This window comes from Pelophylax lessonae (genome assembly GCF_965119305.1).
Source record: "Pelophylax lessonae genome assembly, chromosome: 2".
NCBI lineage: Eukaryota > Metazoa > Chordata > Amphibia > Anura > Ranidae > Pelophylax > Pelophylax lessonae.
The window spans coordinates 727,908,972-728,053,150 of record NC_138769.1 but is presented as its reverse complement, the minus strand read 5'-3'; the positions used below and the strand labels follow the sequence as shown (position 1 = coordinate 728,053,150).

The 144,179-nt window shown below is 43.1% G+C and overlaps 3 protein-coding genes across 3 annotated transcripts; all 3 read left to right on the top strand.

Moving 5' to 3' along the window:
- Positions 1-29,688: 29,688 nt before the first annotated feature.
- On the top strand, positions 29,689-30,621 carry LOC309547514 (olfactory receptor 1f45-like; the record flags this gene model as incomplete). Its single annotated transcript, XM_082247384.1, has 1 exon — positions 29,689-30,621. One exon carries the CDS (start codon positions 29,689-29,691, stop codon positions 30,619-30,621), a length of 933 nt encoding a protein of 310 aa, XP_082103510.1.
- Positions 30,622-44,769: 14,148 nt separating this feature from the next.
- LOC309548310 (olfactory receptor 1G1-like) lies at positions 44,770-107,236 on the top strand (the record flags this gene model as incomplete). The annotated part of the gene is made up of 2 exons (XM_082248249.1): positions 44,770-44,925; positions 106,421-107,236. 2 exons carry the CDS (start codon positions 44,770-44,772, stop codon positions 107,234-107,236), a joined length of 972 nt encoding a protein of 323 aa, XP_082104375.1.
- LOC309548472 (olfactory receptor 1f45-like) lies at positions 70,426-71,358 on the top strand (the record flags this gene model as incomplete). Its single annotated transcript, XM_082248417.1, has 1 exon — positions 70,426-71,358. The coding sequence occupies one exon, from the start codon at positions 70,426-70,428 to the stop codon at positions 71,356-71,358; it is 933 nt and encodes a 310-aa protein (XP_082104543.1).
- Positions 107,237-144,179: the final 36,943 nt, after the last annotated feature.

Here is a 144,179-nt window from a genome sequence, read left to right as displayed (position 1 = left end):
AAGGGCCATTTGGGTATTTATAAAATCATTCGGGGGCCGTACAAAATTATCAACTTAAAAATGTGCCTGTTATATTTGGTCAAACATTTAATTAACTCACCCCTAATGTGATGGCTGCAACTGCTTCTCTTTGGTGAGGTGTGTGATGTTAGCTGGTATTGATGATGTTGCTACTCGCAACTGGTTTTCCAGGTTTGCGTCGGTCAGTCTGGAGCGCAGTCGACTTTGTGGTGGGAGGTTTTAAAAAGAAATGCTGGCGGGTAATGCTAGTGGGTATAGTTGGCTGGTACTGCTGTGGGTACTGCTGGCTCAGGCTGGTACTGCTGGCTTGTACTGTGCTGTGGTTACTGCTGGCTGGTACTGCTGGCTCAGGCTGGTACTGCTGTGGGTATTGCTGATTCAGGCTGGTACTGTGCTGTAGGTACTGCCTTGGGTACTGCTGGCTCAGGCTGGTACTGCTGGCTGGTACTGTGCTTTGGGTACTGCTGGCTGGTACTGCTGGCTAGTACTGCTGGCTCAGGCTGGTACTTGCTGGCTGGTACTGCTGTGGGTACTCCTGACTGGTATTGCTGTGGGTACTGCTGGCTGGTACTGTGCTGTAGGTACTGCTGGATGGTACTGTTGTGGGTACTGCTGACACTGGCTGGTACTGCTGTGGGTACTACTGGCTCTGGCTGGTACTGCTGTGGGTACTGCTGGTTCTGCTGTGGGTAATGCTGGCTCTGGCTTATACTGCTGTGAGTACTGCTGGCTCTGGCTGGTACTGCTGTGAGTACTGCTGGCTCTGGCTGGTACTGCTGGCTCTGGCTGGTACTGCTGTGGGTAATGCTGGCGCTGGCTTATACAGCTGGGAGTATTGCTGGCTCTGGCTGGTACTGCTGTGAGTACTGCTGGCTCTGGCTGTTACTGCTGGCTCTGGCTGGTACTGCTGTGTGTGCTGCTGGCGGGAAATGCTGGCTAGCAGCGGCGCCGCGCTGGAGGAAGAGGCGATGTTTCTTGTATTGGTCACAGGCGGAGTTCATTTGATATCACTCCGCCTGTGACTCACTCAGACTGTCAGAACGGAGCCGGAACTATACAGGAAGCATTGGCTCCGTTCTGACAGATCAGCTGAGAGACACAGACTCAGCTGCATGGGGGGCCGGACCAAATGACTTCGAGGGCTGCATACGGCCCCCAGGACGTAGGTTCCCCACCCCTGCTCTATGGGATGGAGAAAGTGAAATAATTGGACTATTCTGCAGCACCTCACCCCAAAGCTCATCGGAGAGGGGACCCAGATCCTCCTCCCATCTGTGCTTACATGGAAGAGGAAACTAAAGAAGAAATTTTGACAACAACTGTGTGCATGTCAAAGAGTTGAGCCCCTTAGTAGTCTCAGCCTGGGCAAGTATGTCAAGCAAAGGCATTGAGGCAAAGGAGGTGGATGGAATCAAGCCTTGTGCATGAAGTGCATGAAGTAATTGTAAATATTGATAGAACCAATGCTGTTCCAAGTTAAACTCTGAACGCGATTGTTGAAAAGGTTTTAGGGTTCCATCAAAATAAACCTGAGACAGAGCTGTGATTCCTACTCTCTCCCACCTCAAAAAGCCTTGCAGCTAAGAAAGTTCCATCAATGTATCATTGGACCAAAGTGGAGTATATCTGGTGTATTCAACGATTTCCAAAAGAGGATTAATTGTTTTCCACACCTTAGGCATCAAATTTAATGTAGGATGTGCATATTGCATTTTAAGAACAGTAGAAGGGTCTATCATCTGTAATGGACTTTTACCTTAACGTAAAAAAGAAAGCATGTTAAAGGAAGACCCCTGAGGTCCATGCCTCCCCATCCTGCAATATGGAAATACACACATGGATTGGGAGCAGATAACCCTCTTGCTCTTTAGAATATTGCAAAAACTCTAATTCATCAAACTGGGGACAAGGTGCTTTGCCAGGAGGGCCCCTTTTGACAAAGCACCCCTGACGTTGAAGGCATGTGGACTAATATGGTTCAAGTGGGGTATATGCTTATCCCCCACCGCTTTCTTGGCCAGTCAGGCTGCATGCACAAATTAAGGGTTTGGTATGGATTTTAAGGCGGACATAACCCATTTTTTTGTTATATTTGGAGTCCTCTTAAAATTTGTACCAGACCGGGTCTGGTATGAATTTCCTGGGGGGGGGGGGGGGGGGGCTTACTTCCACCTCCACACATGTCTCTGTCCATTGTCAATATTGTTCCCCTCCTAGAAAGCATACTGCCACCTCCCTTCACATCTCTGCCTATAGTCAATAATGTTCTCCTACTAGGAGCCAAACTTTCTTCTTAACACATGTATCTGTCCATAGTAAGTTAGGTTTCCCTTCTAGGAGCCAAACTTCCACCTTCACCCGTGACTCTGTGTGCAGTATATCACATTCCTCTGCTCGGAGCTATAGTGCTGTCTTAACCCATGTCTGTTAATGTCATGTTCCTTTTGTCAAGAGCCAAATTGTAGCCTCTACCCATGTCTATGTGCTTTGTCATATTCCTCACAAAAAATCAGACTACTGCCTCCAGCTATGTCTGTACCTCTCTATGTACTGTATGTATCCCTCAAGTTTTGCTGAGACTGTAACAGGCCATTAGGTGTGATCATCATTATGTTGCTAGTACCATTGAATGTTTTGGACAAGATGAACCGAGGAGCAGCATATGAAATATTTGACATATATGGGAGCTGTTTTAAATGCCAAAGGATATGTATTTCTGTCCATCCAGTCCTGATATTGACAAAGCTCTGCCACACAGCCCTGTCTGGCAGGGCAGGAGACACAGTTTTTCTCTGTTGCTCTTAGATGACACTTACAAGTCTTGTCCCTCCCCCAGACTGTTACTGAACAGTGAACATAGAAGCAGCCAACCAATAAGCTAATCTCTCTGTCTCCTTCTACCAGCAGCAATACTCTAACAATGGAGTATAACTGACTTGATCCTTGTGCTGCTTCTTCCTCTCCCTGTTTGAGCTCTGCTTTGCAGGGACTACAAGAGACCGATACCGGGCCAGATTAAGGTACATAAAGTGAAAGTAAACTCTTTTTTACATTTTTACCTACAGGTAAGCTTATATTAAATTTTACCTGTAGGTAAAATGAATATCTCTTAAACTTGAACTGTTTAGGAGATAATCCAGTGAGCAGCAGCCAGTGATGTCACTGGTGCATGCACTCTGAAGGAACGCCATACCCGTACCGTTCCTATAGAGATTTATGCCATGGCTCCAACGCACAAATGTGGGAGTGGCGTCATCGCAGATCGGCCAATCAGAGGACCTGTGTCCCTAAACCCATAAGAAAGACTGGGTAAAGATGGAAGCCTCTGCAGCAACGACAGTGTGCCGCTGGAGGGCTTAATTTTAAGGTAAGTCTTTCATAATGTGTTAGTATGCAATGCAAACTAGCACACTATAATATTGCCTTGCAGGTGGAACTTTCTGAATGGCGCCCATGCCGATTGAGCAACCCCCCACACACCCTGTAAATACTATGCAGCAGGGCAGTCACTTGGCACAGGACACAAAAGACTACAGATAATCTCTGCTTCCTTAGGGATCAGCCAAATATGGACAATGTCTACTGGACCAATATTCCTATGCCAAAAACCTACCTGGAATTTAGCTTTAATGCTTACAGTGTTGAAATAATTTGTGCTTAACAGTGAGCAGAGGACACTCTTCTCTTGGTAAAGGTAGCTCTCACAGCTGGGAACCATGAGGCATTTTACAGAACAGTCTATTTTCTCATAGCTGGGGAACATGAGCTTCCAAAATAATTAAAATGTTATAGCTGAGGACCATGAGATAGGTCCAGAATAGTTTAAGGGTTATAGTAGGGGATCATGAGATAGCTCCAGAATAGTCAATAAAAGAGAAGTATGGGTTTTGAAAAAAAAATAAACAATCATACTTACCTAGATGGATGCAGCACTGATCCCACCTGCAGCTGTCCCCCACTGCCTCCAAGACCAAGAACTGATCACTCAGCTTTTGGTCTTCAGCCTACAGAGTGCCAGTGACTGCCAATCTGCTCTCTGCTCTGCCCCTCCAGCACTTACTGAAGTGCCAAGTCTGTGCGGCTCGCTGAGAGAGTAAGCCAGCTGCCGGTCCAGGCTTCTGGGTGGATCCTGACCACATGGATCAAGATCTTTTTAGAGCCTGAACCAGGTTTTTGACATCAGCCGACTGCAGGCTTTAGTCTGCTGTCAGCTAAAAACAGGTCACAGGAGTGCAGAACTAACTGCACTTCTGTGATCCATAGAAGAAATATAGCCAAAAAAGCTTTGGCTATACTTCTTTATAGTTTCATAGTTGGGAACCATGAGATAGCTTCAGAATAGTTAGAACCTCAAAGCTGGAGACCGTGAGATAGCTCCAGAATAGTTAGAACCTCATAGCTGGGGACCATGCGATATGTCTCTGCTGGGGCTGTGTCAGGTTCTCTACTCACAAGTCTTAAAGCAACCAGCTCCTCAGACTTGATCCCTTGATAGAGAATTAAAGCATTCAGTTCAGAGGTGCTTCAGGGAAAAGGTGCTTTGGGGGCAAGCAGCCCCTTAAAGCTCCCAGATCTATCCTTGACAAAGGAAAAATACAATCTCCTCTAGGCTTTAGGCTATTTACCATCTCCTAGACCACCTTCTGTGCACCCCTCCCCATGGATTGGCCAGGGCATAGTAAATATTCAGGCTGGTATTTGAATTTCCGGCCCTGCCTATGGCAACTGATCACTGCTCCTCTGATTACAGAGCAAGCCAAAACCCAAAATTACCTAGCATCCTATACTAGGTGGGTGCTACATCTATGTTCCAGATGAAGTGGGATTATTGGTTGGGGACAGGGACAGTGGCCATTATTTTTTACTCAAATTACTGAATAACGATAGGGAAAGAATGGTGAGAAAATGTGTAGTAATCCTGTATCAGGCATAGTAAATCAATCAATATATTGTATGGAAATGAGATCTGCATTTTTTTTTAAATTATTTACAACAGACCTTGGTAAACACCGAAGCAAAAACACAAGAGAATTCTGAAAACATTAGCTAGGGAAATAAATATTCTCTGGTGACACCCAGTTCTCTGAAAGAAAAGAAGACATACAGTATAAATTGAGATCTACATTTGTCTAGTAATCTATTGCTTCAGGATCTGGTAAGTGATACAGAGAATCCAACGTAAAATTTAAAACTGGATAGGTATGATGGGGGATATCTCGAAAAAGACTGGTAGAATGACACTGGCAATATGCCAAGAGGATGAAATTTGATAAAATTGATAAAATTAGAGACGGAAATTTGTATGTTACATTTATAGAAGTCCAGACATGAAATAATGCTCCTAAACTGTTAGACAGGTTAATTTGGTTGGTCTCAGGCTGGATGGTAAGTTGGTCTTGGAAATTATTTGGCTTTTTTTGACATGGATTTGCCCTTCCAGTGCCCCTTGCTGTAAAAAACAGTTATAGGTGGGGGAAGTTACCACTTTTTGTTTTGTTCTGTTGGCCCTGAGTCTGTTGCAATTACTTTTTGCAAGACTGTTTTGTCCAAGTACTAAATTAAAAAATGCCAACAAGACAAAACTGCCAAGTCACCAGCGCAGCAGGATGCATATAGAGCAGGTAAATTTTATCAAAAACACATTACACAATTTATTCAGATGGGCAACAAACATGAGACTAAAGCTGGGATATACACTAATAGATTTTCTAATGAACATATAAATTAAAATTCTTCAAAAGTACTTTGTTTTTAACATTTTTAACAATTTTGAAATTAATGTAATTTTACATTCACTGTTAGAATTTCCTTAGGTCAAGAAAAATGTTTCATCCTGCTCCTTCAAATGCTGTCATCACTGTGGTCAAAAATGGAGGTTGATTTACCAACATTAACAATTATAAAATCAAAGGGGCTTACAATGAAAAATTTTCAGCAACATTTTAGCAGTTTAACAATAAAATCTCTCTGGTGTAATTTTAACCAGTTGCCGACCCCCCGCTGAAGTTTTACTGCGGCAAGGTGGCTCGGCTGTGCAAACCGATGTAACTGTATATCGGTCGTCAACGGGGGTATGGGGTGCGCACGTTTCCGCCGTCCCTGCAATGGTCTGATTCGGTTCAGAACCGATCAGTCATCAGGTCCAGGCCAATGATTTTTGGCCTGGACCTGGTAATGGGTTCTGACCAATTGCAGAATGTCCTATGCCTGTGTAATGGAAACACAGGCACAGGAAAGCCTTTTTCAGTTCCAGCGAGAGTGGAGAGAACATCTACTGTGAGTACACAAGCACTACACTGACACCAGTACACATAGGCACATATTTAACCCCCTGATCACCCCCCCCCCCAGTTAACCCTTCCACTCCCTGTCACAGTATCACTATATACAGATACAGATAATATACATAATACATAATATATAATAGTATACAGATAATTTACTGATCACTGTATTAGTGTCACTTGTGCCGCAAGTTAGTGTGTGAGGCTTTTAGTGGTAGTTTAGCAGCAGTCCCAGATGGGTTTAGGGTCCCCACCATATATCCCCTAAAAAAAAAAAAAAGATTTAACCCCTTGATCACCCCCAGTTAACCCCTTTATTGCCCTGTCACAGTGTATACTATTGTAGTGTATATATCTTTTTTCTGATCACTGTATTAGTGTTACAGGTGACATCAGTTTTTGTTAGTTAGCCTGAGCCTCAATTCAGGACAGCGTCAGATTGCCCTTCGCATATTTAGTAATACATTTTAACCCTTTGATTGCCAGTAACACACACACACACACACAAACACTAAACACCTCCATTACTAGTATAGTGTCTGAACAGATTAATGTCTTTGATCAGATCAAAACTATACTAGCGTCCCCAATAGTTTAGTATAGTGTTCCCAAAATGCAGCATTAGCAGGATCAGCCCGGACACCTGCCAGCACCTGTGTTTAGCCCCTTCGCCCATCCCCCAAGAAGTGCAGTATCAGCAGATTACTGTCACTTCCAATACACAGCACACTAAACCGCAGCGTTAGCAGAGTCAGGCCTGATCTAGCAGTTCGATTTTTTGCTAGCGGTTTAAACAGTCCTTGAAAACCAGGTGCTTTTTACTTGTGATTCACACTAGGTACCTATAAATTTATTAGCCAAAATGTCCAAACAGAGGTACAATAGTGAAGAGGCCTACATGATGCTGAACATGACAGATGAGAGCGATGGGGAAGGCTCCCTGTCAGTATCAGGCTCAGTATTTAAACCTGTATAGAGCAGCAGCACCCTGACAGATAGCTCTGAAGACAGAGTAGTGGTCCCTGCTAAGGTCAGGCGTATCCGACCCGTTCTTCTGTTAATGAGGTGCAACAATCGCAGGGTTCTCGTATCCAGCAGAGTGTCGGTACTAGTTCACCTTCTGGTGAACTGGCAAGCACCAGCAGCCTAGTACATCCTGGTCATAGTCAAACCAGCACTGCAGTAACACTTGGTGAGGTAGCAAGTCCCATAAGTGCAGTTCAAGCTGGTGCGGTGGCTAACACAAGTAGTGTCCCGCAGCCACCAAGAATTTGAAGACAAGACTGTAGAGCCCACAATGTCCTTCCTGATGCACTTGCAAATCCTGATTTGGAGCCCACCACTTCTGGAGCACCCGTACTTCCCCCATTCACTGGACAACCCGGAATTTAGGTTGAAACAGCCGATTTTACTCTCCTAGATTTTTTTGAGCTGTTTTTCACGGAAGATTTGTACAAATCTGTAGTGGACCAAAGCAATTTATATGCCGATCAATTTATCATCGCAAATCCAAATTTGACCCTTGAGAATTTGCATGGAAACGTATCACTGTTTCCGAATTTAAAACCTTTCTGGGCCTATCCCTCCTCATGGGCATTACTAAAATGAGTGTGTTGCAGTCATATTGGTCCACTGACCCAATTCATCATACGCTTGTGTTCTCTGCTGCCATGTCCAGGACTAGATACAAGCAAATCTTGCAGTTTAAGCATTTCAATGACAATTAACTCTGTCATCCTCGGGGTGACCCTGGATATGACTGGCTCCACAAAATTCGACCCCTCAAAATTCACTTCAAATAAAAGTTTGCAGCCTTATATACGCAAGAAAGGAGAGAGCGGCGCCAGCTTAGTATAGTACAAGTTTATTTAACACTGTTAGGATTGGTGACTCACTGTCCGAGGTTGGATGAGACCGGTACACAAAGACTGTTAGGGTCATCCATCTTCCTCTTCCGGGATAGTGGTCATAGGAGAAGGTGGTGAGGTTCCAGAGGTGTAGCCGAGCCGCTGTGGGGCTGCTAGTTGTCACTGGCCGCGGCGGAGCATTCACAACAGGGCTCCGGCTGCCGACTTCCGATCCCAGATGACGTCACTTCCTGGCAGGAGAAGAATAGGGGTTGCACGCGTTCGGAGCATCCGTGCTCCTTCGTCAGGCGACGCCGCGGCCAGTGACAACTAGCAGCCCCACAGCGGCTCGGCTACACCTCTGGAACCTCACCACCTTCTCCTATGACCACTATCCCGGAAGAGGAAGATGGATGACCCTAACAGTCTTTGTGTACCTGTCTCATCCAACCTCGGACAGTGAGTCACCAATCCTACCAGTGTTAAATAAACTTGTACTATACTAAGCTGGCGCCGCTCTCTCCTTTCTTGCATCTCTCAGGGCTTCTCCACGCTTCAGCAGGCTGCCGCGGATTATAGCTTCCCTACAGTACTAACTTTGTTCCCCCTCCACGCAGCCCCATACCCCCCCTCCCATCCACCCACATTCCTTGTGCCATCTTGGGATACTAGAAGAGCGCCATGACACCCCCCACTTTCAAGCCTTATATACGCCCCAACAAGCTGTTTGTTTTGATGTGTCCCTGATTACATTTTCTGGCCACCTTGTTTTCAAACAGTTTCTCCCCAGCAAGCGTGCCAGATACGGGGTCAAGATGTATAAGCTTTGTGACAGGGCAACAGGCTATACATGTAGTTTCCGGATTTACAAGGGAAAAGATAGCAATGTGGAGCCCCCCAACTGCCCAGACTACATGGGGAGCAGCGGCAAGATTGTTTGGGACTTGGTATCACCCTTATTCGGAAAGGGGTACCATTTATATGTGGACAATTATTACACAAGCATGCCACTTTTTAGTCACCTTTTTGATTCTGGAATTGGCGCATGTGGCACTGTTTTCGTTCCGTCCTCCATTCATGCAGATATGACAGTCCAAATTGTAACGGCGACCGGTGTTATGGAGAAGCCCCTCTGTGTCCACAAATACAACCTTAACATGGGAGGGGTGGACTTCAACAACTAGATGATGGCACCATACTTAATTGCCCATAAGGCCAGATGCTGGTACAAGAAAGTGTCTGTATACTTATTTCAATTGGCTCTGCTGAACACTTATGCGCTATGCAAAACGTCAGGAAGTAGTGGATCCTTCCTAAAATTCCAGGAAGAGATCATCACAGCCCTTCTCTATCCAGAAGGTGCTGTGGTCCAAATTCACAATCCAGATGCACTGAGCCGGCTGCATAAGAAGCATTTTTCAGATGTCCTCCCTGGTACCCCTACCCAAAGAACACCCCAAAGAAGATGTTGCGTCTGTAGAAAACATGGATATAGGTGTGACACCTGCTTTTTTGTCCCTCCTGTCCTAGCCAACCTGGTCTCTGCATCGGGGAATGTTTCTGTTGCTACCACGCACTATTAGAGTATTAGTATAGGGTACAGCACGGCACAGTCTAGGACATACTTTCACACAGGGTATCAAAAGATGTTAAATGGCATTTTGAGAGACCCTAGCCTGGAACGTTTAGCCCCGGTTCACACTTGTGCGTGTGCCGGGTTCGCATGTAATGTCGGAGCGCACTGCTCCGACATTACATGCGATCGGCTGTGCGGTGCGAGTTTAGCCATACAAACTGTATGGCTAAATTCGCATCGCACCCGCACCAAACACGCACAGGAGGCATTTTTGCAGCCGCATCAGGATCGGATCGCACAGCGGTTCACACTTGTGCGATCCGATCCTGTGCGAACTGCACGATCGCACTGCGATATGCGATCAAACTGGGGGTGTCGTTAAGATTACATTGACACCCCCAGCGGATCGCATATGGCAGTGTGAACTGCCGGGGGTGCGTGTGCGATGCGGGAACAGGCTGCGAGTTCGCAGCCTTCCCGCATCGCATCAGTGTGAACCGAGCCTCAAAGCTTTTTTACAGTTACAAAAAATTTACAAAAAAAGTTACAAAAAAAATCAATAAATAAATAAAAAAATTAAAAAATAAAAAGCTAAAAATAGTTGTCATTTTAATAAGTTTTTTTTTTTGTTCTTACTCTTTTACTGTACTTTACTGTTATACTGTAATGTTTCATTATTAAAAACTGTTATAGGTAGTGAGAAGTGAAATCAACAATTTACGCCCTTAGAAAGCCTGAAGGCGGTGATTGGTTTTCGGGGGTCCTGTATGCGGCCAGACTGCCAAAATGTCACACACATGGGATTATCCCCATACACAGGAGAAGCAGCAAAATGTATTTTGGGGTGTAATTCCACATATACCCATGGCATGCGTGAGCAATATATCATTTCATTGACAACTTTGTGTACATTTTATTTTTTTGTCATTTTTTTAAACACCAGTAAAAAAAAAAATGTAATATTCCATGGGCTTAACATGCCTCTCAGGAAAGTCCTTAGGATGTCTACTTTCCAAAAAGGGGTAATTTGGGGGGATTTGTACTGCCCTGCCATTTTAGCACTTCAAGAAATGAGATAGGCAGTCAGAAAATAAAAGCTGTGTAAATTCCAGTATATACACCATCGTTTGTAGACGCTATAACTTTTGCGCAAACCAATAAAAATACGCTTACTGAGGTTTTTTTTTTTTTTTTTATCAAAGACATGTAGCTAAATACATTTTGCCTAAATGTATGACAAAAATCGAGTTTATTGGAAATTTTTAATAAGAAAAAGTAGAAAATGTAATTTTTTTCTCATAATTTTCAGGCCTTTTTTTGTTCATATCGCAAAAAATAAAAACCGCAGAGGTGATCAAATACCACCAAATAAAGCTCTATTTGTGGGAAAATATGGACATACATTTCATTTGGGTACAGCGTTGCATGACTGCGCAATTACCAGTTAAAGTCACACAGTGCCAAATTGCAAAAAATGGCCTGGTCATTAAAGGGAAAAACCTTCCGGTCTTTAAGTGGTTAAAGTAGAACAATGCGAAAAACGTTTTTTTTACATTTTGGATAGAGTAAGAGAGGGTTATAACCCCTGTCAAAAATATTTTTGCCATCTGTGTCCCATTGCAGAGATTTCATTTAACTTCCTGTCCCATAGCCAAACAGGAAGTGAGATTAAATCCCTGCAATTAAGGGAATTCCCCTGGGGACCCCAGTTCACCAGAACTAGGAAGATTGGAAGATTTTACCTCTATTACTTTTCTGGCAAAAAGCCAAAATTTGGGTATTTTCCTTTAATTTCCCTTTCAATGATAATGGTAAGCAAGACAAATAGAGATGATGAATCTCCCTAACTGGGACACAGACAGCAATAAAAACCGACAGGTGTTCTAATCCCTCTCCACTCTATCCAAAACCAAAAAACTTTAAATACAGAAAGTGAACATAGAAATAAAGGACAAGCAACACAAAAAAAATTTGAAAAAAAAAATGGCACTTTGAAAACAGACAGCTAGAAAGGCATTTCTACTACTTGAAATGTAATTCATTGGGATATTAAAAACCATTTTGGAAAAAAAAAATTTAATCAAAGGGAGATTGTTACAAATTAACAAAAAGCAGATAAAAAAACAAAAAAACAATTGCAGTTAAGGAAATTACTTTATGTACTTACTAAAAATGAATTACATTTATTTCTAATTGCACCCAGTGTAGGTAAATCATATAACAGGTAGACTATATTATATGTAAATTAGATATTTTATTTTTTCATTTTTAATAATTACGACATCTTTCTTAGTAAAAACAAAAGCAAAAAACGCAAGAGAATTCTGAAAACATAATTAATTGAAAAAAAAAGCAACATTCCCTGATGACATGCAGTTCCGTGAAAGAAAGGAAGCCATAGATTTTTAATGGAGAGCTGCCTTTGTCTGGAAAATCTATTTATTCATTTGGGATCTCATAACTGGCAATATGGGATAAAAACTTGATGAGAGATTTGAACTTTCCTGTAATGACTGGTGGAGAGGCACTGATAGTATACCAAGAGGATAAAAATGTATACAACGATTAAAGGAAAATGTTATGGCATGTTCAAGGAAGCGCTGACTTGAAATGAGGATCATTTGGGTCTGTTAAACATTAATTAATTAATTAACTAACATTAAAAAAAAATGTATGCTAGCAAGACAATACCACTTTCAATTTCCAATGCTAAAGGCTGCACATAGAGATGGTGTATATTTTTTAAAAAACACATTACACAATTTTATTCCTATGGGTAACAAACAAAAGACGAAAAATTGATCATCTATGGCTTAAAGCGGAGTTCCAGCCTCACACACTCACCTGTCCAACGGTCCAGCGATGCGGCCACCCGAAGCCTCGCTCTTCTCCGCGGCGCCGGCATCACTGGTGTGGGCACCCGGCTGTGACAGTTGTCGGCCTCACAGCGCATCGTGATTGGCCGGCAATCTTCTGGGACCTCTGACATGTCCCAGAAGATTGCAGGGAGGGAGGGGGAGAGGAGAACTTCCGCTCAGGGCGCCGCGGCGCTCCGAGCGGAAGTGGGAGCGGGTGTCTGTCAAAACTAGGTACCCGCTCCCCCCCCCCAAAAAAATGACATGCCAAATCTGGCATGTCAGGGGGTTAGAACTACCTAAAGCGGAAGTTCCACTTTTGGGTGGAACTCCGCTTTAATTCTAAAGACAAAAAGTGATATATAGAAACATAAGGAAAACAATACCTAATAGTAAATAAATGGACATCAGAGTTGCACGACATGTTGTTCCCCATGATTTCCAATGATAACCATTCATATATTCATATATGCACAGCTTAAAGTTTGCAGCAACTTCAAAATAGTTCATGCACTACTGTGTGATTTTCATGCAACTTGGGGGCCATAGACTTCAATGTTAACCCTCAGAAGTTGCATGAAAGTCATACCCAGTGCTTTAAGTGGCCCAAAAGAGGTGCCGGTGCTCTATTATAGCCTATACATTTTTTTATATCAGGGCCCCCACGGAAGGCGCCCCCCCCCACATCAGGGTCCCCACAGAGAGCAACCCCCACCCCACATCAGGGTCCCCACAGAGCACCCCCCTCCTCACATTAGGGTCCCCACAGAGCCCCCCCATCCCATCCCATCCCACATCAGGGTCCCCACAGAGCACCCCCCCTCCTCACATTAGGGTCCCCACAGAGCCCCCCCATCCCATCCAATCCCACATCAGGGTCCCCACAGAGCACCCCCCCTCCTCACATTAGGGTCCCCACAGAGCCCCCCATCCCATCCCACATCAGGGTCCCCACAGAGCACCCCCCCCTCACATTAGGGTCCCCACAGAGCCCCCCCATCCCATCCTATCCCATCCCACCTCAGGGTCCCCAGAACCGCTCCTACTCACGTTTTTAGGCTAAGGCTGACACACGAGACTCACTGTGCTGTGCTGGCCTGGAGTAGCTGGAGGGAGGAGGTGGGTGGAGCCAACACTCCACTCGACGCACAGCAGAGGAGGAAGGAGGCTCCGCAGTGTATGCTGGGGTCTCGCTCTCCTCCTCCTCAGATGACATCACTGGTTGCTAGACACCGGGCAACAATGGCAACCAGTGCACTGCAGTACAGGCCAGCAGCGTGGCAGCTCTGCCGCTGCTGCTGGCCTGGGACTCCGGAGCAGGGGGACTCACTGGTGGTGACTGGTCTGGCTCTGGAGTGGGAAATGAGCATACCAGTACACTAAGGTGCATGGAGAGGTGGCGGTATGCTCAAGAGCCATATTTGGAAGTGGCGGTACTGAGTACCGGTGCGTAACGGCCCACTTAAAGCACTGGTCATATCTGAATGTTATACAATGCAACTTGTGTGCAACAGTTGTCCATTAAAACTGGTCAAAGCCAAAGTCCTATCCAAGTTGCACCCATCCAAAGTCAAAGTTGTATCAAAGTTGCACTCCAAAGTCAACGCAACTTTGGAGTCATACAAGTGTGAAAGGGGCCTGAAAAAAACAGACAGCCAAAAGGGAATTTCCAATAAAAAAAATAGCTATTCCATAAAATAAGAGGGAAATGGTTTCAGCTTATTTTAGGGCAGATGTAAACAAATTGCCAGTTAAAGAAGTTTTGTTTGCATTAAAAAATAATTACATTTATTTGTAATTGCACCTGGTGTTGGTACCTGAATCTATTTGGACAGAAACCTGAAAGTTTTATACTGGCTTTTTTAAAGTATACATGAAATTATTTAAAGGTTGGTTTGGCGTAGTAAAAAATGTTTTTTAAAGTAATACATATTTGTATAGAATTCTGCATGTCAGAACAAAAAGAGGGACAACTGAGAAAATATTAGGGACTGAAGGATTTGGTTCCAAAAAAGAGCCCGTCCCTTAAAGTGAGGGACAGTTGGCAGATACAAGGGGTCTTCAGAATGTCTCTGCACATTTTTATTTTTAATAGACTGTTAAAAAAGTGCGAAAACCTTTTGAAGAACCCTCGTATTAGGCATGAAGCTCGGGTTCAAAGCTACCATTGGTTTGAGATGAATTCTGCAGTTTCGTGATCACAGAAAATAATTTTAGAGATTCACCTGGAAAGTTTTTATAAGCTATAATGCATTGCATGGCCTTTGAACCTTTGCCAGCAGATATGGTGGGGGAAGATTAGGGGCAAAAAGAAAACTGTACTTTAATTCTGACTGCTATCTCTTTGGGCAATAAACTTTTTTGCAGATTTTTTTTCTTTCTTATAATTGAGAGCTTTTTTGCCTTTTTTTTTTTTGTTTAGAGGTTGATTTGAGATCAATGATCACTTCTAGCCACTGTCCCATTCATAGCAAGGATCTCTACTTTAAAAATGGGGTTTGTTTCAGGAAGAGGTGATATTTTGGGGGGTATTTTTTTTTTATTTTTATTTTAGGTTATGCAGTTTTTTTTTTTTACTGCAAGTCTTTCAATTTAAAAAATAACTTTTTTTTTCAGAGGTGGTATTTTAGTGTTTTCATTTCTTTTGTGTACTTTTTTATTTTTATTTTATGTTGATATGGCTTTTTTTAGGTGTGCTTTAAAAAAGCACATTCACTTATCACTGAACATCTGTTCTTGGACTTGCCTTGTGTTTGCAGCACTTGCTGAGTCAGTTGAAAAGAAAAAACTAAGTGCAAGTACAGTGTGAACCTGAACCATATCCCACCATATCCCATTATATTATAAACATTTCCCTTACGCCCCTATCCCCATAGATAAAATAAAAGTTAGCCATATACCAGTTAGGCTTATTATCCTTGATTAACATTACCTGCAGTATCCTATTCCTTACCTTGCAGTATCTTAATTCTAGCCTGTACTCTTTGTCTTTAGCAAATTTTAGCTTAGACTTGCTATTTAAAACTGTTCTGCTGTTGGCTAGTTTTTACACTATTGAGTCATGTGTGGTCTCTAGTGTTGAGCGAACACGGACTGTATTATTCGTGTTCGTACCGAATAATTGGATTTTTTGTACCCGAACACGGACACGGACACTTTACTGTATGTTCGGGTAAAAATCCGTGTTCGGTCGTTTTATTTCCGGGTTTTGCATGCTTTGGCGCTCTTTTCATGGCGGGCTTTCAACAGCCAATCAACAATCGTTTAACTGGTGTGCCTTAAGCCATCCCAGCCATGCCTGCAAATGTCTCAGTAGCTGTGATTGGCCGTCTGAAGCATGTGACCAAGTCTTTATAAGTTCGAGGCAGCCGCAGCGGCGTCATTATGCTGCTTAGATTCAGGGACAGAGCACACATCAACGTGCTGGCTGCTGATTAGGGAAAGATAGGCAGGAAAAAACCATTTGTGTCCGGATAGAATTGAGGGACAGGTCGGAGTGTTTAGGCAGGGCGAGTTGTAGGCATTTTAGGGATAGAGTCTGCTGAATTATATAGGGTCAGTGTCTTCTACAAACTACAATCGATATTGCTGTGTGGGGGGTGGGGTGAATCTGCACTCAATCCTGATCTACGATCTCTTCTCAATCCTGTTAGGGACAGAGTCTGCTGAATTTTAGGGAAACTGTGTTCTACAAACTACAATCGATATTGCTGTGTGGGGGGTGGGGTGAATCTGCACTCAATCCTGATCTACGATCTCTTCTCAATCCTGTTAGGGACAGAGTCTGCTGAATTTTAGGGAAACTGTGTTCTACAAACTACAATCGATATTGCTGTGTGGGGGGTGGGGTGAATCTGCACTCAATCCTGATCTACGATCTCTTCTCAATCCTGTTAGGGACAGAGTCTGCTGAATTTTAGGGAAACTGTGTTCTACAAACTACAATCGATATTGCTGTGTGGTGTGGGATTGGAGATAGGCAGGTGTCAGTGATCCACATCCATTTTTCTGTGTGTGAGCTGCAGTGAACACAATCTTTTTGGGCTGCAGTGAACACAATCTTTTTGGGCTGCAGTGAACACAATCTTTTTGGGCTGCAGTGAACACAATCTTTTTGGGCTGCAGTGAACACAATCTTTTTGGGCTGCAGTGAACACAATCTTTTTGGGGTGCAGTGAACAAAATCTTTTTGGGGTGCAGTGAACACAATCCTTTTTGGTGTGCAGTGAACACAATCTTTGTGGGGTGCAGTGAACAAAATCCTTTGTGGGGTGCAGTGAACACAATCTTTTTGGGGTGCAGTGAACAAAATCCTTTTTGGGGTGCAGTGAACAACATCCTTTTTGGGGTGCAGTGAACACAATCTTTTTGGGGTGCAGTGAACAAAATCCTTTGTGGGGTGCAGTGAACACAATCTTTTTGGGGTGCAGTGAACACAATCTTTTTGGGGTGGAGTGAACAACATCCTTTTTGGGGTGCAGTGAACAAAATCCTTTTTGGGGTGCAGTGAACAAAATCATTTTTGGGGTGCAGTGAACACAATCTTTTTGGGGTGCAGTGAACACAATCTTTGTGGGGTGCAGTGAACACAATCTTTTTGGGGTGGAGTGAACAACATCCTTTTTGGGGTGCAGTGAACAAAATCCTTTTTGGGGTGCAGTGAACAACATCCTTTTTGGGGTGCAGTGAACACAATCTTTTTGGGGTGCAGTGAACACAATCTTTGTGGGGTACAGTGAACAGAATCTTTGTGGGGTGCAGTGAACACAATCTTTGGGGGGTACAGTGAACACAATCTTTGTGAGGTGCAGTGAACACAATCTTTGTGGGGTGCAGTGAACACAATCATTGTGGGGTGCAGTGAACTCAATCTTTGTGGGGTACAGTGAACACAATCTCATACTGAAGGTTTGAGGGTGCTGCCTGTTCCATACTCCCCCTACTCCTCATCTAGCCTTTTAGGGGTACAAACAATAGTAATTGGGGCCTAGTGTGGTTGTGTACGTGTGATATACATACACTTTTTTGGGATCATATTTTCTATTCCGCTATTTAATCAAAAACCTTTGGGGATCAGTTAAATTGGGGGATAGTCTGTGTTGGTACGTGTGAGAGAGATCCACCTTTCCAAGTTGTTGGGGTTCATCTCATACTTCTGAAGGTTTGAGGGTGCTGCCTGTTCCATACTCCCCCTACTCCTCATCTAGCCTTTTAGGGGTACAAACAATAGTAATTGGGGCCCAGTGTGGTTGTGTACGTGTGATATACATACACTTTTTTGGGATCATATTTTCTATTCCGCTATTTAATCAAAAACCTTTGGGGATCAGTTAAATTGGGGGATAGTCTGTGTCGGTACGTGTGAGAGAGATCCACCTTTCCAAGTTGTTGGGGTTCATCTCATACTTCTGAAGGTTTGAGGGTGCTGCCTGTTCCATACCCCCCCTACTCCTCATCTAGCCTTTTAGGGGTACAAACAATAGTAATTGGGGCCTAGTGTGGTTGTGTACGTGCGAGATACATACACTTTTTTTGATCATATTTCCTACTCCGCTATTCAATAAAAACCTTTGAGGATCAATTGAATTGCGGGATAGTCTGTGTCGGTACGTGTGAGAGAGATCCACCTTTCCAAGTTGTTGGGGTTCATCTCATACTTCTGAAGGTTTGAGGGTGCTGCCTGTTCCATACTCCCCCTACTCCTCATCTAGCCTTTTAGGGGTACAAACAATAGTAATTGGGGCCCAGTGTGGTTGTGTACGTGTGATATACATACACTTTTTTGGGATCATATTTTCTATTCCGCTATTTAATCAAAAACCTTTGGGGATCAGTTAAATTGGGGGATAGTCTGTGTCGGTACGTGTGAGAGAGATCCACCTTTCCAAGTTGTTGGGGTTCATCTCATACTTCTGAAGGTTTGAGGGTGCTGCCTGTTCCATACTCCCCCTACTCCTAGCCTTTTAGGGGTACAAACAATAGTAATTGGGGCCTAGTGTGGTTGTGTACGTGTGATATACATACACTTTTTTGGGATCATATTTTCTATTCCGCTATTTAATCAAAAACCTTTGGGGATCAGTTAAATTGGGGGATAGTCTGTGTCGGTACGTGTGAGAGAGATCCACCTTTCCAAGTTGTTGGGGTTCATCTCATACTTCTGAAGGTTTGAGGGTGCTGCCTGTTCCATACCCCCCCTACTCCTCATCTAGCCTTTTAGGGGTACAAACAATAGTAATTGGGGCCTAGTGTGGTTGTGTACGTGCGAGATACATACACTTTTTTTGATCATATTTCCTACTCCGCTTTTCAATAAAAACCTTTGAGGATCAATTGAATTGCGGGATAGTCTGTGTCGGTACGTGTGAGAGAGATCCACCTTTCCAAGTTGTTGGGGTTCATCTCATACTTCTGAAGGTTTGAGGGTGCTGCCTGTTCCATACTCCCCCTACTCCTCATCTAGCCTTTTAGGGGTACAAACAATAGTAATTGGGGCCTAGTGTGGTTGTGTACGTGTGATATACATACACTTTTTTTGGATCATATTTTCTATTCCGCTATTTAATCAAAAACCTTTGGGGATCAGTTAAATTGGGGGATAGTCTGTGTTGGTACGTGTGAGAGAGATCCACCTTTCCAAGTTGTTGGGGTTCATCTCATACTTCTGAAGGTTTGAGGGTGCTGCCTGTTCCATACTCCCCCTACTCCTCATCTAGCCTTTTAGGGGTACAAACAATAGTAATTGGGGCCCAGTGTGGTTGTGTACGTGTGATATACATACACTTTTTTGGGATCATATTTTCTATTCCGCTATTTAATCAAAAACCTTTGGGGATCAGTTAAATTGGGGGATAGTCTGTGTCGGTACGTGTGAGAGAGATCCACCTTTCCAAGTTGTTGGGGTTCATCTCATACTTCTGAAGGTTTGAGGGTGCTGCCTGTTCCATACCCCCCCTACTCCTCATCTAGCCTTTTAGGGGTACAAACAATAGTAATTGGGGCCTAGTGTGGTTGTGTACGTGCGAGATACATACACTTTTTTTGATCATATTTCCTACTCCGCTATTCAATAAAAACCTTTGAGGATCAATTGAATTGCGGGATAGTCTGTGTCTGTACGTGTGAGAGAGATCCACCTTTCCAAGTTGTTGGGGTTCATCTCATACTTCTGAAGGTTTGAGGGTGCTGCCTGTTCCATACTCCCCCTACTCCTCATCTAGCCTTTTAGGGGTACAAACAATAGTAATTGGGGCCCAGTGTGGTTGTGTACGTGTGATATACATACACTTTTTTGGGATCATATTTTCTATTCCGCTATTTAATCAAAAACCTTTGGGGATCAGTTAAATTGGGGGATAGTCTGTGTCGGTACGTGTGAGAGAGATCCACCTTTCCAAGTTGTTGGGGTTCATCTCATACTTCTGAAGGTTTGAGGGTGCTGCCTGTTCCATACTCCCCCTACTCCTAGCCTTTTAGGGGTACAAACAATAGTAATTGGGGCCTAGTGTGGTTGTGTACGTGTGATATACATACACTTTTTTGGGATCATATTTTCTATTCCGCTATTTAATCAAAAACCTTTGGGGATCAGTTAAATTGGGGGATAGTCTGTGTCGGTACGTGTGAGAGAGATCCACCTTTCCAAGTTGTTGGGGTTCATCTCATACTTCTGAAGGTTTGAGGGTGCTGCCTGTTCCATACCCCCCCTACTCCTCATCTAGCCTTTTAGGGGTACAAACAATAGTAATTGGGGCCTAGTGTGGTTGTGTACGTGCGAGATACATACACTTTTTTTGATCATATTTCCTACTCCGCTATTCAATAAAAACCTTTGAGGATCAATTGAATTGCGGGATAGTCTGTGTCGGTACGTGTGAGAGAGATCCACCTTTCCAAGTTGTTGGGGTTCATCTCATACTTCTGAAGGTTTGAGGGTGCTGCCTGTTCCATACTCCCCCTACTCCTCATCTAGCCTTTTAGGGGTACAAACAATAGTAATTGGGGCCCAGTGTGGTTGTGTACGTGTGATATACATACACTTTTTTGGGATCATATTTTCTATTCCGCTATTTAATCAAAAACCTTTGGGGATCAGTTAAATTGGGGGATAGTCTGTGTCGGTACGTGTGAGAGAGATCCACCTTTCCAAGTTGTTGGGGTTCATCTCATACTTCTGAAGGTTTGAGGGTGCTGCCTGTTCCATACCCCCCCTACTCCTCATCTAGCCTTTTAGGGGTACAAACAATAGTAATTGGGGCCTAGTGTGGTTGTGTACGTGCGAGATACATACACTTTTTTTGATCATATTTCCTATTCCGCTATTCAATAAAAACCTTTGAGGATCAATTGAATTGCGGGATAGTCTGTGTCGGTACGTGTGAGAGAGATCCACCTTTCCAAGTTGTTGGGGTTCATCTCATACTTCTGAAGGTTTGAGGGTGCTGCCTGTTCCATACCCCCCCTACTCCTCATCTAGCCTTTTAGGGGTACAAACAATAGTAATTGGGGCCTAGTGTGGTTGTGTACGTGCGAGATACATACACTTTTTTTGATCATATTTCCTATTCCGCTATTCAATAAAAACCTTTGAGGATCAATTGAATTGCGGGATAGTCTGTGTCGGTACGTGTGAGAGAGATCCACCTTTCCAAGTTGTTGGGGTTCATCTCATACTTCTGAAGGTTTGAGGGTGCTGCCTGTTCCATACTCCCCCTACTCCTCATCTAGCCTTTTAGGGGTACAAACAATAGTAATTGGGGCCCAGTGTGGTTGTGTACGTGTGATATACATACACTTTTTTTGGATCATATTTTCTATTCCGCTATTTAATTTAACTGGGCCTCCATGCGAGACCTGTGTGCCTTGTTGCGCTGTTTTGAGTACTCCACCAACATGGCCAGTGGCAATGACGCCGTTCTCAGCTTAACTATCCCACTTCCATGCCTCCTTGAAAAAACAATTCGGGCGATGATGGAAGAGGATGTGGCACAGGATGAGGAGGAGGAGGAGGATGAAGAGGTAACATTTCCAAGGCTTTCAGGGCAGTCATTCGCAAGGGGCTCCGAGGGTGGGTTCCTGCACACGCAAACGCCAGGGACGCAATTGTCCAGCAGGGGCACAGTTCTGGAGGATGAGGAGGATGAGGAGGAGGAGGAGCTGGAGGAGGAGATGGAACCATGTTCACAGCAGGGTGGCACCCAGGCCAGCTCATGGCCATCACTGGTGCGTGGCTGGGGGGATACAGAGGACACGGACGATACACCTCCCACAGAGGACAGCCTTTCGTTGCCTCTGGGCAGCCTGGCACACATGAGCGATTACATGCTGCAGTGTCTCCACAACGACCGCCGAGTTGCCCACATTCTAACTTGTGCTGATTACTGGGTGGCCACGCTGCTGGATCCCCGTTACAAGGACAACGTACCGTCCTTAATTCACTCACTGGAGCGCGATCGCAAGATGCGCGAGTACAAGCGCACGCTGGTAGACGCCATGCTGCTGGCATTCCCATCTGACAGCGGGGCCACAGTGGAAGCACAAGGCAGAGGAGGAGGAGGAGGAGGTCGCCAACGCAACCAGGGCACCGCCAGCACCTCAGAAGGCAGGGTTAGCATGGCCGAAATGTGGAAAAGCTTTGTCAGCACGCCACAACAAACAGCAGCACCAGCAGCTCAGATGGAACGTCTTAGCAGGAGGCAGCATTTTACCAACATGGTGGAGCAGTATGTGTGCACACGCCTACATGTAGTGAATGACGGGTCTGCCCCCTTCAACTTCTGGGTCTCCAAATTGGGCACATGGCTTGAGCTTGCCCTTTACGCCTTGGAGGTGCTGGCGTGCCCTGCAGCCAGTGTATTATCTGAACGGGTATTTAGCACGGCTGGGGGCGTTATAACAGACAAGCGCAGCCGCCTGTCCAGAGACAATGTGGACAAGCTCACGTTCATTAAAATGAACCAGGCATGGATCCCACGGGACTTTTCCGTACCTTATGCAGAATAGCAATGGATACCGACCTTACCCACCCATTGTTCCATTTTTGCTCTTTCTCACTCTTTTGGGGTGTACCCTCATTTAAAATTTTTGAAAAGAAGCAGTGTTGGCTACCTCGTCCTCCTCCTCAGGGCCAGATTAATGTAGGGGCTATTGGAGCTGCAGCTCCAGGCCCCTACCTTTTATATAGGCCCCGGGTTGGCCATATTCACTGTTACCGCTCTTCTGTCACTTGTAAACACAGAAGTCTGGCTTCTATGCTCGCTTCCCCAGGCAGCACCCTCAGAACCTCCCCACACAGCGTGAAGGCCGGACAAGGAGGGACAGTTGGCGATGCATGGATGTGTTTATGGGCTTCAGAGACAGCATCCCATGTTGAATTAGGCATGCATGGCTGCACCCTTCCTCCTCTGGGTGCATGGCAAGGCACGGCCCTTAAGGCCCTTCAAAATCCTCAGCACCAAGCCCATGATGCTGTTAATCCGGCCCTGGTCCTCCTCCACCGCCGCTTCCACCTACACCGCCCATAGGTGTGCGCAGCCTATTGCATTAAGGTGTGCACCCCAAAGTTGAAATACACATGCATGTGTTTGCCAGCAGGGAGAGTAATGTATCGGGGCCATGTACCTGTAGGCAAGGAGAAATAGAGCAGAGCAGGTCCCAGGGAGATCTTTCCCATCTCCTCACTGGCAATGCTATGTGCCCTAGGTGATTAGGGTGTGCCCAGGCACACCCAGCACACCCTGTGCGCACGCCTATGTCACCGCTAGGCTTGTGACGGTATCAGATTTTCATGCTGCGATTAATTGATTAAGGTTTTGCCACGGTATACGGTATTATCACGGTATTCTATTATTAAATTTAAATTATTAAATTTCCACCTCACTTCAATTTCATTGCTGAATTTAGGGGCTTTGGTTCACTTATGCACATTATTATATAGTCAGTCAGTACAGACTCTGTGAACCAGGCCTAAAATAGGTCATCAAGCAGTGTCTGGCCTAACTGGTGATAACTGGTTCTGGCGCTCGGCTCCGATCCGATGGCCTGGTCATTAAGAGGGCAAATCCTTGTGGTCAAGAAGTGGTTAAACCTGAAGGAGGTGTTGTTTATAAATTACTTTACTATTGCTTTAGGCCTGGTTCACATGTATGCGGGTTGGTGGTTCACATTTGCACAGGCATAGCAGCCCATTGATTTGAATGGGCTGCTATGCCCTCATTTTCCGCAGAAAAAAGGTGCATGCAGCATTTTTTTTAAATTCAGTGGCCTTGAAATCCATCCTGCTTTTGCACCATGCGACTAACCTGCAGTTCCTGCTCTGGCAAGCTTTCTGCATTTTTTGTATACGTGGGCACGGCATTTAAAAATAAACAGTTTGCGTGTGCAGCAACGGCAGGTAAGTCGCATGGTGCAAAAGAAGGATGGATTTCATGGCCACTGCATTTTTTTAAATTCTGCATGCACCTTTTTTCAGCTGAAAACGCAGGCATAGCAGCTCAAGCCCATTCACATCAATGGGCTGCTATGCCTGTGCAAATGTGGGCCGCCAACCCGCATACATGTGAACCGCCAACCCGCATACATGTGAACCACCAACCCGCATACATGTGAACCAGGCCTAAAGCAATAGTAAAGTCATTAATAGATAAAAACACCGGTCCTCCTGCAGGTTTAACCACTTCTGGATCGCAAGGATTTGCCCCTTTAAAGACCAGGCCATCGGATCAGAGCGCCAGGACCAGTCATCACCAGGTAGGCCAGACACTGCTTGATGGCTATATAATAATGTAATGTGGGCTGCTAGGCGTGTGTGTGTGTATATATATATTTATTAGAGCTGCACGATTCTGGCCAAAATGAGAATCACGATTTTTTAGCTTGGAATAAAGATCACGATTCTCTGTGTAACAAAAAAAAAAAAAATTGGGATAACTTTACTGTTACGTTTTTTTTTTTTTTTTTATTCATTAAAGTCTAATCATTGCGTTTGAAAGACTGCTGCGCAAATACAGTGTGACATAAAATATTACAACAATCGCCATTTTATTCTGTAGGGTCTCTGCTAAAAAAATATATAAAATGTTTGGGGGTTCTAAGTACTTTTCTAGCAAAAAAAAAACTGATTTTAACTTGCAAACAGCAAGTGTCAGAAAAAGATCCAGTCTTTAAGAGGTTAAACTTCCTTTCTCCCTGGCAGAGGGAAGGAAAAGATACAAATGTAATCATTTTTGTTTATAGTTAGGAGACTTAATGCTGAAAGGTGTTAGCTGAGTGAGTGAATGAGTCATCCAGCTCACTGAAATGTATCAATTCACAAGTCAGGCAGACTTGACAGAGAAACTCGGTATTTTAAAAATGCCACAATAACAATACCGTGGCTATGCAATACCGCGATATATCGAATTACCGAAAACCGGCATATGTCTAGTCACCGCCACATCCACCACCACCTCAACCTCCCTCCTACTCCATATGGGCCTCGTCCTTCAGAGATGAAGAAGAACATTGTTTTATTTTTCTGTTTTTTTTTGTTGTTTTAAGTTATTTCCCTATCCACATTTGTTTGCAGAGCACTTGCCATGCTCTTAATTACGTTTTGCTGCCATTTGCAGCACTCTAGCCCTTTCCTTTGGTGTTTTAGAGCCATTTTAGTGCCTTAAAGTTCGGGTCCCCATTGACTTCAATGGGGTTCGGTGTCCGGGAAAAGTTCGGTAAAAGTCCGGGACACGGACCCGGACTTTTTTTTAAAGTTCGGCCGAACCCGTCGAACACGGACATCTAGGTGTTCGCTCAACCCTAGTGGTCTCTCAATTCTTAATTAGGTTTTGATAGAAATTGGCCAGCTGCAGGACAGTTTTGTAAGAACAGGGACAGCCACAATGAACCCCTGATCATTTTTTATCTGCCAGTAAAAGCAGGCCTATTACCGTTTGATGAAGGAGCACATGTCACTGCTAAAACCATTGTAAGTCAGAAAAAGGAACAGGAGTGGTGGGACTTTAAATGAGGTAAGTCATTACTAGATAGTCAAAATAATATCAAATCACAGAATAATGGGTCATTTATTGGATATTTCATATTAAACACAAAATCTAAATTATAGATAAAGATAGACATACACAAATCAAGAGGTAGACATGCTGTATATAAATTCATATAAATATAATCTCATAATAATAATAATAATAATAATAATAATAATAAAAAAAATCAATAAATTATATAACATAAACAACATGTGGTCAATCTCCAATTGGTATGTCTTCGTATCTTATAGGCTCTGCGTCCACTCGTCAGGAGCTGATTAAAAACTAAATCTGTAAATGTAAACCAATATTAAAGTACAACAATTTCAAATTCATAAAAGGAATAGAACAGATTGCTCCCATATAAATATAAAAATTCAACTACTTACTATGGTAACCCAATTACTTTTTGAGGACAAGGACCCACCGCAAATGCGACTGTCTAACCCGGGGCTGAGGCGGGTTATGGCCCAGGTCAAACATGAAGGGGAGAGGAGATGGAGGGGTAGCTGGAAAAGCCCCAATAATGGGGGAGACAAGGACGCCATAAGGTATACGGATAATGTGAAAACACAATGTGACCAATTGATCTGGAAAAAATAAATATTTTATATATAAATTAATTATATTGTATGATTATATCTATGAAAAAAATATATTATAATCATGTGAAGAAGGGAAAATGGTCATGTATATTTCGAAAGAAATATCAGAGGATCTACCAGTGTGTAAAAAGGTAAGTAAAAATACCCGATTTGTATCAAGTGATATTGAATGAGTGAGGAGTTCCACAGTAAGATAAATGAAGATGATCTTCAAAAAAAGGAAAAGAAATATTAAAAGAAATATTAAAACATCCCAAGTGCCCAACAAGTGCTGATACGCAGTTAAAAGGTGCAGAAGGTATAACACGTGAAACTTACTGAGGATAGAGTAAGTTTCACGTGTTATACCTTCTGCACCTTTTAACTGCGTATCAGCACCTGTTGGGCACTTGGCATGTTTTAATATTTCTTTTAATATTTCTTTTCCTTTTCAACCAACTGTGAAAAGTGAGAAGAAGAACAGATGGCGTTCTGGCCCCTCTCAACTCGAGAACCCCACTGACCGAGGCAAGGTCCCGCCAAGGCCATGTGGATGCAATAAATCGGGTCAGGGAGTGGTGATCTCATGTCCGGAACACTGCGCCGGAGACGGGACACACCAGCCCGACCGAGGCATCAAGGAGATGGTTAAAGTTTCTCCAGCAACGCGATACAATGGATCGCAGGAGAGGCAACAAATCATGGCGCCGATGCACATTGTGACCACAACCCACCCACATCCCGGATGAAAACAGAGACGGGGCGGGGGAGGGTGTGCCAGATACTACATCGCAACCCTGGGAGATAACAGGCTGGGGAGGGATGAAAGCCTCCCTAGATAGATGGTTGTCAGGATCAAACTTATGAAATATCAAAAAAATAAATAATAATAAATAGATAATAAAAAATGTATCTTAAAGAAAAATCAAAAATATTATTGGTATTTAACAAAGTAAAGGAAGGAGCAAGGTGTTGTATGTTCCTATTAGCTACACAGCAGATCATGGGAGATACGGGTGACTTCCACCCAATTAATACAAGCAAAGAGAGGGGCATTGTAAGTCAGTGTATGCTGTTGCTGAGACTGTCTGTGACTATCGTACTGTTTCGTAACACCACTTCAGATTTTTAAAGTGTATCTTTGGACATAATGTAAAATCATATGTTCATTTGTAATTGTATTTCAATTATTTTAGCCTACTTCTATAATTCTGATTGATCTTGAAGCTTGTACACTTATTATGTGAAGACCCCCACACATTTACTTCCTTGACTTCCGGGAAACAAAGTCACTAGGCCCTGTGGGTAGGCACTGCTGTGTCACAAACTTCACAGAGCCTGCATTCTGTTCTAGAGAGACGGTGAGAGAAGGAGTTTTAGGAGGCGGTGTCAGTACAGGAATCACTGCTTGCAGACAGCATGGTGTCATGGGATATGTAGTCTTTAGAAATGGAGGAGAAGCTGGAAAGCATGCAGGGAAACCAGAGCGTTTTGGAAAGAATACACATTTCTATAAAAGCGGTCAAGCTGAGTACTCACATACCAGCAATCAAAAGCACCAAACGCTCAGACTTATTGGTCAGGTCCAGGTCAGCCCAGCGGCAGCGGAATATGTAAGGGTTTAGAACCACCAAGCTAAAGGTACCTGTTGGACTCTCTAAAGTCCTTCTATAATGCAACCATTGCCCGGCTTATGTGGTCATTGTCTCAAGCCTAATGCACTGTGACGAGTGTTCTTACTATCTAAGAATATAACAGAAGGAGGGAGGTCACAGCCAACGACCACAGAATAACATGCTAGTTACATTACAGAGATTCTTGGGCTTCAGGTGTCCCCAGGCACTTTCTTGTACTTCAGAACTTGGAAGTACCTGCAGTTCGGATGACTTGAAGTGTAATTTTTGTTTTTGGTCCATAACTTTACTTTAATGTCACTGCATAAGGCACAAATATGATGTCATCATTAGGGTTGAGCGAACTTTTCAAAAGTTTGGTTCGACCAGAACACCCGAACTTCCCGAAAGTTCGGCCCGGATTTCAGAATCCTATTGAAATCAATGGGACCCGACCTTCGGTAATCAAAAAACACCATTTTGAAGCCCTAAAACCCAATAAATGCCCCTAAAAAGTGCCTGGGGTTCTGGGTCATGCCCCAGGGACTATTAATCACACAAAAAAAGTTCTTAAAAATTGTAATTTTTGAAAGAGAGCCAATTATTGAATAAATTATTGAAAAAAAAAAATGAGATTTCTTTGGATTTAGTGTCTGGGGGGTCTAAAAAGTGTACTTGTGAAGTTTCAGCTCTGTAGCATGTCCAGAACCAGAAAAAAAAAAAGTTTGTTTGTATTAGAATTAATATAGAACAGGTTAGTAGCTTCGCTACTTTTACACCCGGCTTTTTGTTGCAGGCGTTTTATTGGGCTTTTTTTGAGGACATGTTTGGAGTCAGGCATGACATCAGAACTTCTGTGTAAGGGTATATATATACACACACATGTATGTATATATACACATACACATATATAGGTGTGAAAGTAGCAGAAACCTATGCTTGCGCTAATGAAATAATTGACAGGCATATGGCTTCTCTGCTATAACACCTATATGTGTGTATGTGTATAAATACATATAAGTGTGTGTGTATATATACCCCTATACAGAAGTTCAGATGTTATGCCTGCCTCCAAAGACCCCCAAAAAATGCCCAAAAAAACGCCTGCTACAAAAACACACCTGGGTGTTTTTGTAGCAGGCGTTTTTTTGGGAATTTTTTGGGAAAAGGTAGTGGAAAATAGTACCCTAACTACACTAGATATCCCTTTCCTCGCACTAATAATTGCTAAATGACACTTTGAGAGCAGAAGTAACAGAACTGCTTCCACTCTCTTCCACGTCCCTGTATTACAATGCTAGAGATTTGGCGGGGCTATCTTATATACTGGGGGGCATATTCACTAATGATTGGCCTCTGGACCCCCTCGTCACTCCAATCACATTCCTAGCATTCTCCTGCCCCCTCAATTGGCTTTTACTGATGGTTCTGGTCCAATCACGGGGTTTTAAAGCCCAGTTCCTGTCCCATTGCATTTTGGTCGGTTCTGGTTGCCGAATTCCCAACTTTTTCAGCAAAAAGTTCGGAATTCGGCCGAATTTCGAACAGTCAATGTTCGGGTCGAACCGATGGTCGACCCGAACCGTTCGATCATCCCTACTTGGAAGTACCTGCAGTTTGGATGACTTGAAGTGTAATTTTTGTTTTTGGTTTATAAGTGCATAAGGCACAAATATGATGTTATCTTGTGTATACATTTTCCAAAGAAAAACTGCGCCTTGCTGATAATTGTTTCAAAAGTGTTTAATGCATTTAAAAAGAGTAAAATAAAAAAAGTCATAAAATACTGTACCCGATGTCTATTGTCAGGAATGGCAGAGAAATCTGCAACTACATCAACAAGTAGAATCGGATATCATCACAAAGAACGTTTTAGATCATAACTGATGGAAACAGTAAATCTTACCTCCAACTTTATTCTTCTGGCCTTCTCAGACCTTCACTACAACCATGCTGTTCTCTTCTCTATCATTCTGGTAATTTACACTCTCACATGGACTGCTAACTTACTTTTAATAAGTTCTATTATACTTTCTTCACAGTTGCACACACCAATGTACTTTTTCTTAGGGAACCTGTCCGCAGTGGACATCTCTTTCTCTACAGTGACCGTTCCCAAGCTTCTGTCCTGCATTCTTCGAGGCGAAACCTCCATCTCCTTTCTTGGCTGTTTCCTGCAGATGTACTTCTGTGTGATTCTGGGCACCACTGAGAGTTTTCTCCTGTCAGTCATGGCATTTGATCGATATTTGGCTATTTGCGTTCCCTTACACTACGTATCATTGATGAATAATAAGGTTATGCTCATGATGAATATCAGTTGCTGGATGGCATCATTTCTGCATTCATTGTTGCACACCTGTGCTCTGTCACAATTAAAATACTGCGAGGACAGACTGATCCCCCACTTCTTCTGTGATGTGACATCACTCCTCAAACTGTCCTGCTCCAGTACTACATTAGCTGAGCTCCTGATGTACACCGAAGGTTCTATGGTTATTACTATTCCGTTCCTCCTGATACTTGTTTCCTATGTGCTCATTGCATGGACTATAGTGAAAATAAGGAACAGCGGTAGCCGAAGCAAAGCCTTTTCCTCCTGTTCTTCTCATCTCATGGTCATATCCTTGTTCTATGGCACCATAATATTCATTTACATCCGCCCATCATCAAACTATTCCTCCCAGTATGATCGCATAGTTAGCATGGCCTACACTATCATTACTCCTATGTTAAATGCTTTTATTTACAGCCTAAGGAACCAAGATGTAAAACATTCTATGAAGAAACTCATCATGCAATGCTTTACTCACAGCTAAGCTAAAAAAAAAAAAAAAATATTAATAATAATGAACATAAAAAAAGTCCACAGGCGTAATGTAATAATAATCCAATGGGTGTCACTAACATAAAAAGTCTACAGGTGTAGTATAATAGTCCGGATAAGTGTTGCTACCATCCACCACCTTGGAATGTGATCCTGAGTGTGAACACTGCCACCAAATAGTTGAAAAACTCCCTTACCAAATCATATGGACCTCTCATTACAGAAGTGCTTGTGGCTCCATACCCAAACCAGGGCCTTTGGTACATCAACAGAGGTCTTCCAAAATGACTCACCACCCCCTAGTGCCCACCTGACAAAAGTGAGTACACCCCTAACATTTTTATAAATATTTTATTATATCTTTTCATGTGACAACACTGAATAAATGACACTTTGCTACAATGTAAAGTAATGAGTGTACCGCTTGTATGAGTGTAAATTTACTGTCCCCTCAAAATAACTCAACACAGCCATTAATGTCTAAACCGCTAGCAACAAAAGTGAGTACACCCATAAATTAAAATGTCCAAATTGGGCCCAATTAGCCATTTTCCCTCCCCGGTGTCATGTGACTCATTAGTGTTACAAGGTCTCAGGTGTGAATGGGGAGCAGGTGTGTTAAATTTGGTGTTATCGCTCTCACTCTCTCATACTGGTCACTGGAAGTTCAACATGGCACCTCATAGCAAAGAACTCTCTGAAGATCTGAAAAAAAGAACTGTTGCTCTACATAAAGATGGCCTAGGCTATTAGAAGATTGCCATGGCCCTGCAACTGAGCTGCAGCATGGTGGCCAAGACCATACAGTGGTGTAACAGGACAGGTCCTACTCAGAACAGGGCTCACCATGGTCAACTAAAGAAGTTGAGTGCACGTGCTCAGCATCATATCCAGAGGCTGTCTTTGGGAAATAGACATATGGATGCTGCCAGCATTTCTGGGGAGGTTAAAGGGGTGGGGGGGGGGGTCAGCCTGTCAGTGCTTAGACCATACACCACACACTGCATCAAATTGGCCTGCATGGCTGTAGTCCCAGAAGGAAGCCTCTTCTAAAGATGATGCATAACAAAGCCCGCAAACAGTTTGCTGAAAATAAGCAGACTAAGGAAATGGAGTACTGGAACCATGTCCTGTGATCTGATGAGACAAAGATAAACTTATTTGGTTCAAATGGTGTCAAGTATGTGTGGCGGCAAGCAGATGAGCAGTACAAAGACAAGTGTGTCTTGCCTACAGTCAAGTCTGGTGGTGGGAGTGTCATGGTCTGGGGCTGCATGAGTGCTGCAGGTACTGGGGAGCTACAGTTCATTGAGGGAACCATGAATGCAAACATGTACTGTGACATACTGAAGCATAGCATGATCCCCTACCTTCGGAGACTGGGCCGCAGGACAGTATTAAAACATGCGAACAACCTCAAACACATCTTCAAGATGACCACTGCCTTGCTAAAGAAGCTGAGAATAAAGGTGATGGACTGGCCAAGCCTGTCTCCAGACCTAAACCCTATTGAGCATCTGTGGGGCATCCTCAAACAGAAGCTGGAGGAGCGGAAGGTCTCTAACATCCACCAGCTCCGCGATGTCATCATGGAGGAGTGGAAGAGGACTCCAGTGGCAACCTGTGAAGCTCTGGTGAACTCCATGCCCAAGAGGGTTAAGGCAGTGCTGGAAAATAATGGTGGCCACACAAAATATTGACACTTTGGGCCCAATTTTCACATTTTCACGTAGGGGTGTACTCACTTTTGTTGCCAGCGGTTTAGACATTATTGGCTGTGTGTTGAGTTATTTTGAGGGGACAGCAAATTTACACTGTTATACAAGCTGTACACTCACTACTTTACATTGTAGCAAAGTGTCATTTCTTCAGTGTTGTCACATGAAAAGATAGAATAAAATATTTACAAAATGAGAGGGGTGTACTCACTTTAGGTGTAATTGTGCAAATGATGATGATTTTGAATATAAAGTTGTGGCCCTTGTATTCTTTTCCTTAATGAATGTCTTTTCCTCTGGCACTCACTGCCTCTTTATATCAAAAGTAGAATTCCACTTCTAGGCTGTTCTCAGTTCCTTCAGAGACTAACATTTTCAGGATTTCTTTATCTTCAACCGTTGACAGATTCTGGTGGCAGCTTTCCATCTCTGAACTTGTTTATTTTATTGAAAAGGATTTGGGGATTAACCATAATCAAATTACTTTTTGCATCTGCAAGATGGCCTCTGTAAAACCTTCCTGCCCATCCAAACATTAACCACTTTGCCATTGCTCACTAGAGCTCTACTGCGGCAAAGTGGTTCGTTATCGTCTGGCGACGTAGACCTACGTCGCCAGACACTCCCCTTTCTCGGCAGCCGTCGGAGGCTCACTCCCGCTGTATTCAGTCACAGCGGGAGTCGGGCCAGGGGAGGAGCGGTGGCGATCGCCGCTGCTCTTCCCCGATCATTGGGGAATCGAGTCTGGAGATCCGCCCGCTTGTGTAAACAAAGCAGGCGGATCTCCTAAGTGACAGGCAGGGTCAGATTGCAGGGTTCAGCATAGCTGAACCTGCGATCTGTCCCTATGTCACTCAGTCACCTCCCCCCACACATGTCAGTAAGCACCAGGCATACATTAACCCCTCCCTCTCCAATAAAGTTAACCCCTTCTCTGCCAGTGTCATTTTTACAGTAACAGTGCATATTTATAGCACTGATTACTGTAGTTATGTCACTGGTACCCCCGAAAGTGTCAAAAATGTCAGTCAAGGGTCCGATCTGTCTGCCGCAATGTCGCAGTCCGGCAAAAAAAATCACAGATCGCCGCCATTACTCGTTAAAAAAAAAAACACCAAAAATTACAGAAATCTTTCCCTTAGTTAGTAAACGCAATAACTTTTGCGCAAACCAATCAAAATACGCTTATTGTGATTTTTTTTTACCAAACATAGGTAGCAGAAAACAAATTGGCCAAAAATTAAAAAAATATTTGATTTTTACATTTTTTTTTGGGGGGGGGGGGGGATTTCATATTACGCTCTTTTTTTGTTTATAGCGCAAAAAGTAAAAATCGCACAGGTAATCAAATACCACCAAAATAAAGCTCTATTTGTGGTAAAAAAAGGACGTAAATGTATTTCGTTTTGGTATGGCATTGCATGACCGCGCAATTGTCAGTTAAAGTCGCACAGTGCCGAATCGCAAAAAGTGGCCCAGACGTAAGACAGCAAAATCCTCCGGTGGTAAAGTGGTAAAGTTGAATTTCAAAATGGATGTTGTACTGCACTGATGACAATATTTAAAAAAAAAAATTGTAAAAAAAAGGGCCCAAATTTTATATAATTTCTTTATTTTCCAAAAAATTTTGACAAAAAAATTACAAGTTCAAAAAACTTGCGCTGCCTCTTACTAATTTTCTTGGGCTGTCTACTTTCCAAAAGGGGTCATCTGGGGGATACTTGTACTGTCCTGGCATTTAAGAGCCGTCAGTACATCAGGAGTAATCAATTTTCAAATATATATGCCATAGTTTGTGGACTCTATCACCTTCACAAATACTAAATAAAGTAATATACACCCATTTGGGTTATTTTTACCAAAAGACATGTATCAGACTACATTTTGGCCTAAATTTATGAAGAAAGATAATTTGTTTGCCAAATTTTAGAAACGAAGAAAACATGATTTTTTTCAAAATGTCCCGTATTTCTGCATTTATATAGCAAAAAAAAAAACAGTGGTGATCAAATACCACAAAAGAAAGCTCTATTTTTTTGAAAAAAAAATGGAATTAATTTAATTTGGGTACAGTGTTGTATGACCGAGCAATTGCCAGTTAAAGTAGCGCAGTGCTGAATAGCAAAAAATATTCTGGCCATTAGAGGGTAAAACCTTTCAGAGGTCATGTGGTTAATCATGCTTAAATTAAAATATTAAAAATGCAAAAAATCCCTTAAATTACATGTCTGGGGGATGCCCTGAACCTGCCTGTGAAGCAGCACATCTGTATCATGTATACAACCTGCTACAGCAAAAATAATATTTAAGGGAAAAAAATGCAATTTAAATGGTTGGTAAATGACTGTCTGTAAACAAAGCAGCTGGGGGGTTCCTTTCATCTTTACAAGACCCTTATCCTAGAAGAATCCCCAGCTGACAACTGAATGGGCCAGGCAGGGATGAATTATGGTTGTTAGGATGCCGCCGGCTGCCAGCTTCATAACAACCAGCCAGAGGGGAAGCGGTCACATATAGCTGCAGTAGCAATACTGCTACTTAGCGTATCACTTCCTTCATATGCTAAAGGTTTGACTTCTCCAAACATACAATTTTTTGCCCCTTTTTCAAACATTCCAACCAGATTTAGCCTGACCTACAACTGAACCCACACAGTTACCCAGACTCACTTAAGCTACCTTGAGTCAGATACATTTTCTTAACAATTTTGTACACTAGAGGGTGCTAGACCTAAACTGCTAATACAAAAGATATCTAAAATGCCTTTGTATGCTGTGGCATTAGCACTGAAAACACCGGAACGCAATCATTTGGAGAGATGATCACACAAGTTTCACTTTTCTGAAGAAAAAATAAACCATGATAATTTGTAATATAAAAAAGTATGTATATATATATATATATATATATATATATATATATATATATATATATATATATACACTGTTTATAAAGTTGATAGGAACACTTTTTAATCAGAGTATAGCATCAAGTCAAGTAAACTCCTGGGAAATTGATCTGGTCAGTTAAGTAGCAGAGGAGGTTGTTAATCAGTTTCAGCTGCTTTGGTGTTAATGAGATTAACAACAGGTGAACTAGATGGGCAATAATGAGACAACCCCCAAAACAGGAACAGGTGGAGGCCACCAACATTTTTTCCCTACTCATCTTTTCTGACTTTTCTTCACTAGTTTTGCATTTGGCTAGGGTCAGTGTCACTACTGACAGCATGAGGCGATACCTGGACCCTATAGAGGTTGCACAGGCAGTCCAACTCCTCCAGGATGGCATATCAATTCATGCCATTGCCAGAAGGTTTGCTGTGACTCCCAGAACAGTCTCAAGAGCATGGAAGAGATTCCAAGAGACAGGCAGTTACTCTAGGAGAGCTGGACAGGGCAGTAGAAAGTCCTTAACCCATCAGCAGGACCGGTATCTGCTCCTTTGTGCAAGGAGAAACAGGATGAGCACTGCCAGAGCCCTAAAAAATGACCTCCAGCAGGCCACTGGTGTGAATGTCTCTGACCAAACAATCAGAAACAGACTTCATGAGGGGGACCTGAGGGCCCGGCGTCCTCTAGTGGGCTCTGTGCTCACTGCCCGGCACCGTGGAGTTTGATTGGCATTTGCCATTGAACACCAGAATTGGCAGGTCCACCAAGAGCAGTTTCACCCTGAGCACATGTGACAAACATGAAAGGGACTGGAGAAGCCATGGAGAACCTTATGCTGCCTGTAACATCGTTCAGTATGACTGGTTTGGTGGTGGGTCAGTGATGGTCTAGGAAGGATTATCCATGGAGGGAAGCACAGACCTCTACAGGCTAGACAATGGCTAGACAATGGCACCCTGACTGCCATTAGGTATTGGGATGAAATCCTTGGACCCATTGTCAGACCCTATGCTGGTGCAGTAGGTCTTGGGCTCCTCCAGGTGCACAACAATGCAAGAGTATGCAGCCTGTTCCTGGAGAATGAAGGAATTGATACCACTGAATGGCCCCCACGCTCGTCTGACCTAAATCCAATAGAACACCTCTGGGACATTATGTTTCGGTCCATCAGATGCCGCCAGGTTGCACCTCAGTCTGTTCAGGAGCTCAGTGATGTCCTGGTCCAGATCTGGGAGGAAATACCCCAGGACACCATCCGTCATTTTATTAGGAGCATGCCCCAACATACTGAGGACCATTTTGAGTTGCTGCAATGATATTTCAGCAAAATTGACTAGCCTGCTGCATCGTTTTTTCACTTTGATTTTCGGGGTGTCTTTGAATTCAGCCCTCTGTAGGGTGATAATTCTCATTTCCATTAAACGATGTCGCATTCTTTCCTTCCTAACACATTACCCAGTCCATACCAGTATAGATCCTAACACATTACCCAGTCAATATCAGTATAGATCCTAACACATCACCCAGTCCATACCAGTATAGATCCTAACATTACCCAGTCCATACCAGTATAGATCCTAACACATTACCCAGTCCATACCTGTATAGATCCTAACACATTACCCAGTCCATACCAGTATAGATCATAACACATTACCCAGTCCATACCAGTATAGATCTTAACACATTACCCAGTCCATACCAGTATAGATCCAAACACATTACCCAATCCATACCAGTATAGATCTTAACACATTACCCAGTCCATACCAGTATAGATCCTAACACATAACCCAGTCCATACCAGTATAGATCCTAACACATTACCCAGCCCATACCAGTATAGATCCTAACACATTACCCAGTCCATACCGGTATAAATCCTAACAATTACCCAGTCCATATCGGTATAGATCCTAACACATTACCCAGTCCATACCAGTATAGATCCTAACACAATACCCAATCAGGACCAGTATAGATCTTAACACAATACCCAGTCCATACCAGTATAGATCTTAACACATTACCCAGTCCATACCAGTTAGGATCCTAACACATTACCCAGTCCATACTAGTATAGATCCTAACACATTAACCAGTCCATACCAGTATAGATCCTAACACATTACCAAGTCCATATCAGTATAGATCCTAACACATTACCCAGTCCATACCAGTATAGATCCTAACACATTACCCAGTCCATACCGGTATAGATCCTAACACATTACCCAGTCCATACCAGTATAGATCCTAACCCATTACCCAGTCCATACCAGTATAGATCCTAACACATTACCCAGTTCATACCAGTATAGATCCTAACACATTACCCAGTCCATATCAGTATAGATCTTAACACATTACCCAGTCCATACCAGTATAGATCCTAACACATTACCCAGTCCATACCAGTTAGGATCCTAACACATTACCCAGTCCATACTAGTGTAGACCCTAACACATTAACCAGTCCATACCAGTATAGATCCTAACACATTACCCAGTCCATACCAGTATAGATCCTAACACATTACCCAGTCCATACCAGTATAGATCCTAACACATTACCCAGTCCATACCGGTATAGATCCTAACACATTACCCAGTCCATACCAGTATAGATCCTAACCCATTACCCAGTCCATACCAGTATAGATCCTAACACATTACCCAGTCCATATCAGTATAGATCTTAACACATTACCCAGTCCATACCAGTATAGATCCTAACACATTACCCAGTCCATATCAGTATAGATCCTAACACATTACCCAGTCCATACCAGTATAGATCCTAACACATTACCAGATAGATAGATAGATAGATAGATAGATAGATAGATAGATAGATAGATAGATAGATAGATAGATAGATAGATAGATAGATAGATAGATAGATAGATAGATAGATAGATAGATAGATAGATAGATAGATAGATAGATAGATAGATAGATAGATAGATAGATAGATAGATAGATAAGGGAAATGAAATTATTATTATTTTTAGTATTCATAACAATCCTCCTTGATCAGCATGGTAGCAAAAACACAAGAGAATTCTAAAAACATAACTAAGAAAAGCAACATTCCCGTGTGACTTCCAGTGCTCTGAAATGAAGAAGCCATGTATTATATATGGTATATGGAGAGCTGCCCATGACTAGCAGATCTCTGTCTTGCTCTAGGATATGGTAAGTGACACTGGGAATCCAATATAGGTTTAAAGAATGGATGCATTATGTATTAGTCTCTCCCGGTAGAATTCTACTGCTAGTATGTAACAAAATACATAAAACATGTAAAAAAGCACAGAACAATTTTATGGCATATTTATGGAAGCACAATGATCTTCTGTTGGTTCACCTCACATAGTAAAAAGACATACAACAACATTTTTCTGAGCCCAGAGCGTCTTCCAGGCATTTATCACAGGACGGAAGGAAGGATTGGGAGACAAGGATTTTTTGGCACAACAAGGTTACTAAAATTAATTTTTATTCATGAATTCATATAAAATCAGGGGAGTACACTCAATATAAAAAGATGACCTTATATAAGGCCCAAAATTTTTTTTACATTTATGTAGCAGTTTACTTAGATATTAATTCCATACAGAGTATACAGAGAGAATTGCAAAGCTATATATAAGCAAATACTTCACATCAGAAGGATCTTGACGAAGGGTGACAGAAAATAGGGACTGCCGTCCAACCAGATCAGCTGTTCAATTGTTCATAGATAAATATTCAACATTGCTCAACATGTTTCGCCTTTTTTTTTTTTTTAAAAGCTTCATCTGGAGCGTTTTATTGAAGTACTCTGTATAGTATTGTAAAACAGGACATACGCATCAGCGGAAGCCTGGCTGGCTTCGATAGACCAAGCAACAATAAATTACTTTGGCTTGAGTCCAAACTGGAAACACATCCAGTGGGTACATCCATACACTCCTGAACAGATATCCACAGATCCCTCCCCGGATGGGGAACCGCCACTATTGACGCCAATCAGGCTTCCGTTAACCTTTAGTTGTTACAATTCCAATGGTCTCTATCTTCTACTAAATACATGATCCATACTCCTGAAACCCACGATACCCTCCTCGTTAGTTACGAATGACGCTGATGCGTATGTCCTGTTTTACAATACTATACAGAGTACCTCACTAAAACGCTCCAGATGAAGCTTTTAAAAAAAAAAAAGGCGAAACATGTTGAGCAATGTTGAATATTTATCTATGAACAATTGAATACAGCATTAGCTGATCTGGTTGGACGGCAGTCCCTATTTTCTGTCACCCTTCGTCAAGATCCTTCTGATGTGCAGTATTTGCTTATATATAGCTTTGCAATTCTCTCTGTATACTCTGTATGGAATTAATATCTAAGTAAACTGCTACATAAATGTAAAAAAATTTTTGGGACTTATATAAGGTCATCTTTTTATATTGAGTGTACTCCCCTGATTTTATATGAATTCATGAATAAAAATTAATTTTAGTAACCTTGTTGTGCCAAAAAATCCTTGTCTCCCAATCCTTCCTTCTTTCAAATATATTAAGGATTTGGCACTATCAGTATATTTCTCATATGCTCAGATTGCTGCTATCTGAGTGCATATTCCCTTCATTATTTATCACAGGACAGTTTTGTCCAAACTTAATAAAAATAAATAAATAATAATTAAAAAAACCCCCCCAAAAAAACCAGTTCAATACAAAACCACTTTAACCACTTTACCACCGGAGGATTTTGCTGTCTTCCGTCCAGGCCACTTTTTGCGATTCGGCGCTGTGCGACTTCAACTGACAATTGCGCGGTCGTGCGACGCCGTACCCAAACGAAATTTACGTCCTTTTTTTCCCACAAACAGAGCTTTCTTTTGGTGGTATTTGATCACCTGTGCGATTTTTACTTTTTGCGCTATAAACAAAAAAAGAGCGTTTATTTTGAAAAAATAACAATATTTTTAACATTTTTTTATATGAAATTCCCCCCAAAAAAGATGTAAAAACCAATTTTTTAAAAAATTTTTGGCCAATTTGTTTTCTGCTACCTATGTTTGGTAAAAAAAAATCACAATAAGCGTATTTTGATTGGTTTGCGCAAAAGTTATTGCGTTTACTAACAAAGGGAAAGATTTTTGTCATTTTTGGTGTTTTTTTTTTTTAACGCGTAATGGCGGCGATCTGCGATTTTTTTTGTGGGACTGCGACATTGCGGCGGACAGATCGGACCCTTGACTGACATTTTTGACACTTTTGGGGTTACCAGTGACATTACTGCAGTAATCAGTGCTATACATATGCACTGTTACTGTAAAAATGACACTGGCAGGGAAGGGGTTAATTTTATTGGAGAGGGAGGGGTTAATGTATGCCTGGTGCTTACTGACGTGTAGGGGGGGAGGGGCCTGAGTGAGTCATGGACAGATCGGATGTCCAGCTATGCTGAACAGTCCGATCTGTCACTCCCTGTCACTATGGAGATCCGCCCGCTGTGTTTACACACAGCGGGCGGATCTCCACACTAGATCCCCGGCGATCGGGGCAGAGCAGCGGCGATCGCCGCTGCTCCTCCCCTGGCCCGACTCCCGCTGTGAATGAAAACAGCGGGAGCGAGCCTCCGGCGGCGCGCAAGCGCCGCCCAGAAGGGGGAGTGTCTGACGACGTTAATACTACGTCGTCAGACGATAACGAACCACTTTGCCGCAGTACTATTACCGTACTCGGTCGGCAAGTGGTTAACAACTTCAATACTGGGCTATTTTACCTCCTTCCTGCCCAGGCCAATTTTCAGCGCTGTCGCACTTTGAATGACAATTGCGCGATCATGCAACACTGTAACTAGATTTTTATCATTTTGTTCACACACATAGATCTTTCTGTTGGTGGTATTTAATCACCAATGGGTTTTTTACTTTTTGCTGAATAAATGATAAAAGACTGAAAATTTTGATCACCAGTGCACCAGGGCAGTACAGCACTATCATATAATGGGTGTGGCAGTAATCAAGAATACTGACTGGTGACAGTACAAAAAAAAAAAAAACATTAAAAAAAAAATATTTTATTTTTTACGTTTTTTTTTTTAATTGTTTCAAATTATTTTATTTTACAATTTTTTTAGAATTATTTATTACAATGTTTAAATATTATTATTTTTTTACAATTTGTTATTTTTTTTTTTTACAGGACAGGGAAGCTTGCAGCACAGGATCGGTGTCAGAGAAGCAATTACAGGAATGATGCCCTGTGTCTGTGTCTCTCCCCGCAGCAGCTGAAAGCTGGCAAGAGGGGGAGAAATTGGCTTTCAGCTGCTGCAGAGAGCCATACAGGTCTGTAATTTCCCCTCTGCCCGACTGCACCTATTCCCAATGCTGTTAGGCCCCCCTCTGTGCCCGGGCCCTCTACAGGAGGACTGGTGGTCCCCCCCATCACAGTATGTAGGCAAAGAAGAAATAAACAATGATTAAGCAAAAAGTGATTGGTTAAACTGCTTTTTGTTACTACTACATTTCATTTTTACTAGCTTTTCAAAAATTACAAATTACATTTTTAAGAAGTAGGATGAATGGTGCTTTAAAAAAATGTTTATATATAACACCTATTTTTTTTTTTATAGTTGTCTGCACATCAAAACAAATTGAGGGACAACTGATATAGTTCCAAAGGAGGGTCAGTCCTTCAAAAATGAAGGTAATTTGGGAGTTTCTGGGATGGGACAGAGAGAGGAATAGTATTATTTGGGATTAAATTAAATATTTAAGAAGTAGGATGAATGGTTTGGTGCTTTAAAAAAAAAACTTTTATATACAACCCCTAATTTTTTATAGTTGTCTGCACTAGGTATGATCGAACTTTTGAAAAGTTTGGTTCGACCAGAACACCCGAACTTCCCGAAAGTTCGGGTCTGGATTCCAGAACCCCATTGAAATCAATGGGACCCGAACTTCGGTAATCAAAAAACACCATTTTGAAGCCCTAAAACCCAATGAATGCCCCTAAAACGTGCCTAGGGTTCTGGGTCATGCCCCAGGGACTATTAATCACACAAAAAAAGTTCTTAAAAATTGTCGTTTTTAATAGAGAGCCAATTATTGAAAAAATTATTGAAAAAAAAATTAGATTTCTTTGGATTTAGTGTCTGGGGGGGGGGTCTAAAAAGTGTACATGTGAAGTTTCAGCTCTGTAGCATGTCCAGAACCAGAAAAAAAAAAGATTGTTTGTCTTAGAATTGCAGTAGAGCAGGGTAGTGGCTCCGCTATTTTCACACCTGGCCGTTTTTGTTGCAGGCGTTTATTGGGCTTTATTGTGGACGTCTTTGGAGGCAGGCATGACATCTGAACTTCTGTGTAGGGGTATATATATACACACACATGTATGTATATATACACATGCACACATATATAGGTGTGAAAGTAGCAGAGCCCTATGCCTGCAAATAATTTCATTAGCATAGGGTTCCGCTACTTTCACACCTATATGTGTGTGTGTGTGTGTGTATATATACCCCTACACAGAAGTTCAGATGTCATGCCTGCCTCCAAAGACATCCACAAAAAAGCCCAATAAACGCCTGCAACAAAAACGGCCAGGTGTGACTGGAGCGGAGCCATATCCTGCTCTACTGCAATTCTAAGACAAACAATCTTTTTTCTATGGTGGTCACCCTGACATGGAAGAGTTTGGTCACCCTGCCATAGCAGTCAGAGTCAGTTCACCCTACACTACACTACAGTCACCCTGACACTTAACACTTTCACTACAGAAACTAGATTATTAAGCCCCGGTTCACACTTGTGCGTGTGCCGGGTTCGCATGTCATGTCGGAGCGCACTGCTCCGACATTACATGCGATCAGCTGTGCGGTGCGAGTTTAGCCATACAAACTGTATGGCTATATTCGCATCGCTCCTGCAGCAAACACGCACAGGAGGCATTTTTGCAGCCGCATCAGGATCGGATCGCACAGCGGTTCACACTTGTGCGATCCGATCCTGTGCGAACTGCACGATCGCACTGCGATATGCGATCAAACTGGGGGTGTCGTTAAGATTACATTGACACCCCCAGCGTATCGCATATGGCAGTGTGAACTGCCGGGGGTGCGTGTGCGATGCGGGAACAGGCTGCGAGTTCGCAGCCTTCCCGCATCGCATCAGTGTGAACCGGACCTAAATCTAACTATAGTTAAAAATAGTATCCTAACTACACTAGATATCCCTTTCCTCACACTAATAATTGCTAAATGACACTTTTGAAGCAGGAGTAACAGAACTGCTTCCACTCTCTTCCACAGCCCCTGTATTACAGTGCTATAGATTTGGCGGGGCTATCTTATATACTGGGGGGCGTATTCAATACTGATTGGCCTCTGGACCCCCTAGCAACTCCAATTGGATTTTACTGATGGTTCTGGTCCAATCACGGGCTTTTAAAGCCCAGTTCCTGTCCCATTGCATTTTGGACGGTTCTGGTTACCGAATTCCGAACTTTTTCCGCAAAAAGTTCGGAATTCGGCCGAATTTCGAACAGTCAATGTTCGATCATCCCTAGTCTGCACATCAAAACAAATTGAGGGACAACTGGTTTAGTTCCAAAGGAGGGCCAGTCTCTCAAAAATAATGGTCATTTGGGAGTTCCTGGGATGGGAGAGAGAGATGAATAGTATTATTTGGGATTCAATTGAATATTTAAGAAGTAGGATGAATGGTTTGGAGCTTTAAAATGTTTATATGTAACACCTATTTTTCTTTTTTTTTTATAGTTGTCTACACATCAAAAACAAAATGAGGGACAACTGATTTAGTTCCAAAGGAGGGTCAGTCTCTCAAAAATAAAGGTCATTTGGGACTGCTGAGAACATTAAAGATGTAGTCTCACTTGCCATGTCCAACCTCACAGCTTTCCTTAGAATGTCTAAGGAGATAGGAAAAATACCATGTATTTTGTCCCCAGGGGAACAGGACACATTCATAAAAATGGAATTGAGATTTTTTTCTTGAAAGAGCAAATTGGGCGTCAGGAGCTCCCAGATAATAATTGGGTTCAGTGGCACTTAATTTTGTCCTGGGTTCACAAGGTCAATTTAATATCACTGCATAAGACACAAAAGGGTTGATTTGCTAAACTTGTAGAGTACAAAATCTGGTGCAGCTCTGCATAGAAACCAATCAGCTTCCAGGGTTTTTTTTTTTTTGTCAAATATAACAAGTTGAAGTTAGAAGCTGGTTGACTACCAAGCACAGCTCCACCAGAGTTTGCACTCTCCCGTTTTAGTAAATCCCCCCCAAAGACTAAAATCAGGAAAAAGGGGATTGGTTTTCAAAAGGAGCTGCTTGTGATTCATTGGGTAGATAGTTTGAAGAAAAAACAGCCATATAAACTATTGTTCATCATGTCCATTGTCAGGAATAGTGTATCAAGAAGAAAGAAAGGCGCAAATAAGTGAACAGATGGACTGGAAGAATTTGGTATCAAGTTTTAAATCATCATGAAGATTATTCTAGATCTTTTTTTGATGGAAAAAGTTAATCTAACCTCTGGTTTTGTTCTTCTGGGCTTCTCAGACCTTCACTACAACAATGCTGCTTTCTTCTCCACCATTCTGGTCATATATACCCTCACATGGACTTCTAACTTACTTTTAATAAGTTCTATTAAACGTTCTCCTCAGTTGCACACACCAATGTACTTTTTCTTAGGGAACCTATCAGTAGTTGACATCTTCTTCTCCACAGTGACCGTTCCCAAGCTTCTGTCCTGCATTTTACATGGAGGAACCTCAATCTCCTTCCATGGCTGTTTCCTGCAGATGTTTTTCTTCATTCTTTTGGGCTCCACCGAGAGTTTTCTTCTGTCAGTCATGGCATTTGATCGATGTTTGGCTATTTGTTACCCCTTACGCTACACAATAATAATGAATGATAAGCTTTTGTTCATACTGAATGGTAGTTGCTGGGCGGCAGGATCTCTGCGTTCATTATTGCACACTTATAATATGTCACAATTAATCTACTGTAGGGACAGACTGCTCCCCCACTTCTTCTGTGATGCGACATCACTCCTCGGACTGTCCTGCTCCAGCACTGCACTAGAAGAGCTCTTTATTTACATCGAAGGTTCTATTGGTATTACTATTCCATTTCTTTTTGTAATCATCTCCTATGTGCTTATTGCAAGGGCTATCCTGAAAATGAAAAACAGGAGCAGCCACAGCAAAGCCTTTTCCTCCTGTTCTTCTCACCTCATTGTGATTTGCCTGTTCTATGGTACCGCTATTTTCATTTACTTCCGCCCACCATCAGACTACTCCTCCCAGTATGATCGCATTGTTAGCATGGCCTACACCATCATTACACCTATGCTGAATGCTTTTATTTACAGCCTAAGGAACCAAGATGTGAAACAGGCTTTGAAGAAACTCATAATGCAATGCTTTTCAAATGAATGACCCCTCTGCTCACGTTCTGCTCGTACCTCTGTACGATGGACTCTGTATTTGAAGATGCAGCAATCACCCCTGGAGGGGCTGATGAGAATACTCCCACGTCTCCCTTGGTAGTACCAAGGCTGCAAATCACAATCATAGTTCCATGCAGGCCTACAATACAGGATCAGTCTAGGGGATGTATTTTTAGAATTTATTGCTGAATACCTTGAAACAGGAGAGGGGTTCAGGGACTCAGGATACTTCAAAACAATATCAGAAGTAACAGGAGGACAGCTTTTCACTAATCTTCAGCCTTTCCTAGAAGTAACAGGTGTCAGGATGTTTTGAATGATTAATCAAGTCAGCAATATCGATTTTTAAACCACTTACCCACTGGGCACTTATACGACCTTCCTAACCAAACCAACGACACACATTTTGAATGACAATTACTCAGTAATGCAACACTGTACCCATATGAAATATGTCCCTTTTTTTTCACACAAATAGAGTTTTCTTTTGGTGGTATTCAATCTTCGCTGTTTTTTTTTTTTTTTATTTTTTGCGCTATAAATGAAAAAAAAGACCAAAAATGTTGTACAATAATGAATTCTTCTTTGTTTTAGGTAATGCATTTTGCAAATTTAATACTTTTTCTTCATTAATTTTGGCCAAAAATTATACTGCTACATATTTGTGGTACAAAAACAAAAACAAATAAGTATATATTATTTGGTCTTTGTGAAGGTTATAGAGGCTACAAGCTACAGTGCCAGTCATTAAAAATTACAACACCTGATGTACTGGCGACCTATCTCATTTCTAACAAGCCAGGAAAGTACAAATACCCCCCCCCCCCCCCAAAAATGAAACCTTTTTGGAAAGAAGACATTCCATGGTATTTAGTAAGAGGCATGGTGATTTTTTTTGAAGTTGTAATTTTTTTCTCACAATTCTTTGCAAAATGAAGATCTTTTATTTCAAATTTTTTTATTTCACAAAATTGTCATATTATCAAGTTATTTCTCACACACTGTATAGGCATACTTGCAACTACACCCCAAAATAAATTCTGCTACTCCTCCTGAGTATGGCGATACCACATGTGTGAGACTTTTACACAGCCTGGCCACATACAGAGGCCCAACATCCAAGTAGCACCGCCATGCGTTCTAGGAGCATCAATGACACATATATATATTCCTGACAACTTATCGCATTTTTAAAGGCCTTAAAGCACCAGGACAGCTGATGAACACTGATGTGGCATGGAAGTGGCACAGATGAGCACTGATGTGGCAAGGATGTAGCATAGATGAGAAATTATGTGGCATAGATGCAGCACAGATGAGCACTGACTAGGCATGGATGTGGCATGGATAAGCACTGATGGGGCACAGATGTGGTATGAATGAGCACTGATGTGACACGGATGTGGTATGGATGAGCACTGATGTGGCACAGATGTGGCATGGATGGGCACTGATGTCTCAAGGATGAGGCACGAATGAGCACTGACATGGCATGCGTGAGCACAGATGAGACACTGATGGGCATGATTGAGGCACAGATGGGCATGGCATGATTAAGGCACGGATGGGCATGATTGAGGCACGGATGGGCACGATTGAGGCACGGATGAGGCACAGAGGGGCATGACTGAGACATGGATGGGCATGATTGAGGCACAGATGGGCATGATTGAGGCTCAAATTGGCATGAACGATGCATGATTGAGACACGGATGGGCATGATTGAGACACGGATGGGCATGATTGAGGCTCAACTTGGCATGAATGAGGCATGATTGAGGCACAGAAGAGGAAGGGGTGAGCAGTGCTGCAGTCTCCCTTCTCCCCTCACACACTGTATCGATCGGTGCGAGGAGAGAACTGAACCGGACATGCGCTGGTTTGTTGACAACATGATCCATCATTGGACAGAGTGATCGTGTGGTAAATGGCCACTGTCATTGGCCCTTTACCACGATCTGTGATGCACCGGGTCATGTAAACCGGTGAACAAGGACTCCTCCGTGTGTGGACCCAAGGGGGCCCATGGGAAGCGAGATTCTAGGAGCACGTCATTACATTGTACGCCCATTGTAAGCCGAGCGTGCTATAGCCATCATTCGGCTATGGCCCTGACGGCAAGTGGTTAATTTGTTGATATGCAACAGTGCTTCCAGCCTTCTGGTGTGGTAAATTAACATATCAAAAAATTAATAGATATAACCACACTGACTGATTCATTTCCTGAGTCTATTTACTCTCTGTAGAGATTTTTTGGCACAATACAATTATCAATGAAAGTATGGACCCTGTAACATTAACATAAATAACAATTTATGCCCTTTCAAGTCACTTAGGCAGGCCATATACGGTTCGAATCTTAGCTGATTCAGCAAGAACCAGCCAACATTCGAACAGTATATGGGCAGACTGAATGTACCAAGTTGATCAATCGATCAACTAGGGTACAACCAGCCTGCCAGATTTTACCTGCGATTATCGCTAGTGGCTGCTATAGCCACTAGCTACAATCACGGTCTTCTCCCAGCAGGAGACAATGGCTTGGCAGGCGAGATTCCCCCATCAACACTGGCTGTGTTGATGGGGGAATCGAGCACATTTCTTTCCTGCAACCGCAAATTTTCCTCCATGAATGGCTAGCCCAGTGATGGCGAACCTTGGCACCCCAGATGTTTTGGAACTACATTTCCCATGATGCTCAACAACACTGCAGAGTGCAAGAACATCATGGGAAATGTAGTTCCAAAACATCTGGGGTGCCAAGGTTCGCCATCACTGGGCTAGCCTAACAAACACATATATAAGTGTAGCAGGATTTCCAGCCTTTGTGCTGGATGTGGGTCCGCCAGGGTTACCGCTAGTAAGAACAGCACATTTAAGCATGTTCTCCAAGTGTGAACACTGAGACAAGAAACAGTCCAGCATCTTTGTTTTTTGTATTTATTTTAGGAACTTGGATGGGAGAAGGGAATAAGTGGGATACTCCTCTGGCTCAACTATACACAATGTAATGGGACAACTGAGAAAACACCTTTTGACACTGACTTAATTCTGGTCAATGCTGGTTGGCGCTTGTTAACACTGACTTGCTATCTGTGAACTTGAACTGACTTCTGAAACTTCCTTGTGTCTTAAAAGTTCTTTGTACTGCTTCCTTTAGCCTTCCTGGCTGAGGTAGCTATTTGTAATCACTGCTGCAACTCTTAACTCTTCAGGGCCCACACACACTGGCACCCTCTTTCTCTTCAGGGTCTAGACACTGGCACCCCCATTCTATAACTGCTGCACAGGCTAGCTGGCTCCTGGATCCCTCTGACCTTCCGGAGTGGTCCCCTATCCTAGGCAGACCCCAAAGCAGTTTACAGTACTTACGACACTGCTTTCCTGGAAACTCCGACCCCCACAGCAGTGCCATCTTAAGAGCATTAAAGGGCCCTGGGCAATGCAGTGCACTGGGGCCCTGCCTACACAATCACCCACGAGAATAAAAATGCAAATTATAGATAAGGTTATATTTATTGGTGCAGCAGTGCCAGGCTAATGACAGCTTATAAGTTCAGCGGCTGGGTCCGGTGAACACACACACGGACGGGAGTCAGACTCAACTGTCCTGTGTGTACCTGTTCCCGTGGAGGTGGACAGGCATTCCTGCAGTTGTGGGCTCCCCCTCCATGGCCCAAGTGGCCTGACAGCAGCGCAGGGCCGACAGGTGCTTGCCACCTGCTAAGTTCAGAGGCAGGATGCACACGGGGAATGGGTACTAATGCTTGGCTGGGTCGCTGGGCAGATGGGGCCCCCAGGCAAATTGGGCCCCCGGGCAACTGCCCAGCATGCCCATTCAGTAAGATGGCCCTGCCCCACAGCTCCGCTTGGTCCTCAGCACACTGGATCCCTCTCTGCAGCTCAGCTCAACCTTCTGTCCTCTAGGCCAGCTGCCCAGGACATCCATTCCACGCTGACAGGAGCAGAGACAGCCGTCACCTCCCTCCTGGGACTCTGCTTCCCTCCAAAGACACCCTGTCATGTGCTCCCCTCAGACTTATATCCCCCTCCCAGGATGCATTGCAGCAGAATCTGCCCTCTGAGATGGATTCAAGCCCTGGTGTGCTATTGGTCAGGTTTCCTCCACTGTCCAATGAGAGCCCTCAATGAGGAGACAAGGTCTCCCCTATAGGTTACCTAGCACCTACCTAGGAGGGTGCTACATCAGTATGTTTTATCGCAAAACATGGACACAGTTAGAGTAATATCATGTACTACAACAATAAGTAGTATGACTAGAGATTTAGGCCTAGGAACCTAGCATGTATTGGATCATTTATTTTTCATTCAGAAGGTGCTATCACCATTGTCTCAGAATACAAGTGACTGGACAATACTGGCAGACGACAAGGTCTGTCCAATCAGACCCTCACCTCGGATTCTACTGTAGCAGATTAGAAGGCTTGAATCTATGCTAATAGTTCACAATATAAATCCAATACACACCACTCAACTGTGACCATTGGGGGAGGAGGAAAGACCAGTGTCCAGGCTTCAGTGTCTTTACACTTTCACTGCTGCAGCAAACATGATTGGATAGCCGGCAACGCGGTATCTTTCAAAATAGTGCAATTTTTATTGGCTACTTTGTCAGTACAGTATAAAATATGCAAATGTATTTCAGCCGTAAGACCCTATTCATATGCTAATAGTTATGCTTACAACAGCTTGACTTAACTACATTATTCCTGATATACCTTTGAAAAGATCTAATGCCAAAGCTCTATCACACCAAATAATGCAATGCACATTCAGTTAGATTCAGACATGTGAGGAGAATTTTCACTAAATTATACTTCACAGTTAAAGATATTTGTGCTTGGTTATGGAACCACACCCAGGGATAGCAAGACTGCTTATGTGATGACTCACATATGTTGAAGGGTCTTTCAAGAGGGTCCATCAACAGAGCCTTAGATCAATATAGAGTGATGGTTAATAGAGTGTCTTGTTGGAAGGCTCAGTGGTCACAATGGTGATACAAGAGTGATGATGGAGTGTCTGATCTTTAAGTGTCTGTGGGATGATCCACTTTCCTCTCCAAACTTCATTTTTTTCTCCCCGAAATTCCCTTATCTAAGGACTAGCCTAGAGGGTGTAGTTCAGAATATTTTCCCACATCTGATTGGAAGGAACTTCTATAGCTTAACTAAGTGTTTGTTTAAGCATTGACTGTACCTGCTCACCAGATGGCGCTCTAAAACTAGGAATGCCTATGTTAGGTCTTCTGTAAATAAAATTGAAAGTTTAACCACTTCCCGCCCACCCTATTACAAAATGACGGCGGGAATGTGGTTGAGTTATCCTGACCGGACGTCATATGACGGTGGCAGGATAACACCGCTCTGGGCGCCCCCCGGGGGCACGCAGAGCGGCGATCGGTGATGCGAGGTGTCAGTCTGACACCCTGCACCTCCGATCTCGGTAAAGAGCCTCTGACGGAGGCTCTTTACCATGTGATCAGCCGTGTCCAATCACGGCTGGTCACATAGTAAATAGGAACAGCCGTTGATCGGCTTTCCTTAGTTCGTGCCTGACAGGCACGAGTAAAGGAGCGCCGATCGGCGGCTCCCCTGACAGGGAGGGGGGTCGGCACTGGTAATCAGATCATTGATTACCAGTGCAGACCCTCGGGGGCGGGGATGCCACTAGAACCACCAGGGATGCCCACTATGACCCCAGGGATGCCCACTATGACCCCAGGGATGCCCACTATGGCCACCAGGGATGGCAGGGAGCCCCCCATTGCCCTCCCCATCAGTGATGCCCACCAGTGTCCTCCCTATTAGTGCTGCCCACAAGTGCCCATCATTGCCATCCTTTAGTGTCGCCCACCAGTGCCCATTATTGCCCACCAGTGCTGCCTATCAGTGCCCATTAGTGCCCATCAGTGCCGCCCGTCAGTGCCGATCAGTGCCGCCCATCAGTGCCCATCAGTGCCCACCAGTGCTGCCTATCAGTGCCCATTAGTGCCCGTCAGTGCCACCTATCAGTGCCCGTCAGTTCCGCATATCAGTGCCCATCAATGCTGCCTATCAGTGCCCAGCAGTGCCGCCTATCAGTGCCCACCAATGCTGCATATCAGTGCTACCTATCAGTGCCACATATCAGTGCCTATCAGTGCCGCCTATCAGTGCCGCCTATCAGTGCCACCCCATCAGTGCCACCTCATCAGTGCCTCCTCATCAGTGCCTGTCAGTGCAGTCTCATCAGTGCTCATCAGTGCAGGAAAAAACTTATTTATTTACAAAATTGTATAACATAAACAAAAAAACTTTTTTTTTTTTCAAACTTTTCTGTCTTTTTTTATTTGTTTAGCAAAAAGTAAAAATCGCACAGGTGATAAAACACCACCAAAAGAAAGCTCTATTTGTGGGAGGAAAATTATATAAATTTGGTGTAAGTACAGTGTTGCATGACCGCGCAATTGTCATTCAAAATGCAACAGCGCTAAAAGGGGAAAATTGGCCTGGGCGGGAAGGGAGGGAAGTGCCCTGTATTAAAGTGGTTAAATTTACCCTATCTGAGACAATAATATTTTTTCATTCCTGGTTAAAATCTAAATATGTTATCCTTATCATATGATGTGTCCCCGGTGAAGATCATATTAATTGGGTTTTTAATTAATTTTAATGTTTTATCATTTTAATAATTTGATATACGTATGTTAAAGATGCGTGATTTATCCAGCTGCACTGGGATCATTGATTTTAATTCCAACCCCGGCACCCCCTGTGAGTTAGAAACCTTAGATTGTTAGCTCCTTGAGGGTAGGGACTGATGCAAATGTATAAACATAAGTAAAGCATTGCAAAAATTGATGGTGCCATGATTGGACACTGTCATGGTCACTCTATCTTGTAATAATAATATGAAAACATATTTATTTATTTTTTTAAGTATTATGATAAATCATATACATGGTTTCTTATCATCATTAGATAGTAGGATGTCCTATATATGCATAAATAAATTGCAAATCATATGAAAACTATATTGTTACTATTTTGCAAGAGTGTCCCTCAAAGGTACAGTATAAACTAGCTTGTTTTAAAAAATAGTGAAAAATATTTAGTTCACTTCCATTTGACTTCTCTTTTTTTAAAGGTCATTTGTATAAAGGTTTTAGAAACATTTCCCTGTGAATTGTTTTTTGTGTGCTTTTCTCAGTTTAACAGCTGAATATGCAAAGGGTGTCATTTTCTTGCTGTTAGACAAATAGATTTTGTCTTTTCTGGTTAAAAACTAGTTGTTGTTTGAGTTTGCGCAGACCTGCATTTCTCATCTGTATTCTTTATTTTTGTATATTTTAATACCAAGTAAACTCTGACACAGGGGGATAGCCAGTATATCTAGGGCTCTATAAAAGCAGTACTGATCCATTAGTATTCTCTGGAGTTCTCATCTAGCACTTGCACACCCAAGAGTCCACAGCAAGGTCTTTACTCACAATGTCCCAGGAGTTGTCCGCCACTCAGCATCCACAGGTAGTTCATAAGTGAGGAAGATAAAAGATCCTTCTCAAAACCAAGACTCCAGGATAATGCCCCCCACTGAATAATCCTTCAGCAACCTTCTTCAGGCCCTTAGCCCACCCCCTGCTGAGGCCCAGGCTGCAATTTCTTGTCTCCCTGGCTATTGCTCAGGGGCAGCAGCCCCGGGAGAACTGCACCCTCCCTGAAGAGGAAAGAACACTCTGGAAAGACCTCTCAAACATTTATCACCTCCCCAGCCACCTTTTGGATGCATCCTTTCAGGAATTGGCTGGGGCAATAAATACTCATACTGGTCATTTGACCCTCCCCCCCACCCCCTATATTCTGGAAGCTTCTTCCAGAGGCAGGTGTGAAAAATCAAACAGCCAGCTTAGGAAACCCTGACCAGGAAAAAAAATCAATTACAGCTCCTCTGACTGCAGTGAAGCCAAAAAAAAATAAATTTAAGCTAGCAGCATATCTTGAGGAGGGTGCTATGGCTAAACTTTCCTACCCGTTCAAACATTTTCAATTATAATTTACTAGACCATGCATAACTCAGATTTTGCAGGTGGACTTCTACCTTCAAAGCTCTCCTCTAGCATTATACTCTGGAATAAACATCTCAGTTCTACTATTTGGATATAAACATCCCTTTCCAACAAGCTTCTCACATGAGATGAGTGGCATTTTCAAGGCTAATAAACAAGTGATTGTCAAACAAAGGGTGCTGGGAGCTAGGCACTACAATGGGGAAGAGGGTCCTTTGTTATGTGACTTTGAGGGCAACATGGGAAAAACACTATTCCTTACAATTACAGCAAGACCATATCTGTCAGGACTGGGATCCCCTTCTGGTGGCACTGTGGTTCCAAGAGTAGAAGGTTAGCATAACCTCTGCAGCGGCTGCTAGGGGGGACAGACAACCAGACTCATTACTGCTCACCAACCTTCCATATTTCTTGAGCAGTATGTGAAATGTTTGCAAAAAACAGAATCTATGAACAGGATAGGAGGCTTTATTGAGATTGGTCAATTACAGCAGAGGAAAAGTCTTGACATGTTTCACACAACATCGCTTAATCATAAAACTAAAGAACTCCACACAAGGACCATGGTTATATTTCTCTCTGTCCCATCAAAGAAAAGCAACTCACAATCAATTAAAGCTGATCTCCAGTAATTTTTTCCCCACTCACTTACTGTACTTCTGAGAAATTGTCTCTTTTAAATAGTCTGTGACATTATCACTTTTAGAAGAAAAGAGATGCCTGGCCACTAGAGTTGGGCGAACGGTTGGGCCTGTTTGGCGAACATCCGTATTGTCGGAGTTTTCAACCATTTTTTCAGCCCTCCGAACAACAACAATTCTTGACGCCGAAGCACAGTGCATTGGAAGCCCTGATTGAATGAAGCAATGAATGCTTTGCCCAATCAGGACACATAGCACTTTCAGAGCCATGACCGTAAACTGTCATGATCACTCTATCTAATCATGGCTCATTGCTCTTAGTCCCACCCCACACTTTAAAAATATTCTTACTTTCTATTGCAGTCATTTGCAGTGTGATATTGGGATGAAGAGAGTTAGAACAGGGCTCTATTTAGTGCTACTAGTGAGTTAGTGTGCTATAGTGGGCTATTGTAATTCTATTGTAGAGTGTCCGTTTAGTTTAAATCTAGTGAGAGTGCAGCATGAGTGTAGTGCAACTGTTCATTTTTACTTTAGTGTCATTTTATTTTGTCAGGGCAGGTTTCCTGCAGTATATTCCTGTGCAATACTGCACGTTTAACGCACTATATTTCAGTGTGTTACTGCAAGTTTACCACAGCATATTGCAGTGCGTTAGTGCACATTTAACACAATACATTTCAGTGCATTATTGCAAGTAAACTGCAGTGCATTAGTGAGCATTTAACACAGTATATTGCAGTGCATTAGTGCATGTTTAACGCAGTATATTTCAGTGTGTTATTGGACGTTTACTGCAGTATATTGCAGTGCGTTGGTACACGTTTAACACGGTAAATTTCAGTGCGTTATTGCACATTGAACGCATTATATTGCAGTGCGTTAGTTCAAGTTTAACGCAGTATATTGCAGTGCGTTAGTGTATGTTTAACACAGTATAATTCAATGCGTTGGTGCATGTTTAAAGCGGTATATTTCAATACAGTGCATTCATGCATGTTTACCGCAGCATATTCAGTGCAGTTTTACTGCAGCATATGTAGTGTGTCAGTGTAGTGTGTCTGTGTAAGTAAAGTGCATCAATTTAAAGTGCACCAAACACCACTTTCTATTGATTAAAGTACATCCACGTACACATTTCCTCATCTTTATTACATTTTGTTAATAATCCCCCCCATCATGTCTAGGAGACCAACAAGGAGAGGCAAACATTCCCATGGCATTGTGAGGGGGCCAGCAGCATATGTGTCCACAGGCACAGATGGACGTGGTCCATCCTCAGGCAGGGCATCATTTCCTCTGTTTAGTGATGTTGCTCATGCTATCCAGCCAACCTGTTACGAAATAATGAGATTTTTACATTTCAATAATAATGCCCAGTGCTTCCTTTAAAATCATCTGGTGTATGACAAATTATTCAAAATTAAGCCTCTAATCAATTTTTTTTGCTCTAGCTTCAAGCAGATGTTTACACGCAATATAAATACTTGTGTGGATGAATCCCTAGTCCACTTCACAGGAAGAATTGGCATCAAACAATACCTCCCTAGTAAACAGGCCTAATATGGTGTAACATTTTACAAGGCATGCGACAGGGCCACGGGTTATACCGACGATCTCCAAATTTATGAGGGAAAGGACAGCCAGCTAAACCCCCCTGGAAGTGGCGAAATCGTCTGGTAACTGATAGAGCTGCTGTTTGGGAAGGGTTACCACCTATATGTAGATCATTTCTACACTTCTCTCCCACTTTTCTGCCATCTCTACCTGAAGAAGAATGTGGCCTGTTGGACAGCATGGACCAACCGCAAGGACTTCCCACGGAGATTGGTCACTACGAAATTGAAACGGGGGGAAAAAGCCAGTATTCAGAATGAAGAAGTAGTAGCCCTAAAGTGGAGAGATAAAAGAGACATGTACATCCTTTACACAATACATGACGACACCTTGGTGGAACTTCAGACAAGATGAGGTCCTGTCCAGAAGCCAAAATGTGTACAGGAATATAACCTATTCATTGGGGGTGGGGTGGGGGATGGCTGTGGTGGATGTGAATGACCAGCTGATGCAGCCCTACTTATCCAACAGGTGATCACTGTTTTGGTATAAGAAAGTCACCATTTGTTTGTTTGAACTAGCCCTATTCAATTCATATGTTACTTTTTCCAAGTGCACACAGAGATCCCTAACCTACCTAAAATTTCAAGAGGACGTTATTACAGCACTTCTCTATCTGCATGGCCATCCCCCTGAACAAATTCGCTCTGATGCATTAGCCAGACTTCATGAAACTCACTTTCCCGATATCCTCCCGCTTACCCAAACAGGCTGCAAACCCCCCCAAAAATGTAGTGTGTGTTCAAGTAAAGGAATAGTAAAGGACATCCAATATTACTATTCCCAATGTCCCTCCCAGACAGGCCTCTGTATTAGAGAGTGGTATCGGAGCTATCACACTTCACTATACTATTAGTGAAGTATATGTGAAGTTAAGTTATTTTTCCAATTTCCACTGTCTGCTATTTCTGTGTATGACCCAGACTATTTATAAACTATGCCTATGCCAACCACGTTTCTGCCTTCCACGTGAAATGAAATGACCGAGGCCTGTTAAATGACCATGATATTTGCCTTCCTCCTGAACTGATCCTTTGCCCTGCCACTGTATTAGTAGGATACAAGACAGCACAGGGGTCTCACATATGAATAGATTTTCCGAGTGGAAAAAACTTTTTGGGCTTTCTCCAGGTTTTTGTTTTGTCAGATTAGTCTGGAAAATGTATTTTAGGGTGTCATTCTTGGTATGTACATGCTATGTGTCAGAAATATTTTACAATTTAACAACTTTGTGTAAAAAATATGTTTTAATTTTCTTTCCACATTTTCCAAAAAACTTGTGGAAAAAAATTAAAAATTCAAAAGACTCATTATGCCTCATAGAATATACATTGGGTGTTTGATTTCCAAAATGGGGTCATTTTGTGGGTAATTCCATTGTCCTGGTGCTCCAGGGCCTTCAAAAACGTGATAGGTAGTCAGGAAACGAAATGTGTCATTTATGCCTTTAGAATGCCTGATGGTGCTATTTGGATGTTGGGCCTCTGTATGTGGCCAGGCTGTGGACAAGTCTTACACATGTGGTTTAGCAGAATATATTTTGGGGTGTAATTGCAAGTATGCCTATGCCATGTGTGAAAAATATGACAAATATGACAATTTTGAGAAAATAAAAAATTCTTAATTTTGCAAACAATTGTGGGCAAAAAATTGCAACTTCAAAAAACTCACCATGCCTCTTACTAAATACCTTGGACTGTCATATTTACAAAAAGGGGTCATTTGGGGGGTATTTGTACTGTCCTGACATTTTAGGACCTCAAGAAATGGGATTAGTCAGTGCATCAGGATTGATACATTTTCAATGATAATTATCATACACTTAACAGGATTTATGTTTACCAAAAGACATGTAGCAGAATACATTCTGGCCTAAATGTATGATGAAATTTGATTTTATTGGATTTTTTTTTTTAAAACAGAAAGTAGAAAATATTGTTTTTTTCATATTATTGCTATTTTTTTTCGCTTATATTGCAAACAAATAAAAAAAAAAAAAAAAAAAGCACTGGTGAATAAATACCAACTAAAGAAAGCTCTATTTGTGTGAGAAAAAAAGATAAAAAAACGTAATTTGGGTACAATTTAGCTGAGTGATTGTCATTCAAAATTTGAGAGCACTGAAAGCTGAAAATAGGTCTGGGTAGCAAGGGGGTGAAAGTGCCCAGTATTGAGGTGCTTAAGGTGTCCTCAAGAGATTTCATCTTCTGCTCCCTCTGTGAGGAAGGGATGAGTTCCGAAACTTTCTCCTTGTAACTATGGTTAAGGATAAGGAGGGTTGCAAACCAATAGCGGTCCCTCTCCTTGATGCCACATATTCTAGGGTCAATTCACAGGCTTTGAAGAATGAGCAGTGCATGGGCTCCCTCATTCTTCAAAGCCTGTGAAAGGACCTGAGAATTTGTTGCTTCATGGAGAAGGTTAATTATTGGTTGGCAACCCTCCTTGACCACTGTTACAAGGGGAACGTCTCGGAACTCATCCTGCCCTCAAAGAGGGAGCACAGGATGAAATACCTTGAGGACACCTTAAAGAGGGGTTATGTAACACCTTTCCAGACACTGGTAGGGTACAGTCTTGTGGAAAAGGTTGTTTTGAGAGCATTCCAGTAGACAATCCACTGGGTTACTGGGTCATGAGAATAGACCACTGGCCAGAACTTCCCAGTATGCAATTAAGCTGTTGGGCTGCCCTGCATCCAGCATGTTTTCTGAACAGGCATTTAGTGCTGCTGGAGGTTTTTTGACAGAGAAAAGAGCACATCTGTCCACAGACTCTGTTGACTGGCTGATATTAGTTAAAATGAATCAGTCCTGAATTAGCAGCAGCTATCCAGCTTCTGATGCCGATGTCACTGATTAAGTGTTTTTGGGATCTCAAATCTCTGCAAGATTGTCTAGGCTGCCTAGCTTTGTGGGTGTTGATTTAATATTGAAATACTTTTTTGGTATAGGTTTCATGGGCACAAGTAACACCCAAGGACCAATTTTTCTGCACCTGTTTGACAGGTCCATATTTCATTTTTTTTACAGGAAGGTCAATTCTCGCTTTCAACAAGAGTACCTCTATAGGGTTACGATGTGAAGGCATCAACAACACCCAAAGATTAATTTTTCTGCAACTGTTTGACTGGAGCAAATAAATTTGAATATTGTACAGCAAGCCCAATTCTTGCTTTCATCAAGAGTACCTCTAGAATGTTACAGTGTGAAGGCGCCATCAACACCCAAAGACAAATTTTACAGCAACTGTTTGACCGGGGCATATCATTTAAATTTTTTACAGCAAGGCCAATTTTTGCTTTCATCAAGAGTACCTCTATAGAGAAGGCACCACCAACACCCAAAGACCAATTTTTCCACACCTGTTACTTATATCCAAAGTCTGTGAAAAAAACACAAGACTTTATCTAAAAAAAAGTGTTAATCTTGGCCTGAGTGGCCTGAGTGTACTATAATTTGGCTTCTTCACATAAGGCTTGCTCACTGTAGTGCAAAACGTTGCTATTTCCATCTGAAGTCTGCCAAAGAGACACCAGAATTTATCCAAAAAATCTCTAATCTTTTTCCGAGTGCACTAAAATGTGGCCTCATCATACTAACTAGCTCCCCATCATCATACTAACTAGCTCCCAAAGCCGTTTACAAAATAAAGAAAGCTTGCAGCAAAAATCTATTTAAATGTCTTTTTTCTATTATAAATGTCAGTTTTGCTGCTGCAGGTTCCATACAGGGTACAGATGCGCCACTTTACAGGCAGACCAAGGGGACCCCCAGGCACAATATTTAAAGGAATTTTTACATTTTATAATTTCACTTTATGCATCATTAAAATCACTTCTCCTTCAAAAGTGATCTTTTTTAAAAACGTTTTTTGCATTAATACATGTCCCCCAGGGCAGTACCGGGGCCCCCATACCCTTTTTAGGGCCAATAACTTGCATGTAGGCCTTCAAAATTGGGACTTTTGATTTTTTAAGTTCAGGTCCCAAAGACTTTACTAGGGTTCGGGGCTCTGGTCTGAACTTTTGCGATGTTTGAAAGTTCCAGCGCGAACTGAACTAAGGGGTGTTCTCTAATGTACAAACAAACATTACAATTTACCTTAGCACTTCAATATAACATATCTCACTCAAGGACATTTATGAGGTCAGGTTCTGATGTTGAATGAGAAGACCTGGCTCACAATTGGAGTTCCAATTTATCCCAAAGGTGTCAAATAGGGTTGAGGTCAGGACACTCAAGTTCCTCCACATCAAACTCATCAAACCATGTCTTTATGGAGCTGGCTTTGTACACGGGGTGGAGTCATGCTGGAACAGAAAAGATTCTTCTGTAAACTTTTACTACAAAAGATGTTCAAAATGTCTTTGTATGCTGTAGCATTAGCTATGAAAACACGGAACTCGATTATTTGGACCTGTGGTCACATATTTTTTCCATTATAGCATTTTTATTGATACTGATTAAGGCTCAACTTATTATTATATTCAAAATAATGTAACTTTCCTGAAGACAAATAAACCATGATAATTTGTAATTAAAAGATAATAATGATAGTGAAATTATTATTATTTTTAGTATTCATACCTCCTTGTTAAACACGCTAGCAAAAACGCAAGAGAATTCTAAAAACATAATTAAGAAAAGCAACATTCCCTTGTGACTCCCAGTCTTATGAAATGAAGAAGCCATGTATTATATATGGTATATGGAGAGCTGCCCATGACTAGCAGATCTCTATCTTGCTCTAGGGTATGGTAAGTGACACTGGGAATCCAATATGGGTTTAAAAAAAAATGATGCATTACTGAAGAACATTGGTGGCCCCATCAGTATTATTGAGGTATTAAACCCAGCTCTTTACACCAGTTATTGCAAGTTATGTAAACTGACTGGTAGAATTGTACTGCTGGTATGTCAACAGGATTGAAAAGAAACACATAACAATTTTATGGCATGTTTATGGAAGCCCAACGATGGTCTGTTGGTTCTCTTACATATAAGAGGAGAATAGAATAAGAATATTGTCACTGTAAAAAAACATACAACATTTTTGTGAGCGCAGAACTTCTTCCAGTACTTCATCACAGGACTGTTTTGTCTAATTAAAAAGAAAAAAAAAAAAACAGTTCCATACAAAACCACTTTAAAAGAAACACATTTCCAATACTGAAGGCTGCATATAGAATCGGTAAATATTGCAAAAAAAACAAATAAATAAATAAATAAATAAATAAATTCTAACGGGGAAAAAAATGATCTCAGAGAAGTTGTATTGCACTCTTTAAAAGCTTGTCCATACTTGGTGTAGGGTGCTGTAGTGGATGGCACCACCAAACAATAGCAGGAAAATAAAGATCCCCACCAGCACACCTTGGTATAGTGATAATCTTTAGTCACATGAAGCAACAGGCATCACAAGCCATAGGCTTCTACTGCTGTCAGTAAATCCCTGTAAAAAGGAAGTGTGTGGGGGGGGTCCTAGCCATGCTGTGAGTGTCTGTGGATGCATGCAGCTTGGCTTGAGAACATGCCCACACATATCCCTCTATAGGAAGCTGCTTGCTATGGGGGCACATGGAGAAATGGCAAAGTGGACAGTACCAGTGGAGGACCCCAGAATATGAGTTACGGGGACACTTTTTGCAATATCCTTGCACAGGTAAGTATAACACTTCAGTAATGAAGAAATAAAAACAAAATCTGAGCCTATGCAACCACTTAAATTAACTCTATCATTCCCCTCTCCCCTTATCTTATTTTTCTGCTGATTTTTTATTTTTTTTTTTCATTTTTTTCCATTAATATTTACATTTTTTAAATATTTTCATTCATCTTGTAATGTTTTTGTTTAACAAAACAATAAAAAAGTGCAAAGTTTAAAAAAAAAAAAATCATTGTGTTTAATTTGTAAATAACTTCTCTTAACTTTGAACCAGATAATAATAATAATATAAAATAAAAAGGAGATTTTTACATTTCAATTGAGATCACCAATTATGTATCTATTGTTTTTATTTTATTAAAAAAAAAAAAACTGCATTTAAAACCTGAATCTGTTTTGTTTAAAGCATCACCAAAACTCACATCCCTTCCAAATTTTTATTTTTGATGAGAAGAGAGGAACATTATAACAAAAGCTATGTAGGAAAAGAATAACAAATAAAGAATTATTAAACAAAAAATGATTGGTTAAATATTAAAATATTAAAAATATAAAATATTACAAATTGTAAAGTGATTTTTCTTACCACTTCTTTAAATTTTTTACTGGCTTGTCAAAATAACAAATAAATAATTAAGAAGTTAGATGAATGGTTTGGTACTGTAAGACACTTCTTTATAGATCACTTTTTTTTTTTAATTGTCTGCACATTAAAACAAAATGAGGGACAACTGAGAAGGAAAAAGAGACAAAGGGATTTTAGTTCCAAAGGAGGGTCAGTCCCTTAAAATGAAGGTTGGTTGGGAGCCATGCACTGGGAGAGCGAGGGACAGTATTCTGAGCCATCATCCAATCACAGGCTTTAGGTTAACAAGCTTTAATGCTTAGCTGCAGTAAATTGGGTTGACCCATGTGGGCTGTGTTGTATGGCAAGCTGTAAAAATCTAAAAAAAAATCTAAAAAAAAAGGTCTTAACAAGCACTTTAAGCTTGAACCACACAAATTAAATTCAAGTATAGGTGTTGTGTTAACTTGCAAAAGGATGTTTATTTCTGTCCAGACAGCTCTGATTTTTACAGCTTGCCAGACAGCACCCCACTTTCCTTTACAGCAACAAAGCAATACAGCTTTGACACTTCCATATTCACAGCCTGTTATTTGATATTGGCTCAGTGTCCTTACCTTTTTCTTTTTTTTTTTTTTACCATCTATGATTTTTACAGGGGACAATTAAAGCGTATCTTCACCCTCCAGGCAATCTTCATTTCTTTTCACCCCTCCTCCCCTTATCTTCCAAAAAAGCACTGTTTTTATTTATTACATTTTAGAAAATTGGGCCGTCACCAGGTGCACACTTTCCTAGACGAATGACATGCACTGTGTGCTTGACTGAGTGGTTTCAAAACAGAAGAGGTTCTCGTTGGGACACAGCTGTAACTACTGGTTGGGTCAGTATTTTAATTATGCAGAAGACCCCTATCAAGCAGGGTTTAAAAAAAAAGAAAAAGGGGGGGGGGGCTGAAGATCCGCTTTAAGTTGATTGCCAAGACAAAAAAAAAAAAACTAGACAAGAATGACAACTACCCCAGTTTGTAATTAGCTTTTAGAGTAAAGCTGACCATACCTGATACAATTATCTTATTCAATTTCTTTTAGATTTACCTTCAACTATGTAAACCAAGGACCTGTCTGATTGCATACAAATTTAATTGTTTAAGTTTGACCTCATATTATATGGTTTTTGGTAAATATAAAAGGAAAACTGAAGAAAATGTATGGCCAGCCATAGGTACACATGGAAGGGTTTTTTTTCTCACTAGCTGGTAGGTGTGTGGAGAACAGGACAATGATATATCATTGGTACCTGACTGTGCTGGTGAAGAACATCATTGTAGTATTACTGTATCACAGTTTTAATGCTGATACACAAAAAAAAAAAAAAAAAAAAAACAATTAGCAAAACAAAAAAGTATAAAGTAGCTTGATCAAATTGTTTGCATCCATGTGTCCTCAAAGAGTTAAGATCACTTAACTATAATCCATTATTTTTTTTACTTCTTGCTCTTGTCTCTTTTACTAGCTGTCATGGTGCTAGTGGCCTGGTATGAAGCAAAATGGTACTTCATAATTAGACATGATTACACATTTTGACCTTATATAGCTCCCCCATCCAATATTCTGTTTTCTACCTCATAAAAATAAAGAAAACTTTACAAAATCTGTCCTCCATAGATAAGCATTGTCTATTCTTTTTATTTGCGATTCACTGTAGGTTCTCCCCTCGGAAGCCCCCAATAGAAGGCCAGAATGTGTAATCGTGTCTAATATTGAAGTACCATTTCATACCAGGCCACTAACACCATGGCAGCTAGTAAAAGAAACAAGAGCAAAAAGTACAAGAAATACTGAATTATAGTTAAGCTATCCTAACTCTTTGAGGACACATGGATGCAAACTACTTGTATTTGATCCTGATACTTTATACTTTTTGTCTTGCTGGGCACCAGTTCACAAAATAAAACTAATACTGTAGCTGCTGAATTTTAATATTAGGACACTTACCTGTCCAGGAATCCAGCGGTGTCTTCACCCGATTTTTCAAATGGCTATCGGGTGCTAAAAAAAAAAGAAAAACAATTAGAAAAACAAAAAAGTATAAAGTACCGGGATCAAATAGTTTGCACTTCTTGCTCTTGTTTCTTTTACTAGCTGCTAGTGGCCTGGTATGAAGCAAAATGGTACTTCATAATTAGACACGATTACACATTCTGACCTTATATTGTGGGGCTAGTGGCCTAGTATGATGCAAAATGGTACTTCATAATTCAACATGATTACATATTCTGACCATATATTGTGGGGGGGGGGGGGTTCTTAGGAGAGAACATACAATAATTTGCAAATAAAAGAATAGACAAAGTTTATCTATGGAGGACGGATTTTGTAAAGTTTTCTCTATTTTTATGAGGTATAAAACTGAATTCTGGATGGGGGAGCTATGTAATGAAATGCAGTTCTCGCAGATCTCTCTAACTTATAAGCTGGACTAGATGTGCTGAATGGTTGGGTAACCACATGGTAAATGGGGTTCAATGTTGATACATGTAGATATACATTTTTACACTAAAAATATGCAAAAGGTCATTTATCTTGTAATCTGAACTCATACCTTATGCATTATATGCAAAAGGACTTGTATTAACAGAGTGTTTTGCCTGATAAAACAGTGTTTTTATCCACTACTACTACGCTCACTATCATACAAGATAGGCACAATTGTATAAATGGCAAAACAATTGATTCAATTTCTTATAAAGATAATTCTAACATGCAATGATTAGTTACAGAATCAATAGATATAGCAAAGAATTAGCATCAATACATCACTGGATATTGTAGCATCACCTGTTGCCTCTACGATTGGGGGACTCCAGCAATCAGCAAGGGGAACACCGGGAAATCGATTTAAGGCACGTCTTACATCTTCAGAAAAGTCCCAATTTCCCCCAGAGAAACCCCTTTGTTTATAACATAATTCTATCAAGTCATTCTTGCCACGCATGCATGATAAATATTTGCTGAAAAAGCAGCATGCATGGATATGCGCAGTCCATAGATACGGCGCATGGACGACTCATGCGGACATGCGCAATAACTTGTTTTTAATGACTTAATTTAATTCCCACAAGACTGCTCATCTCATTCCCACAAGTCTTATCTATGAAAACAACAGGTTCTCAACCTGAAGCGGCCTTGATTCCCATGAAATAATTTGATAACAGCTGATTCTCAGCCATCGGCACAATTTTGTCTGAACAAAATAACCCTTGTTCACATGAAGGTGGCATCCATTATTTGGTGAAGATTCAATTACTTTTAACTATTCACTCTCTCTGATACAGCCGTATCACAATCGTATCACACAGAGGCATAGACAAAAAAAAAAAAAATATATATATATATATATATATATATATTTTTTTTTTTTTTTTTTTTACACCCAAGCAAAGCATTTCTACATCTTCAGCATGCAGTACAGTTCTGGGCACCATTTAACAAAATAAAACTACATGAAAGTCTAAAGACTAAATGAGATGAGAATGTTAAATAGTCAATATCCAGAAGGCTCCTGCAGAAAACAATTAAAAGTCAGCAGCAACAAATACTGTTAGGATACTTACCTGTCCAGGAATCCAGTGGGGTCTTCACCGGAGCCAATTTTTTATGCGGATATCAGGTGCTGTTGCCACCATCTCCACTAAGGGAAACCAGCAGTGAAGCTGTGCGGCTTCATATCCGGTTCCCTACTGCGCATGCACGAAGCATGCTGCACTCTCTGATTGGGCCGGCTCCAGGGAAAGGAGGCGGAGGGCCGGAAGTGGGATCAAGTACCTATCAAAACGAGGGAGGAGGCAGACAAGAAGAGCTTCTCTTTTGGGTGGAGCTCCACTTTAAGGACTCATACCATATGGTTAAAAGCTAAACACCTAATAAGAAGCTAAAGGAAAACCTTTTTTTCATTTTTGATAGAGTAAGGAAAGACTTCAAACCATGCCATTTTTTTTTTTTGCTTTCTGTGTCCCATTGGGGGATTCCCCTTCACTTACTGTCTCGTATTTGAAGCAGGAAATGAGAGGAAATCCCTCCAAATTGTGGGAATCGTTGGTTGTCACTGCAGTGCCCTTGTCCTAAACAAGGGCTATTATGGGGCTACTTAGAGAGGAGCTTCAGTCAGATATGAGAAAATGAAGAGTCAGCAGCTACAAAAACTGTCGCTGCTCCCTTTTTATAAACAGATACTCACCTATCCAGGGAACCAGCATTGTGCTCATCCAAGCCGGTTTCTTCACCAGTCTTAGCTGCATATTAACTGTGGGCAGCAAGCTGTGACTCCTTGCTGAGGTGCTGCTTGATAGAGCCCTGCTGTTTGGTCCAATAGGGACATGTTGGGACCTAACGTGTGCTAAAGCGGTCCTGAAGCTGTCCAGCCTGGTTTGCAGGAAGCTGTGCCAAGGAGGAGATCATGGTTAAGGCCCCTTGCTGGAGAAAGCCAGGAAGAAGGCTAGTCTCTCAGAAGGGCCTGGTGACCCATTTGAAGGATGCATTGACATTTTGGAAACTTTTTAGTGTTGCTAGGTTTGGTTTAAAGGTGCTGACACAGGGAATCTGGACATTATACTGGATCTGAAGAGTCTGTAAGTGATCTGCTATTGTATCTGGGACCCCTAACCCTCACCTCTATAACCGTTCTGCAATAAAACTTTAAAAAGACAAAAGTGACCCACCCAATATCCTTTCTCAGTCACCCTATTTTAGCCATGAACTCCCCGATGTGAAATGCTTGCCTGCCCCTGCCTCTGGAGTTTCTACCCTGCCTTTGGGGTGTCAGAGGGGTGATAGGAAGATTCCCCCTCTATTCCCCTTCTGGTGGGATTTCATTTCACATTTACTTGAGCTGATAAAAGTTAACAGGACGAATAAAGAGAGTGAATCTCCCTAATAGGGACACAGACACCAATTAAGACCTAACCGGTGTTCAAATTCCTTTAAAGTGGTTGTAAAGTCAGAAGGTTTTTTATCTTCATGCGTTCTATCCATGAAGATAAAACGCCTTCTGTGTGCAGAAGCCCCCCTAATACTTGCCTGAGCCCCATCTCTATCCAGCGATGTTGCAGGAGTGTCTCAGCTGCCCGAGACTCACCCTCCTCATTGGCTGAGACGGCAACACAGTCCCATTGGCAGCTGCTGTCAATCAAATTAAGTAAGCCAATGATAAGAGAGAGGGAGTGGGGGCAGGGGCGTGACTCTGTGTCTGAATGAACACAGGGAGCTGTGGCTCGGCTTGGGTGCCCCCATAGCAAGCCTCTTGCTGTAGGGGCAGACAACAGGAGGGAGGGGCCAGGAGCATAGATGAGGGACCCGAAAAGAGGAGGATCTGGGCTGCTCAGTGTAAGACCAACCACACAGAGGAGGTAATTATAACATGATTGTTATTTTTAACAAAAAAAAAAGAGACTTTACAATCACTTTAAAGGTAAAATGTATGGCCTTAAAACACAAAGTAAACAGCCACTCATCTCAAAGTGTGGTACCTCCCTGTATAATGTGGGTCCCTCTATAACTCAACAGTCATCTTCTGTGGCCACTGATTCTGGCTTATTCCCATGAGTATGATGCCTTGTATTGAGTGGACTCACCTGTAGGCAGTTAGTGGTCAATGTTTTCCCAGACAGGAAGGTGGGAGTTCATTTTATTTCCTGGGTCTATCTTGGTGGTTCTTTCCTGGGTCCAAGCCCCCCCCCCCTCCAGTGTGCTACGAAAGGGATGAAGGCCCAGACCATGGGGGGGTAGAGTTTGTTGCCCCATTCTTTCGGTATGGTTCTGACCTATTCGGTTCTGACCTGTTCCTTTTGGTCGGACCCGCTCACTGCTGTTGCAAGTCTGGATTTCCAGTGCCATGCTGAGGTCTGAGTTCCTACTGCCTAGGAGGATTGCTGGAACTTTCATTCCTTCCTGAAGATATCATCCATGGACTCTGCCAAGAATGGACTCTTTCATATGCAGGTATGCTGGGGCAGCCACAAGCCTGATTTAGGGACTAGGGATGTTAGGAACATGACTGCACTTTATTTCTGACTATTGCCTGTATATGTCATCATGGTAATTTATTTAAATAAAGCATTTGAAATGTTGTCTTTGCCTGGTCTGAAGTTACTCAAGGGATGTAATGCAAGTAACCAACAGATATAGTTACAGCTTAGGCCACTAAGCTCATTGGGGTATGAAGGCAATGGTACAAATCATTAGTAAGACCTCATCTGGAATATGCAGTTCAGTATTGGGAACCAGTCCTTAAAAGGGATATCGGGGAACTGGAGAAAGTGCAGAGAAGGGTAGCCAAACTGATAAGAGGCATGGAGGAGATTAAGGGGGGATATAATCAACATGTATAAATACATAAGGGGTCCATATAGTGAACTTGGCGTTGAGTTGTTCACTTTATGGTCAACACAGAGGACAAGGTGGCACTCTTTATGTCTAGAGGAAAACAGATTTAGTCTCCAAATATGGAGAGGTTTCTTCACCGTAAGAGCTGTGAAAATGTGGAATAGACTCCCTCCAGAGGTGGTTCTGGCCAGCTCACTAGATTGCTTTAATAAAGGCCTGGATTCTTTCCTGGGTATAGTTAATATAAGTGGGTACTAATATTTATAGGTAAAGTTGATACAGGGAATATCCGATTGCCTCTCGGAGGATCAGGAAGGAATTTTTTTCCCCTGCTGTGTACATGTGACAGGTGAGATAGCCTCTTGCAGAGAGGGAGATGTTGTCTGCACTCCTTTAGCAGCGATCTGTCTCTCATAGCAATGGGAGCAGATCTGCACCATCGGGGCCCTCATCCTGTGCACAGGTATGGAAGAGAAAAAGTTAAGTAAAAATCATCCATGGAGTCCATGCTAGGTTCACAGCTGGACCCCATACCGGTACTGGGAGTGAGGTAGCGGTGATACACTTGGCAAGTGGAGAGGGCAAGGGCTCTATGTGTCTCTCCTAAATGCACAATTGAGTAAGGGGATGTACAGAAACATCAAAAGAGTTTATTATAGATCAGTCGACTGTTCTAGTAAAAGGTACCACCCTGTGTAAGTCAGAGACCCTATTAAAAATGACTAGCGTTCCCCAGAAGAACTCACCCCAGAGTAGGCCTCTCATGTGACCCTTGCTTGGCGTCCAACAAGGAGTGAAAGGTGAAGGATGTGATGACCAACTACATCCCACCTACCCTACATGCCAGTTACTAGTAAGACAGAAGTGATGGAGGGAAAAGCCCACAGCCAGTGACCAAAGAAGCAAAATGCAGAGTACATCATAGAAGAATTCTCACTCACATTTTTTTTTCATGTTCCATAGTTAGTCAGGTTGAAAAAAGACACAAGTCCATCTGGCTCAACCAATAAAAAAAACAAAAAACAGTGGTCTGCTCCCCAGGAGACAAAGTACATGCAGTACTTTATTGTTTTTTCCTATGCACTGTGGAAAGCTAGTTGGGAGCTCAGAAAAGGCTCCCCCTTCCCTCCATGACCCTCTGACAACACAGCTCAACATCTGCTTTGACAAATGGCAATTTTCTCTCCAAGAACTTGCCTTAGACAAACATGGAATGCAGGGGGAGCAGGGGGAGCAGGGGCTTGTCAGCTAAAATGTTCAAGGCTAGCAGGCAAACATTCGGAGGTGGTGAAATGTGCCATTTAGCAAAGCAGCCATCTCATTACTATCAGTGTTATCAGATAGCCATAGAGGGAGAAGGTGCCTCGTCCAACCTCATAGGTAGCCTTAGACAGCATGTAAGAACAATGTGATTTGTTCCAAGGGGAACCGAACACATTCATAAAAATGGAAGTGAAATTTCTTCTTTAAAGACCAAAATCGGGTTAAGTGGTGGTTTATTTTTGTCTTGGGGCCACCAGTTCAATTTAATATCACTTCATAAGACACAAAGACACTGTAAAAGTAGGAAAATATGGGTTGGTTTTCGAAAGAAGGTGCTAGTGGCTCATTAGGTAGAATGTTTAAAGAAATAAACAGTTGTATAAACTATTGTTCATCATGTCCATTGTCAGGAATAGTGTATCAAGAAGAAAGAAGGAAGACATTAAGTGAGCAAATGGACTGGAAAAAATTGTTATCAAGTATTAAACTATTGTATAGGTCATTTTTGATGGAAAAAGTCAATCAAACCTCCGGCTTTGTTCTACTGGGCTTCTCAGACCTTCATTACAACAATGCTGCTTTATTCTCCACCATTCTGGTCATATATACCCTCACATGGACTGCTAACTTACTTTTAATAAGTTCTATTAAACATTCTCGGCAGTTGCACACACCAATGTACTTTTTCTTAGGTAACCTGTCTGTAGTGGACATCTCTTTCTCTACAGTGACTGTGCCCAAGCTTCTGTCCAGCATTCTTCATGGAGAAGCCTCCATCTCCTTCCATGGCTGTTTCCTGCAGATGTTTTTCTTCATTCTTCTGGGTTCCACTGAGAGCCTTCTTCTGTCAGTCATGGCGTTTGATCGATATTTAGCTATTTGTTATCCCTTACGCTACACTTTAATAATGAATGATAAGCTTTTGTTGATACTGAATGGTATTTGCTGGGTGGCAGGATCTCTACATTCATTATTGCACACTTATAATGTGTCACATCTAACCTACTGTGAGGACAGACTGATTCCCCACTTCATCTGTGATGTGACACCCCTCCTTGGACTGTCCTGCTCCAGCACTGCACTTGAAGAGCTCTTTATTTTCACCGAAGGTTCTATGGTTGTTACTATTCCATTTCTTTTCGTACTCATCTCCTATGTGCTTATTGCAAGGGCTATCCTGAAAATGAGAAACAGGAGCAGCCGCACCAAAGCCTTTTCTTCCTGTTCTTCTCATCTCATTGTGATTTGCCTGTTCTATGGTACCATTATTTTCATTTACTTCCGCCCCTCATCGGACTACTCCTCCCAGTATGATCGCATTGTTAGCATGGCATACACCATCCTTACACCTATGCTGAATGCTTTTATTTACAGCCTAAGGAACCAAGATGTGAAACAGGCTCTGAAGAAACTCATAATGCAATGCTTTTCAAAAAAATAATCCTTCAGCTCGTGTTGTGCTTGAACCTTTGTAAGATGGACCCTGTATTTGTGGATGAAGCTCTCACCCCTGGAGGGGCTTCTGAGAATATACCCATGTCTCCCTTTCTAGTATTGTGGCTGCCAGTCACAAGCATAGATCCATGCACACCAACAATGCAGGCTCAGTCTAGTGGTTGACTTTTTTTTATTGCTGGAAACTGGAGAAAAAAAAAAAAAAAAACGGGGTTCAAGGCCGTATATTTGTGTACCAATTAGCCGACACAGCTGTGCTGAAAGCGTGCGCCCTGCATGCTCTTGGCACAGTTATCAGCGGCTACCGGAAAGCTCCCGATCACTTCTTGTGGTTGGGAGCTTTCAGATCATGTGATGGCCATGACAGCCAATCACAGTGGTCACATGATCATAAACCCCCTCTAGGCATCTGAAACCTCTTAAAAGCCGGGAGGCTCTAGTACAGTGATGGCGAACCTTTTCGAGCTCGAGTGCCCAAACTGCAACACAAAACCAACTTATCTGTTTCAAAGTGCCAGCGGGTAATTACCGGGGGTGGGAAGGTGATATATCGCCACCCAGCCACCTGTCAACTGCCTTCTGAAAAATTGATCCACCATGGATTGCTTCCCATAAGAGCAGCAAGGGATGCTGTATATGTAAATGCACCAGAACCATGCTACTCACCTCTGCATCCCAAAGCCCCCCTCTTTTCTTACTTCTACATGCCCTCCTCTGCTCACTATTGCACCCCCACAAAGCTGATAACCTTGTAAAGGATAGCTGGTCAGTGGTGTGCACTCTTCTTCCTTGCGTGCCCACAGAGAGTTCCACAAGCAGTGGTATCAGCAGGGAGCATTGATAGTTTCAAAAAACTATTAGATGGGCACCTTAGAGACCACAACATACAGGGGTATACAATGTACAACATACAGGGGTATACAATGTACGGTTAAAAGCAAACACACACACACATCATAGGTTGAACTGGATGGACCGATGTCTTTTTTCAACCTCACTAACTATGTAAGAGAGGGCTCTGCGAGCCACCTGTGGCCCGCGTGCCATGGGTTCACCATCACTGCTCGAGTACAATAGGGTTAAATAGGTTTAAAGATGAGCTACTGAGTAAAATCAGAAAATCTGGAACCTAAATCTGAACCCTATTGAATTGAAGCCACTTTTATGGCTAATAAACAAGAAATTGTTATTTGTCAAACAAATGGCACAGGGAGAATTACCATGGGGAACATGTACAATGCAAAAACAAATGTACAGCAGAGTCCTCCACATCATGTGACTTTGAGGGCTCAGGAAAAACACTTTTCAATTACAGGGTTAGTGACACCATGCAGTGCCTTGAAAAAGTATTCATACCCCATTAACTTTTTCACATTTTGTCATGTTACAACCAAAAACGTAAATGTATTTTATTGGGATTTTATGTGATAGACCGACACAAAGTGGCACATAATTGTGAAGTGGAAGGAAAATGATAAATGGTTTTCAAATTTTTTTACAAACAAATGTGTGAAGAGGGTGGCATGCATTTGTATTCTGCCCCCCTGAGTCAATACTTTTTAAAACCAGCTTTCACTGTAATTACAGCTGCAAGTCTTTTTGGGGATGTCTCTACCAGCTTTGCACATCTAGAGAGTGACATTTTTGCCCATTCTTCTCTGCAAAATAGCTCAAGCTCTGTCAGATTGGATGGAGAGTGTCTGTGAACATCAATTTTCAAGTCTTGCCACAGATTCTCAATTGGATTTAGGTCTGGATTTTGACCGGGCTATTCTTACACATTACTAAGATTTGATCTAAACCATTCCATTGTAGCTCTGGCTATATGTTTAGGGTTGTTGTCCTACTGGAAGGTGAACCTCTACCCCAGCCTCAAGTCTTTTGCAGACTCTAACAGGTTTTCTTCTAAGATTGCCCTGTATTTGGCTCCATCCATCTTCCCATCAACTCTGACCAGCTTCCCTGTCCCTGCTGAAGAAAAACATCCCCACAACATGATGCTTTCACATCCATGTTTCACGGTGGTGTGTTTCATGGTGTGTTCAGGGTGATGTGCATTGTTAGTTTTCCACCACACATAGTTTTTTGCTTTTAGGCCAAAAAGTTCAATTTTGGACTTATCTGACCAGAACACCTTCTTCTACATCTTTGCTGTGCCCCCACATGGCTTCTCGCAAGTGCAAATGGGACTTCTTATGGCTTTCTTTCAACATTGGCTTTTTTCTTGCCACTCTTCCATAAAGGCCAGATTTGTGGAGTGCATGACTAATAGTTGCCCTGTTGACAAATTCTCCCTCCTGAGCTGTGGATCTCTGCTGCTCCTCCAGAGTGACCATGGGCCTCTTGGCTGATTCTCTGATTAATACTCTCCTGCCAGTTTAGGTGGACAGCCATGTCTTGGTAGGTTTGCAGTTGTATCATACTCTTTCCATTTTCGGATGATGTTCAAAGATAAGGATATTTTATTATAACCTAACTCTGCTTTAAACGTATCCACAACTTTATCCAAAACCTGTCTGGTGTGTTCCTTGACCTTCATTATGCTGTTTGTTTACTAAAGTTCTCTAACAAACCTCTGAGGGTTTCACAGAACAGCTGTATTTATGCTGAGATTAAATTACACACAGGTGGACTCTATTTACTAATTAGTTGACTTCTGAAGTCAATTGGTTCAACTAGATTTTAGTTAGGGGTATCAGAGTCTATGGCACACTTTACAAATATGTATTTGTAAAAAAAATTGAAAACGATTTATCATTTTTCTTCCACTTCACAATTATGTGCCACTTTGTGTTGGTCTATCACATAAAATCCCAATAAAATACATTTACGTTTTTGGTTGTAGCATGACAAAATGTGGAAAATGTCAAGGGGTATAAATACTTTTTAAAGGCACTGTATTTGGTATTATACTGTGCAGGCGCAACAGATTGTTTAACTTATTATTGCAGTACACCATTGTGATTATTTTCAACATGAAAAATGCTTATTTTATTTTTTTTTTTATGTAGTTTTGGCTGCAACACCTGATTTTTTTTTCTTACATTAATAGATCTGAATTAGCTGGTGGAAGTAACAGCCACAACAGCTCTAAAAGCTGAAAATAACTTTAAAAAAGTAAAGCTGAAGTCCTCAGCTTTGTACAATTGACCTGTTGCACCACATTTTAATAGGTAGTTTGTAAACTTCTTTTTTGTAGTATCCCAATGTATTGTCAAAACAGAGTGCACCAAAAACACTTCAAAACCACAACCCCGCATACCAGAGATGAGGTAGTTTTCAATCATATGGAATAAAAATTATAATATATTATTTTAGAGACAATAGTCATATTTACTGTATACTACAGTAGCTGCAATATACTAAGAGGCAGCTTGAATAGTAGTCTAGTCACTTAGTATTTTGGGTTCTCTGTTCTATGCCTCAACTACAAGAACAACCTCTATTGGTAGAATGAAAGTTACTGCAAGCAAATATAAGAAAACAACTATAGATAACTTTAACTGTGAATTAGTATTAGCAAATAGACACAAAACTGTTTAGCAATAAATTAACTTAATGTATTGGTATAGATTAGAATGAATAGGGGTTGGATCATGAATGAGCATACAGAAGATAGGTTCAGACGCAGTCCCCTATACAGTACAATCACTATGCCAAAGTAATTTAGAATAAAGTTCTGTACCACTAGACTGGAATTGACAAAATAAACAGTGCATATGATATAACCATTAACTGCAGTGTGAATAACAATACTTTCTCTAGTCTGCAGTGCACTCTAGGAGAATAGACAGGATATCGTGCGATGTCTCCTAAGAAGTACCTCTTAAACTAAGAAATGGGCAAAAGTCTCTGTGTAGCAACTAAAAAGAAGCAATCTTTAGTCCTAACTCTTCAGCTGGCTAACATTGGGGCCCACTGGTGCATATGAGAACACTCCCAGTCAAACCTGCAAGCAGCAATGAGGTTACTAGGCAGCAGTGTAGTCAGTTCCTAAAGGGCTCAGTATTTTTAGAAGCAACAGATTTTGGCAAAAAAAGCTCTTCCACCAGACCCAGCGACACAGCCGCAGTGGTTCCTCTGGTTAGGTGTCCAATCAGTCTGGGGGGGACTGTGATGACTCTGGTCTGCAGCACAGCAAAGACAGGCAACAGAAAGGACAGCGCTATCTGGGGGGATAATGACCACTATATCCTTATGAATGGTTAAGACCAATGGAAAGTCTCAATACTGTTTATTTGCAAACAATTGCGTTAAAACCTTTAGTCATTAAAAGCTAATACAGTACCAGGCCGGTGGGTCCAGATGTAAGAGAGTTGATGGCAACTTGAGCAGGTGTAGCAAGGTGGAACAAAGCTGCCCTGGTGTGCAGGCTTCCGCTTCCATGGAGCCACGGACGTACAGGAGCCAAACAGAATACCTTGCTGTTGTTTCCAGCACAGCAAAGACTGTTTCCTGGCACTGGCTCAGTCTATTGGTATTCTGCTGTGGGTGCAGACAGCCCAGGGACAGGTCCTCACTCCCTGGCTCGGGTCATGGGCTTGTATCAGATGGGGGTACACCCAGAAAGGCAGGTGTGCTCACTTTGGTCTTCCCCATGGCAAGAGGAAGCTGTATCTTGTACAGCCTGAGCTGCCTCTTCCTGGCAATCTCTCTCTGGGAAATGCAGTTTAAAAGCTCTTGATTACTTAGAGTCACTCTCCTCTGGATTACAGTTCCCGCAAGTGCTGCTTGACTCAGTTCATTGAACTCTTCTTGCTTAGCAGTTTCTGTCCTCTCACTGATACATCTGTTAACCAGTTCAGCACCACAGGACCGCCGAGAGCTGCTGCAGCCAGTGTTTCTCTCACCCCCCATTTTTAGCCAAGCACCTGGCTACAGATAAATGTTGTGCAGTCGATGCCCAGCAAATAGTTAGCCATATTAGACCACTATGTATGAGGGCGAATGAGCAGATTTTTACAAGAAATAAAAATTAGAGTGCATTTTTTTTTACAGACAATAGCCAAAACTATTGTACAGTGAAAGCACACTAGGCCACATTCAGTCAATGCACAGCATGTAGACAGCCTTAGTAGGTTACTATTTAACCAGCTGCCTACCTTCAGGGTGTTACACATGATTATAAAATCTCCTCCTCTCTACACAAGGCGTCTCCTGTACATCCAGGAGACTGCCTGCAGTTTCTTATCTCCCCTTCTCCCTCCCATGCACACCCCTATGAGACCCAGTATCTGTAGAAAGATGAGCACCCAATCCTACAATTGGGAGCCAGTCAGAAGCCTTCCTCATTGAATAATCACTGTGACAGCCAATTACAGTGATCATTCAGTGTAAGATTTGGAAACAATAAGAAAAGTAACAAACTTGCTGTCTTATCTCCACTGTTCTTTGACATGGCAATCTGTGAGTGAGAGAGCTGCAGCTAACACAGAAGAATGTTTATTACGTGCACAAAAAATAAGTTAACTCTTAATTTACCAGGACATGCCCTTATTTTATTATTTATTTAAGTAGATCACCCTGTATGAGAACTATTTAACAGTTTTATCACCTTTTATAGAATACATTTAAAAAATAAAGTTTTATTGTATTTGTGTACTTCACTCCCAGGTCTTTTTTTCGAAAATTCCTAAAGTGTAATTCTGAGTCACAGTTCCCCTCATTTTGTAGCAAAGGTTTTGTGTATATACTGTTTATTTATTGGTGGCTGTGGCAGACCAGGAATGATGACATGAGCTGGTATTAAAAGCAAACTAGAAAATATGGCAGTGGAAAACCCAGAGGATGTAGCAGGAGCCGGTAGTAGTGTTGAGCCACAATAGGTGTCAGGATCTGATAATGGAGGCAAGCCAGCAGAGGCCATATGAGCTGGTAATGCTGGCAGAAACTAGCAATAGTTGCAGACCAGCAAAGGTAGTGGGAGGGAGATGGTAACAGTGGCATTCCAGCAGAAGTGGCAGGAGCTGGAAATGGTGCCAGTCCAGCAGAAGTAGTAAAAGCTGATAATGATGGCAGGCCTGAATACGTGGCAGGAGCTGATAATGGAAACTCAGTTTCAGAGTCAGAGTATTTTTGCAGAGAACAGAACTTGTATTAATGTAAAGGTTCACCAGTTTACAACAAGCTGGGCAGGAAGGCACCCAACTGGGAACACTCACAGAATGCAGTAGCAATGTGTAACAGAGCAGGTCTTGTCGTGTCAACAGTGTCTGTCTTAAGGGGTAGAATGTGGCCTGGCCAGTCCATACCCAAATGAGACAATGTCCTTTCCCTACTTGTCTGAAATCTCTCCCTGCCACTAGTCACCTCCCCTGTCAGAGGGGTGACCTGTCCCTACACTATCCACATGTGAAATGCGCACCAAGTCTAGCAGCCAGGGCCTTAACTAGTCTCTGCCTGACCAAAGATGGTTGTCAGAGTCACATGGGGCAGCATCATCCAATCTGATAGCTTCCCCAGTGACCCAGGAAACCATAGAGGAACCATGTTCCTCCTGAATTCCTCTCCAACTTCTATGCCTCTGAGGATTAGCGCCACCTACAGTGGAGAAAGCAGACTGTACCTGCCTACAATGGTGGCAGCGGTAGGTCAGAAGAGGTGGCAGAAGCTGGTTATAGTGGCAGACCAGGAAAGGTGGCAGGAGCTGGTATTGGTGGCAATTGCAGGCAACCTAAGGTGGCATGAGCTTGGAATGGAAATAGGTGAGGAAAGGTGTTGGTAGCTGGTATTGGTAGCAGGCCAGCAGAGGTGACAGGAGCTGGTAATGATGTCAGTCCAGCAGAAGTGGTGAAAGCTAGTAATGGTGGCAGGCCTATATAGGTGGCAAAAGCTGATAATGGTGAAGGTGGTAGGTCAGAAGAGGTGGCACGATTTGGTAATGGTGTCAGACCAGGAGAGGTGGCAAGGGCTGATATTGGTGGCATTTGCAGGCAAACAGAGTTGGCATGAGCTTGGAATGGAAACAGGCAAGGAGAGGTGGTGGTAGCTGGTAATGATGGTTGACCAGGAGGTGGTAAAGGGGGCAGCACAAGTCTTGAAAAATGGCAGGAGCTGGAAATAGTAGAAATCTGGTAGAGTTGGAAATACTATTGCTGGCAGTGCAAGTGGAGGTGGCAGGAGCCGGTAATAGCGTTGGGCCAGGAGATTTGACAGGAGCTGATAATGGAGGCAGGCCAGCAGAGGCCCTATGAGCTGGTTATGTTGGCAGGAGCTAGCAATGGTGGCAGACCAGCAGAGATGGTGGGAACTGGAAAGGTGGCAGTCCAGCAGAAGTTGTCAAAGCTGGTACTAGTGACAGTGACAGGCCAGGAGAGGTGACATGAACTGAAAATGGAAGCAGGCCAGGAAAGGTAACAGGAGCTGGAAATGGTGGCAGCAGCATGCCAGAATAGGTATCTAGAGTTGGAAATGATGGCAATCCAGCAGAGTTGTTAATAGTAATGTTGGCGATGGCAGGGCAGGGCAGAAAAGAAAAGTTAGCAAAAACTGGTAAATATGGTAGGAGGTTGTAGTGGTGGCAGTTCAGCAGAGGGGGTAATAGTGGAGGGCCAGGAAAGGTTGCAGAAGCTATTTATGGAGGCAGGCTAGCAGAGGTCCCAGGAGTTGGTAACGGTTGCAGGAGCAGGTAATGATGGTTGGTCAGCAGGGGTGGCAGAAGCTGGTAATGTTGTAAGGTACTTTTATTGGGGCCATATTACTAAGAAAAAGTTAATCAGTATAAACCGTTTAAATATATATATATATATATATATAGTGGGCTCTCGCGCTCAAAGGTTTATTCTTACTCCAAAATAGTGAAAAAGTGAAGTAAATAAATCAATCAATAAATAAATAAATAAATAAATGTGCTGCAACTTGAATAAATATAGCTTGTGAATAACAGTGAGAAATAAACCTCTAGCCGCGCACATAAATAATTAATTAATCCAACATGACGTGTATAAATAATTGCATATAAACCATCAAATGCCCAATTATGGTGCATAAAAAGTCCAATTTCACTGTGAATAACTCAACAGAAGCAAAAAGAATCAGTTCGTACGTCCTGTGGCACGTCTCTGATGCGTTTCGTCACTTCATGACTTTGTCAAAAGGGAGTCTATTATGCACCATGATTGGGCATTTGATGGTTTATATGCAATTATTTATACACATGTCACTATGTTGGATTAATTATTTATGTGCGCGGCTAGTCGTTTATTTCTCACAGTATAAACCGTTTATTTGTACTCAATAGGGTAACATATACCCCATCATGTTGACAATGTAAGGAAAATTTGTAAAGTGATAATGGCGGAAGGTCAGGTGTGTTGCACCAACAATAAAAAACAGTAAAGAAGACACTAATGCCAGTTAGCTATTGTTGGTTTCATTGAATGGCTTCAAGAGAATGTAGAGCAAGGGTCTTCAAACTTTCTAAACAAAGAGCCAGTTTACTGTCCTTCAGACAAGGGCAAGTGGGAGTGAAAAATTCCCTATTTTTGGTGTCAGTGGGAGGAATAGTGCCTCATCTTTGGTGTCAGTGGGAGGAATAGTGTCCCATCATTGGTGTCACTGGGAGTAATAGTGTCCCAATCATTGGTGTCAGTGGGAGGAATTATGCCCCATCTTTGGTGTCAGTGGGAGGAATTATACCCTATCTTCGGTGTCAGTGGGAAAAATAGTACCCCATCATTGGTGTCAGTGGGAGGAATAGTGCCCCATCATTGGTGTTAGTGGGAGGAATAGTGTCCCATCATTGGTGTCAGTGGGAGGAATAGTGCCCCATCATTGGTGTTAGTGGGAGGAATAGTACCCCATCATAGGTGTCAGTGGGAGGAATAATGCATCATCGTTGGTGTCTGTGGAAGGAATAGTACCCCATCATTGGTGTCAGTGGGAGAAATTATGCCCCATCGTTGGTGTCATTGGAAAGAATTATGTCCCATTGTTGGTGTCAGTGGCAAGAATAATGCCTCAAGAGCCAGATAAAGGCAAGCAAATGGCCACATTCGGCCCTTTGGCCTGCAGTTTGGAGACCACTGATGTAGAGCCTTTTACATTTTTTTATTTTATTATTATTATTATTGTTTTGTAAATAAACATGTAGCTATTGCTTGGCTGATTGGGAGGCTCTGGTGTGGCGTTATATCTGCTAAAAATCTTCACTTGGACATCCATGGTTTGCTGAGTATTCCGCATCTCCCATCTATAATATATCTAGTTGTTTTGACCCAGGTGCTATACGGCACTCTGAGTCCTACTGTTTCAGTGAGCATAATACATCTCCATTTCAAATTGTGTTGGGATCCATTGCGCACTTGATCACCACCGTATTGGACAGTCATGTCACCTATACACTTGGGATTGTTGATTTTATTTTTATCCTAACACATTTGGACTGTATTATTTGGACTTATCAGGATTGTTCACATTATTAGGATTATTCACTTTTCACATGTTTTTCCTTTTTTGATTCATATTATATGTTCACTAGCGCTGCACTTTTGAGAATTTTTATGTATGAGGGATCAGCTTGATGTATATAAACCTATCATTATGTGTTTTATAAACTCATTGGTTGGCCATATTTGTTCATTAGATATGCATATTCTACATTTATCTTTGCAAAGCTACAAATCTGAGAATTAAAGCCTCGTACACATGCAACGATTATCGGCCGACCGATTGTCCGTCTTTTGTCCAAGTTGTGTTTTGTTGGTTGGAATGTGCCTAGACTGCACACGATTTTTCCCGCCCTACAAAATTCTACTTCAGAAGTGATGTCATGTGTTGGATTGCTTTCTTTGTGTTCTTTCTTCTCTGAGCATGCCCAGTCTTGCTCATAAGATTTTTCCCTGTCGAAATCTGTACTGACTGCACGAAAATCGGACGTGTTTTGACGGAGGACAAAAATTTTATAGCCTGCACACCATATTTTTTTTGGCCGACAAGTCGGAGTCGGTTGTTGGAAGCATCATACTAACAAGCCGAAAATCAGCCGATCGGTCGTCGGACAAAAATTCCCTGCCGATTTTCGACGCGTGTGTACGAGGCTTAACTCCTCATTCTTACAATATGGGTCTTTGAGTTAGCTGATTCACTGAAAACAGCGCACTCCCTATGTGGCTGACATCTCAACAGTTGGTAATAGAGACACATTGTAACTTTATTGAGCCAGTAAAAGCTCCCTCGAGTGGCTAATCTGTACAAATTTCTATATTTAATAAACAAATATGTAAGAGCAAGATTGTGAAAATGTAAGCCATATCAAAATGTACTTTTATATTCAGAGCAATCTTTGTACAAAGTGGTTTTCAATGTGGGCAAAGTATGAAGAATACGTGCATTCCCCAAGTCACTGGAATGTGGCAATTATGGTCTACTGTCACTTATAATGGTGTCTAATTGTGGACAGCAATAGGAAAGCCAGAGGGGGGATAATTTTCTGAGAACAGGTAGGAGCACAACAATTATGAACCCTTTTCTCCAAGGCTCCCAAGGTGAAGAGCATTACTATAGCATCTGACTTAGCAGTTATTGTGGGGGCAGTGCATACTTATCGGTAATTAACTTGGGTTGAGGAATCAGACTATGAGAAGTAGTTTGAGGAAAAGTACATACTGTATATCTGAACCAAAATAAGGATGTATTTGATGACGCCCAAGATAGGCGGGCGAAACGCGTCAACGTAACTTCCTGGCAGTTATTCGTCATACCACGTCACTTCCGCAAACCACCGTGCAACGCACGCCGGCAGCGTACCCGGAAGTGTATCGGCTTATTGTGACCACCGACCTGTATACAAGGCTGTGACTTTTCGTATGTTTGTGAGTAACTTTTTAATATCTTTTATAATAAAATCATCCTACGGGCTTCACTATTTTCGGCTCCTTCCCCTTTTGTCTGAGATTCTAAGCATGGAGGAATTTTAGAGGTGATTGAAGGTACATTGGAGGCTCATTCCTATTTGATATCCTGGGGGACACCAAGGCTGTTTAGTATCCCGCATCTGAGGCTGGAGGCTGATTTGGAGGTGTAGCTGGATATATATATAAGGCTCATAATTCTCCTAAGTCTGGTGAGTGGATCCCCAAAAGGGTTCTTTGGAAGCACTGGGCACTTTTGTGTGGAGCATGATATTCAGCACTTTATATCCAAGTGGACAATATACTACTTTTGGACTGCACTATATTTATATATATTTTTTTTGCACTTTTTGCACATTTGGCACCTTATATTTAATATACATTTCTCTGCACTTTAACCAGTTTATGGCATATGTTTTTGCATTTTAATAATTCATGTGGTATATTTTTTCAGCACTGAGGCACTTTTTTGATATTATCATTATATAGAGTTTATAATTTTTAGTGCACTTTATATTTATTCCTATACGCCTGGTAGCGCGGTTTTAAATTATATCCCATACTGTATATCTGCTATCTGAGCTCAGACTAGCTAACAGCACACTGCTTTCTCACCACAAACTCATCTATAGTCAAATAGTCCTTGTTTGTGTACTGGTGCATGATAAAGTTGGAACAGGAAGTGGCCATCCTCAATCCTTTCCCACAAAGTTGAGAGCATGAAATTGTCCAAAATGTCTGGGTATGCTGACGCCTTAGGAGTCCACTATCCCTGCTTGACTCTGTTAGACCATTACATCTTCCCTGGAGTCCCAGGGGATGCTGGAAACCCACCTATCAGACTTTCCTCCTCTCCCCAACTCCTGGGGGGGGGGGGGAGATCTATGCACCCCAATATGTTTGGGGAGACCTTTCTGTCACCCTTGCTGATAATATATATTTTTTTGATGGGATGACCGTTTGGACACTACAGACCCTCATTTCGTGCGAATTGCCGTACTATTTATATATATCTGTGCTTCTCCTGATGAAGCAAATCCAACATTTCACGAAACGCGTTGAGATCCAGTCAGCACAGATTGTTGCTTATATATGATACTCTGCATAATAAGATCTATACAGTACAAACTGTCATTCATATATGAAGCCGTATTTGTTGTATCTGTGTTTCATTATTGTTAATTTTTTTTGTGTGTAATGAATTTACTTTGTTGTTATTATTGGGATTTAAATGTACATTATGATGTGCAATAAACTTGTATATTTTTAATATTTAGTACGTGTCTCTTTAAAAGTCCCTCTGTTTTTGTGTACAAGTTTGGGACTGAGACACCTACATATTCCACATATATCAGTGCTTTCTCCTTGTGCCTTAGGAGTTCCCTTCACTGGAACTAAGGGGCCAAGCCCAACCCCTGAAAAACAACCTCACACCATAATCTTCCCTCCACCAAATGATTTGGACCAGTGCACAAAGCAAGGTCCATAAAGACATGGATGAGGGAGTTTGGGGTGGAGGAACTTGACTGACCTGCACAGAGTCCTGACCTCAACCCAATAGAACACCTTTGGGATAAATTAGAGTGGAGACTGCGAGCCAGGCTGTTAGGGAGGTTTGTGGCGCATATTTACGTGCATGCGCAAACCAGCAACTGCCCAGGCTAAATTACATGGGAATGTGCAAAGGCGAATGCGCATGGTCACTCACGCGTACGCTTGTTGGCGCCAGGCGGGCTATTTAAACTGGCTGCAGTATGGACTTGTTGCTGTTTGGTCTGCAGTTTCTGGTGTTACTCTTGTTTCCTGTGCTGACCTCTGATTCTGATCCGGCTTTCTCCTGACTAACGATGTTCTGCTTAATACCCCGACCCCGACCTTGGCTCGTTTTTGTATTCTTCTTCTGCCTGAACGTTACCTACCCAGCTCGTCTAACTCTGCACCTGTGCCTCCAGTCTGCTTCAGCTGTTCTTTGGTCTGCCAAGCTTCGTGCCAGCATACCCTCCATCAGCCTGTCTGCTGCACATGCTCTTGCTGATTGCTGCTACACGGATTACTGGACTGATTGTAGGCGCTCCTACGTCTCCATGCTCTGGTGGCTGCTATCTCCACTTCAGTATCCCCTGAGTGCTGTACAAGAGGCCCTACTCTACACGTCAGGCCCACTGACCAGGTACGTGACACAGGCCTTCTCGTTGAAAATCCGTGCCTGACCTCACAAATCTGCTTCTGGAAGAGTTTTCAAACATTCCCATAGACACACTCCTAAACCTTGAGGAAGCCTTCCCAGAAGAGTTGAAGCTGTTATAGCTGCAAAGGGTGGGCCAACTCAATGTTGAACCTTACGGACTAAAGCTGGATACACACTATCCAACTTTTGTGGTTAGATTTCCTTCAGATTTACCTTTTCTATGTAGTGCAAGGGCCTGCCACATTGCATACAAATTGAAAGTGTTTAGGTATGACCTCATATTATATGGTTTTGGTAAGTCTAAAGGAAAAAGTCTTCAGAAAATCTTATAGTGTGTATGGCCCATAAGACTGGGATGCCATTAAAGTTCAGGTGCATGTAAAGGCAGGTGTCCCAATACTTTTGGTAATATAGTGTATGTTTTTCAGATTCCTTCAATCTACAGGCGCTTTTCCACTGCATGGTATGGATCGATTTGGCTCGGTTTGGCGCTTTTCCACTGCATGGTACTGCATGGTACGGGTTAGAACGGTTCAGTACGGTTTGGTACAGCGGCGCTTTTCCACCACATGGTATGGCGTCGGTATGGCTCGCTTAAACAGTACCACCTCGGTTGAGGTTCCAAGCAGGCCGTACCGATACCATATCCCACAATCCTTTGCATGCAGCATTGATTGTTTGTCACTACTTGCCACTTATTGGTCAGAGAATCGTTGTAATCCCACCCACTTACTACTAAGTACTACAACAGTGGAAAAGCAAACCGAGCCGAGTAGAGCCCTTATAGTGCTGAAAGGTGCTGACTCGTACCACGAAGTGGAAAAGCAAACTGAGCCGAGCTGGGCCAAGCAGTGCCGAGTGGAGCCGAGCCGGTACTTGCAGTGGAAAAGTGCCATAACTTATAGTTTAAACAAGTTTAAATAAAAAAGTTAACTTTTCTCAAGACAAAATAAACTTTATGTATTTCTTGAAAATGAGATAATTTTTATTTTAGTGTTTAGAACAAGTTTTCTTGTTAAACAATAAAACACAACAGCAAAAACACAAGAGAATTTTGGAAACTTAATTAGTTACGAAAAGTAGCATTCCCTGGTGGACCCAGTTCTCTTAAAGAAAGAAAAGGAGCCATGTACTGAAACATATATGAGAGCTTCCTGTGTCTGGCAGATCTATTTCTTCCTTCACAATATTCAAAGTAAGTAACACACGGGATCCAACATGGGTTTTAAAGAATGATGGATTCATCACTGATTGAGCAGATAAGAGACTCCTATAGCAAGGGATGAACAGTCTGAGACATGAATGGGATGAAAATGTACAAATGTATTGGAGGAAAATTTTATGGCATAGTAATGGAGGACACAGTTTGAAATAATTTTCTCTTGAACAATGTTTAACTTGTTTACAGTCAGGGATCGCAAAACTGTATACCTAAAACTCCAGCCCCGGAAGGTCTTACCCCCTTAATGACAAGGACATTTTTTGTGATTCGGCACTGCGTTACTTCAACTGATAATCGCGCTGTCTTGCGACGCTGTACCCAAATACAATTTATGTCCTTTTTTTTCCCCACAAACAGAGCTTTCTTTTGGTGGTATTTGATCACCTCTGCGGCTTTTCGTTTTTGCGCTATAAACAAAAAAAGAGCGTCAATTTTGAAAAACACCAATATTTTCTACTTTCTGCTATAAAACATTCCCAATTAAAATTTTTTAAAAAGTTAACTTTTTTTTAACATTTTTGGCCAATTTGTATTCTGCTACATATTTTTGGTAAAAAAAAATCCCAAAAAGCGCGCAAAGTTTGCGCAAAAGTTATCGCGTTTACAAACTACGGGATAGATTTATGGACTTTTTATTTATTTATTTTATTAGTAATGGCAGCGATCAATGATTTTTATCGGGACTGCGACACCACAGCGGACAAATCTGGCACTAAGTGACACTTTTTGAGGACCAGTGACATTAACCACTTCTGGACCGGAAGGATTTGCCCCCTTAATGACCAGGCCATATTTTGTGATTCGGCACTGTGTTCATTTAACCAACAATTGCACGGCCGTGCGACGCTGTACCCAAATAAAATTGGTGTCCTTTTTTGCCCACAAATATAGCTTTCTTTTGGTGGTATTTGATCACCTCTGCGATTTTTTTTTTTTTTGGTATAAACAAAAATGAGCGACATTTCTGAAAAAAAAAACAAAAAAAAAACAATATTTTTCACATTTTGCTATGTGACATTCTAAAAAAAAATAAAAAAATAAATAAAAATGTTTTAACATTTTAGGCCAATTTGTTTTCTGCTACATATTTTTGGTAAAAAAAAAAAAATTGTAATAAGCATATTTTGATCGCGTCTACTAACTACGGGAAAGATTTATGTCATTTTTATTGTTTTTTTTTTTTTTCCTAGTAATGGCGGCGATCTGTGATTTTTTGCGGGACTGCGACATTGCGGCGGACAGATCGGACCCCTGACTGACATTTTTGACACTTTTGGGGGGACCAGTGACATTACTACAGTAATCAGTGCTAAGAATATGCAATGTTACTGTAATAATGACACTGGAAGGGAAGGGGTTAATACTGTGGGTGATCAAGGCGTTAAATGTGAGCCCAGGGGAGTGATTCTAACTGTGAGGGGGCGTGGCTTGTGAAATGACCATAGAGACCTGTGATCCTATATAGAAGGATCACAGGCGCTCTGATCATTCCAGGGAGAAGAACGGTCAGCTGTGTTTACAACAGCCGACCGTCCTTCTCTCTCAGTGTGGAGTGATCGCGGGTGTCAGGCGGCAATCAGAGCCTCCTGCGCCATGCATTGGAGCCCCCAATGCAGAGTGGGGGTGGAAGCTCGCCCCCTAGCTGCAGGCGCGCGACCGACATAGGTCTACGCTGTTTCGCGCAGGAGGGCCGCAGTACATCGGCGGTCGGCGGTTCGGAACCGGTTAATGGAGGACGAAATTTGAAATAATTTTCTCTTGAACAATGTTTAGATTGTTTACAATCAGGGATCTCAAAACTCTATACCTAAAACTTTAACCACTTCAGCTAATGATCAGGCCTTTTTTTGCGATTCGGCACTGAATTGCTTTAACGGACAATTGCGTGGTCGTGCGACGCTGTACCCAAATAACATTGATGTCCTTTTTTTCCCACAAATAGAGCTTTCTTTTAGTGGTATTTGATCCCCTGTGCGGCTTTTCTATTTTGCGCTATAAACAACAAAAAAAAAAGAGCGTCAATTTTGAAAAAACACCAATATTTTCTACATTCTGCTATAAAACATTCCCAATAAAAATTTTTTAAAAAATAACATTTTTTTTATCAGTTTAGGCCAATTTGTATTCTGCTACATATTTTTGATACAAAGTTTGCGTTTATAAACTACGGGATAGATTTATGTACTTTCTATTATTTTATTTATTTTTTTATTAGTAATGGCGGCGATCAACGATTTTTATCGGGACTGCGACACTGCGGCGGACAAATCTGACACTGAGTGACACTTTTTGAGGAGCAGTGACATTAACCACTTCTGGACCGGAAGGATTTGCCCCCTTAATGTTCAGGCCATATTTTGTGATTCGGCCCTGTGTTCATTTAACGAATAATTGCGCGGTCCTGCGACGCTGTACCCAAATAAAATTGATTTCCTTTTTTGCCCACAAATAGAGCTTTCTTTTGGTGGTATTTGATCACCTCCGCAATTTTTATTTTTTGCGTTACAAACAAATAAAAAAGCGACAATTCTTAAAAAAAGAAACCAATATTTTTCACTTTCTGCTATATAACATTAACAAAAAAAATATTTAAAAATCTAAATTTTTTAACATTTTAGGCCAATTTGTTTTCTGCTACAAATCGCAATAAGAGTTTTTTGATTGGTTTGCGTAAAAGTTATCGCCTCTGCAAACTACGAGAAAGATTTATGTCATTTTTATTGTTTTTTTTATTTTTTCACTAGAAATGGCGGTGATCTGCGATTTTTAGCGGGACTACGACATTGCGGCGGACAGATCGGACCCCTAACTGACATTTTTGACACTTTTGGGAGGACCAGTGACATTACTACAGTAATCAGTGCTAAAAATATGCACTGTTGCTGTACTAATGACACTGGCAGGGAAGGGGTTAGCACTGCGGGTGATAAAGGGGTTAAATGTGTACCTAGGGGGCTTGTTTCTAACTGTATGGGGCGGGGATTATGGAATGACCATAGAGACTTGTTATCCTATATAGAAGGATCACATGGGCTCTATGATCATTCCAGAGAGAAGAACGGTCAGCTGTGTTTTCAACAGCCGACCGCCCTTCTCTCACGACGGGGAGCGATTGCGGGTGGCAGGCGGCAATCGGAGTCACCTGCCTCTGCATCGGAGTCCCCACTGCCGAGTGGGGGTGGGAGCTGCAGGTGCGCGACCGACGTACAGTTATGTCGGTTTGCGCAGGAGGGGCTGCCTGCCGCAGTAAAACTGTGACAGTCGGTCGTAAGTAGTTAATAAAGTGTTCAGTGCTAAATAATATGCACTGTTACTGTATAAAATTACACTGGCAGGGTAAGGGGTAACACTGGGGGTGACCAAGGGGGTAAATGTGTTGCCTATATGTGCTTACTAACTGTGTGGGGGGATGGATTGAACAGAGGCAGAGAGAGAGAGATCGGTCAGCTTAGCCGAATCACACGATCTCTCCCTGCCTCTCTGACAGGAGAGCCGTCTTACATTGTTTACATTCCAGACGGCTCTCCTGTCAGTTTTCCCAAAGATCGCGGGAGGCCAGCGGCGATCGCGCCCGCTCCTCCCACGGCCTGCCTCCAGCTGTGTCTAATCACAGCAGGAGCGCAACTTCAGCTGCGTGCGCCGCTAAAACTGTGTGCACATACTGTAATCATGTAGATCTACGTGATTATGAGCAGCGGAGCTGCCCTGCCACAGTAAATCTATGCGGGGCTGTCGGCAAGTTAAACTTATAGCATATTTGAAGGACAAAACCCCTTTTAGACCAATTCCCAATGCTGGAAGCTGCACATCATCACACGGGGGTGGATTTACTAACACTGGAGAGTGCAAAATCTGGTGCAGCTCTGCATAGAAACCAATCAGCTTCCAGTTTTTTTTTTTTTTTTTCGTCAAAGCTTTATTAAACAAGCTGAAGTAAAGGCAATATAACAATATCGGGCGAACATTTTCGTCCAAAGAATTTTCGTACAATTTCCGTATAGTGTGCACACAACTTTCCACAGCCGATTCTGAATTTTCATACAAAAATTCTCCAAGAGACAAACCCCAAAATTTTTCTCGAATGGAAAAAAACAAAAACAAATGATTTTCGCTTGTGTACCGTTTTTGTACGATTTTTGTACAAGAAAAACCAGAAAAGAAAGACTGCGCATGATCAGAAACAATAAACAACAACAACAAAAAAAAATCCCTTGTCGTAAGAGAATTTTCCTATGAATTTTCATTCATCGTTTCCGATTTACTGTGAAATGAGGGGAAATCGGACGATAGTTCACCCAATTTTCTTATAGTGTGTACCCCACTTTAGAAGCTGATTGACTACCATGCACATTTGCACCAGATTCTCCACTCTCCAGTTTTAGTAAATCAGCTCCAATGTTACTTACTAATACTATTGTCATGATCAGGGGTCGGGCTCGAAGACCAGTAGCTATAGCAGTGGAAGCTCACACAGGAACCCGCGGGATAGGAACACAGGCAGGTCCCCCAGGCAGATCACGCAGGCTCACCTGAGGTGCGGAATCGAAGTACCAGTGGCGGCCCGTCCACTGGGGGCGCAGGGGTGCCGCCCCTCCATCCATGCATCCGGCCCCCTAATCTACATGCAGGGCACCGGATGCATGGATTCCAATATGTTTTTTTTAAGCACCTGATTAGAGCCAGAGGCTCTAATAGGCTTCAAAAAAGGGTGGGCTCGGGGCGCAGAGCACTGCGCCCTGAGCCCACCCAGTTGTATGACAATAGCGAATGACTATTCACTATTATCACACTGATTCTTCTCCCAGCCAATCAGGAAGCGGGTCGTGAGACCCCTTTCCTGATTAGCTGAAAAGAGAGGCAATTTTACCGCCCATTGGTCAGGAAGAGGGAGGAGACACACGGCCGGAAGAGGTAAGAATGCTGGCTGTCCAGCTGGCCGTCGTCCGTCCTGCTGGGGGGTGGTGGATTTGCCCCCCCCCCCAAATTATCATGCACCAGTCGCCACTGCTAAGTACTAACCGGTGTTCACCAGAGCTCCTGATGGTGGAGATGGATTTCGCTGCGTCTTAAGCCCCGTACACACGTACCGATTGTCGGCCGTAAATATTCGCCCGCCGAACGATCGGCCGATTGTCGGCTTGTTAGTACGATGCTTCCGACAACCGACAGCGCATTTTCGGCCGAACAGAATCGGGTGTGCAGGCATTACAATTTTTGTTGGCCAACACCAGAACGGCCGATTGTTCGCCAGTCAGTACAGATTTCGGCCGACAGACAGCAGATTTGCAAAACTGGGCATGCTCAGAGAATAAAAAAGACAAGGAAAGTTAACCATCACATGACATCACTTCTGCAGTCGGCTGTTGTTGGCCGACAAAATTCGTGTGCAGTCTTTTGCAGTTTTCAACAGACACGACAGCCCTGGACAAAAGACGACCGATCGTTCGGCCGACGATCAGTACGTGTGTACGGGGCTTTAGTACCAGGTTGCGGTCCTCAGGATCAACCCCACCAGGAGGTGAGCAAGCCAGGGTCCAATAGCAGATATAGCAGACAGGGATCAAGCAGAAGCGTAGTCAAGGAATAGCCAAGGTCAGTAACGAGTAGTTGCAGGTTGGGGTAAGCAGAAGCGAAATCGAGGAACAAGCCAAATGTCGATAATGAATGATAGCGAAGATAGGGACGGCAGCAGGAGAGACAAGTGAGATGTTGGCTGGAGAGGGCACAATGTTCTGGCAAACAGGAAGTGCAGAGACATGGCTTAAATCAGGAAGTGCATGGGAGGAGCAAAGGGTTCAAGGTTCAAGGCAATTAAGATTCACGGCAGGATCATTCAAGGATTTGTCCAGGGAACTGTCCAGAGAACTGTCCAGGGAACTGTGCAGCTTTCCAGGTGGCTCAGCAAGCAGAGTCATTGCCAGAAACTGTGGAGGTCCCAGGTTCTAGCCTGGGTCCTGACACCTATTCTGCACTAACAATATTTGTGACATGGTAAAAATTGTAACAAAAGCTGCTTAAAATTAAATAAATTTGCAAATGACCTCTTGCCAACCACCCGTAGCAGTTATACTGCGCCAAGGTGGCTCGGCTGCGCACATCGCCGTACCCATTCGGCGATTAGGGATAGGGGAAGCTGGGCCGGCGGCCACAATTGCCGCCGGGCACCCGTGATCACTCCCCGGGAAGACAGAACAGCGGTCTGCCATTAACACCTCATATTTAGGAACACAGGTCCCTGTGTTCATTGCATAAGCCCATTGCCCTCACAGTTAGAAAACACCCCCCTAGGCATACATTTAACCCTTTGGTCGCCCCTGGTGTTAACCCCTTCCCTGCCAGTGTCATTAGTACAGTAACAGTGCATATTTTTAGCTCTGATTACTGTAATAATGTCACTGCCCCGCCCCCCCCCCAAAAGTGTCAAAAATGTCATTTAGGGGTCCAATCTGTCCCTAAGCCCATCCCCCTCACAGTTAGAAAGCACCCCCTAGGCATACATGTAACCCTTTGATCGCCCCTGGTGTTATACCCTTCCCTGCCAGTGTCATTATTACAGTATTAGTGCATATGTATAGCACTGATTACTGTAGTAATGTCACTGGTACCCCCAAAAGTGTCAAAAATGTCATTTAGGGGTCCAATCTGTCCCTAAGCCCACCCCCCTCACAGTTAGAAAGCACCTCCTAGGCATACATGTAACCCTTTGATCGCCCCTGGTGTTATACCCTTCCCTGCCAGTGTCATTATTACAGTATTAGTGCATATGTATAGCTCTGATTACTGTAGTAATGTCACTGGTACCCCCAAAAGTGTCAAAAATGTCAATTAGGGGTCCGATCTGTCCGCTAAAAATCGCAGATTGCCGCCATTAATAGTAAAAAATAAATAAATAAAAATGACATAAATCTTCATCCTAGTTTGTAGACACGATATCTTTTGCGCAAACCAATCAATATACGCTCATTGCGATTTTTAAAAAACATTTTATTAAAATTGTACAGGTTGATCAAATACCACCAAAAGAAAGCTCTATTTGGGGGTAAAAATAGGACATCAATTTTCATTTGGGTATAGCGTCGCACGACCGCGCAATTTTCCGTTAAAATTATGCAGTGCCGAGTCACAAAAACGGCCTGGTCATTAAGGGGGCAAATCCTTCCGGTCCAGAACTGGTTAATGAACTAATGAATTAAAAAAAAAAAAAAAAATCACAATATATAATTTTTTTTGTAAACTATGAAAGATGATGTTACATTGAGTAAATAGATACCTAACATGCCCTGCTTTAAAATTGGAACAGAACCAAACTGCAATACCTGAAAATCTCCATAGGCCGTGCTTTAAAAAATTTTTACAGGGTAACCCTTCAGAGTTACAGAGGAGGTCTAGCGCTAGAATTATTGCTCTCAATCTGAAGTTCGTGGCGATACCTCACATGTGTGGTATGAACACCGTTTGCATATGTGGGTGTGGCCTACGTATAAGTTCACCACTGTGCTCGAGCACGGTGGGACAGGGGCACTTTTTTTTTAACCACTTAAGCCCCGGAAGATTTTACCCCCTTCCTGACCAGGCCCTATTTTGCGATTCGGCACTGCGTTACTTTAACGGACAATTGCGCAGTCGTGTGACTCTGTACCCAAATAAAATTGACGTCCTTTTTTTCCCAAAAACAGAGCTTTCTTTTGGTGGTATTTGATCACCTGTGCGATTTTTACTTTTTGCACTATAAACAAAAAAAGAGCGTAAATTTTGCAAAAATAACAATATTTTCCACATTTTTTTATATGAAATTCCCCCCTCCCCCCCCAAAAAAAAAATGTAAAAATCTAAATTTTTTAACATTTTTGGCCAATTTGTTTTATGCTACCTATGTTTGGTAAAAAAAATCGCAATAAGCGTATTTTGATTGGTTTGCGCAAAAGTTATTGCGTTTACTAACTAAGGGAAAGATTTTTGTCATTTTTGTTTTTTTTTTTTTTAACTAGTAATGGCGGCGATCTGCGATTTTTTTGCGGGACTGCGACATTGCGGAGGACAGAACGGACCCTTGACTGACATTTTTGACACTTTTGGGGTTACCAGTGACATTACTACAGTAATCAGTGCTATACATATGCACTGTTACTGTAAAAATTACACTGGCAGTGAAGGGGTTAACTTTATTGGTGATGCAGGGGTTGTGTCCCTAGGGGTGTGATTCTAACTGTAAAGGGGCTTGGCTAGTGATGTAACCACAGAGACCTACGATCCTATATAGCAGGACCGTATGATCTCTGCTGTTCCACCAGGGAGAATGACAGGCGGCTGTGTTTACATCAGCCGCCTGCCTTTCTCCCTCTCCACCGGGAGATCGCGAGTGACCGGCGGACATCGGGTCCGCCAGTCACACGCGCGGGGATGTGCAGGAACGAGCGGGGGCGGGAGCGCGCCTCAGGCGGTGCGCGCTCGCCCCCTAGAGCCTCACAGGCTAGCAACGTAGTCCTACGTCACTTTGCCTGTGAGGGGCTGACTGCCGCAGTAAATATACTGTGGGCGGTCGGCAAGTGGTTAATTTATTTATTTTATTACATTTTTTTTTCCTCTTTACACTTTCCCTTTAAAAAATTTTTTTTTTGATCGCTTTGATTCCTATCACAAAGAATCATATATCATGAATAAAAATTATTATTGTAGCATACCATTAATTAGAAGTGGTGGCTGCATTCGTTTTCTTTTCTTTGGTTTTGTTTTCACCTGGTGATCTGACCAGTAACACACCTTCAGTATTAGGCTCCGTTCACATGTAGGCGTTTTGGGGCGTTTTTGGGGAGTTTTTCTGCTCTAGGATCAGCTCTCAAAACGCCCAACAAGACAAATCCTATTCATTTCAATGGCCCCTGTTCACATCTGAGCGTTTTGACGCTGTGAGCAAAACGCCCAACGCTCAAAAAAGTACATGAGCTTCTTTTTGGGCAGATTACAGGCGTTTTCCATTGGTTTCTATTCAATCTAAAAACGCCTGCACAAAAAACGCCTGTAAATCGCGGTAAAAATCGCTGTAAAAATCACGGTAAAATCGCGGTAAAAAACGCGCGAAAACGCTAATGTGAATGTAGCCTTAGTGAGACAACTCTGGAGGAATGGTAACAGCAGGCAGTGTTGTCAGCCCTGTGATGGAGGGAGGGGGGTTAAAATGTATTAGCAGGCTTGAAGCCAAACTCCAGCTCACACAGTATTAAGTGGTTTGTTTCATCCATGTAAACTGACACATTCTGCTGGAGAGCTTGTGCTTCTGATAAACAACAGACTTTCTGGCTGGGTCGCCAGATGCAAATAAAAGAAAACCTATAAAAAAATAAATATAATAAAAACGAATGCAACCATCACATCTAAGAATTGATATGCTGTAATATAATACATTTTCGCTTTGGGTTTATTACCTCTTTAACCGGTTAAGGACCGCCCGCCGCAGTTATACTACGGCAGGCAGCCCCTCCTGCGCAAACTGATGTAGGTATAAGTCAGTCGCGCGCCTGCAGCTAGGGGGGCGAGTGCGCCGCAGCAGGGAGACTCCGATGCAAGGCTAAGGCGGCTCCGATTGTCGCCTGACACCCGCGATCGCTCCCCACTGAGAGAGGATGGTCAGCTGTGGGCGGCACAGTGGTGTAGTGGTTAGCACGTTCACCTAGCAGCAAGAGGGTCGCTGGTTCAAATCCCAACCACCACACTACCTGCCTGGAGTTTGCATGTTCTCCCTGTGCCTGCGTGGGTTTCCTCCGGGTACTCCGGTTTCCTCCCACACTCCAAAGACATGCTGGTAGGTTAATTGGATCCTGTCAGGGGCGTAACTACAGGGGTTGCAGGGGTTGCAATCGCTACCGGGCCCCATGCTCCAGGGGGCCCGGTAGCAAACCAGTGGGTGAACTTCCAGGATCGCAAAGGTCACACTTGTGACCGGACCCTGGCATTGCACCACTGTGGGGAGGCCCCAAGATTGAAGGAAGGGGGCCCACTGCAGAACTTGTGAAAGAATCCTGCTGTGGGACCATAATAAAAGGCCATGCAACGAGTGTAAAGAGCCCCAGGATTAGTGGGAAGAGCCCTGGGCTTGAAGGTAAGGGCCCCGGCCAGGGGTCTGGGGGGCCCTTCATGGTTTCTTGCATCAGGGCCCTGAAGGTTCTAGTTACGCCTCTGGATCCTGTATAAAAACAATTGGCCCCACTATGAATGTGAGTTAGGGACCTTAGATTGTACGCTCCTTGAGGGCAGGGACTGATGTGAATGTACAATGTATATGTAAAGCGCTGCGTAAAGTGACAGCGCTATATAAGTAGCTGAAATAAATAAAACACAATAAATAAAAAAGAAAAAACAATAGACACAATAACTTTTGCGCAAACCAATCAAAATACGCTTATTGCGATTTTTTTTTTTTTACCAAAAATATGTAGCAGAAAACAAATTGGCCTAAAATGTTAAAAAAAAATTGATTTTTTAATTTTTTTGGGGAATGTTATATAGCAGAATGTGAAAAATATTGTTTTTTTTTTTTTCAGAATTGTCGCTCTTTTTTTGTTTTTAGCGCAAAAAATAAAAATAGCAGAGGTGATCAAATACCACCAAAAGAAAGTTCTATTTGTGGGGAAAAAAAAGGACATTGATTTTATTTAGGTACAGCGTTGCACGACCGCGCAATTGTTTGCTAAATTAACGTAGTGGAGAATCGCAAAATATGGCCTGGTCATTAAGGGAGCAAATCCTTCCGGTCCAGGAGTGGTTAAAACGGATGTAAACCCTCACATATACCCACTGAAGTGAACAGCCTGAGATGATACACTGAGGTGAAACAAATCCTCCTCCATAAGTTTTACTTGTTTATCTGCTGTCTTCCCATTCCTACACCCTTTCAAAAGTGCAGATTGTGTTAAAAAGCTTTCTTCATCTGCCAGAAGTTCATAGGGAAGGGTGGAGAGACTGGACTTACACTGTGTGAAAGCTGATTGGAGGAAAGGGACCCCCCTCCCTCCACATAGGCAGAGTAATGAAGGACCATGCAGAACTGTGTTCTGAATAGACAAGCTCCCTGCTTATCTCCCTCAAAGCTCCAAAATTTTCAGCTCACGTTATCTCATGTGTCAGAGAATTTGTCAGAAGTGACTCATGCTGATAACAGAGGAACAGAGCACCAGAGAGAAATTACACTTAGCGCTTTGGAGAGAGATAATTAAACACCACAGATATATGTGCTTAGTTCGAATTTCATCAATGAGGTTTACAACCACTTTAGTACAGAACGCACAACAATTTCAGAATGTTAACAAATGAGATGTTTAGAGAGAATTAAAAGCAGAGCTCCACCTAAAAGGGGAAGCTCTGCTTGTTCACACACTCTCTTTCCCTCCACTGCCACATTTGGCACTTTTTTGGGAGGGAGCGGGTACCTGGTTTTGACAGGTATCTGTTCCCACTTCCGTGTAAGATCGACGATCGGTGTTCAATGGCATTTCAAGCCCCTCATTCTTCCCCACAGGTCCCAGATGATGGCAGGACCATTCAGGTCAGCTTGAGCATGCACAGTAGGAAACCAGCTGTGAAGTCTACTGGTATCCCTTACTTACAATGCCGGAGCCTGCACCCAAAACTAAACCAGCCTGCAATCGACCAAATTATCCTGTCTAACGGCAAAGGCGAAACAAAGCTGCATGTATTCCAGAGATAAAACTATAATAATACCACTTTATAAAACTCTGGTCCGCCCGCACCTGGAGTATTCTGTCCAGTTCTGGTCGCCGGTCCTCAGGAGGGATGTGTTGGAGCTGGAGAGAGTCCAGAGAAGGGCAACTAAACTGATTAGGGCATTGGAGGACCTTGACTATGAAGAGCGTCTACAATCACTTGATTTATTCTCCCTGGAGAAGAGACGCCAGAGAGGGGACATGATAGCAATTTACAAATACCTCAATGGTGATCTCAGCATAGCAAAAAAGCTATTCAGTCGAAGGGATTGCATGAGGACTCGAGGGCATACAATGCGATTAGAGGAGAAGCGTTTTAACCTCAGGCAACGTAGGGGGTTCTTTACTGTTAGGGCTACAAGATTGTGGAATTCTCTACCACATGAGGTAGTTTCTGCGGGAAGTATGGTGGCCTTCAAAAGACTCTTAGACGTACATCTCAAGGATCAGAACATTCAGGGGTATGAGAGATGATTACGGCCATACACACCTACACAGGTTGAACTGGATGGACTATTGTCTTTATTCAACCTCAACTACTATGTAACTATGTAACTATGTAATTGTCCCCCACATATGGAGATGATGAGTTATGGTTATGGTGAGGTATGAAGTTATCTTCAGAAGGACCTTTCTGTGCTGTCCTTCCCTAGACATAAACATTGAGATATCACTGGAACCTCAATCACCAGGGAGCTTGAAGTCTGCAGGAGTCCAGCCATCACAGTCTGGGATTTGAAGTCAACCATCTGAGATTTTGTTCAAAGCTTTTAAAGAAAGATCTAAAAGAGACTGAGGCCTAGTCTAATGTTTGAGATCCAGTGACCTTGGGGATATTCTGATCAGTACCCTACCCTTAATGCCATATATATATATATATATATTTTTATATTTTGAATCTTCCTAAGTAAATGGTGCCCATTAATTCTAAACATCTAGAGCACATGAGGCAAGCACAAGGCCCACAGGCCAAATCTAGCTCACTGGGCCCTGTCATGTGGCCCACACAGCACCTGCCGGCCTCCACCTCAGGCTCACCCTCTGCTTCCTGCTGTCACTTATAAACACAGAAGCCTTCTGTGTTTACAGTGACAATTACTCTCTCAGTGTCTTCTGAATCCCTGTAGGTACTTATGTCGCAGACAGATCTGATATAAGGATCTCCCTACAAAACACAGATCTGCCTACACAAGTACTAGAGTCCAAATCACCGGGAAGGAGCTGCCTAGTAAAGATGAGAGGAAGCTTTTGGGGTGTTAGGGGTTGGTTGGTATGAGGGCTGTGTAGGTGTGGAAGCAAATGTGTGCAGAGGTGAGGGAATGGGAGGAGAGTGGTGGGATGCAGAGGTCAGAACCCAGGAGGAGGGTGTAAATAAGATGTTGCACACTGTATGTAGCGCTCTCCTAAACCCTGCACTCTGTGCATAGCGCACCCTTAAACCCTGCACTCTGTGCATAGCGCACCCTTAAACCCTGCACTCTGTGCATAGCGCACCCTTAAACCCTGCACTCTGTACATAACGCAGTTCTGAACTCTGCACACTGTACATAACGCAGTTCTGAACTCTGCACTCTGTACATAGCGTAATCCTAAATCCTGCACTCTATACATAGCGTAATCCTGAACCCTGCACTCTGTAAATAGCGCACCCTTAAACCCTGCACTCTGTACATAACACAGTTCTGAACTCTGCACTCTGTACATAGCGTAATCCTGAATTCTGCACTCTGTACATAGCGTAATCCTGAACCCCCTCACTCTGCACATAGCGCACCCTTAAACCCTGCACTCTGTACATAACACAGTTCTGAACTCTGCACTCTGTACGTAGCGTAATCCTGAATCCTGCACTCTGTACATAGCGTAATCCTGAATCCTGCACTCTGTACATAGCGTAATCCTGAACCCTGCACTCTGTACATAGCGCACCCTTAAACCCTGCACTCTTTACATAACGCAGTTCTGAACTCTGCACTCTGTACGTAGCATAATCGTGAATCCTGCACTCTATACATGACGTAATGCTGAACCCTCCACTCTGTACATAGTGTAATCCTGAACCCTGCACTCTGTACATAGTGTAATCTTGAACCCTGCACTCTGTACATAGCGTAATCCTGAATCCTGCACTCTGTTTGTAGCGTAATCCTGAACTCTGCACTCTGTTTATAGCGTACTCCTTAACCCTAGCTCTCTGTAAGCAGCGTAATCCTGAACCCTGCACTCTGTAAGCAGCGTAATCCTGAACCCTGTACGCAGCGTAATCCTGATCTCTGCACTCTGCACGTAGCGTAATCCTGAACCCTGCACTCTGTACGTAGCATAATCCTGAATCCTGCACTCTGTACATAGCGTAATCCTGAATCCTGCACTCTGTACATAGCGTAATCCTGAACCCTGCACTCTGTACATAGCGCACCCTTAAACCCTGCACTCTTTACATAACGCAGTTCTGAACTCTACACTCTGTACGTAGCATAATCGTGAATCCTGCACTCTATACATGACGTAATCCTGAACCCTCCACTCTGTACATAGTGTAATCCTGAACCCTGCACTCTGTTTATAGCATAATCCTGAACCCTGCACTCTGTACATAGTGTAATCTTGAACCCTGCACTCTATACATAGTGTAATCTTGAACCCTGCACTCTGTACATAGCGTAATCCTGAATCCTGCACTCTGTTTGTAGCGTAATCCTGAACTCTGCACTCTGTTTATAGCGTACTCCTTAACCCCCGCTCTCTGTAAGCAGCGTAATCCTGAACCCTGCACTCTGCACGTAGCGTAATCCTGAACCCTGCACTCTTAATGTAGCATAATCCTGAACCCTGCACTCTGTACGTAGCGTAATCCTGAACCCTGCACTCTGTTCATAACGTAATCCTGAATCCTGCACTCTGTTTATAGCGTAATCCTTAACCCCCGCACTCTGTATGTAGCATAATCCTGAACCCTGCACTCTGTATGTAGCGTAATCCTGAACCCTGCACTCTGTATGTAGCGTAATCCTGAACTCTGCAGGTAATGTAATCCTGAACTCTGCACCAGTGTCGGGACAAGGTCATCCAGAGCCCGGGGCAAACATACTAAACTGCACTCCCCTCCCAAGATGTATACGCATTATGTGTCAGCAAAAAATCCCCCCCACCCCAAAAAAAAGTTTAAAAAAAATTGAGCACTAATGCATGCTTACCCTCTAAGCATAAATCCCCCCTCCTCCCAGGAAAAATCTATCCCCTGCTGAAATTCCCCCTCCCAGTACAAATATTTGCCCCCCCCCCCCCAGCTCAAACCCTCTATCTCCTCGAATCCGCAAAGCACAAACCCACCCCTGGCACAAATCCTCTACCCGTCAAATTTCCCCTTTGAATACACATCCTCTCCACTCCAAATCCCCCCAAAACATCCCTAACACAAATCACCCTCCCCCCTAAAAAATTCTGACCCCTAGCACACATTATTTTCCCCCAAAAGCACCTATCTATCAAATTTCCCCTCCTAGAGTAATTCTTACCCCCTGCTGCCTCCCAAAACCCCCCAATCTTTTTGTGGTGCCCCTCCCCCCACCTCACGTGATACCAGAGTGCCCAGGGTAGCTGCCCCTCCAGCCCACCTCTTTTCCCGCCCCTGCTCTGTACTCTGTATGTAGCATAATCCTGAACCCTACATTCTGTATATAGAGTGATCCTGAACTCTGCACTCTGTACGTAGCGGAATCCTGAATCCTGCACTCTGTACAAAGCGCAATCCTGAACCCTGCACTCTGTTCATAGCGTAATCCTGAACCCTGCACTCTGTACATAGCGTAATCCTGAACCCTGCACTCTGTAGGTAGCGTAATCCTGAACTCTGCACTCTGTACATAGCGTAATCCTGAACTCTGCACTCTGTACATAGCGTTATCCTGAACCCTGCACTCTGTAGTTAGCGTAATCCTGAACCCTGCACTCTGTATGTATCGTAATCCTGAACCCTGCACTCTGTACGTAGCATAATCCTGAACCCTGCACTCTGTACCTAGCGTAATCCTGAACTCTGCACTCTGTACATAGCATAATCCTGAACTCTACACACTGTACATATAGTAATCCTGAACCCTGCACTCTATAAGTAGCATAATCCTGAACCCTGCACTCTGTACAAGGCACAATCCTGAACCCTGCACTCTGTTCATAGCATAATCCTGAACTCTGCACTCTGTTCATAGCATAATCCTGAACCCTGCACTCTGTATGTAGCGTAATCTGGAACTCTGCACGCTATACATAACGCACTCCTGAACCCTGCACTCTGTACATAGTGCATTCTAGATACCACTGGTCCTTTGAGGGCAACCATACTGCTGATGCAGCCCACGATAAAATTTAGTTTGACACCTTTGATCTATTCTAGAGGGAAGACCACACTTGAGACAAATGTTTCTAGGACTTTACTGTAAGCAAAGGGACTTAGAGCATTCTTAATGTAGTTGTTTGATAGCTGAAGATCAATATTCATATGGAACTATTGAAGTTCAGTACAAATAGCACTACACTGGTAAGGACTATGTATTGAATGTACTAAACCTTGGAAAGAGGATTATGGAGTAGGGACCTGTTTAAAAAAATGTGATTGAAAGCTCTGCATGTTAAAGTAAACCTATAGTCATATAACAAAACATATAGGGGACCCCAAAATACACTTATAATATGACCAGCATTCTATGGGTTCTGTGCCACCCCCAAACCTGACCACTGATTTAAAACTTTGATGGTTTGCCTAACCAGACACATAGAAGTCAGAAGAAGGGAAGTCAACAAGCCTAAGCCAACCAAGGTCCCGGGCACTGTGCTGTTAATCACAATTTCCTGCATTTTGAGTTGAGTGCCAGATTACTTTTTGGTTTGAGGTTCACCATACGGTCATTACAAAAGGATGCCCTTTTGGCTAAAATAGGCAAAAGGTTTTCAGCTGTAAGAGCACTTAACCCCTTTACGTCTGCCTGCAGTAATATTACTGCGGCAGACTGGTTCGTTATCGTCTGACGACGTAGACCTACGTCGTCAGACACTCCCCTCTCTCGACGGCGCGTGCGCGCCGCCGGAGGTTCGGAGGCTGCCGCCGGAGGCTCGCTCCCGCTGTGACAGTCACAGCGGGAGTCGGGCCAGGGGTGGAGCAGCGGCTATTGCCGCTGCTCTTCCCCGATCGTCGGGGATCTAGTGTGGAGATCCGCCCGCCTGTGTAAACACAAGTGGGCGGATCTCCTAAGTGACAGGCAGGGTCAGATTGCAGGGTTCAGCATAGCTGAACCCTGGATCTGTCCTTGTGTCACATAGTCACCTCCCCCCACACATGTCAGTAAGCACCAGGCATACATTAACCCCTCCCTCTCCAATAAAATTAACCCCTTCCCTGCCAGTGTCATTTTTATAGTAACAGTGCATATATATATAGCACTGATTACTGCAGTAATGTCACTGGTACCCCCAAAAGTGTCAAAAATGTCAGTCAGGGGTCCGATCTGTCCGCCGCAATGTCGCAGTCCCGCAAAAAAAATCGCAGATCGTTGCCATTACGCGTTAAAAAAAAAAACCACCAAAAATGACAGAAATCTTTCCCTTTGTTAGTAAACGCAATAACTTTTGCGCAAACCAATCAAAATACGCTTATTGTGAATTTTTTTACCAAACATAGGTAGCAGAAAACAAATTGGCCAAAAATTTAAAAAAATTTGATTTTTACATTTTTTGGGGGGGAATTTCATATAAAAAAATGTGAAAAATATTGTTGTTTTTTCAAAATGTACGCTCTTTTTTTGTTTATAGCGCAAAAAGTAAAAATCGCACAGGTGATCAAATACCACCAAAAGAAAGCTCTGTTTGTGGGGGAAAAAAAGACATACATTTCGTTTGGGTATGGCGTCGCACGACCGCGCAATTGTCAGTTTAACTCGCACAGTGCCGAATCGCAAAAAATGGCCTGGACGGAAGACAGCAAAATCCTCTAGTGGTAAAGTGGTTAAAATGTTGAATAGTCTTCCAAAGAAAGAATTGCTTCTAATTGAGTATGCAGAATGTTTACGTTTATTAACAGCTATTGTCAGGAATTTTGTAAAAGGAGAACTTGCATATAAGTTTAAAAAAATGCATGACTGGTGGATTTGTTCATTTCTGTACCCTCAATGAAATCCCCAATAAAATATACTGACTGTGCCACATGGGTTTAAGTAACTCCTGAAGCCCTTTACTTAACCACCAAGAATTACCAGTTCCAATTGACAAATAACATAACACCTTTTGGTTATGAGAAAGGGACAAAGTCACTTTATTTGGCTTTTAGAGAACTCTGTACAGAATTGTAAGTGAAGTTGTTTGGAATAATTGTTCCTGTATGCCAGTACTATATTCCAGTAAATACTGTTGCTTTTCTTCCTAAATGTCTGGTCTGAAGTTTCTTAAAGGGGGCAATGCATGACATATCAAAAGAACAGGTCTTACATTTACAGGGACTAGAGTAGATATAGTACATTTAGTCCAGCACAGGGCATGCTGTTTAGTTTAGGCTATATTGTCATTTCTAGGGAAATCTGTACATGTATCTTTGAAAAGCGACCAACCAGACAGGGAATGGGTGACTTGGGAAGGGTGATGGTTACTTTGGTAGTAAAGGGATGTTGTGCTTGACTCCTTCACTAGCAACCGGTGTTCCACACACACACTTGGACTGATAACTTAGGTAACCCAGCCTGGAAGTTACGGTAGAGTATTTGCACGTAGGTACATAAAAATAGCATTCCCTGTATCCAGTAACAGCAGTTGGACATGTCACTGGGAGTGATGTGGCAGGAATTGCTAGGTTGGAGGAAACTGGCACAGGCTCTGGGGTACCACTTTCTAAATGCTGCATCACCTGGGAAAGGGCGTTCTCTAATCAGCGGCTTAGTCCAGGGTTAACAATGTAAACTCGCTTGGCCACGAGTTATATATAGTTAACTGTGCATGTGTGCTTGCTTCTAAATTTGGCAGATCTGCCTTAATCTGCCTTTTTGCTGATTTTACATGACTGTAGTTCCCTGCTTAGGATTGGGCAAATAGCCAGGGTAGTTTCACTGTGTCCCTACAGAGCACCTTAAGCCATGCCCACAACCCTAGCCAAAAAGGATTTCTCAAAATCCACCATTGTCCCCAGCCACACCCCACTGGCTCAAGGACAACTTTAAAATGAACTATAACTGACTTCCAACATAAATACCAATGAGGTTCAGGAAGTTCTAAGTTCACCATGCTGCTAGATGGGCTCCCTGCTTTTTAACTATCTCACCTCTTTACACAGACCCCCAAAGACCTCCTAACTCACCAAGCTGCTGTGACAATCACATTAAAGCGGAGTTCCAGCCTATTTTGCAACTTTAGTGATTCCTGGAGTGCTGGCTATGCTGATCAACAATTGGGCATTCTAAAATATTTTCGGGGGTCCCTGACCTTATTTTCAGGGCATTTTTGATTGTACTTCCTCCTTCTCCCCCCTCTGTGGCCATGGCCACCGACATCACTTCCGCCTTTGCATTGCATCCTGGGAGCTGTTTGTCATCACTCCCAGGAGGCTGCAATCAGAACCCCCAGAACACTCCCTGGAATCAGGAAGAAGGACACAGCAGATTACACTGCGGCTTCAAATGCCCACATCCAAGATGGCCACGCTCAGACAGCGTTTTTAAAAGTAAGATTTTGACTAATATCCAATACTGTACACCTTGTAAGTATGAGAATAGCGGTTCTGTAAAGGGCGATGGATTAGTATTCTAGGGGTATTTTTAGTTAAAAAAAGGTATTTGAGGCCGGAACTCCACTTTAAAATCCATTTCACGTAGGAGGGAGGGTGTGACAACTTTCTTCACTCATTGACCTCCTGGAAAGAACTCCCATCAGCTACTGCTGCTCCTCCTCCGCCTACCACCTGAACCAGGTAAGACTACAGTTTTAAGCCTCGTACACACGCAACGAATTTCCGCCCGGAAGTCCGTCTTTTGTCCATAGTGGTGTCTGTTGGTTGGAATGTGCTCTACACATGGACTGCACGCAAATTTTCCGTACGACAGAATTCTACTTCAGAAGTGATGTCATGTGTTGGATTGCTTTGTATGTGTTCTTTCATCTCTGAGCATGCCTAGTCTTGCTCATAAGATTTTTCCCCATCGAAATCTGTACTAATGAGACAAAAATCAGATGTGTTTTGATGGTCGACAAAAATTATATAGCCTGCACACCAGGATTTTTTCGGCCGAAAATTCTGAGTTGGTTGTCGGAAGCATCATACTAACAAGCCGAAAATCGGCAGATCGATCGTCGGACGAAAATTCCCGGCCGAATTTCGACTCGTGTGTACGGGGCTTTAGACTTAGAATTTAAGTGATTCCTGGGGACTATTTCTCACCCCAGTCACGTTACCCCCCCCCCCCCCAACCCCAATGATTTCCTTCTGGTCTGTCTTTAAATTCTAGATCATTTTTAATGGAAGATGTCCATCTAACCTCCAGCTTTTTTCTTCTGTAGTTTTCTGATGTTCACTACAACTGTGCTGTTCTCCTCTCCACTATTCTGGATGTATACACACTCGTATGAACTGCAGACGTATTTTTCTGAGTTGTATCAGAATCCTGTACAGAGGAATCAGAGGATTTCACTTATCTATTTCAGTCATGACGTTAGGTTTCTCAGATTGGGAACCTCCCGGAAGCTTGGTGTTATACGGAAAGATAATATACAGTATGTAGTATATTGAGAATACTTTGAGTTGCTGCTTATCATTGTCACCAAAAGCAAGTTGTCACCAAAAGCAGAAGGAATCTGTATACAGTATGTATCAGCACATTAAGAATGGATACCCACTTCTGACTCTTCAGTAGAGGTGACAACAATGTCTCTTGTTCTTGATGGAAAAAGTAAATCTAACCTCTGATTTTATTCTACTGGGCTTCTCAGACCTTCACTACAACCACGCTGCCTTCTTCTCCACCATTCTGGTCATATACACCCTCACATGGACTGCTAATTTACTTTTACTAAGTTCTATTATACTTTCTCCTCAGTTGCACACACCAATGTACTTTTTCTTAGGTAACCTGTCGGTAGTGGACATCTCTTTCTCTACCGTAACGGTTCCCAAGCTTCTGTCCAGCATTCTTCATGGAGAAACCTCCATCTCCTTCCTTGGCTGTTTCCTGCAGATGTACTTCTTTGTGTTTCTGGGGGTCTCTGAGATTTTTTTTTTGGCAATCATGGCGTTTGATCGTTACTTGGCTATCTGTAACCCCTTGCGCTACAAGTCATTCATTAATAATACGGTTATGGTCATGCTGGCTAGTAGTTGCTGGGTGACTGGAGCTCTACATTCAGTTTTGCACGTTTATATTGTGTCGCAATTCACCTACTGTGAGAACAGACTGATCCCCCACTTCTTCTGTGACGAGACCCCCCTCATCAAACTTTCCTGCTCCAGTACTACATTAGTTGAGTTCCTAATATACACCGAAGGTTCTATTGCTATTATTATTACTTTTCTTTTCATACTTATTTCATATGTGCTCATTGCAAGGGCTATTTGGAAAATTAAGACCAGCACCAGCCGAAGTAAAGCTTTTTCCTCTTGTTCTTCTCATCTCATGGTAATTTGTATGTTCTACGGCACCATCATTTTTATTTACTTCCGCCCTCCTTCAGATTATTCCTCCCAGTATGATCGCATTGTTAGCATGGCTTACGCCATCATAACACCTTTGCTAAATCCTTTTATTTACAGCCTAAGGAACCAAGATGTGAGGCAGGCTCTGAAGAAACTCATCATCAGTACACAGAGCAAGGTCCATAAAAACATGGATGAGCGGGTTTGGGGTGGAGGAACTTGACTGGCCTGCATCCCAGCCTCTGCAATCGCTTGATTTATTCTCCCTGGAGAAGAGACGCCTGAGAGGGGACATGATAGCAATTTATAAATATCTCAATGGTGATCTCGGCATAGAAAAAAGCTATTCAGTCGGAAGGATTGCATGAGGACTAGAGGGCATACAATGCGATTAGAGGAGAAGCGTTTTAACCTCAGGCAACGTGGGGGGTTCTTTACTGTTAGGGCTACAAGATTGTGGAATTCTCTACCACAAGAGGTGGTTTCTGCGGGAAGTATGGTGGCTTTCAAAAGTCTCTTAGAAGTACATCTCAAGGATCAGAACATTCAGGGGTATGTGAGATGATTACGGCCACACACACCTACACAGGTTGAACTGGATGGACTATTGTCTTTATTCAACCTCACCAACTATGTAACTATGTAACCTGATAAAACACCTTTAGGATGAATAACACTATCCAATATTCTCCTTCTCATTGGACCAGTGTGAAACAGGCAGACAACATGAGCAGCATCTGATCACACCAAGCAGACCTTATCAATGGATCACGGCTCCCAGTTAGGCAGAGAGTAATTCAATTTGCCTGACAGTCCCCCTGGTAAGCAGGGAAACCCAAAAACTATGTACTCTCTAGCACCTACCTAGGAGGGTGCTACAAACACAAAGAGCACAGTAAGGGGGATGGGGGAGTCAGGAGGGCACAATACTGGGATCAGGAAGGCACAGTACAGGTTCCTGGATGTTGCCCGGGACACGGCCATCCTGGGACAGCTTAGTAAAAAGCGTGAATGCCCCAACAAATCTAGGAAAGTTAGAAAGTATGATGTAATGCAAGATTATCATGGGTAGCAGCAACTCTTTTTTGGCTCTGAGGAAGGGGGGTTCGCCCCCGAAACACGTCAACCTAGACACAGCAGCCCCATGTGGCACATTGTATACCATTTAGCACAGTGCGGTTCCTTGGCTACCTTGGAGACTATATGTGTGTCATGTTGATGTGTGGTTATACACACCTGCTTTGTGAGTATGATATATACTTTTTAATACTTTTAATAAATTATTAGTGGTAATGCACTAGGTCGGTGCGCCCTTTTTCTATTTGTTGTCTCTTAGTTGGTTTCGGATACCCTTGATCCTGAAGGGGCAGCAAGACCACAAGCTAGTCCACTCAAGTCTGAAGTATCTCTCTTCCCTCCGGCCTATGTTATACTTGAGCGCAGGCGAATTGTTCTACTACTTATCATGGGTAGTACCCTGGGGTGCCCATGCTTTAAATAAGCACTGATCGTTCATCGTACTGCCAGGCAGTTTTACAATGACAGGAAGAATTAATGAACTACCAGAGCATTCACCAGCACCATAATAGTTCACTGAGAACTACAAGCCGACAGACGCCCTACAGCCTTGCTCTCTTCGAATTGTGCCAGTGAATACGGGGAGAAGATCCCTGGCTTGCTGCCACAAGGAAGGGGCGAAGTATCGGGTGGAGAGGGATCTGATGCTGAACATGTTACACCCAAAACATGTTCAGAAAGGTAAGCGTAGCCTTTAAAAACAATAAAAAACACAAAAATAGCCATTTCACCTCAAAGAATCAAGGTGTGGTCAAAAAAAACCCCACAGACAGAACAATCTATGAAATGGCCACACCTGAAATCATTACACAAATTCTAAATCCCTTAACTAGACCTTATACTGTAGGTAAAGTAGAATGAATTCTTGTAAAAGTTAAAGTAATAGAAAATGTTATATTCCAAAGAAGCAAAAATAGAAAAAAAAAAAAAACGTACAAGGCACCCATATATGTAGGGCCGGTGCTGGACTATGTTGTGCCCTAGGCAAGACCAGCTACTTGCACTCCCCCCAAAAAAAACTGTACACATTGCCCCCCTTCCTGCACATAATGCACCCCTCTTTAACCCTACACTCCCCTTCCTGTATACACTGCCCCCTTTAATGCTACACCCCCCTTCCTGTACACACTGCCCCCCTTTAATGCTACACCCCTTCCTTCACAAACTCCCCCCTTTTAACGCTACACCCCTTTCCTGCACACACTGACCCCCCTTTAATGCTACACCCCCTTTAATCCTACACCCTCTTCCAATACACGCTGCCCCCCTTTAACCCTACACCCCCTTCATATACTCACTACCCCCCTTTAACCCTACACCCCCCTTCCTATACTCACTGCCCCCCTTTAACCCTACACCCAATTCCTGTACACATTGCTCCCCTCTCTAGAGGTGACACCTACCAGGGATTAGGAGGAGACAGGAGAATAATGTGGCACTTGCCATGGCTGCGCCCTAGGTGGCAGTGCGCCCTAGGCGGCTGCCTAGTTCGCCTACTGGTAGCACCGGCCCTGCATATATGACACTATCCTTTGAAGAATAGAGGTGAACACATTATCATATTATCCTAATCATTGCATATATTGATGAAGTTAAAAAAAAAGGGTCCATCATATCAGCCAGAGACACATCCAATGGGTACATAATATCAAAAATGTAAACCTATAAGACTTACCATTTTCAATATATGTTTAATCCTTGATGATATATGTAGCAGGTATAGTATCAGTGTAGTTAGAATGTTGATCAATTCGTATAGAAAAGTTCCAGAAAGGGCTCCAGGAAATATTTGCATGTTCAAGACTCCTCAATATATATATTTTTTTTTCAATATGTATTTTATTTAGAATAATTCAGTACAAGCAAAAAGTACATCTTATTGAGATTTTAACTAAACTATTTAAAAAAATCTCTGAACTTCGCATACATACCCTTGTAATTAAACTTTCCATTGACCAGTATGGGTAGGAGAAGATTTACATCCAACACCATATCCTATTTAATTTTAGACACATTAATATAGAAAGAAGGGGACTTTAAAGGTGCTAATCAATACACAATTTTTTTATTAACTGCTTCCCATTCAGGCCAATTCTGACACTTCGCTCCTACATACTGTACAACAATCTACTTTTTTTTTCCTTAAAAAAAATTAATTATTACATTTTTTTTAACAGAGACCCTTTAGAATAAAATGCTGTGTGTTGCATGTCACAAGGTATTTGCGCAGCATTTTTTTAAATGCAATTTTTTTGGAAAAAAAAACACTTTCATGATTTTAAAAAAAAACAGTTGGCCCAATGTTTTTGTATGATTTGAAAGATGATGCTATGCCGAGTAAATAGATACATAACATGTCGCAATTTAAAATTGCATCTGCCCGTTGAATGGCATGTAAAGAGGGCTGGTTGGGGGAATATGGAGTTAGTTAAGAAGACCGCATCCCGAAACATAGGAACAAAGAGGGAAGTGGGACTTTTTTAGGTCTTAAATCGTAATTGAAATACTGATCAAAGCAAAAAAGCGATAATCTTTATAATCTTTATATAAAAAAACTAAATTTTATTTTACACAAGTATAAAAAAAGGAAATGGGAAATACAAAAGATGACATAAATACAGTACATAGGACAACATGTGGGTGGCTAGCCCTAAAATTACATCATCATATGAGTATATAGGTACATAGGCAAAGACACATATGGTAATAATGAATACACCCGAAAAGTTTCTGGAGGTTATCCGTCTTCAGGGGTGTTGAACATATTTTGTGGAGTACAAAGTACCTATAATGATGGTAAGTCAATTAGATAAAGCCATACATGACAATCAAATATGCACAATCCGGTCTTTGGATAGTTGGAAGGAGGAATGACATAATCCCAATTGCAACAAAGGGAGGAGGACAAACTGAGGGGATCAGCGAGACCACCAAATAAACGGCAGGAAAAACCCAGGGCCAAAGGCACTGATAGGCAAGGAATTTTAGCTGTAGTTAAGTGGCAAAAGAAACACCGCCATGGAAAGATTCATGAAGAAAAAAAAATGGTAGATGTGTAGACCTCCTGCAGGATGTGAATCAAGACCAGCACTACAGTGCCCAAAATTTTCCATAGGCGACGCTTTAAACGCCTTTACAGGTTACCAGTTTAGAGTTGCACAGGAGGTCTGGTGCTAGAATTATTGGTCTCACTCTGACTTTTGCAACAATACCTCATAAGTGTGGTGTGATCACCATTTACATATGCGGAGTAACGTATACATTGGCATTTGCATGTAAATTTGCGTACAATTTTTTGTTTTTTTACACTTATTTTTATTTGTTTTTTTTGTACTAGCTTTATTGCTATCAAAGGGCATGAACAACATCTTTTGTGACAGCATGGGCCATCACAGGTCCTCTTTATGGAGAGATTTGGGGTCTATGAGACCCCAAATCTCTCCTCTAGCCAACGTGCAATGTGCAATAAAAGGAAAAGTGTGAACAATCAAGTAATAACCCTTCTGCCAGAAGGAGAAAACTACAAATACAGAATGACCACTGTATGGTGGGACAGTCTATATAAGACTAAAAAACAATGTCTACTTCAATGGTGATAATTAGAAGCAATCCATGTCTACTTAAGGAGTCACCGTGATGCCATGCATCCACCATCCAGGAGAGGGAGAGTAAATACTCTTACCAGAATGTATGGACACAATGAGTCAAACAAGCATGTAGCTGGAAATGTCAAGATTATGATAGAAGTATTAATCTCTAGGACAGCCTTACTCAACCTTTTCAACACAGAGGAACCCTTGAAATACATTTCTGGTCTCAGGGAACCCCTGCTAAAAATTAAAAATCTACAACTCATGACACATTAGTGTGACAGTCAGTGGGAAGAATGCTCCTTACTCTTGTCATCATTGGGAAAAATTACCCCCCCTTACAGAAAGATAAAAGGAACAATGGTGTCATTGGGAACTTATCTGAGAGGCAGAAATTGCCTATTGCTCAAGGAACCCCTAGCAACCTCAGGGGGAACCCTGGTTGAGAAACCCTGCTCTAGAGGTTTGACACTGTAACTCTCCAAACCGACCAACCCTCTAGGTAAGCTATGGACTCTGGTGGCACTGCTGTGATTCTCTGAGCTGATTTCCTCTCTGTCTGTACAGGGCAGCTAATTGGCCATTACTGGGTATCGCTGGCCAAAAATATTGATACTGGAATGATGCCTGTAGGTGCAGGCATTATCCTGATATAACCACTGAAACCCGAGGACGTCCTACGGGAGGGAAGTAGGTAATTCATTAAATTCAGGTTAAAACCAAAAACCATATTGAGGTTTCATTCCAAAGTAACAGACTGAATATTGCATATTCTGTATTACAGCAGATGCAATAAGACATGTTTCGCCAATTATTACAGCTTCTTCAGGAGTTTATGAAGCAAACTGGACTGTATAGTGAACTGTGTACAAACTGCTTTACAGAGTATCTAGTCTGAGTATAACCATAATGATGGAACTTTGAAAAGGGGGGAAGATGGAAAGTAACTGTAATAGTATACAGATGGGAATACCAGTAATTGTTTTGTCAACCATACATAACAAAGGGTAGTATGAGTTCCCGGTCCAGAAGGGATATTCAGATGATGACGAGTCCTAACCATTTAGTCTTGAAGTTAGCCACTGCCAGTTACTAGAAACAAGATACCAGGTTCATCCAGGAAAACTTCAAGATAACATAGTCCAAAGCAGAGACATCAAAGGGTTTAGCCAGCAAGAGGAGATGATGAATGTAAAAGACTGAAAAAATGCATATATAAAAAGCGCTATTTGACCGATACTGAGAATTAGGGTCATATTTATCAGAAGATTGCAACCATCCTCGTTCAGTCATCATCCAAGGAGTCGATTAAATCCCATGGTAGTACCTCCTGGTTATATCTGATGCCGATCTTCCCTTACTAATGTGGCTGGTGTGCCGGTATACACACAAGCTTTTGTTGACCACTTTTATACGGGGTCACACAAGATCTTGTAAGCAGGATTTACGTATGAGAGGCATCACTGGGTCTACATCAGGATCTCCTACCTATCACAATGGTTGTGGGACTATCATCTTCATTGGACTTTTGTATATGATTATTGGATTCATTTTTTGCTATAATCACAGCGCTGCACCTATTTTGTTTTATATGTGTTGAGTTTTTGTATCATAAACACAGTGTCCAGCAGCTTTTCGAATTGTATTATGGTGCAGATTTGTTTTGATTTATTTAAGTATTCTAATGGTGTTAGGAGCGATGAAATGGGTGGTCAAACAAAACTAGTGAAACAGTACAAGTTATAATAATAAATTCCCCTAGTCAGTGCCATAAAAGAGCCAAAACATAATAAAAGAAGAAATAGGGGGGATATCTCGTCCCAATTGTAAACATATCCAAAAACAAAAAGTGAATTCAGATGGACTTTCTTGGTACCCCATGAACAAGACCATACATACCATACAGTAGTATAAAAAGACAATTTTATTACAACCATAAAAACATGTCCAGGTGGACTAAAACATACATCATAACTTCTCATTTATGTACTGGAAATTGTTGTTCTGCACTCCAAAGATATACACTATCTCAAAACAATGAGTAAACGCATATCATTAGTAGATCATGAACAACCAACTCTAGATATGGCGTTTTCCTCGACATGTTTGGCAGTGCAAACCACTTCTTCAGGAGATGGAGGAGACCAATTAATCTAAGCAAAAAAAAAAAAAAAACAACACAGTATAAACATCCTGCATTATACATAATATACACAGGTATAGTAAACACTAGGCAGAGCACCCAATACTCACCCACTGTAAACTGCAGAAGGGGTCCAACATGAAGCATACCCAGAGCCTGGGCCCTTGCACCTCCCGTGAGGCGGGTGTGGGGGCAGTACGGAAAGTATTCAGACCCCCTTAAATTTTTCACTCTTTGTTATATTGTAGCCATTTGCTAAAATCATTTAGGTTCATTCTTCTTCCTCATGAATGTACACATAGCTCCCCATACTGACAGAAAAACACAGAATTGTTGACATTGTTGCAGATTTATTAAAAAAGAAAAACTGAAATATCACATGGTCCTAAGTATTCAGACCCTTTGCTCAGTATTTAGTAGAAGCCCCCTTTTGATCTAATACAGCCAGGAGTTTTTCTGGGAAAGATGCAACAAGTCTTTCACACCTGGATTTGGGGATCCTCTGCCATTCCTCCTTGCAGATCCTCTCCAGTTCTGTCAGGTTGGATGGTAAACGTTGGTGGACAGCCATTTTTAGGTCTCTCCAGAGATGCTCAATTGGGTTTAAGTCAGGGCTCTGGCTGGGCCATTCAAGAACAGTCACGGAGTTGTTGTGAAGCCACTCCTTCGTTATTTTAGCTGTGTGCTTAGGGTCATTGTCTTATTGGAAGGTAAACCTTCGGCCCAGTCTGAGGTCCAGAGCACTCTGGAGAAGGTTTTTGTCCAGGATATATCTGTACTTGGCCGCATTCATCTTTCCCTCGATTGCAACCAGTCGTCCTGTCCCTGCAGCTGAAAAACACCCCACAGCATGATGCTGCCACCACCATGCTTCACTGTTGGGACTGTATTGGACAGGTGATGAGCAGTGCCTGGTTTTCTCCACACATACCGCTTAGAATTAAGGCCAAAAAGTTCTATTTTGGCCTCATCAGACCAGAGAATCTTATTTCTCACCATCTTGGAGTCCTTCAGGTGTTTTTTAGCAAACTCCATGTGGGCTTTCATGTGTCTTACACTGAGGAGAGGCTTCCGTCAGGCCACTCTGCCATAAAGCCCCAACTGGTGGAGGGCTGCAGTGATGGTTGACTTTCTACAACTTTCTCCCATCTCCTGACTGCATCTCTGGAGCTCAGCCACAGTGATCTTTGGGTTCTTCTTTACCTCTCTCACCAAGGCTCTTCTCCCCCGATAGCTCAGTTTGGCCAGACGGACAGCTCTAGGAAGGGTTCTGGTCGTCCCAAACGTCTTCCATTTGAGGATTATGGAGGCCACTGTGCTCTTAGGAACCTTAAGTGCAGCAGAAATCTTTTTGTAACCTTGGCCAGATCTGTGCCTTGCCACAATTCTGTCTCTGAGCTCTTCAGGCAGTTCCTTTGACCTCATGATTCTCATTTGCTCTGACATGCATTGTGATCTGGAAGGTCTTATATAGACAAGTGTGTGGCTTTCCTAATCAAGTCCAATCAGTATAATCAAACACAGCTGGACTCAAATGAAGGTGTAGAACCATCTCAAGGATGATCAGAAGAAATGGAAAGCACCTGAGTTAAATATATGAGTGTCACAGCAAAGGGTCTGAATACTTAGGACCATGTGATATTTCAGTTTTCCTTTTATAATAAATCTGCAACAATGTCAACAATTCTGTGTTTTTCTGTCAGTATGGGGTGCTATGTGTACATTCATGAGGAAGAAGAATGAACTTAAATGATTTTAGCAAATGGCTGCAATATAACAAAGAGTGAAAAATTTAAGGGGGTCTGAATACTTTCCGTACCCACTGTATATATATATATAAAACATTTTTTTTAGCAGAGACCCTAGAGAATAAAATGGAGATTGTTGCAATACTTTCTGTCACACCATATTTGTGCAGCGATCTTACAAATGCAATTTTTTTGGAAAAATATGCACTTTTTTTAAATTAAAAAATTTAAAAAGGGTAAAGTTAGCTAAAATTTTTTTCTTGAATGTGAAAGATAATGTTACCCCGAGTAAATAGATACCCAACATGGCATGCTTTAAAATTTTGTACGCTCTTGGAATGGCGAAAATCATTGGTGCTTAAAAATCTCCATAGGCTATACTTTCCAAAATGTCTACAGGTTACCCGTTTTGAGTTACAGAGGAGGTCTAGAGCTAGAATTATTTCTCTCGCTATAACGATCCCTCACATGTGTGGTTTGAACACAGTTTACATATGTGGGCATGACTTGCGTATGCATGGCTTCTGCGCGCAAGCTCGGAGGGACGGGGCGCTTTAAATTTTTTTTTTTTCTTATTTATTGTATCTTTTATTTTTACACTGTCCCTTTGAAAAAAAAAATGGCTTTTGCCTTTTTTTGGTGTATTAGGTCTATGAATGGTGAAAATATTCCCAATGATCCTGCATTGGATAATATAAATTAAATGAAAAGCAGAAAATATTATAGAAAAGGAGATCAGTATTATTTTTAGTATTCATAACAATTCTCCCTATTAAAACTGGAACTAATACGCAAGAGAATTCTGAAAATATAATTAAGAATTGCAACATTCCCTGGTGACACCCAGCTCTCGGAAAGAAGGGAAGGCACACAATACAATATATATGGAGAGCTGCCTTTGTCTGGTAGATCTCAGTCTTCTTTGATTAAATGGTAAGTGACATGTGATGTGGAATCCATTCTGGGTTTAAAGACTAATAAACTCATTAGTGAAGTATGATAGAAGCCCCCCCATTATCAATCAGAAGGTAGAGACGGGGCTCCTTATACCAATAGAAAGGGTAGCACATAAAAATCTTTAAAGTTAAAAAAAAAAAAGAAAGGGCAGCACAGGCTGTTATAGGGGAGTGATGGGGATCTTGGCTTCCCTGAGTTAGCTTGTGGGATTGCACTGGAGGTATGCCAACAGGATGAAAATATATAAATCTATGACTGTGGTAACATAGTAACATAGTTAGTGAGGTTGAAGAAAGACATCAGTCCATCCAGTTCAACCTATGATGTGTGTGTTTGCTTTTAACCGTACATTGTATACCCCTGTATGTTGTACATTGTATACCCCTGTATGTTGTACATTGTATACCCCTGTATGTTGTGGTCCCTAAGGTGCCCATCTAATAGTTTTTTGAAACTATCAATGCTCCCCGCTGATACGACTGCTTGTGGAAGAGAATTCCACATCCTTACCGCTCTTACAGTGAAGAACCACTTACGCATTTTAAGGTTAAACCGCCTTTCCTCTAGTTTTAGTGAGTGGCCACGTGTCTTATTGTATCTCCTTTCTTTGAATAGTTTGTTCCTTATGCTAGGGTCGCCAATACAGTATTTGTACATTGATATCATATCCCCCCTCAATCGTCTCTTCTCCAGAGAGAATAGGTTCAGTGCTTGTAGTCTTTCCTCATAGCTGATGTCCTCCATTCCCCTAATTATTTTTGTTGCCCTTCACTGGGCTCTCTCCAGTTCCAGCACATCCTTCCTGAGGACCGGTGCCCAGAACTGGACAGCATACTCCAGATGTGGCCGGACCAGAGTCTTGTAGAGCGGGAGAATAATCTCTTTATTTCTGGAGTGAATCCCCTTTTTTATACATCCCAGTATTCTGTTGGCTTTGCTTGCAGCGGCTTGGCATTGCATGCCACTGCCAAGCCTATTGTCTACCAGTACCCCCAAGTCTTTTTCCATCCTAGACTCACCCAGAGGTTCCCCCCCCCCCCTAGTGAGTAGCTTGCTTTCTGGTTTCTGGCCCCCAAGTGCATTACTTTACATTTTTCAACATTAAACCTCATCTGCCATGTAGTTGCCCACCCCGTTATTTTGTTCAGGTCCGCTTGTAAGGTTTCCACATCCTGCATAGAAGATATTGGCATGCTTAGTTTAGTATCATCCGCAAATACTGAGATTGTACTCAATATCCCCTCCTCTAGATCATTTATGAATAAATTAAACAGGATTGGTCCCAGGACAGAACCCTGGGACCCCACTTTCCACACCCACCCAATCCGAGTACTCCCCATTAATCATCACCCTCTGGACTCTCCCCTGGAGCCAGTTCTCTATCCAGGTACTCACCTTACGGTCCATACCTACCTTCCTTAGTTTGTACAGTAAGCGTTTGTGGGGAACAGTGTCAAAGGCCTTTGCAAAGTCCAGATACACCACATCCACAGGCTTACCTTTATCTAGGTGGCAGCTCACTTCATCATAGAAGGTTAATAGATTGGTTTGACAAGAAAGATTTTTCATGAATCCATGCTGATTACTACTAATAATACAGTTTTCATTACTAAAGTCCTGTATGTGATCCCTTAACATCCCCTCCAAAATCTTGCAGACTACAGATGTTAGGCTGACTGGCCTATAGTTACCCGGGATACATCTCGGCCTCTTTTTAAATATTGGTACCACGTTGGCTTTTTTCCAATCAGCTGGCACCATACCCGTCTGTAAACTATCCTTAAAGATCAAGAATAATGGTCTGGCAATCACCTGGCTGAGCTCTTTAAGAACCCTTGGGTGCAAGCCATCCGGTCCCGGTGATTTATTTATGTTAAGTTTCTCTAGTTTAGTTTTAAGTCTATCTTCTGTCAGCCATGGTGGTATTTCCTGAGGTGCATTGTTTAGTTCGGCCTTACAAGCTAGGTTCGTGTAGCCCCCCGATTCTTTTGTGAAGACTGAAGAGAAGAAATTATTTAACACTACCGCCTTTTCCCTGTCCTCTGTGGCCATATTTCCTTTGTCATCTTTTATGGGGCCAATGTGTTCTGGCCTCACTTTCTTACTGTTTATATACTTAAAGAACTTCTTGGGGTTCTTTTTACTCTCCTCCGCTATATGTCTCTAGTGTTCTATTTTAGCCGCCCTGATTTCGTTTTTACATTTCTTATTACACTCTTTGTAATGCTTAAATGCTGCCAATGACCCCTCAGACTTGTATTTTTTGAAGGCCTTTTCTTTAGCACTAATATGCATTTTTATGTTGGAGTTTAGCCACCCAGGGTTTAGTTTTGCCCTTTTAAATTTATTTCCCTTTGGAATGCACTGGTCAATCCCCTTGTTAAGTATGCTCTTGAAGCACTCCCATTTTTCCTCCGTGTTCTTTGTTCCTAGGGTTCTATCCCAATTGATATTTTCTAGCAGCGAGCGCAGTTTTGGGAAATTGGCTCTTTTGAAATTCAGTGTCCTTATATTACCCCTCTGCTTCCTATTACTGTAATTAATACTGAAACTTATTGACCTATGGTCACTGTTTCCTAAGTTGCCCCGTATTTCTATATCCGTGAGCAGGTCTGTATTGTTAGTAATCAGTAGGTCAAGTACCGCATTGCTTCTTGTCGGTGCATTCACCATCTGACCCATGAAATTGTCCTGCAAAACATTTAGGAACTGCCGAGCATTGGCTGAGTGTGCGGTTCCTTCTGCCCAGTCTATATCAGGATAATTAAAGTCCCCCATTATAATGACATTTCCCATCCTTGCTGCCAATCCTATCTGTAAATGGTATGTTGTAGCATAATAATAAAAATAATATTTATAAAAATAAATAATAATAAATAAGATTTAACATTATGCTACTTTTTTTGAACATTTACCACTTCTGGACCGGAAGGATTTTCCCTCTTAACCACTTTACCACTAGAGCATTTTGCTGTCTTACGTCTGGGCCACTTTTTGTGCTTCGGCACTGTGCGACTTTAACTGACAATGGTGCGGTCATGCAATGTGGTACCCAAACGAAATTTACATACTTTTTTTCCCACAAACAGAGCTTTCTTTTGGTGGTATTTGATCACCTGTGCGATTTTTATTTTTTGCGATATTAATAAAAAAAGAGCGAAAATTTTGCAAAAAAATGACATTTTCAACTTTGTCTTTTAAAAAATATCCAATATACTCAATTTATGTCATTTTTTTTTGGCCAAAATATATTTAGCTACATGTCTTTGACAAAAAAAATTAAATGAGCGTATTTGTATTGGTTTGCGCAAAAGTTATAGCGTCTACAAACTATAGTGTAAATACTGAAATTTTACGCAGCTTTAATTTCTGACTGCCTATCTCATTTCATGAAGTGCTAAAATGGCAGGGCAGTACAAGACCCCCCCAAATTACCACTTTTTGGAAAGTAGACATCCTAAGGAATGTCCTGACAGGATTTTTTTACACAAAGTTGTCATTGAAATGATATATTGCTCACACATGCCATGGGTATATGTGTAATTACACCCCAAAATATATTCTGCTGCTTCTCCTGAGTACAGGGATTCCACATATGTGAGACTTTTTGGGAGCCTAGCTGTGTACGGGACCTCGAAACCAATCGCAACCATCAGAATTTCAAAGGGCGTACATTTTTCATTGCATTTTCTCACTACCTATAACGGTTTAGGAGGCCCTAAAATGTCAAGATACCACAAAACCTCCCCAAATGACCCCATTTTGGAAAGTAGACACCCCAAGCTGTTTGCTGAGAGGCATGGTGAGTCCATGGAATATTTTATATTTTGCCACAAGTTTTGGGAAAATTACAATTTTTTTTTATTTTTTTTTAACACAAAGTTGTCACTAAAAGATAAATTTCTCACACATGACATCGGTATATGTGGAATGACACCCCAAAATACATTCTGCCGCTTCTCCTGAGTATGGGGATACCCCATGTGTGAGACTTTTTGGGAGCCTAGCTGTGTACGGGACCCCGATAATCAATACCCATCTTTAGGTTTTCGAATGGCGTAAATTTTTGATTTTACTCCTCACTACCTATCACAGTTTCGGAGGCCCTGAAATTTCAAGATAGCACAAAACCCCCCCAAATGACACCATTTTGCAAAGTAGACATCCCAAGCTATTTGCAGAGAGGCATGGTGAGTCCATGGAATATTTTATATTTTGCCACAAGTTCCTGTAAATATATTATTATTATTTTTATTTTTATTTTTTTACACAAAGTTGTCACTAAATGATATATTTCTCACACATGCCATGGGTATATGTGAAATGACACCCCAAAATACATTCTGCTGCTTCTCCTGAGTACAGGGATACCCCATGTGTGAAACTTTTTTACAGTCTAGCCGAGTACAGGTCCCCGAAAGCCAACCCCCACTTTCAGGCTTTCCAAGGGCGTAAATTGTTGATTTCACTCCTGACTACCTATCACAGTTTCGGAGGCCATATAATGCCAAGACAGCACAACCCCCCCCAAATGACCCTTTTTCCGAAAGTAGACACCCTAAGCTATTTGCAGAGAGGCATGTTGGGTGTTTTGCAGATCTCACTTTTTGTCACAAAGTTTTGGAAATTGAAAAAAGAGGGAAAAAAATGAATTTTCCTGATTTTTCTTCATTTTCCAAAAAAAAATGAGAGCTGCAAAATACTCACCATGCCTCTCAGCAAATAGATTGGAGTGTCTACTTTGCAAAATGGGGTCATTTGGGGGGGTTTTGTGCCATCTTGGCATTTCATGGCCTTCAAAAGTGTGATAGGTAGTAAGGAGTGAGATCAACAATTTACGCCCTTAGAAAGCCTGAAGGTGGGGAGTGGTTTTCTGGGTCCTGTACGCGGCTAGACTGCCAAAAAGTCTCACACGTGGGGTATCCCTGTACTCAGGAGAAGCAGCAGAATGTATTTTGGGGTGTCATTTCACATATACCCATGGCATGTGTGAGCATTATATCATTTACCGACAACTTTGTGTAAAAAAACAAAAAAAAAAAAAAATTATAAGTTCCAGAAACTTGTGGCAAAATATAAACTATTCCATGGACTCACCATGCCTCTCAGCTAATAGCTTGGAGTGTCTACTTTGCAAAATGGGGTCATTTGGGGGGGTTTTGTGCTATCTTGGCATTTCATGGCCTTCAAAAGTGTGATGGGTAGTAAGGAGTGAGATCAACAATTTACGCCCTTAGAAAGCCAGAAGGTGCGGATTGGTTTTCCGGGTCCTGTACGCAGCTAGACTGCCAAAAAGTCTCACACATGGGGTATCCCTGTACTCAGGAGAAGCAGCAGAATGTATTTTGGGGTGTCATTTCACATATACCCATGGCATGTGTGAGCATTATATCATTTACTGACAACTTTGTGTAAAAAAAAAAAAACAAAAAAAAACAAATGGTCATATTCCTGAAACTTAGGGCAAAATGTAAAATACTCCATGGACTCAATATGCCTCTCAGCAAATAGCATTGGGTGTCTACTTTCCAAAAAGGGGTCATTTGGGGGGTGTTTGAACAGTCCTGACATTTTATGCTCAATTTTAGCAACACATCACCCACTCTTCTAGCCACTTGAAAACCAAGCCTTTTCTGTGACTTTTTGTTTACATGAAAAAATATTTTTTTTTACAAGAAAATTACTTTGAACCCCCAAACATTATATATTTTTTTAAAGCAGAGGCCCTACAGAACAAAATGGTGGATGTTGCATTTTTTTTTGTCACACGGTATTTGCGCACACATTTTCCAAACGCAATTTTTGCGTAAAAAAAACACTTTTATATTTAATGCAGAAATACACTATATAATTCCAAATTGTTTGGTAAAATTTAAAAGATGATCTTATGCCGAGTTCATAGACACCTAACATGACATGCTTTAAAAATTGCGCACGCCCGTGCCGCGGCAACAAACTACGTACGGTTTTAAAAGCCTTTAAAAGTCTTTACAGGTTACCATTTGGACTTACAGAGGAGTTCTACTGCAAGAATTACTGCCCTTGACCTGGCGTTAGTGGCGATACCTCACATGCATGGTGCAATTGCAGTTTACATATGACACTAGACCAACGCTTGTGTGCGCATTTGCGCGCAAGCACAGGGGGACAGGGGGGGCTTGATTTTTTTTTTTATTTGCTTTTCTATGTTATTTTGACACCTTTTCTTTCATTTTTTTTTTATCATTTTTATTGTTATCACGGTGAATTTAAATTTCCCCTATAATAGCAATCTGTAGTGACAGGTACTCTTTTTAAAAAAAAATTGGGGTCTTTTAGACTCTAGATCTTTCCTCTCACCTTAACACATCTGACCACACCAAAATTGGTGTGATAAAATACTTTCCCAATTTCCCAATGGCGCTGTTTATTTCTGGCGAAACAGAAGTCATGAATTGCTCGTAGCCTCCGGCATCTTAGGCCATAGAGATGATTGGAGCCATTCTCATCTCCAATTAGCTCTATGGTTAGATAACTGAACCACCGGCTGAACTCTCGGGTTAACCGGTGGGACAGGAGAGCCCGAGAAAAACCACGGAAGGCTGCGGAAGGCGGCGGTGGGGGGGGGGGTCCCCTCCCACTGTATGTAAAAGCAGTCTAGCGGCCAATTACCTGCTAGGATTGCTTTTACATGTAAGCCGACCGCTGGCTGTAAAAAACGATACCAAGATGATGCCTAAATCTGCAGGCATCATCCTGGTATAACCACTCAAAGTCCAGCAACGTACCAGTACATTGCTGGTCCTTGTTTGGCATATAGGTTTTTTTTTTTTCATGCAGCCTGTGGGCTGAACGAAAAAAAAAGAGAAACTATCAGAAATCAGCACAGGAATAATGCGTAGTATTACTGATTTTAACTGCAGTGCTGAAATCAGAAAATCACCACAGCTGCTATCAGCAAAGGTATCCATATATGCTGAGCGCAAACGCTGTTTGTGTCAGAATATATAAAATCAATGCGTGGTAGCCGACGAGTACCTGCAAGAGAAACAGGTCACAAAAGAATGAAAAACAAACAAAGTACATTAAAAGTACATAGGAAGTGTAGAAGAACATAAAAAATTACTGAGACGACAACTATTTTTGGCTTTTATGTATTTTTTTTTTTCTTCAAACGTCGAGTTCCAGGTTCCAGGTTCGGGTCTCTCAAAATGACGATAGCCATCGAACATCTTTTGAGACCCTGTGTAAATGTGCCCTAAACTGTGCCGTGCTGTACCCTACGCTAATAATCCACTAGTGTGTGGTAGCGACTAGGGTTGAGCGAACACGGACTGTATTATTTGTGTTCGTACCGAATAATTGGATTTTTTTACCCGAACACGGACCCGAAAACTTTACTGTATGTTCGGGTAAAAATCCGTGTTCGGTCGTTTTATTTCCGGGTTTTGCATGCATTGGCGTGCTTTTCATGGCGGGCTTTCAACAGCCAATCAACAAGCGTTTAACTGGTGTGCCTTAAGCCATCCCAGCCATGCCTACAAATGTATTAGTAGCTGTAATTGGCCATCTGAAGCATGTGACCTAGTCTTTATAAGTTCGAGGCAGCGCCGCTGCGTCATTCTGCTGTGTTAGTTCAGGGACAGAGCACTCATCAACGTGCTGGCTGCTGATTAGGGACAGACAGGAAAAAAAAAAATTTGTGTCCGGATAGAATTGAGGGACAGGTCGGAGTGTATTAGGCAGGGCGAGTTGTAGGCATTTTAGGGAGAGAGTCTGCTGATTTTTAGGGAAAGTGTGTTCTACAAACTACAATCGACATTGCTGTGTGGGGTGGGGTTTGCAGTCACCCGATCTACGATCTTATAAATCCTGTTAGGGATAGAGTCTGCTGATTTTTATGGAAAGTGTGTTCTACAAACTGCAATCGATATTGCTGTGTGGTGTGGGATAGGAGATAGGCAGGTGTCAGTGATCCACATCCATTTTGCTGTGTGTGGGCTGCAGTGAACACAATCTTTTTGGGGTGCAGTGAACACAATCTTTTTGGGGTGCAGTGAACACAATCTTTTTGGGGTACAGTGAACACAATCCTTTTGGGGTGCAGTGAACACAATCTTTGTGGGGTGCAGTGAACACAATCATTTTGGGGTGCAGTGAACACAATCTTTGTGGGGTACAGTGAACACAATCTTTGTGGGGTGCAGTGAACACAATCTTTTTGGGGTAGAGTGAACACAATATTTTTGGGGTGCAGTGAACACAATATTTTTGGGGTGCAGTGAACACAATCTTTGTGGGGTACAGTTAACACAATCTCATACTTCTGAAGATTTGAGGGTGCTGCCTGTTCCATACTCCCCCTACTCCTCATCCAGCCTTTTAGGGGTACAAACAATAGTAATTGGGGCCTAGTGTGGTTGTGTACGTGTGAGATACATACACTTTTTTGGATCATATTTTCTATTCTGCTATTTAATCAAAAACCTTTGGGGATCAGTTAAATTGGGGGATAGTCTGTGTTGGTACGTGTGAGATCCACCTTTCCAAGTTTTTGGGGTTCATCTCATACTTCTGAAGATTTGAGGGTGCTGCCTGTTCCATACTCCCCCTACTCCTCATCCATCCTTTTAGGGGTACAAACAATAGTAATTGGGGCCTAGTGTGGTTGTGTAAGTGTGAGATACATACACTTTTTTTGATCATATTTTCTATTCCGCTATTTAATCAAAAACCTTTGGGGATCAGTTAAATTGGGGGATAGTCTGTGTTGGTACGTGTGAGATCCACCTTTCCAAGTTTTTGGGGTTCATCTCATACTTCTGAAGATTTGAGGGTGGTGCCTGTTCCATACTCCCCCTACTCCTCATCCAGCCTTTTAGGGGTACAAACAATAGTAATTGGGGTCTAGTGTGGTTGTGTACGTGTGATATACATACACTTTTTTTGATCATATTTTCTATTCCGCTATTTAATCAAAAAAATTTGGGGATCAGTTAAATTTGGGGATAGTCTGTGTTGGTACGTGTGGGAGAGATCCACCTTTCCAAGTTTTTGGGGTTCATCTCATACTTCTGAAGATTTGAGGGTGCTGCCTGGTTCTACTCCCCCCTACTCCTCATCCAGCCTTTTAGTGGTACAAACAATAGTAATTGGGGCCTAGTGTGGTTGTGTACGTGTGATATACATACACTTTTTTTGATCATATGTTCTATTCCGCTATTTAATCAAAAACCTTTGGGGATCAGTTAAATTGGTGGATAGTCTGTGTTGGTACGTGTGAGATCCACCTTTCCAAGTTTTTGGGGTTCATCTCATACTTCTGAAGATTTGAGGGTGCTGCCTGTTCCATACTCCCCCCTACTCCTCATCCAGCCTTTTAGGGGTACAAACAATAGTAATTGGGGCCTTGTGTGGTTGTGTACGTGTGAGATACATACACTTTTTTGGATCATATTTTCTATTCTGCTATTTAATCAAAAACCTTTGGGGATCAGTTAAATTGGGGGATAGTCTGTGTTGGTACATGTGAGATCCACCTTTCCAAGTTTTTGGGGTTCATCTCATACTTCTGAAGATTTGAGGGTGCTGCCTGTTCCATACTCCCCCTACTCCTCATCCATCTTTTAGGGGTACAAACAATAGTAATTGGGGCCTAGTGTGGTTGTGTACGTGTGAGATACATACACTTTTTTGATCATATTTTCTATTCCGCTATTTAATCAAAAACCTTTGGGGATCAGTTAAATTGGGGGATAGTCTGTGTTGGTACGTGAGAGATCCACCTTTCCAAGTTTTTGGGTTCATCTCATACTTCTGAAGATTTGAGGGTGCTGCCTGTTCCATACTCCCCCTACTCCTCATCCAGCCTTTTAGGGGTACAAACAATAGTAATTGGGGCCTAGTGTGGTTGTGTACGTGTGATATACATACACTTTTTTTGATCATATTTTCTATTCCGCTATTTAATCAAAAACCTTTGGGGATCAGTTAAATTGGGGGATAGTCTGTGTTGGTACGTGTGGGAGAGATCCACCTTTCCAAGTTTTTGGGGTTCATCTCATACTTCTGAAGATTTGAGGGTGCTGCCTGGTTCATACTCCCCCCTACTCCTCATCCAGCCTTTTAGGGGTACAAACAATAGTAATTGGGGCCTAGTGTGGTTGTGTACATGTGATATACATACACTTTTTTTGATCATATTTTCTATTCCGCTATTTAATCAAAAACCTTTGGGGATCAGTTAAATTGGGGGATAGTCTGTGTTGGTACGTGTGGGAGAGATCCACCTTTCCAAGTTTTTGGGGTTCATCTCATACTTCTGAAGATTTGAGGGTGCTGCCTGGTTCATACTCCCCCCTACTCCTCATCCAGCCTTTTAGGGGTACAAACAATAGTAATTGGGGCCTAGTGTGGTTGTGTACGTGTGATATACATACACTTTTTTTGATCATATTTTCTATTCCGCTATTTAATCAAAAACCTTTGGGGATCAGTTAAATTGGTGGATAGTCTGTGTTGGTACGTGTGAGATCCACCTTTCCAAGTTTTTGGGGTTCATCTCATACTTCTGAAGATTTGAGGGTGCTGCCTGTTCCATACTCCCCCCTACTCCTCATCCAGCCTTTTAGGGGTACAAACAATAGTAATTGGGGCCTAGTGTGGTTGTGTACGTGTGATATACATACACTTTTTTTGATCATATTTTCTATTCCGCTATTTAATCAAAAACCTTTGGGGATCAGTTAAATTGGGGGATAGTCTGTGTTGGTACGTGTGAGATCAACCTTTCCAAGTTTTTGGGGTTCATCTCATACTTCTGAAGATTTGAGGGTGCTGCCTGTTCCATACTCCCCCTACTCCTCATCCAACCTTTTAGGGGTACAAACAATAGTAATTGGGGCCTAGTGTGGTTGTGTACGTGTGATATACATACACTTTTTTTGATCATATTTTCTATTCCGCTATTTAATCAAAAACCTTTGGGGATCAGTTAAATTGGGGGATAGTCTGTGTTGGTACGTGTGGGAGAGATCCACCTTTCCAAGTTTTTGGGGTTCATCTCATACTTCTGAAGATTTGAGGGTGCTGCCTGGTTCATACTCCCCCCTACTCCTCATCCAGCCATTTAGGGGTACAAACAATAGTAATTGGGGCCTAGTGTGGTTGTGTACGTGTGATATACATACACTTTTTTTGATCATATTTTCTATTCCGCTATTTAATCAAAAACCTTTGGGGATCAGTTAAATTGGTGGATAGTCTGTGTTGGTACGTGTGAGATCCACCTTTCCAAGTTTTTGGGGTTCATCTCATACTTCTGAAGATTTGAGGGTGCTGCCTGTTCCATACTCCCCTCTACTCCTCATCCAGCCTTTTAGGGGTACAAACAATAGTAATTGGGGCCTAGTGTGGTTGTGTACGTGTGATATACATACACTTTTTTTGATCATATTTTCTATTCCGCTATTTAATCAAAAACCTTTGGGGATCAGTTAAATTGGTGGATAGTCTGTGTTTGTACGTGTGGGAAAGATCCACCTTTCCAAGTTTTTGGGGTTCATCTCATACTTCTGAAGATTTGAGGTTGCTGCCTGTTCCATACTCCCCCTACTTCTCATCCAGCCTTTTAGGGGTACAAACAATAGTAATTGGGGCCTAGTGTGGCTGTGTACGTGTGAGATACATACACTTTTTTGGATCATATTTTCTATTCCGCTATTTAATCAAAAACCTTTGGGGATCAGTTAAATTGGGGCATAGTCTGTGTTGGTACGTGTGGGAGAGATCCACCTTTCCAAGTTTTTGGGGTTCATCTCATACTTCTGAAGATTTGAGGGTGCTGCCTGTTCCATATTCCCCCCTACTCCTCATCCAGCCTTTTAGGGGTACAAACAATAGTAATTGGGGCCTAGTGTGGTTGTGTACGTGTGATATACATACACTTTTTTTGATCATATTTTCTATTCCGCTATTTAATCAAAAACCTTTGGGGATCAGTTAAAATGGGGGATAGTCTGTGTTGGTACGTGTGGGAGAGATCCACCTTTCCAAGTTTTTGGGGTTCATCTCATACTTCTGAAGATTTGAGGATGCTGCCTGTTCCATACTCCCCCATACTCCTCATCCAGCCTTTTAGGGGTACAAACAATAGTAATTGGGGCCTAGTGTGGTTGTGTACGTGTGATATACATACACTTTTTTTGATCAAATTTTCTATTCCGCTATTTAATCAAAAACCTTTGGGGATCAGTTAAATTGCGGGATAGTCTGTGTTGGTATGTGTGGGAGAGATCCACCTTTCCAAGTTTTTGGGGTTCATCTCATACTTCTGAAGATTTGAGGGTGCTGCCTGTTCCATACTCCTCCTACTCCTCATCCTGTCTTTAGGGGTACAAACAATAGTAGTTGGGGCCTAGTGTGGTTGTGTACGTGTGATATACATACACTTTTTTTTGGATCATTTTTTCTATTCCGCTATTTAATCAAATCCTTTGGGTATAAACAATTAAATTGCGTGATAGTCTGTGTCGGTACGTGTGAGATACACCTTTCCAATTTTTGGGGCGCATCTCATACTGCTGAGGATTTGAGGGTGCTTCAGTCTGCCTCCTGCCTGTTCCGAACTCCTCCTACTCCTCATCCTGCCTTTAGGGTAGAAAAAATTATAATTGGGGCCTAGTTGGTGTTTGTACGTGTGAGATACACCGTTTTGTAAAATTTGTCCTATTCGGCTATTCAATATACACCCTCTTTGAGTGTAAAAAATTAAATTGCGGGATAGTCTGTACCGGTACATGTGAGATACACCTTTTTAAATTTGTTTGACGCATCTCCTTCTACCGCCAAGGATTGCAGGGCGCTTCAGTTTGCCTCCTGTTCCCAACTCCTCCTACTCCTCTTCCTCATCCTGCCTTTAGGGTACAAAAAATTGTAATCGGGGCCTAGTTGGTGTTTGTACGTGTGAGATACACCGTTTTGTAAAATTTGTCCTATTCCGCTATTCAATATCCACCCTGTTTGAGTGTAAAAAATTAAATTACGGCATAGTCTGTATCGGTACGTGTGAGATACACCTTTTAAATTTGTTTGGCGCATCTCCTTCCACCGCCAAGGATTGCAGGGTGCTTCAGTTTGCCTCCTGTTCTCAACTCCTCCTACTCCTCTTCCTCATCCTCCCTTTAGGGTACAAAAAATTTGAATCTGGGCCTAGTCTGTGTTTGTACGTGTGAGATACACCGTTTTTTTATCCTTTTTCCTATTCCGCTATTCAATATACACCCTTTTGGGGTAAAAAACATTAAATTGCGGCATAGTTTGCATATTCGACTGTGAGATACACCAGTGCGATACTGTTGTTGTTTTGTTCCGCTATTCAATAAACACCTTTCTAGGGCAAGATCATAAATTACAGAAATATGAGGAGACCGTCAAATAGGGGCCGTGGCCTGGGTCGTGGTGCTGCTGGTAGAGCTTCTGTTGCAAGGAGAGGACGTGGTCGATCTGTGCCAGCTACACGCACAAGTGAAACACCTTCCACAAGTGTGAGTAGGCGACAGAACCTTCAGCAGTATTTGGTAGGGCATCATGCGCCTCTAGACATGATGAGGCCTGAAGAAGTACAGGCGATAGTAGATTGGGTTGCTGACAGTGCCTCCGGTTCCTTCACATTGTCTCCCACCCAGTCTACTGCAGAAAGGTCAGAGTTGGCACCTGCAGCCAATGTCCAACCGTCTTTCACCACACCCCCTTGGAAATCAGGCAAGCAGTCTGAGCCCCAAGCCATACAGCAGTCTCTTCTTCTTTTTGAGGACTCTGTCAGCAGGGTTTCCCAGGGCCATCCACCTAGCCCTGCCCCAGAAGTGGAAGAGATTGAGTGCAGCGATGCCCAACCACTTATTTCTCAAGATGAGTACATGCAAGGACCATCGCAGCACGTCTCCGATGATGACGAAACGCAGGTGCCAATTGCTGTGGCGTTCAGCATTGTGGAGACCGACAAGGAGGGCAGGGGTGAAGACTGGGTGGAAGATGATGTGGAGGACGATGAGGTCCTCGACCCCACATGGAATGAAGGTCATGCAGGTGACCTGAGTAGTTTGGAGGAAGAGGCGGTGTTCGCACAGAGCCACCAGCACAGCAGAAGAGGGAGCAGGGTGCAGAAGCGGAGCGGCCGTGCCCTAGACACTACGCCCGCTACTGCCCAACGCAGCAAGGGAACGAGCGCACCAAAGTCAGCTCAAAGGAGTTCTCTAGCGTGGAAGTTCTTTAGAAAATGTGCTGATGACAGGACACGAGTAGTTTGCACCCTGTGCAATCAGAGCCTAAAGCGAGGCATAAACCTTCTCAACCTGAGCACAACCTGCATGATCAGGCATCTAAGTGCAAAGCACGAGCTGCAGTGGAGTAGACACCTTCAAAACCAAGAAACGTCTCTGGCTCATCCTGCTTTCTCTTCTGCTGCAGTCTCGGCCGCTCCAGCCACATCTGTAGTGATACCGGCACCTGCCACCCCGCAAACAGACGATCTGTCAGCAACACCACCACCTGGGTCACCAACCATCTCCACAATGTCCCGTGGAAGCGTTCAGCTTTCCATCTCCCAAACACTTGAGAGGAAGAGGAAGTACCCCCCTACCCACCCGCGATCCCTGGCCCTGAATGCCAGCATTTCAAAATTCTTGGCCTTTGAAATGCTGTCATTCCGTCTGGTGGAGACGCACAGTTTTAAAAACCTTATGTCGGTGGCTGTCCCACAGTACGTCGTGCCCAGCCGCCACTACTTTTCCAGGCAAGCCATCCCTTCCCTGCACAACCAAGTGGGGGAAAAAATCAGGTGTGCACTGCGCAACGCCATCTCTGGCAAGGTCCACCTAACTACCGATACGTGGACCAGTAAGCACGGTCAGGGGCGTTATATCTCCCTAACGGCACACTGGGTAAATAAAGTGGCGGATGGGCCTGAGGCGGATAGCAATTTGGCGCATGTCCTTCCACCACCGAGGATTGCAGGGCGCTTCAGTTTGCCTCCTGTTCCTAACTCCTCCTACTCCGCTTCTTCATCCTCTACCGCCTCCTCATCCGGACAGCGTAACACCTTCACCACCAACTTCAGCACGGCCAGGGGTAAACGACAGCAGGCAGTTTTACAACTTGCCTGTTTGGGGGACAAACCACACACCGCGCAGGAGTTGTGGAGGAGCATGGAACAGCAGACAAATGAGTGGTTGCTGCCAGCGAGCCTCAAGCCCGGCCTGGTGGTGTGCGATAACGGGCAAAATCTCATAGCAGCTCTGGGCCTAGCCGGTTTGACGCACATCCCTTGCCTGGCGCATGTGCTGAATTTGGTGGTGCAGAGGTTCCTTAAAAACTACCCCGATATGTCAGAGCTGCTGCAGAAAGTGCGGGCCTTCTGTGCGCACTTTCGGCATTCTCACCCTGCTGCTGCTCGCCTGTCAGCGCTGCAGCGTAACTTCGGCCTTCCCGCTCACCGCCTCATATGTGACGTGCCCACTAGGGATGATCGAACTTTTGAAAAGTTCGGTTCGACCAGAACACCCGAACTTCACTAAAGTTCGGTTCGGATTTCAGAACCCCATTGAAATCAATGGGACCCGAACTTCTGTAATCAAAAAACACCATTTTTAAGCCCTAAAACCCAATAAATGCCCCTAAAAAGTGCCTAGGGTTCTGGGTCATGCCCCAGGGACTATTAATCACACAAAAAAAAGTTCTTAAAAATTGTCATTTTTGATAGATAGCCAATTATTGAAAAAATTAAAAAAAAAAAAAAAAAAAAAAAAAGAGATTTCTTTGGATTTAGTGTCTGGGGGGTCTAATAGGTGTACCTGTGAAGTTTCAGCTCTGTAGCATGTCCAGAACCAGAATTACAGCATACCAAACCTTCAAAAATGACTTTTTTGCTTAACCGCACCTTTCTTTTGCTCCTAATCAACGGCTCAGCCAATGTGTATGATGGGGACATAATGCAGTGCACTGGGAACAAGATTAGAGGTTTTTTTTGGAAAAAGGTGCTGTCTCTTTAAATGTGCATATAATTAACGGGTGTATTTCCACAATGGGGCTTTTATTACCAAATGTTTCAAGAAGTCCAAAGATGTATGTAATTGCACTTTATTTCATGTAAAATGGTGTTTGGTGCACTTTAACTTGAAATCTCACAAGAAACAGACATATATGCACGGATACATTGAGGGTTAGGGGTAGGGGCCACAATGTAGTGCAGAGTGAACAAGATTAGAGATGTTTTGGATGAATACTGTTGTCTCTTGACTTTGAATAGAAGTAAAGGATGCTTAAAAATTGGGCATTTGGTGGTGCGGACGATGCCTTGACACCATATCCCTATGAAAGTGCTGGTAATGAAAGCAATAATTGCCTTTGTAAGGAAAAAAATTACAATGATATGCATCTGTGTGACAGGTGCGCAAAAATTGTTGTTTGGGTGTTGGCGGAGCCATACCACTGTAAGCCCAAAGAGCTGGCTTTGAAGGAGGCCCAAAAATTGTAAAGGTGTGCACCTGTGGAACAGGTTCGCAAACATGGTAGTTTTTGTTTAGCATAGCCTCCCCACCTTAACCCCAAAGAGCTGGTGTTGAAGGAGGCCCAAAAATTGTAAAGGTGTGCACCTGTGGAACAGGTGCGCAAACATTGTAGTTTTTGTTTTAGCATAGCCTCCCCACCTTAACCCCAAAGAGCTGGCTTTGAAGGAGGCCCAAAAATTGTAAAGGTGTGCACCTGTGGAACAGGTGCGCAAACATTGTAGTTTTTGTTTTAGCATAGCCTCCCCACCTTAACCCCAAAGAGCTGGTGTTGAAGGAGGCCCAAAAATTGTAAAGGTGTGCACCTGTGGAACAGGTGCGCAAACATTGTCGTTTTTGTTTTAGCATAGCCTCCCCACCTTAACCCCAAAGAGCTGGTGTTGAAGGAGGCCCAAAAATTGTAAAGGTGTGCATCTGTGGAACAGGTGCGCAAACATTGTCGTTTTTGTTTTAGTATAGCCTCCCCACCTTAACCCCAAAGAGCTGGTGTTGAAGGAGGCCCAAAAATTGTAAAGGTGTGCACCTGTGGAACAGGTGCGCAAACATTGTCGTTTTTGTTTTAGCATAGCCTCCCCACCTTAACCCCAAAGAGCTGGTGTTGAAGGAGGCCCAAAAATTGTAAAGGTGTGCACCTGTGGAACAGGTGCGCAAACATTGTCGTTTTTGTTTTAGCATAGCCTCCCCACCTTAACCCCAAAGAGCTGGTGTTGAAGGAGGCCCAAAAATTGTAAAGGTGTGCACCTGTGGAACAGGTGCGCAAACATTGTCGTTTTTGTCATAACCAAAATGAGGTTCTGTGAACGTAAAGAGAATGAGAGGAGGGTTTGAGGGTGGCACCATGGTCCAGGCTTAAACTGAGGCTCAACTGCCACATCACAACGATAGCCTAGTCTACAAGGTCTGCATCAGGTGCATCAAAGCTTGATATCCACGACTGATTCATCTTAATGAATGTCAAACGGTCGACTGAGTCGGTGGAGAGTCTAGTTCGATGGTCTGTGACGAATCCTCCTGCTGCGCTGAATGCCCGTTCCGATAGGACACTGGAAGCAGGGCAGGCCAACAACTCCATGGCATACTGGGCCAGTTCTGGCCAGTGGTCTAATCTTAAGACCCAGTATGCCAGTGGATCGGATTCGTCACATGAAAAGCCCTCTGTGTCACTTTGTGCCCTCACGTAATCGTCCACCATGTGATGCAGACGGTGTCGATGCGATGTGGCAGCTGAGAGGCCTGGGCGGTGAGGACTAAAAAAAGACCGAAAGGCATCCGTCAACCGCACGCCTTCTCCAACGCTCCTCTCGTGACCACCAGTAGAATCCATGGTAGGTTGTCCCCGCCCCTGCACCCTACGGGAGTCGGGGAACATGTTCACCAGATTCCTCTTGAGACTGTCCTCAAGGGATTTGATCCTGTGGACTCTATGGGTGGATGGGAAAAGCTCCGAGACTTTACACTTGTACCGGGGGTCAAGTAGGGTGGCCAACCAATAGTGGTTAGTCTCTTTAATGGCCTTGATTCTGGGGTCCTTTCGCAGGCTCTGGAGCATGATGTTTCCCATGCGTCGCAAATTAGCGAAGGCCTGAGAAGCTGACTCCTCGGGGTCACTCATAACGACATTATCTTCAACGGGCTCCTCCTCCTCCCAGCCACGTACTACTCCAAAGTGTCCCGAGGGAGTCAAACTAGGCCTTGCAGATTGCCGCATGTCTTCCTCCTCCTCCTTCTCAAACCCTGCAAAAGTTCCCGCAGAATCGTCCTCCTCCTCCTCTTCCACCCCTGGATCCTGCTCGGGCCTCTGGGAGCTAGGCATAATGGGGTCAGGATTCTCAGGATAAAGGGGGCCTTGAGAGGCAAGGAAGTCCTCCTCTTCCTCCTGCTGCTCTGCCTCCAGTGCCCTGTCCATAATGCCACGCAGAGTGTGCTCCAACAAAAACAGTACCGGTAGGGTGTCACTGATGCATGCGCTGTCCCGGCTGACCATCCTTGTGGCCTCCTCAAATGGCGAGAGGACAGCGCATGCATCCTTAATCAAAAGCCACTGCCGTGGTGAAAAGAAGCCCAGGCGCGCAGAGCCAGTGCTGGTGCCGTACTCGCATAGGTATTCATTGAGGGCCCTCTGCTGCGTGTACAGGCGCTGCAGCATAGCCAAGGTGGAGTTCCAGCGGGTGGGCATGTCACAGATGAGGCGGTGTACCGGCAGGTGAAACTCGCGCTGCACTTCGGCCAAACGTGCAGTGGCACTGTACGACCGCCTGAAGTGACTGCACACCCTTCTTGCCATCCTTAGCACATCCTGCATTCCCGGGTACGAGTTCAAAAACCGCTGTACCACGAGATTCAGGACATGCGCCAGGCATGGCACATGGGTTAACTTTCCCTGACGAAGGGCGGCCAGGAGGTTTGACCCATTATCAGTAACCACCATCCCTGGCTGCAGCTGGCGTGGTGTCAACCACCTCTGGGCCTGTGCCTGCAGAGCCCCAAGAATCTGAGGGGCAGTGTGCTGCCTGTCCCCTAGACACACAAGCTGCAGCACTGCGTGACACCTTTTGGCCTGAGACATAGAATAGCCCTTTGAACGTTTACGTGGTATCTCATCATATTCAAAGGACCATTCTGCAGAGGAGGGCATGGAGGAGGTAGAGGAGGAGGAGCAGGAGGGGGTAGAAGTGATCGATCTACCCGGATCAGCGACACCACCAGCTGTTTGCAGACGTGGGGGCAACACTGGCTGCAGCACCGAGCCCTGGCTACAATCCCTTCCACTGGCAAGCAGTGTCACCCAGTGAGCAGTGACAGAAATGTACCGTCCCTGCCCATGTTTGCTTGACCAAGTGTCAGCCGTCAAGTGTATCTTACGGCTGACTGACTTGGCCAGGGACGACACTACATTGCCTTCCACATGTTGGTATAGGGATGGCAGGGCCTTACGGGAAAAGTAATGCCGACTTGGCACCTGCCACTGTGGAACTGCACATTTTGCGAAGTCACGGAAGGGAGCAGACTCTACCAGGTTAAATGGTAATAGTTGCAGAGCCAGTAGTTTAGCCAAACTACTGTTTAGACGCTGGGCATGTGGGTGGCGGGGAGTATACATTTTTTTTCGTTCCAGCATGTGTGGAATCGAAATTTGGCGTCTAGATGATACAGCTGGTGGTGTGCTGGAGGTAGATGCGACACTGCCTGCTATATCATCATCCCTGCCAGTGGAGGCTGCCAACAGGTGACGAGTGACTATAGCAGGGCCAGGAACAGACTGATGTGCAGGTGGAGCAGGTGGAGCAGATGGAGCATGAGGAGGAGCGCGAGGAGAACTAGGAGGCCGACTGACCAATCTTTGGCCCTTTTGTGGGTTCTTTAAATGCTCCTGCCAACGGGCCGAGTGGTGGGTTGTCAAATGCCTGTTTAGGCAGCTTGTACCCAGGTGGTTGACATTTTTGCCACGTTTTATACCCTTCTTACAAATCTTGCAGATCGCAACTGTTTTATCTGCATGGGATGTCTCAAAAAAGGCCCAGCAAGATGAGGTGTGTATAGTGGCCCGGGAGACAACAGGTGCGGCCTTAGATGGAGTAGGCCGTCTGCTCTCCCCTCTTGCTTGCTCTGCCTCCTCCTCAACCTCAGACCCAACATCTGACTCCATCAAAGACTGAGCATCAGGCCTGGCCTGGGAGACAACAGGTGCGGCCTTAGATGGAGCGGGCCGTCTGCTCTCCCCTCTTGTTTGCTCTGCCTCCTCCTCAACCTCAGACCCAACATCTGATTCTATCAAAGACTGAGCATCAGGCCTGGCCTGGGAGACAACAGGTGCGGCCTTAGATGGAGCGGGCCGTCTGCTCTCCCCTCTTGTTTGCTCTGCCTCCTCCTCAAACTCAGACCCAACATCAGACTCCATAAAGGACTGAGCATCAGGCTGGAGTAGATGGCCGACACTGTGGTCAAACAGCTCAGCTGACTCCTCTGCCATGTCTGAAATTGGGTCTAAGGGAGGACATGAGGTGGACATGGACTCATCTGTATTTGTTCTGACAACTGCAGAAGACTGACCACTTTTCTCTGCCTGGGTCACTGTAGTTGCAGATGATGCCGATGATGAGGGTTTGTTCATATAGTCCACCACCTCCTGTACATACTGTGGACGTATAGCTTGGCCACTGCCGGAGAACAATCCAAATGGTGGCCTGGCTGAGGACTGACCACCACGTCCACCCCAGCCTCTAGACACCCTAGAAGCTGTGCCCCTTTCCGCAGCAGGGCCACGTATGCCTTTTCTTGGTCTACCAGGCATATTTCTCAATGATGCGTTGGCAACTGTGTGCGGTGAAAAACGCACACTGCTATGCGACCCACAGTTGTCGCTGGATACAGCACAGCAGTTGCGGTTCACGCACAGTAGCAAAGCCTTTTGCACAGTGGCCCTAACGCTTTGAACAACAGGCGTTAGGTTGTCACTGATGCGTTGGCAACTGTGTGCGGTGAAAAACGCACACTGCTATGCGACCCACAGTTGTCGCTGGATACAGCACAGCAGTTGCGGTTCACGCACAGTAGCAAAGCCTTTTGCACAGTGGCCCTAACGCTTTGAACAACAGGCGTTAGGTTGTCACTGATGCGTTGGCAACTGTGTGCGGTGAAAAACGCACACTGCTATGCGACCCACAGTTGTCGCTGGATACAGCACAGCAGTTGCGTGTCACGCACAGTTGCAAAGGATTTTGTACAGTGCACCTAACGCTTTGAACAACAGGCGTTAAGTTGTCACTGATGCGTTGGCAACTGTGTGCGGTGAAAAACGCACACTGCTATGCGACCCACAGTTGTCGCTGGATACAGCACAGCAGTTGCGGTTCATGCACAGTAGCAAAGCCTTTTGCACAGTGGACCTAACGCTTTGAACAACAGGCGTTAGGTTGTCACTGATGCGTTGGCAACTGTGTGCGGTGAAAAACGCACACTGCTATGCGACCCACAGTTGTCGCTGGATACAGCACAGCAGTTGCGGTTCACGCACAGTAGCAAAGCCTTTTGCACAGTGGACCTAACGCTTTGAACAACAGGCGTTAGGTTGTCACTGATGCGTTGGCAACTGTGTGCGGTGAAAAACGCACACTGCTATGCGACCCACAGTTGTCGCTGGATACAGCACAGCAGTTGCGTGTCACGCACAGTTGCAAAGGCTTTTGTACAGTGCACCTAACGCTTTGAACAACAGGCGTTAAGTTGTCACTGTATTTTGCTGCCTAGCAAGCACGTACACCTGCTGTGATAGAGCAGCACTGTGCCACGTGCTCATTAAACAGAACCCTCACACTTTCCCTACAGAAACTAAATTTTCAAATCTAACTAATGTAGTACAAAGTTCCCTAACTACACTAGATATCCCTTTCCTCTAAATAGAAAGCTCCATACAGCAGAAGACTGACACTGTCCCTTAAGTTTTGTTTTTTTTTAACTCTAAGAACCAGCACAATCGCTGTATCTAACTACACTGGCTGTAAGCTAAATACAATTCTGCTATATGGAGCTTTAGAACCACTCGATATGTAGGAAATGTAGTGTAGCAAGCAGGAGTCAGACAGAACTGCTTCAACTCTCTTCAACAGGCTCTGGATAACTGTGCTAGGGGTTAGGCGGGGCCATCTTATATAGTGTGGGGCGTATTCACTCCTGATTGGCCTCTGGTCCCCGTAGTCACTCCAATCACGTTCCTAGGAGACTCCTGCCCCCTTATTGGCTTTTGCAGACGTTTCTGGGCCAATCACGGGCTTTTAAAGCCCAGTTCCTGTCCCAGTGCATTTTGGGCGGTTCTGGTGGCCGAATACCGAACTTTTGCCGCAAAAAGTTCGGTATTCGGCCGAATATCGAACATCCAATGTTCGGGTCGAACCGATGGTCGACCCGAACCGTTCGATCATCCCTAGTGCCCACAAGGTGGAACTCCACCTTGCACATGCTGCAAAGACTGTGCGAGCAGCAGCAGGCCATAGTGGAGTTTCAGCTGCAGCACGCACGCGTGAGTCACTCTGCGGAACAGCACCACTTCACCACCAATAACTGGGCCTCCATGTGAGACCTGTGTGCCTTGTTGTGCTGTTTTGTGTACTCCACCAACATGGCCAGTGGCGATGACGCCGTTCTCAGCTTAACTATCCCACTTCTATGCCTCCTTGAAAAAACAATTCGGGCGATGATGGAAGAGGATGTGGCACAGGATGAGGAGGAGGAGGAGGAGGATGAGGAGGTAACATTTCCAAGGCTTTCAGGGCAGTCATTCGCAAGGGGCTCCGAGGGTGGGTTCCTGCACACACAAACGCCAGGGACACAATTGTGCAGCAGGGGCACAGTTCTGGAGGATGAGGAGGATGAGGAGGAGGAGCTGGAGGAGGAGATGGAACCATGTTCACAGCAGGGTGGCACCCAGGCCAGCTCATGGCCATCACTGGTGCGTGGCTGGGGGGATACAGAGGACACGGACGATACACCTCCCACAGAGGACAGTCTTTCGTTGCCTCTGGGCAGCCTGGCACACATGAGCGATTACATGCTGCAGTGTCTCCACAACGACCGCCGAGTTGCCCACATTCTAACTTGTGCTGATTACTGGGTGGCCACTCTGCTGGATCCCCGTTACAAGGACAACGTACCGTCCTTAATTCACTCACTGGAGCGCGATCGCAAGATGCGCGAGTACAAGCGCACGCTGGTAGACGCCATGCTGATGGCATTCCCACCTGACAGCGGGGCCACAGTGGAAGCACAAGGCAGAGGAGGAGGAGGAAGAGGTCGCCAATGCAACCAGGGCACCGCCAGCACCTCAGAAGGCAGGGTTAGCATGGCCGAAATGTGGAAAAGCTTTGTCAGCACGCCACAACAAACAGCAGCACCAGCAGCTCTGATGGAACGTCTTAGCAGGAGGCAGCATTTTACCAACATGGTGGAGCAGTATGTGTGCACATGCCTAGACGTACTGAATGAGGGGTCTGCCCCCTTCAACTTCTGGGTCTCCAAGTTGGGCACATGGCCTGAGCTTGCCCTTTACGCCTTGGAGGTGCTGGCGTGCCCTGCAGCCAGTGTATTATCTGAACGGGTATTTAGCACGGCTGGGGGCGTTATCACAGACAAGCGCAGCCGCCTGTCCAGAAACAATGTGGACAAGCTCACGTTCATTAAAATGAACCAGGCATGGATCCCACGGGACTTTTCCGTACCTTGTGCAGAATAGCGATGGATACCGACCTTACCCACCCATTGTTCCATTTTTGCTCTTTCTCACTCTTTTGGGGTGTACCCTCATTTAAAATTTGTGAAAAGAAGCAGTGTTGGCTACCTCGTCCTCCTCCTCAGGGCCAGATTAACGTAGGGGCTATTGGAGCTGCAGCTCCAGGCCCCTACCTTTTATATAGGCCCCGGGTTGGCCATATTCACTGTTACCGCTCTTCTGTCACTTGTAAACACAGAAGTCTGGCTTCTATGCTCGCTTCCCCAGGCAGCTCCCTCAGAACCTCCCCACACAGCACAAAGGCCGGACAAGGAGGGACAGTTGCCGATGCATGGATGTGTTTATGGGCTTCAGAGACAGCATCCCATGTTGAATTAGGCATGCATGGCTGCACCCTTCCTCCTCTGGGTGCATGCCAAGGCACGGCCCTTAAGGCCCTTCAAAATCCTCAGCACCAAGCCCATGATGCTCTTAATCCGGCCCTGGTCCTCCTCCACCGCCGCTTCCACCTACACCGCCCATAGGTGTGCGCAGCCTATTGCATTAGGGTGTGCACCCCAAAGTTGAAATACACATGCATGTGTTTGCCTACATGTACATGGCCCCGATACATTACTCTCCCTGCTGGCAAAGAGAAATAGAGCAGAGCAGGTCCGAGGGAGATCTTTCCCATGTCCTCACTGGCAAACAGAGCGATAATGCTAATGTGCCCTAGGTGATTAGGGTGTGCCCAGGCACACCCGGAACACCCTGTGCACACGCCTATGACACCGCCACATCCACCACCACCTCAACCTCCCTCCTACTCCATATGGGCCTCGTCCTTCAGAGATGAAGAACATTGTTTTATTTCTCTGGGGGTTTTTTTGTTGTTTTAAGTTATTTCCCTATCCACATTTGTTTGCAGAGCACTTGCCATGCTCTTAATTACGTTTTGCTGCCATTTGCAGCACTCTAGCCCTTTCCTTTGGTGTTTTAGAGCCATTTTAGTGCCTGAAAGTTCGGGTCCCCATTGACTTCAATGGGGTTCGGTGTCCGGGAAAAGTTCGGCAAAAGTCCGGGACACGGACCCGGACTTTTTTTTAAATTTCGGCCGAACCCGCCGAACACGGACATCCAGGTGTCCGCTCAACTCTAGTTTTCAGTGACCGATCTACGATCTTATCAATCCTTTTAGGGAGAGGCTGCTGCTGATTTTTTAGGGTCAGTTTTCTACAATCGATTTTGCTGTGTGGGAGGGGTTTTCAGTGACCGATCTACGATCATATCAATCCTTTTAGGGAGAGGCTGCTGCTGATTTTTTAGGGTCATTTTTCTACGATCGATTTTGCTGTGTGGGAGGGGTTTTCAGTGACCGATCTACGATCTTATCAATCCATTTAGGGAGAGGCTGGAGAGGTGTCAGTGGTCCACATCGATTTTGCTGTGTGTGGGGTGCAGTGAACACAATTTTTTTTGCCCACTGAGGAGGAGGGAGAAAAGTATTTTTCTATCAGTCACTGTGTGCAGCATTTTTCCTTCAGCTGTGCTGTGCTGACTGATCATACACTGCTGTGTTCAGTTCACATGTGCTATTATTGAGTGGTTTCAAAAATCATACACTTTTTTCTATTCCACTATTCAATAAACAGCCTTGGGTTAAAAAAAATTAAATTGTGGCCTGCAGCAGAGCTGAATGATATTTGGGGTTTTTGGGGTTCATCTCATACTTCTGAAGATTTGAGGGTGCTGCCTGTTCCAAACTCCAGCCTTTTAGGGGTACAAACAATAGCAATTGGGGGGTTAAAAAAATTAAATTGTGGCCTGCAGCAGAGATGAATTATATTTGGGGTTTTTGGGGTTCATCTCATACTTCTGAAGATTTGAGGGTGCTGCCTGTTCCAAACTCCTCCTACTCCTCTTCCAGCCTTTTAGGGGTACAAACAATGGCAATTGGGGCCTAGTGTGGTTTTGTACATGTGAGATACATACACTTTTTTTGATCATATTTTCTATTCCGCTATTCAATAAAAACCTTTGGGGATCAGTTAAATTGCGGGATAGTCTGTGTTGGTACGTGTGAGATCCACCTTTCCAAGTTTTTGGGGTTCATCTCATACTTCTAAAGATTTGAGGGTGCTGCCTGTTCCAAACCCCTCCTACTCCTCATCCAGCCTTTTAGGGGTACAAACAATAGCAATTGGGGCCTAGTGTGGTTTTGTACGTCTGAGATACATACACTTTATCATATTTTCTATTCCGCTATTCAATAAAAACCTTTGGGGAACAGTTAAATTGCGGGATAGTCTGTGTTGGTACGTGTGAGATCCACCTTTCCAAGTTTTTGGGGTTCATCTCATACTTCTGAAGATTTAATTGTGCTGCCTGTTCCAAACTCCTCCTACTCCTCATCCAGCCTTTTAGGGGTACAAACAATAGCAATTGGGGCCTAGTGTGGTTGTGTACGTGTGAGATACATACACTTTTTTTGATCATATTTTCTATTCCGCTATTTAAACAAAACCTTTGGGTATAAACAATTAAATTGCGTGATAGTCTGTGTCGATACGTGTGAGATACGCCTTTCCAATTTCTGGGCGCATCTCATACTGCCGAGGATTTGAGGGTGCTTCAGTCTGCCTCCTGCCTGTTCCGAACTCCTCCTACATCCTGCCTTTAGGGTAGAAAAAATTGTAATCGGGGCCTAGTTTGTGTTTGTACGTGTGAGATACACCGTTTTGTAAAAATTTGTCCTATTCCGCTATTCAATATACACCCTGTTTCAGTGTAAAAAATAAAATTGCGGGATAGTCTGCATCGATACATGTGAGATACACCTTTTTAAATTTGTTTGGCGCATCTCCTTCTACCGCCGAGGATTGCAGGGCGCTTCAGTTTGCCTCCTGTTCCCAACTCCTCCTACTCCTCTTCCTCATCCTGCCTTTAGGGTACAAAAAATTGTAATCGGGGCCTAGTCTGTGTTTGTACGTGTGAGATACACCGTATTATAAAATTTTTCCTATTCCGCTATTCAATATACACCCTTTTGAAATGTAAAAAATTAAATTACGGCATAGTCTGTATCGGTATGTGTGAGATACACCTTTTAAATTTGTTTGGCGCATCTCCTTCCCCCGCCAAGGATTGCAGGGCGCTTCAGTTTGCCTCCTGTTCCCAACTCCTCCTACTCCTCTTCCTCATCCTCCCTTTAGGGTACAAAAAATTTTAATCGGGGCCTAGTCTGTGTTTGTACGTGTGAGATACACCGTTTTTTATCCTATTCCGCTATTCAATATACACCCTTTTGGGGTAAAAAACATTAAATTGCAGCATAGTTTGCATATTTGACTGTGAGATACACCCGTGCAATACTGTTGTTGTTTTGTTCCGCTATTCAATAAACACCTTTCTAGGGCAAGATCTTAAATTACAGAAATATGAGGAGACCGTCAAATAGGGGCCGTGGCCTGGGTCGTGGTGCTGCTGGTAGAGCTCCTGTTGCAAGGAGAGGACATGGTCAATCTGTGCCAGCTACACGCACAAGTGAAACACCTTCCTCAAGTGTTAGTAGGCGACAGAACCTGCATCAGTATTTGGTAGGGCATCATACGCCTCTAGAAGTGATGATGCCAGAACACGAAGAGGCGATAGTAGATTGGTTTGCTGCTGACACTGCCTCCAGTTCCTTCACATTGTCTCCCACCCAGTCTACTGCAGAAAGGTCAGAGTTGGCACCTGCAGCCGATGTCCAACCGTCTTTCACCTCACCCCCTTGCAAATCAGGCAAGCAGTCTGAGCCCCAAGCCATACAGCAGTCTCTTCTTCTTTTTGAGGACTCTGTCAGCAGGGTTTCCCAGGGCCATCCACCTAGCCCTGCCCCAGAAGTGGAAGAGATTGAGTGCAGCGATG